The sequence below is a fragment of the Saccopteryx leptura genome, chromosome 3, assembly GCF_036850995.1.
Source record: "Saccopteryx leptura isolate mSacLep1 chromosome 3, mSacLep1_pri_phased_curated, whole genome shotgun sequence".
Classification (NCBI taxonomy): Eukaryota; Metazoa; Chordata; class Mammalia; order Chiroptera; family Emballonuridae; genus Saccopteryx; species Saccopteryx leptura.
The window spans coordinates 241,847,461-241,991,639 of NC_089505.1; the positions used below are offsets into that span (position 1 = coordinate 241,847,461).

At 44.7% G+C, this 144,179-nt stretch overlaps 1 protein-coding gene, 1 non-coding gene and 1 pseudogene across 2 annotated transcripts; 1 reads left to right on the plus strand and 2 right to left on the minus strand.

Annotated features, from left to right (window-relative positions):
* Positions 1–12,528: 12,528 nt before the first annotated feature.
* Positions 12,529–78,625, minus strand: HK2 (hexokinase 2). Its single transcript, XM_066377894.1, has 18 exons — positions 78,092–78,625; positions 57,638–57,800; positions 38,147–38,295; positions 32,310–32,429; positions 31,530–31,625; positions 30,604–30,703; positions 30,108–30,291; positions 27,224–27,379; positions 25,697–25,930; positions 24,020–24,324; positions 22,065–22,213; positions 21,706–21,825; positions 19,626–19,721; positions 19,073–19,172; positions 18,795–18,978; positions 17,342–17,497; positions 15,764–15,997; positions 12,529–13,922 (listed from the first exon to the last, which is right to left on the minus strand). The coding sequence occupies exons 1-18, from the start codon at positions 78,152–78,154 to the stop codon at positions 13,778–13,780; spliced, it is 2,754 nt and encodes a 917-aa protein (XP_066233991.1). The 5' UTR covers positions 78,155–78,625; the 3' UTR covers positions 12,529–13,777.
* LOC136401555 (small nucleolar RNA SNORA5) lies at positions 45,430–45,568 on the plus strand. The gene has a single exon (XR_010750582.1). It is a non-coding gene; the product is annotated as a small nucleolar RNA SNORA5 (small nucleolar RNA).
* Positions 78,626–141,134: 62,509 nt separating the features above from the next.
* LOC136397872 (max-like protein X) lies at positions 141,135–141,885 on the minus strand (annotated as a pseudogene).
* Positions 141,886–144,179: the final 2,294 nt, after the last annotated feature.

Here is a 144,179-nt window from a genome sequence, read left to right on the forward strand (position 1 = left end):
TCTTTGACAGCATTCTTGCTATCTGGTGTTTCATGATGCTCTGGAGTCATCTGATGCATTTCCTACCCCAAACCTGGGATCAGCAAGCCTGGGACATGGCATTTCAAGACTACAGCCTGGGTGCTGGTGTGTTCTGAGGTGGTTCAAAATAGAGCTCTTGATTTTCTCCTGAAAACCTGCCCCTCTCCCAGTGCTCTCCATCTGAGCAGGTGACAATTCCATTTTTCCGGTTACTCGGGCCAAAAACCTTGGCATCAGCTTTGGTCTTCTTCCTTCACACTTTCTATCCATTCCATTAGCAAGTCTGTGAATTTCATCTTGAAAACATGTCCGGACTGATAGCTTTTCACCCTTGGCATCACTACCTGCCCAGTCTGTCTTCTCTTGCCTGGTTTATTGCAATAGCTTCATGACTGGTTTTTCTGTGCCTGCCCATCTTCTACATGGCAGCTAAAGTGCTCTTTTTAAAAACATAACTCAGCCCTGTCTGGATGGCTTGTCTGGTGAGAGCAGGGGTCGGAAACCTTTTTGGCTGAGAGAACCATGAACACCACATATTTTAAAATGTAATTCCATGAGAGCCATACAACAACCCGTGTATGTTATGCATTATCCAATAAAAATTTGGTGTTGTCCCAAAGGACAGCTGTGATTGGCTCCAGCCACCTGCAACCATGAACATGAGCGGTAGGAAATGAATGAATTGTAATACATGAGAATGTTTTATATTTTTAACGTTATTATTTTTTTTTATTAAAGATTTGTCTGCAAGCCAGATGCAGCCATCAAAAGAGCCACATCTGACTCGTGAGCCATAGGTTCCCAACCCCTGGGTTAGAGCATCAGCCCAAAGCACTGAGGTTGCTGGTTCAATTCCCAGTCAGGACACATACAGGAATGGATCAATAGTCCTGTCTCTCTTTCCTTTCTTCTCTGGCTAAAATCAATAAATTAAAAGCATAACTCAGTGGGGCCTGCCCAGTGGCACAATGGATAGAGTGTCCAGTTCAACCTCATTGCCAGTTTGAGTCCAGGTCAGGGCATATATGAGGAGCAATCCATGGGAGCACAACTAAGTAGAACAACGAATTGATGTTTCTCTCTCTCCCTCCCCCTCCTTTCTCTCTCGCTCAAAATCAGTGGTGAAAGAAAGGCATTGGCATTACTTTTCTCAAAACCATTTCCACTGACTTCTCATTTTATTTGGAGCAAATTTCAAAGGCTCATTAAGATTTGTAAGGCCTTATACATGATCTGGCTTCCAACTACCCTCTTACCTGTGTCCGCCAGGGCAGATGCTGGACATAAGGGAAAGATTTGTCTCTGCCTTTTAGGGTGGTGTCTTCCCAGTGACAGTGGACTCTGGGCATCCGGCTTGTGCAGTGAGGGGCCTGGAGACCGGTCCTTTAGCCTTTGGTGGGGGTGGTGTAGATCCCTGACCTCACTCTACCTGGTAAGGTGTTGCCAATGGGAAATATCATAGAGCTCTCCCCTGTCCCACACTCTGTCTAAAATGCCCCTTACTGCTCTTGTACAAAACTATCCCTCAGTAAATAGACAAGTCAGGATTCAGCCTCGAACCATAGCTAGAAAATGTGTTGCAGAGAGCTGAAAGGGACAATGATATAAAGAAGAAAAAAATAATATGAGCAGGAGAAAATTAAACACTCCTGCATTTCCATAGACACAAGAAAGCCAGAGCACCCAGAAGTCTCTGTGTTCTGTTCGATACCAAACAAAGCTCAGAAAGGCCCTGGCACGTGTCCCAGCCAGAGGCCTGGGGCTGTCCAGGTGCGTGTGTCACAAGAGAGCACGTCTGCACAACCAGCCTGCGCTCGGTTCCCACCACATAATTCAAGTGGGAAATTTAAAGTATTGATTTATAATAAACGTAACTGATTACAGGTTTATTACATTATTGATTTGCAGTAACTAACTGTGACTTTTCTTTCAGACTGTCCAGGGTAGACCACTTGCCTTGGCAAGTCTGGCCATCTCTTTAATACAATTGGCTTGCTCTAGTGGCGCAGTCGTACATTTGAAGACACCTATGCAGGATGGGGACCTGCAGGATGGGGGCTGAGAGATACCAGGAGTGCCAGACAGAGGAGTAAGGTCACGATGAACAGTGCCCTGAACACACACGCCAGCCGAAGGCCCCTGCCAGTTCTCCCTGCACCTCGCCACTCTCACCCCTGCTTCTCAGCTTCTCCTCTGGAGTGTTCAAGCTTTCTTAGCAACTTCTCCCTCCTCTCCTTTCCCTTCTCCTCCTCCTATGAAATATTGCCGATAAAATAGGAAACAGCTCAGTGGTGGATCGTCGGCCTGGTGTGCAGGAGTCCCGGGTTCGATTCCCGGCCAGGGCACACAGGAGAAGTGCCCACCTGCTTCTCCACCCCTCCCCCTCTCCTTCCTCTCTGTCTCTCTCTTCCCCTCCCGCAGCCAAGGCTCCATTGGAGCAAAGATGGCCCTGAGTGCTGAGGATGGCTCCATGACCTCTGCCTCAGGCACTAGAATGGCTCTGGTTGCAACAGAGCGACGCCCCAGATGGGCAGAGCGTCGCCCCCTGGTGGGCAGGCCGGGTGGACCCCGGTCAGGCGCATGCGGGAGTCTGTCTGACTGCCTCTCTGTTTCCAACTTCAGAAAAATACAAAAAAAAAAAAAAAGGAAACAAAGGAAATACACTTGATTTTAAACTGATCTTCTTTGGGAGACTCTAAATAAAAAATAACCGTTCAGTATCTAAGGCTGGAGCAGCCTCCAGTGTTTAGGGTGAATCAGGACACAAAAGCTGGGAAGGTTCCTGCATGAAGAACAGTTCCCATAAATAGCCACACGAGGGCGCGCTGAGGCAGAGCTGCCGACAGCACAAGAATGGTTATTGAACAATCAGGATGTCAGTGCAGCCTCCAGGGGCGCCATCTCCTGGGCCAGCGGCTGGTGCCAGGTGAGGTGGATACCTGCTGCCGGGCAGTGGAAGGCTGGCAGGCACCTGGGGCTATCCAACAGAAAAGCAGGGGGACCACAATGCCCTGAAGGACAGGAGGCCTTTTCTCAGGTGCCTCTGGATTTGTGTCGCCTCCAGGGACTCCCGCTCTGTCCTAGGAAGGGGATAAGCACTCCAATAATACCAGCTATTAGACATCTCATCGTCTTGGTGAGGAAAAGCTCGGAGCTAGATTCAGGACTGTGACATTTCTTGCAACAAGTGTTGTAAGGCAAATTCATACTCACTTCCTACATTAGGTATATAAACTGAATGATACACGTGCACAAAGTGCTGTTTTCCCGATATTTTAACCCTATGGGGCATGGAGAAATGGCCATACGGATACATCTGGGGCTTAGAAATGTGTAGAAAATTGTCAAGGAATGGGTCGTTTGGTCTTGCCCGCATAGAACGGAAAGCTGATCCCTTGGGGCGATGCCGGAGCCTTTAGGTGAGGACATTCCTGGCATGACTGAGCAACTGGAAAACAGAAGTTGCGAGTCCCACTGGCACACCCTCCCCAGTCCCCAGGGTCAGCAGGTGGCTGCAGATGGTTCTAGCGTTATCCACTGCGCTATTAAGAAGAACATTTAATAAAGCAGAGAGCACTCATTTGTCTCTCAGTGGGTCTGAAGTCTTGGCACTGCCAAGGGTACTGTTTCCTGTTTGTTTTGACGTTCCAGTTGGAGCCATTTGTGTCCGTTTTCCCTGGAAATGGGCTTGCCGCCTGGAGAACAGACAGCATGATGGGAGAAGGAAATGTGTCTATCACTGAATGGGAGAAGGGGAAAGGCCACATCGTCTCCCGATAATGCAGTGAGGAAGACTTCATCTTCCTCCCCCTACCCCGATGGCTGGGATCATGTACTCCCTGGAGGGCCAGATTTATGAGGTTTTCTGCGCCTGAGACGATGCCATAGAGCCATTGTCAGTGCCCAGGACCAACTTGCTTCAACCGTGCCATGGCTGCAGGAGAGGAAGAGGGAGAGAGAGAGAGAGAAGGGAGAGTGGTGGAGAAGCAGAAGGTCACTTCTCCTTTATGCCCTGACTGGGAATCGAACCCAAGACATCCACATGCCAGCCTGATGCTCTACCACCGAGCCAACTGGCCAGGGCCAAGCTTTTTTTTTTTTAATGGAGAAAATTTAGGCACATTCCTTTCAAGATTGGGAACAAGACAAAAATATGCTATTACTGCTACTGTATAACAGTGCTGAAGATCCTAACCAGTGTAGTAAGAAAAGAAAGAAAAAGGTTTAGCAATTTGACGGGAAAGATAAAATTGCAATTGCAATTATTTATTTAAAATGTGATCATCTACATAGAAAACTAACTGAATAAGAACCCTATTACAATTAATAAAATAAGATCAACTTACACAAATTTCTAACATTTCTCTACACCAGTGGTTCTCAACCAAGAATGATTTTGCCTCTCAGGAAGGATTGATAATCTTAACAAATAAAATTTAAAAAGATGCCCAGTTAAATTTGAGTCTCAGATAAACAATAAATAATTATTTAGTAAAACATATCCCATGCAATATTTGGGACAAAATACCAGATGTCTATATTTATGTGGCAACCCCACCCCCAGGGGAAATTTGGCAGTGTCTCAGACTTTTTTGTCACAACTGGGAAGCGGTGTTGCTGAGAGCTGAGGAGTGTGAGCCAGGGACAGCCCCCTCAACAAAGGACTACTGCATCCCAAATGGTAATAGTGCAAAAGCTGAAATACTCTTCAATAACCAACCAGATAATATAATAAAAATAAAGGACCATGGACAGCAAGTATACACTGTCAGGGGACTGACTTAACAAAAAATTCACAGCCCCTCTATGTACAGAGAAAACTTTGAAACTCTGAGAAAGGGCAGAACAGATGATATGACTATACAGAAAGACATTCTTATAAACACACAAAAGATCAGTCCAACTCCCAAAATTGGTAGATTTATCAGCTTTAATCAAAATTTAAGCTGATTTCTTTCAGAGATTTAATAAACATATTCTACAATTTACATAAAGGAATAAAGGTTGATGAATGGGACATCAAATTTGAGGGAAAAAAATGGGAAGACTGGCCCTGTTAAATATTAAGGCATTTTAGAAAGTCATTGTAATAGAAACAGTCTTTTACCAGTTCCAAATCAAACAAAAGAGGTGAACGGCATAGAAAGGAGAACTCAGACCAGACCCTTGCAAACTTAACATTGTGTTTCAGAAAAGCTGTCATGAATCAGTGGGCAAGGGAAGACTAACTCTAATGGCATGGAAACAAAAACAAAAACACCTGGACCCTACCTGATGTTACATAAAAATAAAATGGATTCATTAAAGGTTTTACATTAACCCTTTAAAGTACAAAGTAAAACTATAGATAAAATTAGTAGAAGACAATATTAGTGACCTAAGAGTAAAAAAGGTCAAAAGTACAAACCATAAAGCAAAAGGGATTGGTGAGTTTGATTACACTAAATGAAAGGATTCCTAGTCCACAAAGGACACTGTGGACAAAATTAACAGATTGGGAGAAGCGACATGCAATATGGAAAGCCAGCAAGGGGCTGATATCTAGATTAAACAAGGGAGTTCGGCAAGTCAACAAAGAAAAAGAAAGAACTCGTTGAAAAACCAGCAAATATTACCAGGCAATTAACTGAAGAAAACTTAAAAGGCTAAGAAATATAAAAAAGAGATGCTCAAACTCATAGAGAAATGCAGATTAAAACAATCATACAACCATGCTTTACACTCAGGACATCAATCAAAATTGGAACCCTGGACGATGCCAAGCAGGCTGGAGGGATGGGCAGCCTATCAGGAGAGTGGATCTGGCAGGAGGGGGAGGGATCAGATTAAGCAATGCCCAGTCTGTGATCCAGCTCCTCTGCTCCTGAGTACTGTACTTGCTCAGCGAGATTATCTCAAAAAGGATTAAGGAGACATGTGCAAAGATGCTCTTGAGACTACGTATGTGTAGCCGGAGCCAAGTCAATCCACCTGTCCATCACTGGGAGCAGGAAACCAGTGCATGCACACATTCGGCAGCAACTACAAATGATGTGTTGTATGTGTGCACAGCACCATCTCTGAGTCTCAAAGCATAATGCTTAACAGGGGGAGGGGCGGAGACATCTAGCCAATAGCATTTTGTCAAGTTTATAAAACGTGTACACAAAACAATATATGCCTCACAAAGATACAAATAAATTGCACATCAACACAGAAACCTGGTTGTGAATTGTGAGTGGAGCAGGGGAAAGAAGAATGAGAACAAAAAGCAAGGAGAAAATTAAAAGGCAAGAAAAGTCTTGCAAAAACGAGAAAATGGCCTGACCAGGCGGTGGCACAGTGGCTAGAGTGTCAGACTGGGATGCGGAGGACCCAGGTTTGATACCCCGGAGGTTGCCAGCTTGAGCGCGGGCTCATCTGGTTTGAACAAGGCTCACCAGCTTGACCCAAGGTCACTGGCTCGAGCAAGGGGTTACTTGGTCTGCTGTAGCCCCACGGTCAAGGCACATATGAGAAAGCAATCAGGCCCTGGCCGGTTGGCTCAGTGGTAGAGCGTCGGCCTGGTGTGCGGGGGACCCGGGTTCAATTCCCGGCCAGGGCACATAGGAGAAGCGCCCATTTGCTTCTCCACCCCCCCTCCTTCCTCTCTGTCTCTCTCTTCCCCTCCCGCAGCCAAGGCTCCATTGGAGCAAAGATGGCCCCGGGCACTGGGGATGGCTCCTTGGCCTCTGCCCCAGGCGCTAGAGTGGCTCTGGTCGTGGCAGAGCTACACCCCGAAGGGGCCCCCTGGTGGGCAGAGTGTTGCCCCTGGTGGGTGTGCCGGGTGGATCCCGGTCAGGCGCATGCGGGAGTCTGTCTGACTGTCTCTCCCCATTTCCAGCTTCAGAAAAATACAAAAAAAAAAAAAAAAAAAAAGAAAGCAATCAATGAACAACTAAGGTGTCGCAACGAAAACCTAATGATGGATGAGTCTCATCTCTCTCCCATTCCTGTCTGTCTGTCCTTATCATTCCCTCTCTCTGAGATAGATTCTCTCTCTGTCTCTGTAAAAAAACAAACAAACAAACAAACAAAAAAAAACCCCGAGAAAATGCCCAAAACTGGGGAGGAGTATGACTAATTTAGCCTTCTGTATCCGGCCCAAACCAAAGAAAACAAAGACCAAAAAGAGCTGTATGGGCTTGGCAGACACCAGAAAAGCTGTTTCCAGGCTGCAGGCAACTTGGATGCAGGCTGTCCACTGGTTTGAAGGAAAGGTATCTACGTAGTGGTGAGGGACCCACGGAGGAGGTGAAGACTGGGCAGGGAGACAGCCCCAGGGAACCCATAAGCACAGGTGCCCCAAGGGCTTTGAGGGTCTTTAGTGCAGAAACTCAGTTTAAGTCATACGTTGCAATACCCTCCCCCTCCCCCACCCCTGGGGATATCTTGTCCAATATTATAGCCTGTGGGGCATTAAGTGAAACCAGGGTCCTTATGATTTTGATTACATTTAGTTTTAAATCCTAGCCCTAGGAAGCACCTCTCTCTCTGTGTCAGACCTAGTCTTTCTCCCCAGATAAACAGAAGACAGTAGCCCAAACTAAATTAATGGAATTAATGGGCCCAGGGTCTGGACCTCTGGCAGGCTAGATAACATCTTGACTTAAGTTATGTTTCAGTTTCTGAGCCCTAAGGTAGAACCACTCCCTGGCTACTTTTCCATGAAGTGAGACAGGAATGCTAGAAAATATGTCAGTGCTGTCCTCAAGACCTAAAGAAATGATGCATTACCTATCCACTTCCAACAACTCCCAGCAGGACCCAGAACTCCTAACCACCTCGTGTCTTGTAATGTTGACCTATATAATCTGTAACCTACAGTCACCAGGTTCGGACTTTTAAGCATTAACTTCCTGTTTTCCTGGATGGTGCCATTCATCAGTAAAATAGCCAGTATTTCTCCACTGCAGGTTGTCAGTGTTTGGTTCTGCTAGCACTGGAAAAATGAATTCTTTTTGTTCTGTAAACATAAGGGGCTATGTCCACCAGGAAGCCCCAGTGAGCGTGGGAGAGCAGCTCTTCCCCAAGACCCTGAGGTGGTGGCACCAGTGACCTGAGCAGGTGCTACCAAAGCTGCCCTGAGCAGCCTTTGACTGAGGCTGGCAGGCCAAGAGGAGCTGGGTGCTCCAGAGCCCCACGGGGGGAAGCCCAATGCCCAGAGAAGGGAAATCCAAAAGGCAGCTGCCGAGAAATGGGACTGAGGCCATTATCACCAAGGTAATGTGGCCTTATTCATGCCACAGTCCAGCGAAGCAGAGGAGACATTCAAGAAAATGTCATACCTCATGTACCATATATTTTCATTAAAATAAAAAAAACAGGATTATAAGATATTGTTCTGTAACATACTTTAGGCATGAAGCATGTTTGGTTGACAACATTCTCTCTTTTTTTTTTTTTTTTTGCATTTTTCTGAAGTTGGAAACGGGGAGGCAGTCAGACAGACTCCCGCATGCGCCCAACCGGGATCCACCGGCATGCCCACCAGGGGGCGATGCTCTGCCCATATGGGGCACTGCTCTGTTGCAACCAGAGCCATTCTAGCACCTGAGGCAGAGGCCATGGAGCCATCCTCAGCGCCCAGGGCCAACTTTGCTCCAATGGAGCCTTGGCTGCGGGAGGGAAAAGAGAGACAGAGCGGAAGGAGAGGGGGAGGGGTGGAGAAGCAGATGGGTGCTTCTCCTGTGTGCCCTGGCCGGGAATCAAACCCAGGACTCTTGCACGCCAGGCTGACGCTCTACCACTGAGCCAACTGGCCAGGGCCTGGTTGACATTTTCTATGATACCAAATACTCTTCTGTAACAATAGCACACATTCCTGTTACTCATTGCTCAGTCCCAGGCCCCTCCCTCCCCTCTCAGTCTCCCTTTGCCAGTCAGCTTCCCGCCAGGTTCAGCCCATAGAAGAACCTGCAGAAAACCAGAGGGTGAGCTGGAGAAGCCAGAGCAATCCTAACCACCCTGCTTCCTGCTCTTTGGCTCCAGCTCCTGCGCCCTGTCCCCACCCTTTGGACTCTGTTTCAGCGAGTGAGATAGAAGTGGCTTTTCGGATATTGCTAACCTCTGGGCTGTTTCTCTAGTGTTTGGCTCCCCCAACACTTTCATCACCTGTTTAACCAAGTTCCCATTTTAAAATGTTTGAGATAACTGAGTGGATTGTCTCCTTGACTGGACCCTGATACAGGGTTGGCAGACCCATTGCATAGAGTGCCGTTTTTGCTCTTATAAGCCATACGGTAGGCAATACTCTTAAAGCTCAATCTGAGTCCCCAATTATGTGCATTTCCTCTGCATAAATTTCTAGAAAACTAGCCAAAACATATTGTATATTTTCTTTTTGCCTCTTCAATGGTTGTACTAATTTCCACTCCCCTCAATGATGAGAATGCTCTCATAATCTCTCCAAGTTGAAGTTGGAAAAATAGGGTCTAATTTTAATTTCTTTCACCATTAGCGAGGTAGAGTTTGTTTCAGTTATCTCTACCATCCTGTTACCCTTGGTCAGCTTCCCCCTTATTGTCACGACCAAGCGGGGCCATGAGTGTCAGTGGGAATCAGAAGGGACTTGAAAAGAATTCATTTCCCAGGTTTGTGTTTTGCACATTAGGGAAAGCTTGGTAGGGAGTGTGCAAAGGCAAGTGCTTTTTAGATATTCATGTGAGGGCTTTGCATCCTGAGTGTGAATCACATATGCCTGCAGAAGCCAGCCAGCACCCCTGAGGGTTCTGCTACCTCTCAACAAAACTGCTGAGACAGTAGACTGCAGGGGCAGAGCTGGTTCCTCAGTGGCGTTTGGAACCCAAGGGTTTAATAGATGTCCCGAGGAAGAGTCGTCTTCCAGTTGCAGTACTGAGTTTCTGGAAAGAGAAATATCTGGAGTCAAGGCCAAGTCTTGGCCACACGCCTATAAGGAAAGAGGGAAGAAATAAAATGGAGTCACTATAGTCAAGCTAACAAAACCACTTAAATCAGAGTGGGCTGAAACATGAGAAATTAATTTTATCCTAATTAAGCCTGCAAACTTAAACTTTGGAACATTTTATTTGTGCATCAATATCTGAATGTACATAAATCTTCATAACCTTCTGAAGAAGTTAATACAGTGTGTCCGTAAAGTCATGGTGCACTTTTGACCGGTCACAGGAAAGCAACAAAAGACGAATGTGAAATCTGCACCAAATAAAAGGAAAACCCTCCCAGTTTCTGTAGGATGATGTGGCAGCATGTGTGCATGCGCAGATGATGATGTAACACCGTGTATACAGCGGAGCAGCCCACGGCTATGCCAGTAGAGATGTGGACGGTACAGAGGAAAGTTCAGTGTGTTCTGTGGCTCGCTCAATTTGAATCTCACCAAAGTGCAACGTGAATATCAGCGTGTTTATAACAAAGCGCCACCACATAGGAATAACATTACTGGGTGGGATAAGCAGTTGAAGGAAACCGGCAGTTTGGTGGAGGAACCCCATTCTGGTAGGCCATCAGTCAGTGATGAGTCTGTAGAGGCTATACGGGATAGCTACCTAAGGAGCCCTAAAAAATCTGTGCGTGAGCCCACATTGAACTGCACTGAATAGGTATGAAACTGGGAGTGTTTTCCTTTTATTTGGTGCAGATTTCACATTTCTATCGTCTTTTGTTGCTTTCCTGTGACTGGTCAAAAGTGCACCATGACTTGATGGACACACTGTATTTTATTGTCCAGTAGGGCTGGATGAAAAGGTAAAGGGATTAAGCAAAAAAAAAATTGTGATTACTAGGTATGGTGTCAGATGGGTACTGGACTTATCAGGCTGATCATTTCATAAGTTATATAAATGTCTAATCACTATGTTGTACACCTGAAAGCAATATATATAATTTTATATGTAAATTGTAATGAAAAAAAATTTAATTAAAGAAATAAAAATAATTTCTCTTGCCCTCAAAAAAAGATATTTCAGCCCTGGTTGGTTGGCTCAGTGGTAGAGCATTGCCCAGCGTGTGGATGTCCTAGGTTCGGTTCTCAGTCAGGGAACAGGAGAAACGACCATCTGCTTCTCCACCCTTTCACCTCTCCTTTCTCTCTCTCTTCTCCTCCCACAGCCAAGGCTCCACTGGAGCAAGTTGGCCCAAGGTGCTAAAATGGCTCCTATTGCAATAGAGGAATGCCCTATGGGCAGAGCATCGCCCCTTGGTGGGCAGGCCAGGTGGATCCCAGTCAGGTGCATGCGAGAGTCTGTCTCTGCCTCCCTGCTTCTCACTTAAGAAAAAAAAAAGGAAAGAATATTTCATTATTCATTATCCAGAACACTGGATATCTGGAAGATAACCACCCTGGATAATCCAGAGCGGAGAATACATAACTGATTCTTCTCAAGAATGTGCTTTTTTTACTATAAAAACTCTCAACTTTTCCTTTTCTTCAGAACATTTTGGGTTTTTGCTGGTCAGTTTTCTGAATTGCAATTTACGTAAGGCCTCTGAATAAAACTTTGTCATTTAATTCTAGTGAAGCCTCTTGATTCATTTTTACACCTGTCAAAGCACATACAGTCAAAATCATGACACCAATAAATTATTCACACTAGCCAGCAGTACTAATTATGCCCAAAACATGACTGCATTCTTGAAAATACTTATGAATCACAGGCAGAATATTTTGGAAAAGGTTAAAATTTATTAACAATAGCTAACATCACAGTTACAGCAACTAGCTCTTTATTGTACATGACATCTTCACTAGACCGAGTGCTCCAGGATTTGAGACAATCTGCCATTCAGCACGTCCCTGCCCAAGACGGAGAGTCACTGCATTTACACCAGGCAAAGCAGCCTCGTCAAGGAACTGTGTCACCTAACTGTGGGAACATGAACATTCAAAATGCATTTGTGAGTGTTCCTTTATGGAAACCAATAACACATCTTTCATAGCTACACACAGAACTTAAAAAAAAAAAGGAGCGATTTTATAGAAGAAGCCTAATTGTCAAGTTTGAAAGTTAAAGTTCACCTCTATTTCTTAGGCATCCTTTAGTTATACACTAATCAAGACACTGTTCTCAGTACACTTGATAAATGTGCAAGTTGGGTGCTATTGAATCATGCCTTTCCATCTTTCTGTTTTGACCCTTGTATCCTACTCAGTGGTGTGACAAGGCTACTTTCTTCTAATTTAGTATTCAGGTGTAATGTGTGTGAGCGTCATATTTTAGAGATAAAGTGGGCTTAAGGATTCATAATTAACTTCACTCCTTAAAAGCAGAGTATGAAAGGATTTCTGCCACTCTCCCCCTCCCCACAGCAGTTTGAAATAAATACTATGCATAAAAATAGCTCAGGCTAGAGAAGCCCTCCACAAGCAACAACAGTTACAAAACCAATTTTGCTAGAAGGACACAAATCCTCCAAAGTGTTGTCCCTGAGGCTTCATTCTTTTGTTTGTTTCATTGTTTTGGTTTGTTATTAACAGTCAGACACAATTTTTAAAATGTTTTTGGCAGCTTTTTAAAAAGTCTTGTTCGAGAATTTTAAAATTCTACTGACTGTCTTGAGAAGGAAGATGCCTAAGCAACAAGCCTGAGTGCTTTGGTTAACATCCGGGTAAAGTGCCCCAGGAAAGCCTCTACACAGAGCGCCAGTGGCTGCGGTTTCTCCCATCGTGGGCCAAGCCTCCTTCTCTCTCCCCCTTGCTTTCCACATTTCAGTCTGCAGGGAGAGGAGGAGAAAGGGGCTGCTTGGCCATTCACTCACCATGGAGAGGCTTCTCCCTCTCTTCCCGCAGGTGAATGAGGTATTTCTAGTAACCAGTCAGTCCCCTCACCTTCTATCCTTAACTACCCAATCTCCTAATGAGGCCAGGTCTAAGGAGACCCTGTGTAACTACATACATGATGGACTAACATATAAATACATTACATACAACTGATCACTATGTACAGTATCCAGATGAAAGAGCACATGTACTTCGGGAACTAAATAAATTTCATACATAAGTTAAAATGAAAATACAGTGTTTACACTTCAGGAAAAATTTTTTAAAAAGCAAACCAAAGAGTTCCCCACCCTCCTCTAAATGTCCATTGCTCACGGATGACTCGTGAACCCACAGGGAGATGTGACAAGTCCGCCCGCGCGATGTGTCAGCTTGTGGCTTTGGTATTACATGTTTGGATGCTGGAGGCTTTAATTCCAGGAACAGCAGCCCACCAGGCAATTCTTGTAGATGGGGTTGAAGGGGGCTACCTCCATGGCACCCCGACTCCTCCTCCTCATTCTGCCCATGGGAGTGTCAGCCGGGGCCTCTGAGAAAACAATATCAACCTCCGGGGGGGGGGGTGCTCTCCACCTAGAAACGTCATGTTTGGGGTCCAAGGTGAAGCAGCCAGGGTTCAAGTGAAGCAACTGTATCTTTTCATTAGTATCTCCATCCTGTAGGATTATACAGGGACATGGAATTTGGCCAGGGGGATTACTACAGGTTAAAATTCATTTTTAAGTATTAAGAGAACCAAGGTGAATAGTTGTGATGAGTGTGAATAAGTCCTTGCTTCCAGTTGTATTTATCTCGGGAGGGCCAAGTCTTGGGCACTGAACTCTACAGTGAGGAGACACAGAGACAAAACGCAGTCTGGCAGGGTCCTCTCTGCCAAGGGAGAGCCGAGGAGTCTGTCTCCGACACAGGGGGTGACATCTCAGCATTTAGAGCAGGGAAGGGGGGAACAAGAGGGAGTCCCTTCCGACTTCAGGGACTCTATCGCTGTCCGGCTTCACGGATGCGACAGGCCACAGCAGTGATGAGAGCCGCCCCCTTCCCACTGCCGTCCTCTGACTCCAGGAAGGACACGTCACATTTTGGTGCCAGGTCCTTCACTGTTGCATGCATGACTTTGGCAAAGCTGGAAAAATTGGGAGGAAGACACAGGAAAAAAAACTTAGTCATGGTTGTTTTTTTTGTTCTCAGAGATGAGACTCTATGAAGTGATGCTGGAAACCCAGGATCAATTAAGATGAAGAAAAGAATGACTTACTCCATGATACATAGCAGAAAACAGAGGGTTGGAGCCACTAGCAAAATGCCCACATTCTACATCAGCGGGAGAGTGGAGAGCTAAGATGCAAATGTCTGAGATCCTTGCAAGCTGTGTTCTTAAAACTAATCAGTAAAGAAGTTCAACAGTCATGGATGCCACTACTGTGCCTCGCAGAAGTGCATAAGCTGGTCATAAACTCTGGAGGGAAATACCAAGCCTGCACATTCTATTTTTCAGAGGTACCCACTCACATCAGACCCAACTGTGTCCAAAATGTCATTAGGGGCATTTAATGGCCAGCTTTCAAATGCTAAGTGTACTGTGGGTCTTCTCACTTGGCAATCTGAAAGTAGGGGGTATTGCCCATCGCTCAGAAGAATTGGAGGTGAGACTACATTCTGCCTTAGAGCAATACCCTTAAAGGTAAAAGGATCAGGCTTAGGGTGTTGCTATGGGACATCACAGAGAGCTGCCATCCCCTCAGCTGTAAAGGCAGAGACAGAGGCTCCTAACGCCACCCCCCCACCCCCGTGCTGGTGGCTGGGTTTCCATCCTCTTCCCAACCCTCATCTGGAACTACGGCTCCTATTTTCACAGTGACAATGAACATCAATAAAAGGGATTCAGAACTTCTTAAGGGTCATTCTTTTCACAAGCTGTGTAAAACCTGGACAAATCTCTCAACTCTTTACAGCAACCCTGGTGACAGCAAGTAACAATTCAATTAACACTTCTCTCCATCGTCACTCCATCCCACCTACTGCCCAGGCCAAGGGCACAGCACAGCTCTATTATTTTAACTTTTAGCTGAAAAACTGCTAGGAGAGAAGGACTAGGGCATTCCCTGACTTTGAAATAATTTATTCAAGAGATATGCAAATGAGTGAAGAAGGGAGAAGAGAAACGGTGAGCAGAGTTGATAAAGGAAGAGATGGAGAAAGACAGGGGAAAGAATAAAAATAAGAACGAATTCAGTACTTCTATACTGGGAGGGGGTGTATTAGGAAACCTTTCTATAAAGGCCAGATAGTGGACATGGTAGCTAAAAGTAGCCACAGGTGACACAAATGAATGGGTGTGACCGTGTTTCAAAACTTTATTTACAAAAAGTCGTGGCCGTAGTCTGCTAGGCCCTGCTTTAGTCTGTAGAAAGATCGTGCTCCAGAAATGTACGTTTCAGCATACATTTACTAAAATGTTCACAGGAGCACTGTTTGCAATAGACAATACCTAGAAATAACCCAATACCTATTACAGCAACAGAATAACAAAGGTGCGCTACACAGCCCTGAAAATTAAAGAGCTACAAATGTATACTTCAATGTGGACACATGTCCAAACCCTAAATGCTGTGTGGGAGAAGTCAGTCAGAAAAGAAGAGATGCCATATGGTTCCCCTAAGAAAGGTCCAAAATTCAGTAAGACCATGTAGATGCATACATAAGTATGTACATGGGCAACAGGAAGCCAGGGACTAAGTCATCACAGCACGGACCCCAGTCAGGGGGCGGTGACCAGTGCAGCTGGGGAGGGGCTCACAGGGCACTTAGGTGGGGAAACATGGCCCGCTTCTGTTTATTAGTTTTTAATCTATAATGTATACATTATATATACTGTTCGGAGTAATTATTTGCTCTAAGGAAAAGCAAGGAAAGAACAGAGAGAGAGAGTGAGAAAGATGAACAGGGAGTGTGGAGGACACTCACTGAGGATGTAGCTTGTAGAGGGTTCCATCTACACCCACTGTCACTTTCAGAGTGTCCAGCCCACGGTTTTCTCGTATTTTTTCCACCACAGCGGCCATGCCTGCGCCACAGAGCTGTGCTGCCCGCCGCGACACCACAGCGCACACCTCCTTGACAATGATGCTGTCATCACAGGTGCTCTCAAGCCCCAAGTGGTTCAGGATGGCTCGGACCTGCAGCAGCGCCAGGCAGTCACTGGGTGAGAGGGAGACAGCAAGTGGTCAGTCATGTGCCAAGAGGGGCCAGTGGCCTGTCACTCTGGGACCTTGGCCATTCGGGAGCTGTGAAGACCATCACAACAGCCCCTGTCCCACTTTGGCCAGATGTGGACCAGCAACAGAACTGATACTAAAAACATAAGGACAGTCACTGTCTAGGTGTTCCACTCATTTGGAAATAATAAAACAAGATAACGCCCATATGTGGCAGCTGTTAGTCAAAGCTCTCACACCCATTCCCTTATGGGTCTGCAGGATAAGCATCGCCAGATACACATAAACAAAACTGTAGAAAGAAAACAAACCCTATTATATAGAGGAGACTACTTGAGACTCCTGGAACCCCCTTCTTCACATAAACAGACATGCAGATGCCCTTTCTATTCACTGGTGCAGACAGCGTCGGGACCCACTCATGTCATTCCTGTTTCTCTCTACATCTGACAGTAATGACACAGCATTAATTTTTAAAGGGCTCTGAAATTCACCGTTCTAATTTGGACTGGAGAGGGGAGGCTTTGCTTTAATGAGCTGCCACATAGCATGCTCCTGCTTTGCCTGAAAGGCCACCATCACTCAGTCTCAGTGCCTTATTATAGCAGCCAGTGGTTAGGAAGAGCCCTCAGGCCAAGCATAAGTGCTTTTAATAGGTTATCTTCCTCTATGCATTCCAATTTGCATCTTACGAGTAGGTATTTAAAACCCAGTATTACTTTGCATGGTTTTTCATGAGAATGTTTGTTAGATGCTTTCCTTAAAATGCCAACTGTCAGTAGATACTTGAAATAGGCCCTGGCCAGTTGGCTCAATGGTAGAGCGTTGGCCTGGCATATGGACATTCCAGGTTCAATTCCCAGTCAGGGCTCACAGGAGAAGTGACCATCTGCTTCCCGACCCCACTCCCCTTCTATCTTTCTCTTCCCTTCCCGCAGCCATGTCTCAGTTGGAGCAAGTTGGCCCTGGGCACTGAGGATGACTCCATGACCTTGCCTCAGGCACTAAAATAGCTAGGTTACTGAGCAACGGAACACAGCCCCAGATGGGCAGAGCATCACTTGGTAGGGGGTTTGCCAGGTGGATCAGGTCGGGGCACATGAGGGAGTCTGTCTCCATGCCTCCCCACTTCTCACTTAAGAAAAATTTTTAAAAATAAAAATAAAAAAAGATACTCGAGATGTACACTATAGGTTTGAACGTGTCAGCAACTAAACTGACCTTAGGTAAGCCATGCCCTGACGTGACTTAAGCTGTAGAAATCTTTCAGCTTGTCTGTCCTTGAGAAGGACATGGTCCTACTCTACTCCAGGACTTAAATTCTCACCTCTCAATCTGAGACAGGAACTTGGTTTCAAAGATTCCCCTTGTCTTGAGCCGCTCTGAGATGCGGCCACGGAAGAGCAGCCCACGCTTGGTGAAATCGATGAGGATGTTTCGGACAATCTCACCCAAGTACATTCCACTGATCATTTTCTCAAACCTGCAATGTGGGTGACACGCATAAAGACTAAGTAGGAAGGTGGTGGGGGCTGTATCGACACACAACACCAAGTCAGTCACCCCCAGCACATGTGAAAGCGAAGGGCATGCAGAGTCCCCTTGGAGGGAAAGGAAACACTCCTTGATTCACTTGGGCAGGATTCCTGGTGTTGGGTGAAGCTGGCTACAGTGCCCAAGATCTGTAGAGCTCACTGGAATTGATCCCACCTTTGGGCTCATTTCTCTTCCAAGGCTTATTCCTGACTTCTCAAGAAGGAATACACACCCAAAGCTACCATACTTCCAAGAGAAGAGTCAGAGTCTTATTCCTTAACCTCATTAGGCATTTAGCATGTTTTCTTTTATACCTAATCATTATCACTTATGTAACTAGGGCCAGTTGGAGATGCCCTGTCCTGGATAACAAAAGTGAATCTGACCACTCAGTGGCTGAGGGTCTTCTGGATAAATAGTGTCTTTAAAAAGCTGAGGTTCCAGTTTCAACCAAGACCCTAATGCTAATCCGTCTTGCTTTACCCTGGCCTGTGTCCCTCATTAATGTGGTCTGTGACCTCTATTCTACACAAATGTTTTGCAAAGCATATTATGCAGTCTCTTGGTCACTGATTAATCTAGTTAGGAAACACCACATCATCCTCCTAGTGGGAAGCATGCTGGGTCTCACATCGTTGTCTCTCAGCTTGGATTCCCCCTACCACACTGGGGATCTTGTGCTGCTGGGGCTGGCCCCTTGTCCAGTCCTGGCCGTAGAGGGCACTGCATGCTGGCTGGAGGGAGGAGGGTGACGAGGTCTGCTCCCGTTTGCCTCTTGACCCTGTCTGCCTCACCGCAGCAGGGCTTCTGCTTCTCACCCTAGTAGCATCAGGTGGTTCAACCATCATTTGTTTTTCCCACCGTCCTGGGTCTAGGTCTCAACACTTCTCCCCCAGCTGTTCTCACAGTTCTGGGGTGGCAACTGCTTCCCACATGTACTAACTCTGTCCCCCTCGGTCCCGCTTTGTCTTCTCATCCCTCTAAAAGCTGTGTGACTGATCCCTATGTGAAATTCTCCTTGCAATATATTGTTGTGATTGTTTTTCCAGCTGGGCTTTGGGGAAAAGGACCTCACCCAGAACTTTCTAGATGGATTGGACAAGAAACCCTTTCCAAGCAAATCCTTTCCATTAACATCTCTAGAGGAAGAACATCGTGGGATTTGCTGTTGGCGAGGATCTGATCTCTTGTCACGATCCAGTACTGGGATGCTCGTGCCAGAACCTCACGCCATGGGTCCCTACCTCTGTTTACCAGGGTTGAGGGAAAGCTCATCCACAGCCACATCAAACTCTGTGTGGAGGTCACTGAGGCATCCATTGTCCCCGAAGGCTCCCCACTCCATGTTGACACACATCCGCCCCTCTTCCCCGTCCACCAGCTCCACGTTCCGCATCTCCTCCATGTAGCAGGCGTTACTGCCCGTGCCTGCCAAGCACGGAGACAACAGGGCCGCACTCAGGATCGTCTCCCACCAGCAAGGCTGTGTGTCCCCAGGGGGAAGGACAGCCTAGGTCCTTACCCACAATGAGGCCAACTTCACAGTGAGGGTCTTCATAGCCACAGGTCATCATAGTCCCGACTGTGTCATTCACCACGGCGACCACGTCCAGGTCAAACTCCTGAGAGGGCAAAAGCAGATCCCCAGTCCACAAATGAAGCACAATACTGTATTCTCCCTTCAGACACTTGGAAGGAGATTTGCGTGTATATAAAACATATATGGCACGACTCATTCTCTCTTCATTCAGGTCTCTGCTCAAATGTCACCTGCTCATAGACCTTCCCTGGTTTTACTATTTATGAGTGCCCCTTCCCTGGCCCACTCACCTAACTTCAGTTTTCTTCTTAGCTCCATAGCACTGACATTTAGCTCATGGGTTTGCTCATAGTACCAAGGCTTTGCTGCCATACTCCTAAGTCTGCAGCGCCAAGAGCAGGGCTTGACACAAAGCAGACACTCACAGATCGCTGAGAGACCAACTTAGTTCTCCCCCTGACCAATTCCACCGCACTCAACATTCCCCCCACTTCCTGAACACACAGGTCATTTCAGGCCCTGAGCCATCTCTCACCTCTCGCCGGTGGATGGCTTCCTTCAGCAAGGTGACCACATCCTCACCCTCACAGCCGGACGCCTTGAAGCCTTTAGTCCACTTGAGGAGGATGCTCTAAAAATTACCCGGAAGCAGTAATTGGGGTATCAGAGAAGGACTTCCGGGTCATTCCTTTATACAGGTTACACAGATTCCCTTTAGTCACCAATTGCCTCACCCACCAATGACTCTAAACTGGCTTCACTGATTTGGATGCACTCGGTGCCTGCAAGGTACCAGGTAGTGGGCTAAGTACATCTCGTGTGTTACACAGCATTTAATCCTCACAAAAACCCTGTGAAATATTGATCATTACCATGCCCATTGTATAGGTAACCATGGTACCACAGGAACTCGCCCAAGGACTGCAGCTTGGAGATGAGCAGGATTCACCCCCTTCAGGAGCAGCTGAGCTTAATTGAGAGCATGGGCTTAGGTGACAGGAAGCTGGAATTCAATCATGATCTGGACATTCCCAAGCTATCTGACCTGGTCAAGGTCTTGCAATCTAAGAAACAGCAGGTTTTGATATCTGGTATCTCTATACACCTTATTTTCCTTTCTGCAAAATGGGTATACAAACAGTTATCTTGTATGTTGCCATGATGGTTAATTGAGATAACATGTGTAGAAAGCCTGGCAGAGTAACTAGCATCAAGTGCTTTAAAAAATGTTAGTTGGCCCTGGCCGGTTGGCTCAGCGGTAGAGCATCGGCCTAGCGTGCGGAGGACCCGGGTTCGATTCCCGGCCAGGGCACATAGGAGAAGCGCCCATTTGCTTCTCCACCCCTCCGCCGCGCTTTCCTCTCTGTCTCTCTCTTCCCCTCCCGCAGCCGAGGCTCCATTGGAGCAAAGATAGCCCGGGCGCTGGGGATGGCTCTGTGGCCTCTGCCTCAGGCGCTAGAGTGGCTCTGGTCGCAATATGGCGACGCCCAGGATGGGCAGAGCATCGCCCCCTGGTGGGCAGAGCTTCGCCCCTGGTGGGCGTGCCGGGTGGATCCCGGTCGGGCGCATGCGGGAGTCTGTCTGACTGTCTCTCCCTGTTTCCAGCTTCAGAAAAATGGAAAAAAAAAAAAAAAATGTTAGTTGTTGGCCCTGGCCAGTTGGCTCAGTGGTAGAGCATCGGCCTGGCATGCGGGGGACCCGGGTTCGATTCCTGGCCAGGGCACATAGGAGGAGCACCCATTTGCTTCTCTGCCCCACCCCCTCCTTCCTCTCTGTCTCTCTCTTCCCCTCCTGCAGCCAAGGCTCCATTGGAGCAAGGATGGCCCGGGCGCTGGGGATGGCTCCTTGGCCTCTGCCCCAGGCTCTAGAGTGGCTCTGGTCCCAGCAGAGCATCGTCCCCTGGTGGGCAGAGCATCGCCCCTGGTGGGCGTGCCGGGTGGATCCCGGTCGGGCGCATGCGGGAGTCTGTCTGACTGTCTCTCCCCGTTTCCAGCTTCAGGGGGAAAAAAAAAATGTTAGTTGTTGCGTGACCAGGCAGTGACACATCAGCCTGGGACACAGAGAACCCAGGTTCAAAACCCCAACGTTGCTGGCTTGAGCACGGGCTCATCAGCTTGAGTATAAGGTCACTGGCTCAAGCGTGGGATCATAGACATGACCCCAGGGTCACTGGCTTGAGCCCAAGGTCAATGGCTTGAGTAAGGGATCACTTGGTCTGCTGTAGCCCCCAGGTCAAGGCACATATGAGAAAGCAATCGATGAACAACTAAGGTGCCACAATGAAGAACAGATGCTTCTCATCTCTCTCCCTTCCTGTCTGTCTGTCCCTCTCTATCCCTTTCTCTCTCTCACCAAAAAAAAAGGAAAAGAAAAAAACCTGTTAGTTATTAATATTTTGATTAGCATCATCGTCATCCCAAAGATTGTTACAGTTGAGCTAACCTATTTAACCACCACTGGCTCTGACTTACTCATTTCTACCAACAGGCTCCTGTTCACAAGTGGTCACTCGTGCCCTTCTTTTTCTCCTCTAAGCCCAACTTTCTGGCCTGCTCCTAACTCTGGCTGGTGTAGAGTCAGTGAGCCCACAGGAGAGCCCTCAGGAAGGCTGTTACCTCATCCAGGCTGTTCTGCTGGCACGGGAAGGAGAAGGTGAAGCCCAGGGGCAGGGACACGCCCTTCATGCCCATGTACTCGAGGAAGTCGGCGATGCACTGGACGATATGGTCGAAGAGCTGCAGGGAGAAGCTGGGCTCTAAGGGAGGGGCCCTGGCCAGGGCAGGCTTCCCCTAGTAAGGCTGGAGCACGAGTGAGGCCTCCATCCAAGAGGAATGCAAGGTCAGGTGTAATCCTGAGTAAGGCCAGCCCTGGCCCACATAGCCCTCCCTGGGACCATAATGAGCAGAGAAAGCACTGCCCTCCCAGGCAAGCGGGTGCCTCCCAGGGCCCCCTCTCGGAGGTGCCCCCGCCTCACCTCGTCCCCTGTGCCATGCATGACCTCCTGCGGGATGGAGTAGATCTTGTTGTGCATCTCCACTCCGCGCCGCTTCCCGTTCCTCACGCGCACCAGCAAGACCCGGAAATTGGTACCCCCGAGGTCCAAGGCCAGGAAATCACCTTTCTCTGGAAAATAAACCCGGGAAGATAATGAGTGGGGCATCACCACTTGACCACAGCAGAGACAGGGTCCAAAGGACCCTCCTCTAAAGGGCAGCTCTCCCAGGGGGGCCTTGAATAACCTAAGGGGTAATAAGCCCTCAGTCAGGAAAATATGATCCCAGGACCAGAGACCTGCTGGCTTCTTAGTGGTTTTCAATGACTTCAAGTAGCAAGGCCCCAAGTCTCAACAAGTTATGCAGAACAAGGGAAAGGGTGACACAGCCCACTGTGTCACCTCTCAAAAATATCTCTGTGTTTTTTTGGTTACCACAAAAATCTGTCCAGAGGGACGGACTCTCGGCCGCACGGCCTGCACAGTGGAGTCTGTATCACGCATAAACTCCCCGAGATATTGTTTTTCTTTTTTTTAAATAAAAAAAAAAATCTCAACATGCCATCCGTGCAAAATCAAAAGCCACCTTATGTTAGGTTCTGGAACAGAGAAGGAATGGCAGAGCCAAACACCCCCCTTTGTTGGGCAGTCACCCTGTGTTTCACGCCTCACATGGTGCTTATGCGACCCTCGGGCAGCCCAGAGAGCCAAGGACTGCGCTCCCCTCTGAGGGAGTGAGACCTGGCTGAGATAGGTTGAGTCACGTGCCCAGGGCCACACAGCCAGAAGAGGGTAGAGCAAGAGCCACGTCCCAGTCCCTACCTCTGGAATATGTACCAGTTGTGCTACAAAGGCCTGCTCAATGATCATTTTCTAAGAATTGAAAAAAAACTGCCATTTCTTTGGTTGTGAGAGATAAATCAAGGGTCTGCGATATTTTTCTGTAAAGTGCTGGGCAGTAAACATTTTAGGCCTTGTAATCTAGTCTCCGTTGCAAGCACACAGCTTTGCCACAGCAATGCAAAGCAGCCATAAACAGTATGTAGACAAATGGGCATGGCTGTGTACTAATAAAACTTTATTTATAAAAATAGATGGTGGGCCAGGTTTAGTCTGTGGGCCTTACTGTGCCAGCCCCTCACTGAGGGCTTACAACAGCTGGCCCTGGAACCAAAAATCCCTGGGTTTGAATCCCAGCTCTGCCGTTTCCCAGCTGTCTGAACCTGGGCAAGTTTCTTCATTTCTCTGTGCCTTAGTTCTGTGCTAAACATAAGTCTGTTAATAAACAAAATTAACAACCAATCTCTGTTAACAGGTAAAGATTAAATGACTTGAGGTATTAAGTGCTTAGAGAAGTGCTTGGCACATAGTAACTACTCATCACTGTTCAAATTTTAGCAGAGGAAGCCTTGATCGAGCTTACTGAACACTAAAATTTTCTAGTACAGACAGTCCCCAGCATAAGACAGTTGGACTTAATGATGTTTTTATTTTACAATGGTGTGAAAGCAATTGGCATTCAGTAGAATCCATACTTCAAATTTTGATCTTTTTCTGGGCTCGTGATATGAGGTACAACACTCTTGTGAGGTTGGGCAGCGGCAGCAAGCCACCGCTCCTAGTGAGCCGCATGATCACCGGGGCAAACAAGCAGCACTCCTTGGTGTAGTCACTGTGTCACACGATTTTGCCCAACTGTCGGCTAATGTATATGTATGTGTTCTGAGCACATTTAATGTAGGCTAGGCTAAGCTGTGATGTTTGGTGGGTTAGTGTATTAAATGCATTTCTTCTTATGATGGATTTATTGTTGACATTTGGAGAAACATGTTCTGGTCTAAACATCCAATGCTAAGGCTAAGGAGTCCTCCCAGAGTGTCAACTCCAGGACAAAGATGCACCGTGGTGAGCTGGGGGGTGGCAGCCCTGCCAGGTACCTGTGCCATCAGGGGTGGCGCACACGTAGGTGGGCAGCATCTTGACAGGGGCAATGGCATGAGTCTCCTTGCTCAGACCTCGCTCCATTTCTACTTTCATCCTCCTCTTGATTTCCAGAAGCTGCTCGCGGCTCAGCTTCAGGGGCTCCAAGATCTTCTGGCGAGCTCGGTGTTGGTCGGCCAGCCGGTAGGCCACTGCTGTCACCATGGCTGCCCCCTTGCCACTGCCATCCTCAGAGCGCAGGAAGCGGACATCGCAGTCGGGCACCAGGCGCCGCACGGTCTTGTGAAGACGCTTGGCAAAACTGCAGTCACCGAGACAGGGGAAGAGATGGGTGTCCACAGCTAGGGTCAGTGGTGCTAATGGCTGGGGGATTAGCTCACCACCTAGGCGCAAATGCCAAAAGGCACCTGCAGAAGCAGATGCTGCCCTGAACATCCCCTCCCCACTCTTTTCCCAACTGAATAAAAGCTCAGATATTCAACTGTGCCCACCCTGGTTGGGTTGAACGCCTGCTGAAAGGAAAAGACCGTTCAAGGAAGCCACTATCCCCTGCAGGCCATTCAGTGGTTTCCAACCACCAGTCCGCGGACCAGTGATTGGAAAACACTGACACAGACCTCCTTGACCCACAGGCCACAGCTCCTCTGCCCATGTATCAGCCTCTTTGCCGGAGCAGCCCAATGGAATCAGGTGATTCTGACACCAACTACTATTCATATTTCATCACTCATTTCATTAGATGTTGTCTGGGAAAGACCCAAACCAAAAAATGTTAAAACGCTCTTCTGGATTTTGGCCTCTCTTCGGCCAATTTCTGCCAGAGATCCCAAAGATGTCTGAACAGGTACGTTCAGCAAGAAATCTTGGGTGGTGGCTGCTTTGAGCCATGGTCTCCAGGACCTCAGCACTCTAGGTGTGCTCTGTGGGCCTGCAGCATCGCGGGGCTGAACCCAGAACTTCTGAACCTGAATCATCAGCCTCTTAGCAAGATCCCTAAGGGATTTGTATGCACTTTAGTTTTTGAAGCACTGGACTCGGAGGCCAGGAAATGGTGGGGCTAAGATTTCAGCATCAACCAGTTCAGTCAAGGAAGGTCCATTGACCTGGCACTCATAATAGGTGAACATGATGGGGTAAGTGGGTACAATCTTCTATGTCCCAACTGAAATTTTCATATTTTGGCACTTATGACGTACGGGACCAAACATGAAGGGCAGGGCAGGATCAATTTAATACCCAGGTTGGCCAGAGAGGCTGATAACCCACTGGGCTGGGGTGGCCCCTGGCAGAGGACACAGCACCTAAAGGGACCAGCAAGAATCAAGAGAGAGTCAAAGAAACAAGTAAGAAAAACATTAACGACTAAACAAAAGGATAGCAACAAGAGCCCCAAGTGGCAGGAGAGCTCTGAGTAGATCCCCTCCCCCATTCCAATTGTCAGCAGCCTTCAGAAATTGCCTCCACCCACACCACAAATGCCACTTTCTCAGCTCCCACTTACCCAGCTGGGAACTTTTCATCTACAAAGACCCTCAACTCCACAGTCCATCTCCACCACCCAGAATGCAGAAAGAGTTGGCCCCGGAATCAGTCGCTGGGGTCTCTCTCCAGCCTGTCAGGGATCTCCAAGTGCTCTTAGAGCTCCATCACTAGAGGTAGCAACATTGACTCACTGAGGATGTTTCTTGTAGACAGAGCCGTCAACCCCAATGGTAGAGCGCAGCCGCTCCACGCCCTTGTTCTCCTTGATCCGCCAGAGCACAGCCGCCAGGGTGGCCGCGCACAGGTTGGCTGAGCGTGTGGACACAACCTGGCAGACCCGGTGAGTGGCCACGCAGTCCTCCTGTGTCGGGTCTATACCCAGCCGCACCAGGATCTCGTGGGCCTTCCGGATCCCATCCTTCTCCCTGGGACAACAGAAAGAAGGTGTGTGGGCACATGTTCAACCCACTGTGGCCAGTGGGAGCAGGGTGTGCGGGCTGAGGAGAAACCCCTCAGCTCAGCAAACACTGTCTCCCAGAGAGGGCAGACACCACTGCTCTGCCCACCGATGGGGTGTTGACAAGGAGGAGAAACACAACTAAGGTGCTTCTCCCAGAGAGACAGACAGAGATACACACACACACACACATACTGGTACTATAGGCATCTCTCTTTCCCCATCTGATGAGAAAACTAATATTTCTTACGCACACACTATGTAAGGAAAAGGCCCTGTTCTCAGGGCTTCATACACCGAGTTGTGTGTGTGAGTTGGTGCATTTCCTTGTGTCGTGAGGTAGAGGGAAGGATGTTCCTACCAGTCACCACCTTTGTGTGATCTCAGTTGTGGAGCCCTAATTTCTATAAAGCAGTCAGAATCTATTGCACTTCACAATGGAGTGAGCACTGCTTTAACTTGTGCTAAGATAGGGTGAGGGCTGGTACTACGAGAGCAGCACTCTTCTTAGGGGAACTGAGTGCCTCACAAATCTGAGCACTTTCCTCCCCAGTGTTTAACAAGTAGGCACAGCTCCTACAGGAGTTTCTATTTCAAGTCATTTGAACTGTTTTACCATTCCCTTTACACGAAAATCACCTCCTTTCCACCATCTGGTCCCCGAAGCTACAGGGCCTCCTCAAGCCTCAAGTGGAAGCCTCAAGAACAGAAAAGAAGGCCCAACTCTGGATATTGCCAATGAAAAGCAAAAATCAGGCCATCCTCACTCCAGCTCTGCTGCCCCATGAAAATGCAGCCTCAGCTCTACCTACTGGAACTGAATGAGTGTCTCTCGGGGCCATCAAGGACCGGTTTCTGTAATGAAGCAGGGGTCAGAATGGAGGCCTCTTTGATAATCCCCAACAGAGAATGAAATGTCAGAGCTTCAGCAGAAGTGAAAGGAAACAGATGCAAAGGAACTGCTAAGGGGTCCATGGGCCCCACCCTCAACCCATGCCAAGCGGGAAAGCAAGTGTGACATTCCTGCATTTGGAGGCCAGCCAGTCCCAGCACCGCAAGTCACTCTGGTTGTCAGCGCGCTCAAAATGGGCGAGAGTGGAGACTTTCTGGTCAGTGATATCCAGCCACAGACACACCACGGCCCGTGTTGGGGGAGACCCTCTGCTGTCCACCTTTGAGGGGTCAAGAACCAGTGCCTCTTCCTCGCTTTCCAACTTCCTTGTCCACTTTTCAGTGAAAAGAGAGGGACCTGAAAGCTTACCCTTCAATATCAGAAACATCTTTGGTCTCAAAGCGGCCCTTGGCGAGGAGTTCAGGGCTGAGCTTCCCCCGGAAGAGCAGCTCCTCCTTGGCCATCTTCACCAGGATCAGCCTCACCAGTTCCCCCATGTACATCCCACTGATCATCTTCTCAAATCTGCAGAAAGATATAAATCAGAAAACAAATAAAGTACCCGCTGTTCCTGGGCATGAACTCAAAAGCATGCCTGTGAAGGCAACGTGCACACGCATGAAACTTCAACAAGTGATAGAGGCTGATGCACAATGAAGCGTTGACTCGTGTGGCACTGACGGGGAATGGGTTGTACGGGTGGCAGCTCCGGGCAAGCCTGGAGGAGCTAGGAGCTTCGCTGTCCCTGCAGGCAGGTGGACCTTGAACTATGGAGAAGGACGGGCCCTTAACAGGCACAGAAAACATCCATGGAATATGGGACATTCTGGAATAGCCTGAATTTTAAGTAAGGTAAGTTACATGTAAGGTAGTGAGTTTAAATTTTTTTTTTCTAGCAAGGAAGTGATTTTTGAAAATGAAGCCTAATGTAGAAGAAATCTCAATCTTTATTTATAAGAGAAAACGGTCAATCTGATTCGATTGGGGGGTGGGGGAACAAACCCAGCAACTCATCATCTCACATTGGCCCTGCCCCCTTGGAGGTTTGGGAATTCCTAAGAAAAGTGTGAAAACCACCAGGAGTGGTGGGGGAGGAGTGGGGGTGGGGCAAGATTAGAAAAGCAGGTTGGGACAGTGGAGAAAAGACCAAAATGCCACAATGTCTCTCTGGAATAGGGAATTAGATATGCTGGATGTTTCTGGACAGGCAGGTGATAAGACAAACAAGGGCATGTTTAAGAACCACTAAGGCCCGCCCCACGCTGAGGGCACTCGGGTAATTTATTTCTTCAACACTAGATGGCACTGTTTTCTTTAGATGACTGTTTCTGTCTCAGACTTGGTGAGGGAAGAAACCAAGCCCTTACAATTCTTTTTGTCAAAGAAGGCCCTTTCTTGATATCTCAGAAAGGATCTGGGTCCTAGGGAGAAGAGGCCCCCAGGGCCTGTGGGCATTAACTAGGTCAGGCTTCACCAAGGGGGCCCACAGCAGGGATGGGGAAGGACTCAGATGTCTCCTGGTACATTCTACTAGAGAGGAAGTGGGCCCTCAGGAAGTGACTTGCTCAAGACCCAGAGTCAGGTATGACAGAATTGGAGCTAAGTGAAGCTGGCTAAACTACTTAAGCGAAGAGTGCATTTGAAATGGGTTTTTTCCCCCATTGAATTTACTGGGGCGGCACTGGTTAATAGAATGATACAAGTTTCAGGTGTACAATTCTATTATACATCCTCTGTACACTGCACTGTGCTCACCACCCACGTCAGAGCCAGCACGGCCAGTGGCCTGGGAGGCGGACTGGCTTCAACAAAGAACCCGTTTGCCTGCCTCAGCAGCATGGTGGTCCTGTCGAGGTCGGAGGGGGCCAGGGGAGCTCTGAGGTGTGGGCGGCTCTGAAAGTCTTCATTCCAGTTTTTAACAACACTTTGTTTCTGTCAACTCTTGGAAAATATTTATTTAGAAATATACAAAAAGTCAAAAAAAGTTCCTGCTGGGGCCCAAGAATGACTATAGGGCCACTTGGATTTGATTTGTTTAAGGCTAAGGCAGTGGTGGGTTGCCAAGGCCGGCTGGCAATGCTGTCTTCTGACACTTCAGGGGCATGTGGCTCCTTGGGAGGCTCCTTGGAATGGTGTGGGTGTGCCTCGCTGACAGGCAGGCATCGGAGTGAGTGCCTTTTCAGTCCATAAATTCCTCACCAGCCTTGGACATAGCCAGTGTGCTCCTATGAAAGTTATATGTAAACGGACTTTCGCTTCAACATGTGAGAAAGCTTGTGACTTAAATAAACCACGTGTCCTTGAGGAATAAGGAGTCTCCCTGTAAAGAAGGCTCCCAGTGCTGAGTTGGTTTAAAGGGTTGGATTCTCCTCTCCATCCAGAGGTCAGCACTACAAACCTTCCTGCCACAGTCCCGGCAATGAGACCACAGAGGGTCTGGATTGCTCAAAAACATTTTGTAATTGCCTTCAAAGCTTGCTGCAATCCCTATTTCAAGATCTTTAAGGGACATGTGGCAAACGTTTGTGAGAGTGAAATAATATTTTGTAAGAGTCAAAAGTCACTGGATACCAAGTCTGACCAGGCTGGAAAGTATAATAATCAGGGTCCAAATGTTGGAGCCCTTCCTCCAGTTCACCCCAGGGCCCCAGCTGGGCCACAGGTCCAGGGAAAGCGGCCGAGGAGGCACCTCAGCCAACTTGTGCACAGGCCATGGGTCTGGGTACTGCTGGGGTGGGAGGCCTGGCACTCTGTGGGGTCCAGCCTAGCTCACAAGCAATGCTACCGGACTCTGAGTCACAGCCTCGGCCAGTAATTAGGAGTCATCTATCATAGCCTCGTCGTCATCTGGGCAGTGACAGGGGTGGGAGCTAGAAAAGCAGCTTTCAGAGACCCAAATCTTGGCCGCCTCAACACTTTGCTATGTGGCTCAAAAACTGTTTCTAAAGGCAACCTACAACTTGTAGATGGGAAGAAAGAGCAGGGCCACACAGACTCAGAATGTGACTTTCTAAAACTACTGTTCTGAAGAACAAACCATTATTACTTGGTATGTCCACTTGCTCTCTTCTTTTAGAGCCCTCTCAGGAATTTATAGTCATAATGTGTGTAATGAGCACAAAGTCCCATAACCCATGCGTGCCTTGGCAACCTTTGGGGCATATAGACTGTAAAGCAAAAATGAGAACCACCCCCCTGCACTGGCTAGCCCCCTACTCAACCCCTGAGTCCACTCCCCAAGCCCTCTGCTCACAGTTGCTTCCCGGGGTTCAGGGAGCCCATGTCGATCTCCCGGTCAAACTCAGTGCGGATGTCATCGAGCACGCCGTCATCCCCAAAGGCACCCCACTCCATGTTGATGCACATCCGCCCCTCGTCGCCCTCCACCATGTCAATGTGGCGCATCTCTTCCATGTAGCAGGCATTGCTGCCCGTGCCTGGCCAAAACAAGGGACTGCTCAGCATGAAGCCACACTGTCTTCTCCCCAATACCCATCACGCCCCTACCCCACCATCCTGACACTGCTCAGGGTGGCTGGGATTTCTCAGAGCAGACTTTTGGGGCATCCCAAATATGGTTCACTCTGCTAACACCTCCAACTACCGGCTTGGCCCTGCCAAGTGACCATACAGTTATCTTTCAATATGAAGTACAAAGGAACATCCAGGCCATTGACCCCCTCCTCCCTTTCCAGCCCTCACCCCCAACCATTGGCCAACACCAGGCCTCACACCCAGTGCTCACACACCCACAATGAGACCAATCTCGCAGTTCTGGTCATCATAGCCACAGGTCATCATGGTCCCAACTGTGTCATTCACCATGGCCACAATATCAATATCAAAGTCCTGCAGGCATAAAAAGAGAGATCTGACCTTCACCATCACAGAAAGGTCACAGATGTGAAACTAGAGAGCAAGAGTAAGACACACAGCTCAGAGGCAGTAGGATGAGGCAGAAACAGAGCTGCCTCCTGCCTCATCCTACTCAAAACCAAAAAAGGATATAGCTGGAGCTTGGGTCCAGGTCCACTCTAACAGCTGCACCTCACTCCCCACCCTGCCTGCCCTCATCATGGGGGACTTTTGGACACCAGCCCCGCAATCTAGTTGATAGCCATCACTGCACTAAGAACAGCCTGTCTTGTCATCATTGTCATCTTCTCTTTCTTCTTCTTTTCTTTATTTGTCTTTCCCTCTCAGAAAGTCTTACCCTTCTGTGACCTTTATCTTGTCTTCTCTCTGCCCCATTCCACCCTAATACCAACATCATCTCAACTTTCATACTTGAAAATGATATTCAAGTCTTTTTCAGGTTAAGAATGAAAGGGTTGTTTTTGCATCCAGGCTGATTATTTATCTATCACGATCATCTGAGACCCTGAAGGTATCTGGTCATTTATAAGATTCTTGGCAAGGTAATCATTTTACAATAAATGTTAAATCATTATATGGTATATCTTAAACTGATACAGAGCTCTGTGTCAATTATATTTCAATAAAACTGGTTTAAAAAAATGTTATTCGATAAACATCGCAGGGAAGAAGAAGAAAAAAATAACCTCACCTTAAGAATCCCAAAAGGTTGAGGACAGGCTGGGGAAGACTTCAGAGTAGACCCAAAAGAGCCTCAGACCCCAATGCCTGCTGCCCTGTCCCTGCCACCCCTACTCACCCCTCTCCTCTGGATGGCCTTCCGAATCAGAGTAACTACGTCTTTGCCTTCCACACCACTGGACTTGAATCCTTTAGTCCATGAGACCAGGAAACTCTAGAAAATGACCAACGATTGAACATTAATTTTCACGAAACCAAGACCACATTCCTCAAACAACCATCAGTGTGGAGCCGTCCGCAGTGGGGCCAACTAAACTAAAGCCACGCTTGAATCTGTACACTGCTTCCTAACTAGCAAAGATAAGCCCAAGCTTATCTTATGTGCACATTGCTTCCTAACTAGCTAAGATAAGTCCAGCCCCATCAAAGACCCAGAAAGGAAATGGAATGATTTCTTCATGATCAACTGACCCCAAAAGTGAAAAGGGCAGGCTACAGAACCGCCAAAATAAGATACTTGTAACCTCTCATCATAACTCCTCAGGTATCTTTCTGCCAAAGACCTTTATCACAACACTTTGGATGAAAGGATTTCCTGACTAATTTCTCGTGCCTGTTTTCCTAAGAGGGATAAGGATAATGTACAATATATGTAGAGTTGGGCATTGTCCTTTGAGGAGCAGGTGATAAGACTACCCCTCCTCCATTATGTCCTCACCATCCCCCATACTCACACACACTCACCCAGAAACACAGAACTCTCAATATTCAAACATCACCCACACAAGCATCAGAGCCACGTACATCACCACTGCAGCAGGTGGCTCAGAGTTCTTCCTCATCCTCTCAGCCCAAACAATAAAACAACAGAAGTTTCTGAAGAACTTATCTTACTTACCTCATCTAGTTTCGTTTGGATGCAGGGGAAAGAGAATGTAAAGCCCAAGGGGAGCTTCTTGTCTTTGATTTGCAGCTTATCCATGAAGTTAGCCAGGCATTCGGCAATGTGGTCAAACAGCTAAGGGCACAAAACATAGGAAGATGAGCATAGTGATTAAGAGCATGAACTTTGGGCTCTGAATGGAACTAGCTGAATTCATGCCAGGTATGTAGCCCCTGTAAAGTCTTTATTGCCCACTCTAGAACATAGGGATGATAATTGTACTGAACTTCAGAGTTACCAAAAGGATTAAATGAGTCAGTACATATAACAGCTTAATATTAGTTTGTGCTAATTAAATACTGTGTTCCACTTAAACCATTTATCCATATCACTATCAAAATAATCCTATGAGGCAGGGAAAACTATAGCCACAGCTAATGAGAAAGTCACTGCATGCCCTAGGAACAGAACATCCTTTGGTGTCCTTGCCAGAACCACTCCCCCTGACATTAATGCACAGCTGAATGTCTTACCAGAAAGGGGAGCCCATCTCAGTGTCAGGAAGTACTTTAACATCTCTTTCTCCTGTGATTGGTGAGAGTGGCTGGGACATTTTCTGTTGGCATTCTATGATGGGACTTAACATGGCCTGACCTGTGGTGGCACAGTGGATAAAGCGTCGACCTGGAAATGCTGAGGTCGCCAGTTCGAAACCCTGGGCTTGCCTGGTCAAGGCACACATGGGAGTTGATGCTTCCAGCTCCTCCCCCCCTTCTCTCTCTCTGTCTCTCCCTCTCCTCTCTAAAATAAAAAAAAACAACAACAAAAAAAAACTAACATATTTTTCCTCCATTCTAGAAAACTAATTTCTTGGGGGCAATGTAAAAGAATTATCTTTGCTTTCTAAATTTAAAATGGAACACTCAGAGAGTCCATGAAAAGCACTGGAGAATACACAGGATTTTGTGGATGGGCAGCCTCATGATCATGACCATTTAGCAGGCCTGCAGCGCACAGGAAAAATTCTAAACCTAAGAAAAAACTGTATTCGTAATTGCCCAGGTTTTCAATCAGCCCCAAAGCCCACACAGTTCCGTGGCTTCCTTCTTGCCCACTAGGCATCCTCAAAAACAGTTGGTGACCTCTCCAGATGCTTAGAGGCTGAGAGTGGGGCATTCTGGTACAAAAAGTAAGCAGAGGACAATAGATTGAGCTGATTCCAAGGGCCTGGTTGACCAGATGGCAAAATCTAAAAGCCAAGGGGGTAAAGGAGAAAAACATTTATTTTCCTCTCCAGGTAGAAGTGTGGAAGATTCTGAAGTGTGGTTCTGAACCAACAGTATCACCACCAATGCAAATTATCGGGCCCAAATCCAAACCTGCTGCATCAGAAAAGGCCCCCCGCTGATCCCAAAGCAGTGGTTAGAGAACCACTGCTCTTAACCACCAAAAGTATTTGCATTGATAAAGGAACTGAGAGATTGTGAGTGGCAGGCTCGGCTGAGAGGCCCACTGGCTCCCTAGATGACTCGGATATTTCAGTGTGTGTGTGTGGGGGGGGTCCAGGAAGACAAGGCCACCCCATCTAGCAGGTAGTCAGCTTTAACCAAACTTCTTGTATCAATCCTGTACCTCTGATCACCAGCAATAGTCACTTCAGCTGATTCTAAAACTCAATCTCTAAACCAAAGCAACCTCAAGAGCAAAGACAGGGCCTTCTCACTAAGAGGTTCACCTATGCCAGGAGTCCCAAAACTACGGCCCGCGGGCCACATGCGGCCCACTGAGGCCATTTATCCGGCCCCCGCTGCACTTCCAGAAGGGGCACCTCTTTCATTGGTGGTCAATGAAAGGAGCACATTGACCATCTCATTAGCCAAAAGCAGGCCCATAGTTCCCATTGAAATACTGGTCAGTTTCTTGATTTAAATTTACTTGTTTTTTATTTTAAATATTGTATTTGTTCCCGTTTTGTTTTTTTACTTTAAAATAAGATATGTGCAGTGTGCATAGGGATTTGTTCATAGTTTTTTTATAGTCCGGCCCTCCAACGGTCTGAGGGACAGTGAACTGGCCCCCTGTGTAAAAAGTTTGGGGACCCCTGACCTATGCACAAGTGCTAACTCCCTCAAGCAGAGGTCAAGGATTTAATATGTAAATAGGGTTTCTAGATAGCTAGTCAGAAAGTTCTGGTCTTCTGTTGGAAAGTGGATCGGAGACAGAATTTATGATATGGTTAAACAAAATCCCAGCACCTTCTTCCTGGTACTCTAGTCAAAATGATCTTTAATACAAATAGTCTTTATCCAAAAAAGGAGGTGACTGAAGCTGTGCAGACAAGGCCAATCATTAGAGGTGGGGGAGGGAGGGCTTTAGAAGAGGGGAAAGGAGAATGGTTTCCCCTCACCCAGCCCTGATCACTGCTCCTTTCCAACTGCCCTGACCAGGGGAGGCAGTAAGAAGGCATTAGATAACGTGTTGCGCCATATAGGAGTCACTAACCATCTGTGGCTATTTCAATTAATCAGAATTTCAAAAATTAAAACCTCACTTCCTCAGTCATGCTAGCCATATTTCAAGTGCTCAATGTCACAGGTGGCTCGTGGCTACCATATTGCAGCACAGGCCGATAAGGAACAGTTCCACTGTTCTGTTAAACAGGGCTGGGTTAGAAGAAACCAGGCTCTTTAAAACCGTGGAAGAGAAGACCATCTGCTTCTTTAATTAGAAGACTATCTCCAGTTCGTTAGCTGATGATCTGAAGGTAAGATGCTAGGAGAAAGAGCTAACACCTTCCTGCTATAAAAAAAGGCTCAAAGGGCATCATTTTATGAAGTCAGAAAGGTTTCCTTTTCCTTATTGGTCTGAGAATCTGCTTACTTCCCTTCCCATAACACACACTTTAAAAAATCGAAAGTGGCTGATATTACGATGTGTGATTCACTGCTCTCAAGGGGAAGTTCATGCACCAGGGACCCCAGAAAACAGGTTTTATCCAGGAACCCACATTGCCCAGATTCACAGATCTTCAAAAACCTTTGCAAGTTTTGGGGTTGGTGATTTATTCCATGTTGGTTTTGACTAATAAAATTTAAATTTTTATTTTTAAAATCCATTTGTTTTCCTCCAGTTAAAAAAATTAATGCCTGATCTAGAGAAAAGGGCACCAGTAATTCCACCACTGTGAATGTCCTTCCATCTTTTTACCATGTTGTTTTCTGCTGCTTTTAGACATTTATTACTTCCTTTCCTTAGAGTTAAATAAACACCTTCTTGTCTTTGTTTCATTTTTATTTAGCATTTCCTCCTTTATTAAAAACATTTTAATGCCATAATAGCTTCACAGTGTTTTCTAGGTGGGTCTCATAGACTTTTTTTTTAATTTAGTCTAAAACATTTAGACCAGTGGTCCCCAACCCCCGGGCCACGGACTGGTACCAGTCCGTGGGCCATTTGGTACCAGTCTGCAGAGAAAGACTTACATTATTTCTGCTTTATTTATATTTAAGTCTGAACAATGTCTTATTTTTAAAAAATGACCAGATTCTCTCTGTTACATCCGTCTAAGACTCACTCTTTTTTTAAGATTTTATTTATTCATTATAGAGAGGAGAGAGAGAGAGAGAGAGAGAGAGAGAGAGAGAGAGAGAAGGGGAGGGAGGAGCAGGAAGCATCAACTCCCATATGTGCCTTGACCAGGTAAGCCCAGGGTTTTGAACCGGCAACCTCAGCGTTTCCAGGTTGACGCTTTATCCACTGCGCCACCACAGGTCAGGCCTAAGACTCACTCTTGACGCTTGTCTCAGTCACATGATTCATTTATCCGTCCCACCCTAGTGGCCGGTCTGTGAAAATATTTTCTGACATTAAATCGGTCCGTGGCCCAAAAAAGGTTGAGGACCACTGATGTAGACCATGTATACTGGAGATAGCGACAACTGCAAAGGAGCGAAAATTTTCACAGCTCCAGGAACTCAGCCCCCTTCTCTTACCCCAGCATTAACACTAGAACAAGTGTGCCCTCAGGTCATGGCCCCCAAGGACACATTAAAGGTCTAAAATATCTTTCCAACATGTTCTACTCATGGCCCACAATTCCTTTCCCAGGAGGCGGCCTGTGTGGGGGAAACAGAACAAAGGTAGGAGGGGCTCCGCCTCTCCCGAGCCCTGTGTTTCATCCCCTCCATTCACTCTTTACTGAGAACAGGCTGGACATAAAATACGGCAACAACAGCCAGTGCTAGAGCCGAGAGTGATCCCGATAGCTGTGCCAGCATCCAGAGGTGTCTTCGGTGGAATCTATCCATGGACTGAGAGCAGCTGGAGGAGCAGAAAGAACACCCCAAGGCAAGATTCAGTACAGCAGAAGAGAGGGGATAGGTTCTGGTTTCCTGGACACTCAAGGGCAGAGAATAACGGCTGGACCTGTGGCTGTCACCCACCAACTGCCCAGATACATCTGATGTGGGGGCAGTGAGTGTCCACTTTGTAGGAGGGCTCTCCTGGGGGGAACTCTTGAGAGGCAGAACCCCAAAAAGCCTGCCTCACAGGATCTCATGTCTGCAGGAGCACCAGCTCTTTTGGGGTATATCTCCTACCTTGGAAGCAAGGGCAGGTAGCCAGGATCCAGGACCACCACATTGCCTAATTCCAGGGAGAGCAACTCGTGTGACCACATCACGTGGCCTATAACGTAGACAGACCCCTCTCTACCCCTCCAAAGTTGAGCACACTCAGGCTCTTGTCACATAGATCTAGCTTTGTGGCTTGCCTCTGGCCCCTCCCACTTCTGTGATCTAAAGCCAAGTCACTTAATCTTTCAAAGCCCAATCCCACACCTATAAAGTGGAGATAACAGGACCACCCAGCCTCATAGGGCTCATGTCAGAATAGAATGAGAAGATTCATAAATGTGATTTTGCTTAGCCTGACACACAATAGGTCATCATGTATCAGCTCCTCCTCCTAATGTAACGATGGTTACTCATCCCCTTCAACACATTACTGCTTTCTGCCTGATCAGTGGTGGTGCAGTAGATGGAGCATTGACGACGGATGCTGTCCCAGGTCCGAAACCCCAAGGCTGCCAGCTTGAGTTTAGGATCATAGACATGATCCCATGGTCTCAGGCTTGAGCCCAAAGGTTGCTGGCTTGGCTGGAACCCCCTTCCTTGCCACTGTCAAAGCATGTATGAGAAAGCAATCAATGAACAACTAAGGTGCCACACTTATGAACGGATGTTTCTCATCTATCTCCCTCTTGTCTGCCTCTCTCTCTCTTTAAAAAAAAAAAAAAAATTACTGGGTTTTTTTTTTTGGCGGGCGGGGGGGGGGGGGTTATTCTAAGCAAATAACCACAAAGGCAAAGGGGCAGGTTCCATTTTCATGCAGTGCTATGATAACAACTGTGAGCTAAAAGGGCTGCAGAGTGACCACAGTGGCAGGTGGCAGTGTGAAACCACAATCGTGTATTCTGCTGACTCGCCATTCAGCAACACCACTAACAACCAGGTGGCAGGAGTATAGGCCCAGCCTCCAGACAACGGGCTTTCCTCTATAATCAACACGTGCAAGCAGACCTCAAAAGAGAGGGCAAAGAGGAACACCTCCTGCCACAACACATCCAGATCCCAGAGCCTCATGCACATGCTCGCTGCTCTCCGGCCCGTGTGCATCTCTCCTGATGGAGGCCCGCCACTCAGCTTCCAGGCATGGAGGGGGAGTACCATGCAGAGAAGTCAGGCTATCCAAGCTTCTGGTAGGATCTCCTCCCTCCAAATGACAGAGGAGGAGCAGCATCAGCTCCTGTGGGGCCCAGAGCCCCCATGGCCACTCTGAGAGAAGGTTCAAACCTGAGTGCCACTGCCTCGCATGATGTCCTCAGGGATGGCATAGATCTGGTTCTCCATCTCAACCTTCTGTAGCCCATTGTCTGTTACTTTCACCTGAAGCACTCGAAAGTTGGTCCCTCCAAGGTCCAGAGCCAGAAACTCTCCGTGTTCTGCAGACAGGAAGGGGCACTGTTAATTAGGGAAAGACAAGATCAACCAGCTTCACAGAAGCCTAGACTTAAAATCCATGAGTCTTGCCATAAACAAGAGTCCTTAAAACCCATGAGGCCATAAATACTGGTCATCTCTGGTAATAGGATGTCCAGTGGGTCTTAACTTTTTCTACACACATATATGTATTATCTGGTTCTTTTTCTTAATGCTCAGCACTTTTATATTACTTTTAGAATTCATATAAACAATGAGACAGTTTCACATCCAATAATGGGCACCTACCCCCTCACAGAGCTCTGTCCCAGGGGCTTCCAGCAAAGTCCCCCTCAGGCTGAAGGGGCCCCTCCAGCCCTGCGCCAGGAGTCCCCACCTGCTTTGTTCTTCATACCCCCAAGACACCCAGCACTGCTGTGACAGGCCTGAGGGCCCCTGGGCCTCTGCCAAACTGATCCCTGTACAAAATTTACTCTCCATGTTCTCCTACAGCTGTGGTAGTCAACCTGGTCCCTACTGCCCACTAGTGGGCGTTCCAGCTTCCATGGTGGGCGGTAGCAGACCAACCAAAGTATAAATAAAAAGAAAGATTTAACTATAGTAAGTTGTTTTATAAAGATTTATTCTGCCAAACTTAGTGAAAATCCGATATAAAATACTTGGTAAGTAATTATTATTATATGCTTTAACTTGCTGTAACTCTGCTTTATAAATTTTATAAAGTAAAGTTACTTCCCTACTTTATAAATCACCATTGCTGTGGAACCAGTGAGCGGTTAGAAAATTTTACTACTGACAGAGATACAAAAGTAGGCGGTAGGTATAAAAAGGTTGACTACCCCTGTAGTGATAACAATGTATAATAGGGCCGTGCGATGGGTGGACTAGGGTCCAAATGGTTATAAATTAAGGGGCCTAGCAAATAAGCTAAGCAGGTACTCAAAAAAAAAATATGAGAGCATATAAGACAAGAGTCAGGCCAGCTGGCTATTCCATTCAGTCAAGCCACAGAGCTGGGGCGGAAAGGGGAGAGGGACTCCTCACAGACACAGTGAATCAAGATCTTCAGGCCCCTGCCCCCCAGGAAACAGGTCATGCAGACAGCACGCCTCCAGATGGTAATACACCAGCTGCAGGGACATGCTCCACTGTACACACAGAAAAGGGCTACGAGGGGCTGAGGCCAGAGCCAGGCCTGGGGAAGCAGGTGGGCTCGCCCCTCCGCAGCCTCCTCAACCAGTAATGGCTACTCCAGTCTTCTCCTGCCCAGCTACATACACACTTTCTCAAAGGACACAGGGTTATTTCATTGGGGATTCAGTTATTGGCACGTTTGTTAACACAGCCCTCTTCCCCGGTGGGAAACTGCCCTGAGGGGAGGTGGAAAGGGCCAAGCGCTCAGGGAAAGGCTCTAATCAGCCAGGGTTTACTCTGTGCCAGATTGCCTCAGCAGCACACCCTCAGGCCATGAGAAAGCCATGTCTGTCCCGCTCCCGAGGGCACCCCCTACATCCCCGACAGTCCAGAGTGGCAACTTAGGGCAGACCTCATCCACCCAAGATTCCACTGGGACTTGGCACCGCACAATCAGGGTCTGGTGGCTCAATACACAGAGAATGTCTGAACTGGAGCCCTGTTACCTAGCTCAGAATGCTGGCCACTCTTTGGCCATGGCAAGTTCCTGAGCCTCCACTGCCCCATCTCTAAAATGGGAGTGTCATACATCGTGAGGGGGAAAACTAGAAAATGTGCCTTGGGTACCCAGCACAGTGCCAAGAACTTAGGACACGCTCATTAAGTAATTTTCCATCCAGGCTCCTGGCAAACACTGCCGGTCAGTCACTCTCATCTGAGCCCTCCGGCCCAGTGTTAGGGCTTCCTCCCAGACTGAAAAGCAACATCAGCACTGCAGGAAGAGACTGAAGAGTCCTGTCTATGAAAAGCCACCAGAATCTGCTCCAGTGATTTCATCATTCCTCCACAGGGGCACCAACAATCTGGACCTTCTCAGGAATCTGGAGGCTTGAATTCCAGCTCAGCTGCTTCCCTACCTGCTTTAATAGCTACAGTTGTTAGGGAGCTGAAACAACCTCAGCCCCACCTGGGGAGACTCTGCTCCCCTGTGGCCATGGGCCATTCTTTCAGGCACTCTAGTTCTGAGCCTTCCCAGGCAGTGGGACCTTAGCCAGATGGTAGGTAAAGCTATTTGGCAGTTGTCATGAGGGATAAAGATAAAAAAGAAAATCACAGATGAACTGCCTGCATCAGCATTCTGCAGCCCAGGACACCAGCAATCCGCTGAATCAGCAACCGCGGAGGACTCAGGCAGTGAGGCTGCCACTGGTTGATCAGGATGCAGGCCAGCCCAGCTTAATTCACTACCAGCTCCATCAAGAATGGCGGTTTTAGCCTGACCAGGCAGTGGCGCAGCAGATAAGAGCGTCGGACTGGGATGCGGAGGACCCAGGTTCGAGGCCCCAAGGTTGCCAGCTTGAGTGTGGGCTCATCTGGCTTGAGCAAAAGGCTCACCAGCAAAGTCGCTGGCTCGAGCAAGGGGTTACTCGGTCTGCTGAAGGCCCACGGTCAAGGCACATATGAGAGGGCAATCGGTGAACAACTAAGGTGTCGCAACGAGGAACTAATGATTGATGCTTCTCATCTCTCTCTGTTCCTGTCTGTCTGTCCCTATCTCTCTCTCTGACTCTCTCTCTCTGTCCCTGTAAAAAAAAAAAAAAAAAAAGAATGGCGGTTTCACAGTCGTGTTTTCTGATGGACTGAAGGAAAATCACAAGTAATAAAGTACTGCTGGTAATTCCATTCCCAGGATGGAATGTCAGCTTTGCTTGCTTTCCAGACTTGGCTGGAACAGCATCTTCTGCATCCGTCCTCCCCAGCTCCACCTCTACAAACGCAGAGCATGACTACTAGTCAAGGGCTATATTCTTTCCAAAGTCCAGAATCTCTGAGGCAGGCCCAGCACCATGATTGATGGAGATAAGTCTTAAGGCAACTCTTTGGGACAGTGAAGAGAACCCTCTCCCACTGCTCACCTCCATGCCATGCATGGAACAGCAGCTAAAAGCTGAACCTTAAAGACTGGTAGGCAGGCTCTGTTTTGAATTCCTGCTCAGCTGCTTCCCTACCTGTGTGGCCTCTCTGAGCATTGTCACCTCACCTGTAGAACGGGACTCATAATACTAACTTCTCCTGGAGATTGTGAAGCTTCCATGTAATACAGAACATATTATATGTGAATATATAGTACAGAGTAAGTTGTCACCAACCATCATCATTATTATTCCTTTGTGTGACTATGTAGCTCCCTTCCTAGTTCTTCTCAACCCCTTCAATCCCTACCTACATCTTTTTCTACTCCACTGTGACCCTCCCGGGATATTCAGAAGCCCAGAGCAGACAGTGCATGTATGACGGGGTGTGAAGGAGGATCACATCTCCAGGCGTGGGACAGTCATGCCTGGATGGAAGGAGCAAGGCTCTGGAGCAGGAAAACATGTCAATCGCAGGTTTCTTAAGAAGGTACATGGTCACGTGTGGAGGACCCAATGAGGTCCAGAGAGGTCATGCTGCTGACTGATTACAATTAGTATTCTCTAAAAAGAAAGCATCTCTTTTGGTCATTGTTAAACAAAATGTTTAAGTACCTACTATAGGATTTACTATTTACTATATGAAGCCCAAAGGTCAGAGGTAAGATTTCTGTTATTGTTAAGCATGCTGTTGTGTCTGAGAAACAATTTTAACTTCTTTTTTTACTGTATTAGGGCAACACTAGTTAACATAATTATACAGGTTGCAGGTGCCTAATTTTACAACACATCTCTGGACACCACATGTGTGTTCACCTCAATTTTAACTTTTTAAAAATTATAAAATACAAACATCTGTTAAGTTCAAATGGGACAAAAGTGGAAAACTGAAAAGCAAACATCTCTTTTCTTCTCAACCCCTAGACAGTAACCACAATTAATGTTTGTAGGGTGTCCTTAAATACATTTATTTTATCAAGACAGGGAAGGCTATAAACGGATATATTCCAAAAAAAAAGGGTTTGAATCTCTGGTCCTGAGAATGTGTTTTTAATTTGGAAGACATTGCCAAATTATCTTCCTAAAAGTTCTCACCAGTTTGCACACAAACCACAGGTAAGACTCACTCTTACCTGTGTCCCAGGTATGCCGCAAGTAACTTTTGCCAACCCCCTTGGTCAATGTGGCATCTTTTTAAAACTTGGTTTCTTTCTTTTTTGTGAAGTTAGACATTTTGAATTATTGACTGGAGTTTTGAATTTCTTTCCCTGTGAATTTTCTATTCTCATGTTTTGCCTTTTTAAAAAATATTTATTATTTTCTTAATAACCTTAAGTAGCTCTTTGAATATTAGGGAAAATAGTTTGATTGACTATATATTTGCAATTATTTTTTCCCAGTGATAGTTGTCTTTTTATTTTGTTTGTGGTATTTCAGTCATGCAGAAATGTTTAATTTTTATGTTGTCAAAATATTTCTGGTTTCTGGATTTTATGTTGTGTCCCAAGAAATTTTGAAGATTACATTAGTTCACCACTTTTTCTAAATCGGAGTCCTCCTCATGGGGTCACCACCATCGCTAAAATAAAGGCAGAAAGAAAGGTTTCACCATAGGTGTGTTTTAAGGATCAAATTTATCTTTAATTTTATATGACTGTTTTGAAAAATGAAGCTCAGAACTCTGTCTTTGTCTCTCTCATCACTAGGACAGAATTCAGACTTTTTCACTGACATCTGCATTATTGTGATAAAACAATGGAAGACAGGGGCAGGTGTGAGGGCAATTTAATTCATCAGGCAGATGTTCTTTTTTTTTTTTGAAGAGAAAGTAGCATTTGTTAAGTGATGGTTACCTTGTTTATAAATATTATCTCACGGACCAGGCCGTGGCACAGTGGATAGAGTGTCGTACTGGGATGCGGAAGGACCCAGGTTCAAGATCCTGAGGTCGCCAGCTTGAGCGTGGGCTCATCTGGTTTGAGAAAAGCTCACCAGCTTGGACCCAAGGTCGCTGGCTCGAGCAAGGGGTCACTCGGTCTGCTGAAGGCCCGCGGTCAAGGCACATATGAGAAAGCAATCAATGAACAACTAAGGTGTCACAATGCGCAACGAAAAACTAATGATTGATATTTCTCATCTCTCCATTCCTGTCCGTCCCTATCTATCCCTCTCTCTGACTCTCTCTCTGCCTCTGTAAAAAAAAAAAAAAAAAAAGTTTAAAATAAATATCTCATTAAACCTCAACAACCCTGTTGGCATTATACTCCTAATTTTATGGATAAGAAAACCAGTTTTCAAATGCAAGTCTGGCTCTCCATCAAAGCTATCTATTGAGATGCATAAGGAGGCTGCTCAAGGGAAAGCTGTGGTCCTGGAATATGGGATTCCTCACTGGCAATGCCAAGAGCGTAAAACTGAAAGGTTACGAGCACTCTCCAAGCTGCCTAGGTGGCAGAGGAAGTGACACTGTGGTTCACAAGTTGAGTCATTAAGTTAAGATCATGCAGGGGTCAATGACTACTGGCTGACCCCAAAGCCTGACCCCATGCCTACACCACACCCACATCTCCATGGCCCTGGTTCCTGGAAGCTGAGGATGACTTAATACAGAATCCGGGATGGAAGCAACTAAGCCATAAAGTGGTGAAAAAGAAAGCAAAGATGCCCTACCATTTATCAGCAACTGCGGCCCATTGCCCTGGGCCTACTGGACAGCCAAACTTTCCTAGACTCGAGGGGGAGGTGACATTCCCTTTTCCCCAGAGAAACCCATGACTTACTAAAGCTCCACTGGTGCAGGCTTTTTTTGCAGCCACAAATAAGTGTCATCTCATACAATTATACCAAACTACTGTTCCTGCCTCATTGGATACTCACTCTCCAAGCCCTCTCAGGTGAAGGTCCTTCTAATGAAAAGAATACACCTCCAAAAACAGATGAGAAAAAAGGTACCAATCCACTATGAAAAGAAAACTGCAATCAGAGAAGTGATGCTGGCCCACCATTAAGAGGAACAGGCAAGCCTGACCAAGCAGTGGAGCGGTGGATAGAGCATCATCAGACTGGGACGTGGAGGACCCAGGTTTGAAACCCCAAGGTCGCCAGCTTGAGCACGGGCTCATCTGGTTCGAGTAAGGCTCACCAGCTTGAGCCCAAGGTCGCTGGCTTGAGCAAGGGATCACTGGCTCTGCGGGAGCCCCCTGGTCAAAGCACATATGAGAAGCAATCAATGAACAACTAAGGTGCCACAACAAAGAATTGATGCTTCTCATCTCTCTTTCTTCCTATCTGTCCCTCTCTCTGTCTCTCTCTGTCACACACACAGAAAAAAGAGAGGAACGAGCAATAGGAGTATTAGGTCATGCCGCCCTCCATCAAAGTGCCCAACAGTTAAGATTCAGGTTGTCAGTCACTTTGCTGACTCATTTCCCATCCTGAATTACCATTCTGCCCACTTTCAGTGCGGCTCTTATCAAATACATAAGGTCAGCAAGATAAAGGGGTTTCAATTTCTCCTGGGAACACTCCTGTCTCTGAGGAGGACTCAAATGGCACTTGATTAACTGCCTGAGCATGACAGTCACTGTCATCATAGTTGATACAACCTCAGTAATGAATTTGAGCAGGCCATAACTCCAGTACTCTTAATATCACACACTAACGGGTAGCTTGGTACCTGACAATGTCCATGCAATTTTGGAGGAGTGAGGGACAAGGCCAGTTGAATTTTTCCAATAGGGTCTATTTTCAATCATTAGGTACTTGTCACTAATTAAAATAGACTTCCACCTGTTCCTCTCATCAGGCACTTGGAGCAGTGTGCCAGCCAGAGCTCTAAGAGTGACTTGCAACCAGGTTCCGTTTGGTTTTGCATCTGTAAGTGGCAGTGAGTGCCCTTTTGTCAGAGGCAACTGTGCTCACAAGTGTCAGGCTCTGCCTGGCTACAGCTGGAGCCAGAGCCCCGTCTCTCACCCCAGGGCTGCTTTAGGGGATTAAATAGACTTCTTCAGAACCACAGGCTCCGGAAGCCTCCTTTTAAACAAGTAACTTTTGCGTCGAGTTCCCGGAGTTCTGGGGATTCTTAAAGGTGGCAGGCAAGTCAAGTTCAAACTCAGCCCCTGCTCCCCCATAGCAGGGCTGGCCCAGTGGCTGCCACAGCAAGCTCCACCGCTCATGGGCTCTGGGTTCCTGCCCTGGAACCTGGGGATAAGTCTAGCTGTGGACATGGAAAAAAAAAAAAAAAAAAAAAGGTGGCAGGGTCTGCCTTGGGGAGGGTTAAGTTTGGCCAATTAAGGCACAGCCTCATCTCCCACCTCTTTACTCCCAATTTTATTTCTTTTCCCTATTCTTAACTATCTTACAGATGGCATTTAACATAAAAAAATTTGTTAAAAGTGGGGCCCACTATTTTAAAAATGTTTTTTAAATCACTGTTTTGAGAGTCAAACACAGAATCTGTTCTAGGACCTACCAACCAAATATTTCCCATTCTGATTAGTTATTGACACTGAGCACTGTAGACAGTTACTAAAAGCTTCCTAAGCTGCCTGTATGCAACCCAGTTCCTGATTGGACAGGGAGACAGGGGAGCAGTTAGAAGCACTGTGGCGAGTACAAGGACAGGAGTGTTACAGAAGAAATGACTGCTTCTGCTTGGATAAGGAAGGCTTCTATGGAAGCAATGTTAGGACTTCATGGCATGCTCAAGGAATGCCACATCCAGGATGGCTACAACCTAGGGCTCCTATGACATGGCTACAAGAACACAGTAAAGGGCCCCGGCCAGTTAGCTCGGTTGGCTTAGAGTGTCATCCCAAAACAACAAGGTTGTGGGTTTGATCCCTGGTCAGGACACACACAGGAAGCAACTAATGAATGCACGACTGAGTGGAACAACAAATTAACACTTCTCTTTCCCCTCCCCCCCCTTCCTCTCTCTGTCTCTCTAAAAATCAAGCAATAAAAAAAGAAAAAGAATTAAGCCCCGGCCAGATAGCCTGGTGTCTGAGTATCATCCTGGAGCGTGGAGGTTGCTGGTTTGATTCCCAGGTCAGGGCACAGACAGGAGAAGGCTCAGTGTTCCTATGTCTCTCTCTCCCTGCCTCTCTCAAAAAAAGAATGCAATAAATGACAAGGACTTTGGTTTTTAAGCAGAAGGTCAGATTGTGTTTTTAAGCAGACTCCAGTGGCACTGCAGATGCTAGGTCTAGTGGGCTGGTGGGTGGACTGCTGCGAACTAGTCGAGCCAACCAGGATGAAGGCCTGGGTTCCAGAGCCACCGAGAGGGGTCAACCACTCTGGCGGGCAATGGATTGACATAGTCTTTCAGTGCTAAAACTAGAAAAGTCCTGGGTAAATCAGGATGGCTGGACACCTGAGAGACGTGTTAGATCCAACCACTGGGACATCAGCCCTTCCTGTCACGCACTGCCCCAGGCAGGCAGCCTGAACTTTGAGGTAGGTCAAAGACACACAGCCATCCTTTTACATCGAGTTCCTGAAGCGACTCTGTAATAATTCAGTGTTCCCAAAGGGACCTGCTCCTACCACCCTGCAAAAGGGGCTCCAAGTGACTGCACTGAATGTTCTGATCTTCCTGAGTTGAGGGAGACCTTGTTTATCCTTTAGTTACTGGACAATTAATGGACTGCTCTAAGAATGTACAGTATGGATTCCAAATAAGAGGAGAACAAAAAGATAAATCTCCAGGTCCTGGGTAGGTAATCGAGCAAAACTAACTTTGCCAGACACAGGTTTTAAGTCATATGTTTCCCACGTACCTGGAGCCGCATGGCCAGTACTGCATCTGGCAGCTTCATTTAAACTCAGAGGTCCCAGCTACTTCATTATAATACAATGCCGGTCTCCACTCGACAGTTAAGAAATAAAGCAATTCCATGTCATTAAAGGTATCAAATCACACAATCAGTTAATGCTGATGTCTGCCAGGGGAAATCTGATCTTCTACGTCACTGGTTTGCAAACTATTTTAAGCAACAGCATGCCAAATGCCAAAATTTAAAGATAGAGAAAAATTGCACAGCTTTGATTGAAGGAAGGGGCCTGGAGCACATAAACATTTTCTAAGTGCCCCCACAAAGCGTCCAGAACCTCGTCGGAATGCACCATCCTGGTGCTTTTATATCAGGAAATATTTCCTAAGCTCAAAATATGCGCCAGTCACTGGGAGGCACTACATTAGCTCCCCAGGCGTGAAGCCATGCTTTAAAGGATTAAAACATGATTACATTTTAATATTGTGTAGGTGCTGAGTGTGCTAAGATTTTCAGGCAGGCAGACCTGGGTTCAAATGTCATCTGAACATGTATTAACCATATGATTAGGTAAATTATTAGAAATTTGATACTCAGATTTCATCACCTGCTAAAATGAGAAAGTAATAACTGCCTGTCTAGTCAGTACCTCCCCCAAACTCCCAGGACACAGGGAAACACATAAACACACAATCTTTGGTCAAGATTCAATACAACCCTGGCTGGTTGGTTCAGTGGTAGAGCATTGTCTCAGCGTGTGGATGTTCCAGGTTTGATTACCAGTCTGGGCACACAGGAGAGGCGACCATCTGCATCTCCACCACCCCTCCCGTTCCCCCTGCCTCTCTCTCTTCCCCTCCCACAGCCATGGCTCAATTGATTGGAGAGACTTGGCCTGGGAGCTGTGTTACGATTTTCAGGCAGGCAGTCCTGGGTTCAAATGTCATCTGAACATGTACCTCAGGCACTAAAAATAGCTCAGTTGCCAAGCAAGAGCCCAAGATGGGCAGAGCATTGCCTGGTAGGGAGCTTGCCAGGTGGATCCCCATGGGACGATTGTGGGAGTCTGTCTCTCTCTCCCCCCTCCTCTCACTTAAAATTAAAAAATTGTTTTAAATTTAAGAAAGAAAAATCAATGCAAAGAAGGATAAGGTGTTTGGCACAATGCCTGGTGCATGTAAATGTTTGATAAACTCTACCTACTACTGTATGAAGGTCATTTATCAATACAATCTTCAGTTTATATTGTAGGCACCATGTAAATCCACTTATTAACTTCCGTGTGTACTACTGATCTGTCTCCACTATCTGGCTATTGATATCATGCTGAGCAACCAAGATAAGGGCTCCTTTCAGAGTTTCACCAGCCTACGTGCAGTCAGTCGCCAGCCTAGTCTCTTTATCATAGCATGTGCTTGCATTATATGACCCATATTGTTCTGTAATTATTTCATCTATGTAAGCCTTATCTCTCAGGAGCTTTCCACCTTCAAAGGCAGTCAGGACACAGGGCAGCTCAGCACACTGCTGCCAACCAGAGGACCAGTCTCACAGGGGTCTCTATTGAACAAACTGAACAGCTAGGTCTGAGTCCCTAATAGAAAAATCAATGCAATGTGTTAGCAGTGGGAGGTGGGGAAGTAGATAAGCATAAAATGCACCACTAGTGGTGTGGCTAAGGGCCCAGGCACTGGCACACAGCTAGCTAGGTTCAAATCCCAATACTTCTTCCACTTGCTCACTATGTAACTTTGGGCAAGTTGCCTAATCTCTCTAAATCTAGTCTTTTCTGTAAAATGGGGTTCAAAGTGCCTAGCATTGGGTCACTGTGAGAATTAAATAACTCATATACATCACTTTCCACAGTACCTTGCATTTTAAAGGCCTACAATTTTTCATTGTCATCATTATCATTAACACCATTATCATTCCCTGCTCCCTAAGGGGTTAAGTCTGGCTAAAGGGTGGTGATACACTTATAAGTGAAAATAATTCAAAATTCAGAGAAGAGGGGAAGCATCAAATGATGGATACAGCAAAGCTTTCATCCCACTCTGCCTGTAAGATATTGTTATATTTAAATGTCAAGACAAGGGGGATATAGTTTTATTCATTCTAGAGAGGATGGAGAGAGAAAGAGAGAGGAGGGAGGAAAAGGAAGCATCAACTCCCATATGTGCCTTGACCAGGCAAGTCCAGGGTTTCGAACCAGCAACCTCAGTGTTCCAGGTCAATGCTTTATCCACTGTGGTACAACAGGTCAGGCCAAGACGGGGGATAAAGACACTACAAAAATAATTTATTTCTAATTTGGAACACACAGTGAACTATTTAAAGATTTTCAGTTGGGTTTTACTTGAGCTTCTTATTATAATGGAACAAAGCCAACCCATATTTATGATGTATTTAAAAAGATAATGATCTAATTTGCTCTAGAAACTTTTGTTCAGCAACATGAGCTCATGTAAACTGACTTTTATGGCCATGGAGTCAGGGTTACCTATACTTAAATACCAACTCTGCCATTAACTGGCCACAAGCGACACCAACCCTCAATATTGCCTCATTTTTAAGTGGGGAATATCTCTCTTGTAGAGATTGCATAGAGAGCAAAACAGATTATTTATGTAAATAGCCTAGTACAGATATTGTGGGTGCTCATTAGTGGTGTCAATTATTCCCACATTTCCTCTTAAGATGAAACTGTCCTCGGAAAGCCAGGTCACTGCCGATGTGTGTGGTGCCCACCTCCCACCCTCAACAGGACTGTGGCTGGGGCTGGCACCACAATCACCTGCATAGCCACAGCTTAGGTTAGAGCTGCCTAAAGAGAGGTCAAGATGATGTGGTTCCAGGCAAACACAAAGGAACAATTTCTTTTTCTTTTTTTTTAATTATTAAGTGAGAGGTGGGAAGGCAGAGAGACAGAGTCCCACATGCACCCCGACTGAGAACTACCCAGCAAGTTCCCTACCAGGCAATGCTCTGCCCATCTGGGGCCATTGCTCCACTGCTCAGCAGCCGAGCTATTTTAATGCCTAACGTGAGGCCATGGAGCCATCCTCAGCACCCAGGGCCAACTTTGCTTGAACCAATAGGGCCATGGCTGCAGGGAACAGAGAGAGAAACAGAGAGAGAGAGAGACAAAGACAGAGATAGAAGACAAGAGGGAGAGGTGAAGAAGCAGATGGGTACTCTTCCTGTGTGCCCTGACACAATCAAATGTGGAATTTCCACATGCCAGCCGACACTCTACCACTGAGTCAACCAGCCAGGGCTACAAAGGAACAATTTCTTTACTCAACTCTGTACTGCCAAAAAACAAAAGGGCAGTGGGTGGGGTGGGAGAAGTTATAGACAACAAATACTGGTGATATGGGGCAGGTGGAACTGTCCTACATCTTGGTGGGATTGGAAAATGGTTCGATCCCTTTGGGAAAACATCTGGAAGTCTCTTATAAATTAAGTGCACCCCAAACTCTATGACATAGAAATGTCACTCCTACTTATTCACCCAAGAAAATGAAAACATGCGTCCACAAAGAGGACATGCTCGTGCAAGAATGTTTATAGCAGATCTAGGCAGAAATTGGACATCAATATCCATGTCATAGAGGATTCCAATTATATCATGGACTCAGCACCCAAAAGGGAATAAACTACTGATGCACACAACATGAATAAAGCCTACATTGTAATGGGTAAGTGAAGCCTAGCATAAAGAGAAGATACTGTATGGTTGTAGTTGTGGGACATCCCAGGACAAGCAAAACGAACATATGGATAAGTTTAAATGGTGCTTGCTTCTGGGGACAGAGATTGCCTGGGAAGGGGCATGAGGGGGCTTCCTGGGCCCATGGTAATGTTCTCTATTTAATGGGGGCTTCATTACACAGGTGTATATTTGTCAATTCTTCAGATGGTACTTGAGATTTGCCATCGCACTGTATGGAATTTTGCACCAAAAGAAAAAACACTGAACTCTAGTTAGTAATGTGCATGCTGAAGTTTTAGGGTGGAACTAATTTCTACAATTTACTTTGCGATGCCTCAAATAAAACAAAACGGACTGCCTGACCTGTGGTGGCGCAGTGGATAAAGCGTCGACCTGGAAATGCTGAGGTCGCCGGTTCAAAACCCTGGGCTTGCCTGGTCAAGGCACATATGGGAGTTGATGCTTCCTGTTTCTCCCCTTTCTCTCTCTCTGTTTCTCTCTCTCTCTCCTCTCTAAAAATGAATAAATAAAATTAAAAAAAACAAAAACGGACTGGTGAATGGAAGGACGGAGGAGTGTAACAAAGCAAACCTAGTAAATGCCAAGGTAAAATCTCAGTAGTCCAGGCCATGGCCGGTTGGCTCAGCGGTAGAGCGTCGGCCTGGCGTGCGGGGAACCCGAGTTCGATTTCCGGCCAGGGCACATAGGAGAAGCGCCCATTTGCTTCTCCACCACCCCCCCCTCCTTCCTCTCTGTCTCTCTCTTCCCCTCCCGCAGACAAGGCTTCATTGGAGCAAAGATAGTCCGGGCGCTGGGGATGGCTCCTTGGCCTCTGCCCCAGGCGCTAGAGTGGCTCTGGTCGCGGCAGAGCGATGCCCCGGAGGGGCAGAGCATCGCCCCCTGGTGGGCAGAGCGTTGCCCCCTGGTGGGCGTGCCGGGTGGATCCCGGTCGGGCGCATGCGGGAGTCTGTCTGACTGTCTCTCCCCGTTTCCAGCTTCAGAAATTTAAAATTTAAAAAAAAAAAAAAAAAAAAAATCTCAGTAGTCCAAATAGAAATGTTCATCACACAGTTCTTCAACCTTTCTTTAACTTTTTGGTGGAAAAAAAATAGGGAGCATTTTTTATATACATACCCCGGCTGACCCGGAATTCAGTCATCTAAGTAAGATATTCTTGGACCATTTATATATGTTTCATTTTTACCTGCACCAACTATGTTTTTTGCATTGAGTAGTCCACACATCTATAAAGCGCAGGTATTTAAGAATAAGCCCCACAGGACTCAGTGGCTGCTGACATTCCCTTCCTTCCCACCAAGAACTCACACCATAAATGGGGGTTCACTTTTCTTCAGTGTCATGGAGGCCTTTATGATATAAATGAATGGCCTGAAACTTCCTGGCGTCTTTCCCACATTTTCTACCAGGATGTTGATAACCACTAGATAGCTAAGACCTGTATAGAAGAAAGCCTGGTCCTCACTTCAAATTGCAGAGCCTCTGGGGATAGAGCTGAACCCTCAGACCTGCTCCTTCCAAGAGGACCTTGGGAGGCTCAGTGACCTCTCTCCATGAAACTGGTGCTGGGCACACCTCTTGCTGTGGTGAGTTGTTGGCTACATAGGACTGTTTACAGAAGGTCACATATCTGATTCTCAATTAATTCTCAATGTAGCCAACCCTCTGATGTTTCCGTTTACAACTAAGAAAGCGGAGGATCGAGGCATCAATGAAACGTTCTGGGGCACGCTGCTTGAATTCAGCCCCATCTGAACCTGGAATTCCGACATTCACCTCTCACCACACACTGCCCTGAAAGCACCTCTCATTCCTGGCAAGAAGTAGCCAGTTTTACAGATGCCCATCTAGTACAAGACTCGGTGAGGGGCACTGAAGGCAGTGAGTGACATTCCACTGCAAGCTGAAAAAATGTAGGAGGCTGTAATTAGTAACTTTTTGAAAGAATAGAAGGTAATAGATCTGATTGTATCACATTTAAGAATAAGTGTTGATCTCTGAAATTTGTATCAGTTGTATATCAATATGTATAATATGTGTTTCTTGCTGTGAATATACAATCCAGAAAAGTTAGAAAGCCACCGATTTAAAGACCAGGTTCCTAGATCACAGGTTTAGATCTGAGGTTTAATATATCAGATTTAAAAAGCAATGCTAGCCTGACCAGCTGGTGGCGCAGTGGATAGAGTGTCGGACTGGGATGCAGAGGACCCAGGTTCGAGACCCCGAGGTTGCCAGCTTGGGAGCGGGCTCATCTGGTTTGAGCAAAATCCTACCAGCTTGAACCCAAGGTCGCTGGCTCCAGCAAGGGGTTACTCGGTCTGCTGAAGGCCCACAGTCAGGGCACATGTGAGAAGGCAATCAACGAACAACTAAGGTGTCACAACGCGCAATGAAAAACTAATGATTGATGCTTCTCATCTCTCTCCGTCCCTGTCTGTCTGTCCCTGTCTATCCCTCTCTCTGACTCACTCTCTGTCTCTGTAAAAAATAAATAAATAATTTTTTTTTAAAAAAGCAATGCTAAAAAGCAATGGGCTGAGAAAGGTTCTGAGGGCAGCGTGAAGACACCACCTGAGCAAAGGCCTCTAGCCTTCTGCAGGAGAGAACTGGCAATAACAGCAACAGTCCAGACTGCAGCCCTGGCCAGGGAGCAGATGCACCAGTAAGGCCCTCTGGGCTGTGTCACCACATCCAGGGGAAAGGCAACAGCTCCTGCACACTCTGCCCCTCTCAGCACTTTACTGGGGAATCAATAACAAATGAGAATTTGAATTTATTTTAAATATCATGTCCAATATATAAAACAGATATGAGTGAAGGTGTTTCATTAATGGGAGGTACAGGGAAAATCCCTCTCTAGCCCCAGAGGCACTTCTACTTTATTTGATCTCTCTTTAAGACCTCTTCAGAATTTTCGTTTTTGATAGGCGCCATCCACTGAAGCATCCCTGGCCCTTGCTGTCATTTCATAACTCAAAGAATCCCACTAAGAAACGTAAGACTGAAAGACTTGATGTTGACACTTTCGATTACACACTCTCATGTTCCCCTCCGCAGCTCCATTTCTCTCTCCAAAAGCAACCCCTGACATTTATCCAGTATACCTTTCCCAGTTCAAATACTCTTATGATGTGTGCATGGTCATGAGCAATGGATAGCATTACTCTGAAGGGTTTTTCTTTTCATTGACATTCAACTTCTATGAGGTTCACATTCTTCTATAATGTATCACTTATTGTTTTTTTAGATGTAGCCATATTTACATATGTTTATTTATGTACCAGTGCCATCACATGGCTCTCTCATAAACTGTTCCCAAACTGCTGTCATTATAAGCAACACCAGGCCCTGGCCGGTTGGCTTAGCGGTAGAGCGTCGGCCTGGCGTGCAGGGGACCCAGGTTCGATTCCTGGCCAGGGCACATAGGAGAAGCGCCCATTTGCTTCTCCACCCTTCCCTCCTTCCTCTCTGTCTCTCTCTTCCCCTCCCGCAGCCAAGGCTCCATTGGAGCCAGGGATGGCCCGGGCACTGGGGATGGCTCCTTGGCCTCTGCCCCAGGCTCTAGAGTGGCTCTGGTCGCGGCAGGGCGACGCCCCAGAGGGGCAGAGCATCGCCCCCTGGTGGGCGTGCCGGGTGGATCCCGGTCGGGCGCATGCGGGAGTCTGTCTGACTGTATCTCCCTGTTTCCAGCTTCAGAAAAATACAAATATATATATATATATATATATATATATATATATATATATATATAAGCAACACCACTGTGAGCATTCTTGGACACGTCACCTCGAGTTCATATGGGAGTTTGCTCAAGGTATAGTTGGAAGTGGAAGTGCTGGGTTGTCATACACACACATTTTCAACTTAACTAGTTATTGCCAACATCACATCCCAGGACAACCAGTATTGGTAGCTCAATATATGTGCCTGGAACTTTTTACACCTGTGCCCACGCACATATATACATACTTTACAGAATATAAATACACATAAATCTATTTCATGCTTTAGGGTAGGTTGCAGGACTGATTCCAAATTAATTGACCAGAGCCCAGCTGATGAATATTCAGTTTTCCCCTCTTTATAGTATTTCAAGGAACTTTGTGTGTAAATTCACAAACACACTCGTTCTAGTATATGTGCAGAACAGATTGGGTCTGCTGGATCCTCCTCCCATTTTCAAAAAGAGAAAAGGCTGAGTCCCAGAGAGCTGGGGTGAGGAGCTCAGCCCTCCAGCAAGTGAAAAACCAAGGGGCCAGGTTTCCTACTGTCTGGTCTCCACATCTTTAAATGGGCACTTGCTCTGCTTAAGTGAATAAAACATTCAATACACAGTATTCCTTTTAGACAGTCTCCGCTTACACTGTAGAATGTGCGATTATAAAGAGGCACTCTGGGTTTCACAAAGGTCATGTAAAGTCTTACTGTCTCCGCATGGAAAGGAGGTCAGGCAGATAAGTCCTGTCCCAGACCCTTCAGCCCGAGAAGGCTGCAGGAGTCGGCCTCTGGCTCCTGTCCTCAGTCCCAGCAACTCATCACAGAGGTCAAAAGCATACCTGCTGTTCCATGCTGGAGAAGTGGGACGCAAATGGGCTCCCAGGCCTCTGCCCTGAGATCAGGGAAGGAGGCTCAGTGACCACGCAGTGAGGCAACCAGTACAAACTTCAAGAGACAGAGGGAGGTCCCTGTGCCCCCAATGTCAGGAAAGTGATGAGAAGGAAAAAAGCCCATCACACACCTATTCTCTCCAGCAAACTTAGTCACCTGCCTGGATAAGCCAGACATTCAAACCCAACCTGATTTCAAAAACATCTCAGCTGAGCCTGTGCTGCGTGCTCTGGCAGTGCTCACACACCCATAAGGCAGCGTTGCAGTCCTGATGCCCGACCTTCGGCGTAGATGAGTTTGAATCCTGACTCAGCCTCTCCTTAGCTATGTGGCCTTAGGCAAGTTATTTGACCATCCAAGCTTTGAACTCCTCCTCTAAAAATATGTAGAGATAAAATTGGTACCTACTTCCTTGTAGGGTTTGGTGAAAAGTAAATGATTTAGTGTACACAAGAGCTCAGAAAAGCCCTTACCCATAATATACATTTAGTAAATAGACAGGGTACTGGCTCAGTACTAGTGCCTAAAATAAAGACAAGGTTTCTGGCCTTAAAAAGTTGGTAAATTATCAGAATGTCAAGTAGGAACAATAGAAACAGGTATGGCCACGAGTCAGAGGGAGTCGCAGGTACAATAAATGTGATAAACTAGAGGGCATACGAGGGAGACTCGAGAAGTAGGGGAGGCCCCTCACCTCCAGGAGCTCTTTGAAGGGCTGAGACACACACACAGAGAGAGAACAACCCTGAACAAGGTCACACCCTTGAGTCCAGACTGGGTCCCAAGGTTTCAGCACCCTTATTTTAGGAATCGTAGAAAGGTACAAAGTCTTGTTAGACAAATCAGGTCCCCAGAGGCTATCTGGCAGGGAAGCCTCGAGGATACAGGTATGATGGAAATACTGAAGGCATGTGGCATGTGAACAAGCCCTGTCCCGTGCCCTTTCCCAACCCCCCTCCCAGGACTTCTCTGTGGACGCCTTGCTAGTGGCCAGCTCCTTGGCACTCTCTCCTCCCTCAGGTTCTTGGCCCTGGTGGCTCCTCCACTGCCCCAGCAGCTGCCCCTCGGGCTTTTCTCTCCCCCTCTAGAAGTGGGTATCTGTCCCACACCCTTCACCCCTCATGGCCCCACAGATACCTCACCTCTAAAACGGAGGGTTATTGTGAGGCTTAAATGAAACAAGCTGTGTGACACAACTTGGCCCCGTTCCCTTCTCTCAGGCTGTTGCTACTCCCAGGCAGCCAGAAACAACATCCTGGCATCACCATAGAATCTTGTCAGCCTGCTCACCACAGCCCACCCGGGCCACTGGCCGACTGCCATCACCCCTCCTTCACTCTGCATATAACACTGAGGACACCTGTTACACCAGACAGTTGTCGCCCCCCTTCAAAACCTGCCAGTGACTCCCTAATGGCTACTGAAGAAACTGTTTTAAGCAGGCATGCAAAGCCTTCCGTGATCTAGCCCCAACCCACCCTCCACTTCAGTCTCCACCATGGCCCTTTTCTCTGGTCTGATTCAATGACTGGCTGGATAGGACACCATGAGATAGGAATTCTGTATCCAAATAAGGGGATTAAACAGTTTGACAGGTTCTGATTGCACAACTTCAGAGTCTTTAATTCCTTAATATGCTCTTCACATTCTCCAAGTTTATTTGGACTTTTAATACTCTTTTTTTCATGGAGTTCAAGAACCTAGGAAAATCTGTACCAGTTACTCTAGCAAGACTATGGAATGTGCCAGTCAGGTGGGCAAGACACTGCCATGGTCCCTGGCTGTGACCATCATAGGCACATTTGTCGCTCATCACCATCACTGAGTGCAATCCCAGCAGGACCATAAAATCCCAAACTGAGCCAAGCAGCCTTTCTCAGCACATGAGAGGGAAGCAAATGCCTGGCAGTGAGGCCCCGGTTGGGCTGACAAGGATGTACTTCTACCTTGACTGCCAAGGCCACCAGCTTCCCCAGTCTTCCGGTCTAATCTCTCCCACAGACTTCGTCAAATTCTCTGTACGCCTAAATGAGCCAGGGTTGACTTCTGAGGCTTCACACGGAAGAACACTCACTGTCATACAGTTCTTTAGGTCCCTCAGCAAAGCCACCCAAATCTCCCACCAGCTGTGGAGCAGCTGGAGCCATCCCGTCCACCACCATGCCCCACTGAGCAGTACCTGTCCCGTCTGGAGTAGACCTCACAAAGGTGGGCAGCATTTTCACTGAAGCAGTGGGGTGGGTGGTAGCTCCAAGCCCTTTCTCCATCTCCTTGCGAAACCGCTTGGAGATCTCCAGAAGGGTTTCGTCAGAAAGACGCATGTGATAGAGATACTGGTCAACCTGCGCAAGGGGGAAAACAAGAGTAGAGATGTAAGTTAAACACATCATGGTATGCATCTCGGTCATGGAACATCACTCAGCACTTCAAACAAATAAACGCTGTTATATACAGAAGGTTATGTAAGACCTTTTAACAAGAATCTATTTGACAGGACTTTGTCTTTAAAAAAAAAAAACTAAGCTAAAAATTAAAATTAGAAAAGTAGGATTACTTTTATTTCTGGAAATGGTAAAACTAGAAGAAAGGCCTATTAGGGAAGAGGAGCGTTCTTTTCAGGAAGGTTGAGTCTTAATGGCTAAGACATCCTTGAATGAGAGTTCATTACTGACCCTCATCTCTCGTTCTCCCCCTCACACATCTCACGAGGCCAGTCATGTCAACCCCCGACCTAGGCCAAGCAGTGACCATCTCTTGCCTAGAATCACACAATCCCCAACTGCTTCAACTATCTTTACCTCTTCCATCCATTTTCTACCCTCAACCTTTCCATGGCTTTCCATTAGAACCAAACCCCTTGGAAATCCTCCCAAGGCCCTGTATGACCTGGCCTCTCCCATCTACTAATCTCATTGCATGCCTCTACACTCCTGTGCAGACCTTATCCTTGCTTCCCAACTCACCCAATTTTCCCTTCCTGCTTCGGAGCCTATTCACAAGGGCCCTACAGCTCCTTATCCAATTCTGTATCTGCCACTGACAATCTGCCATCTGACCTCTTACCAATCCTTCAAGCCTCTCTCCATGGAGGCCTTCTCTGATCCTCCCAATAAAATTGGCCTCCCATTATTCTAAGAACTCAGACTATTCCCTTCACAAAACCATCTGCAATTTGGATATATATATATATATATATATTTTTTTTTTTTTTTTTTGTATTTCTCTGAAGTTGGAAACAGGGAGACAGTCAGACAGACTCCCACATGCGCCTGACTGGAATCCACCTGGCATGCCCACCAGGGGACGATGCTCTGCCCATCTTGGGGCATCGCTCTGCCGCAATCAGAGCCATTCTAGCGCCTGAGGCAGAGGCCACAGAGCCATCCTCAGCGCCTGGGCAAATGCTGCTCCAATGGAGCCTTGGCTGTGGGAGGGGAAGAGAGAGACAGAGAGGAAGGAGAGGGGGAGGGGTGCAGAAGCAGATGGGCGCTTCTCCTGTGTGCCCTGGCTGGGAATCGAACCTGGGACTCCAACACACCAGGCCAACGCTCTACCACTGAGCCAACTGGCCAGGGCCTGGAAATATATTTTTATTAGTGTCCAAGTATAAGCATCAAGGGCAAAAGGAGCCATGGCTATTTGCTCCCTGAACCCCGGGAGCCTCACACAGAGCCTGATTGATCTTGTTTGCAACATAAATTTACATGAGCTTTTCCCAGATATAATACCAGAAGCATTAGGAGTCCTTCTCAGCCAGTTTCCTTCTTGGAAGCACCCATTTGCCTTGCCCGTAAATATTCCCAGTTTTCTCCTGCTAGGGAAAGATCAGACCAAAAGCCGTCCAGAAGGCACACAAGTTCCCACAATATCCTTGTCCTCAGCAGTAGTGTCTATGACAGGGGAGGCTGCTGGCCATGAAGGAAGGGCTAGAGAGAATCAGGAACCTTGGGCTGGGCTCCCCCTGTGCCCTCAAGGTGTGAAGACTGTGGTCCTCCCAGCCCTATCAGCAAACTTTGGAACCAGAAGGGCCCCTGCTCCTCCAGCTCCAAAACTCCAAGATCCCCACAGGCAAAGCTTGGCTGATGACCACCACCCCTGTTGTTTCTGTGGGTAAAACCAGTCGCCCACCTATCTTTGCCCTTACCCAATGCTGACAAAGGAGCATAAATTTTACCTTTCCCAGACATATATTCTCATTAATATTATAGTCTATGATATTTTCCAACACTCTGAGTCAGGTCTTCTTGGATTTTATTTTAACCAAATTTGCAGTCTAGGATTTCCAGAGAAACAGTAAGAGGTGTCTGATCCTTTCTTTTTGAGTTGTAAAGTTCGTGTATGTCCTCATGCCTCCTGACCGTCCAGAGTACGATCGTACATGTATGTCTTTAAACTTCGAGCTGGAGGTACACGAAAATTGCATAAGTAACAAAAATTTTTATTTTAAAAATGTGTAAGGCAACATTTAAAAAAGGCAAATAGTAAAAAAAAATTTTTAAAAGGCAAATATATGTTCTTCTTGTTTCCATAAATTGGTTATTTAAAAAGATGATTTTAAGTTAATAAAACTATAACTGGAATTAATTTTATTTTTTGGAAAAAAAACTCACTCCGCCTGACCAGGCGGTGGCGCAGTGGATAGAGCGTCAGACTGGGATGCAGAGAACCCAGGTTCGAGACCCCGAGGTCGCCAACTTGCTTGAGCACTGGCTCACCTGGTTTGAGCAAAAGCTCACCAGCTTGGACCCAAGGTCGCTGGCTCGAGCAAGGGGTTACTCAGTCTGCTGAAGGCCCACAGTCAAGGCACATATGAGAAAGCAATCAATGAACAACTAAGGTGTCGCAACAAAAAACTAATGATTGATGCTTCTCATCTCTCCGTTCCTGTCTGTCTGTCCCTGTCTATCCCTCTCTCTGTCTCTTTAAAAAAAAAAAAAAAAACTCATTCCCGGGGGTCAGCAAGCATGAGAAAAACTCACTACTCAAAGGGTTAAGAAAAGGGCAATCCCAGTGTCTTTCTTTGTGTCTCCTTACATGTCTCATGTCTCTCTTCAGGTCTATATCCTAACTCCTTGTCGGTCTGGGGCACGTCCTTCTCTTTGGGACTGTTTCTGCCACTGTAGAATAATGAGACTGGCCCTCCTGAGACCATTTCAAATATCCTGAGCAGAACTCATTTTTTAGCATTCTTGTAAAATCCCAAGAGGTGAAAGACCAGAGTCTACAGTGAAATGCTGAAAGCAGCTGTAAGCAAGAGGAAGGAGTCTGATGAATGGGCCCACCCTTCTCTACGACTGCCCCCTGCCCCGTGATTACAACACAACAAAACCGGCAGACAGCTCCTCCCACAGGGTGGGAAGGGGTGCGCAGCAGGAATCAGGCTTGTCATGCTGGGTTTCCAATTTGCAGAAATGAGGATTCCCCAGCACTCCCCGTTGCCAGCCTTTACTAAAGAGCTACCCCAGACTAAGTCTACCTGTCTGAATCAGGAAGAGTCCAACCATCCATTCTGTTGTCTGATTTCAGGTTCCTGGCACCTTACCTGCCTTGAGCCCCCTGTCTGCCTCAGCCTCCCAGGCTGTTGGGCACCAGCCCCAGCCTGAGCCCAAGCTGGGTCACTGATGTAAGTTTCCTTTAACACTGAGGAGCCAGGATGCTCCTAAGGAGGCCTGGCCTCCTGACTCCCCACAGTGTTGCCTGAGTCTCCCCAGGAGATCAAAGGGTATAGCTTCAGACAAGTCCCCTCTCTCTGTTGGTACAGTGAGTGGGAGACAAATCCCTGGTGACCCTGGGCTCAGGACAATTTTAATCACTGCAGAGGCTGCCTGTTCTGGATCCAAGGACAGCTGGGCTGGTCCCAGAACGCTGCCTCATGGCTTACACATCTTGGTGTGAATGTACAACGTCTGGGACCACCAGATCAGAGGCCAACACCAGGCCACATCCAGGAACAGTCAGGATGCCCTTGTGGGCCACATAATAACTGCAAACCCTTACATGGCTCTGACCTTGTTCTCAAGGTTTTATACCCATTAACCTATTTAATTCTCACAGCAGCCCTGTGAGCTGAGTAGTGTTATAACCACTTTCTACCAAAAGAGGAAGGAAATGTGCCCAAAGTCACACAAATACAAAGGGCCAAGCCAGGATTAGACTGGGCAGCCTGGCTCACCTGTGCTCTTGTCCATTCTGTTAGATAAATGCCCGTTCTCTTGGAGAACAGCAGTATCTACAGAGGCCAAATGGCATTGCAGAACATCCAACTAGCCATCTTCTCTTCCTTTCATTCCCCAAAGCAGACACGAAGGGCAAACAGTGGCAGGGCAGGGCCCATGGGGCTGGCCTGGCAAGTCAGAGGGAAGAGGGGCAGCAGACATGTCTCTGGACGTTATCATGAGTTTGACATATGACAAAGTTGAAGCTCCCACATTGCTACTCTCCCAAAGAGAGGAGAAGAGGGCTAGAGGGTAGCCTTGCTCCTACCCACTCCCCACTCCATAGAGGGCCTTGGGTGTTGCACGAGAAGCAGGAGAGTTCTTGCATGGGAGAGCAGAGCCTGTACTGCCTTCTAAGAGGTTGTACCATCACTCCTTGGGGTGTGAGGTCACATTCACAAAAGAGCAATGGTGGAGTGGTCACAATTCTACAGTGGTCATTCTTAGTTTAACTTTGGTGTTTAAGCTGTGACAAGGCTCATTGGAAATCCAGTTGATGCTTCTCATCTTTAACCCTCAAAGACTAACAAGTTAAAGAGTCAACCTTGACTCAGTCATAGTGCTCTTTACCCAACTGATTATAATCATCTGTCAGTGTTCAATGACAGATGAAAATGATGCCGATAGTTACAGCAGCTTAAACATTTAGCAAGCGTTTCTAACCTGCAAGACACCAACCTATGGCTTTACTGCCTTGACCTCTATTGTCCTTTTGTAACAGGTCACTTGGTGGTGAGGGGGCAGAGCTAGAGGAGAGGTGTGTCTGGCTCTAAAGCCAGATCCTTGGAACCAACAACCTCACCTTTCTTGTGAGCCCTGTTAGCATGGACAGACGCTCTTTGCCTTGTGGTTTCTTGGATGACCATAGGGCCTCAATTTCCTCTTTATCACATGAGATTAAGAGAAAGGATACATACAGAACAGCTGTGAAAATGCAACTTTGGCAATTTGGCCCAAACTTCCCCTCTTGTACAGAATGATGGTGTATCCACCACCCTGAGTTTATTAGGTTCAATTGGGCAGGGATGTTTAATCACCTAATGCCACAGCTTCCTAAGCACATCTCTGGGGCGCACCCAGCCTTGGCTGACACTGTTCTGCTGGATAAGAGGTAAGGGAGGCAGGAGTCAGAAACGAAAAGCAGCCTCCATACAAAGAAAGATTTCCCAGAATGGGAAGGAAGTGAATGTACTGTGCAGAATCCTGCCAACTTTCCGCCACAGTGCAGCCAGAGGGAGGCAGCAGCAGGCACAAAGTCATGGGAGAAAGTCATTTAGGAGATACCAAATGTACTTGGGACAGTAGGACTAAGGCTAAAAAATACTCACTCTTAGAAAGGAAAGGCCCTTGGGAAACCAGTTTAATTCCACTGAACACAAGCAGCATTCAAGTTTGTCTAGTTTGTCTCTCTCACTCCAGGAAGTCATCGAACCTAAGTTTGAATACTTCCAAGCATGACAGGCTCACTACTTTGCTAAATTCGTTAGCTTCTACTGGCGGTCAGCTCTAGTTGTTAGAAAGCTTTTCTTCAGTGTAAGATCTATTTTCTGATAACCTCTGTCTAGTCCCCATTCTGCCACTTGGGATAAGTATTGCCAACTTGGCTGCACATCAAAATGACATGAGGAGTTTTTTAAAAATCATTAAGAATTCCAAAGATCCACTCCAGATTAATCGAATTGACACCTTTAGGTCTGGGTGCTAACACATCTTTCCCTCTCCTTGGGCTGATATCTACCATGCCAATAATGTAATAATGGTAGGTTATGATCTGATCAACATTCTTTAAAGGTCATTTTTACCACTTTTCTGCCTGGGGTGTTTCAAAGTCAGTAGTTAATATATTAGGCTAAGTGTGAAATTGACCTGGGTTGATCATGGATACTGAGAATTGAAAAGACAAGCCTTATACTTGTTGGAAATTATCAAAGCAGAAACATTCAGGCCAACCCTCATTTTGTAGCTGCTGGTGGTGACGTACAGGTTGTGGCACCAGACAAAGTGTTCAAATCCTGCGTTAGCATTTGTACAGCTGTGTGACATTGGCCGAGTTGCTCTCCACCTGAGCCTGTTGCCTCCCTGTAAATAGGATGAATAGCCCCACACAACAGAGTCACTGGCACAGATTGGTGACAAATGTAAAGCTCTACAACCCCTCTTTTCTTTGCGCCTTTCTCCTCTTGTTCTTAGTGTCCCCTTGCCAAGTGGCACCCTTGGAGGATCAAGGATATTTCTTAACTCTACTTAGTCACATTCAGTGATAACAAAACAGAGGCTGTTTCCCTAAATTGTCCCATCCCTTTTTGTGGTGGTCGTGTGACCTATAACATTGGGCCAGTTCTCTTTAAATCTCTACTGGGGCCTGACCAGGCAGTGGCACAGTGGATAGAGCGTCGGACTGGGATGCAGAGGATCCAGGTTCGAGACCCCGAGGTCGCCAGCTTGAGCGCGGGCTCATCTGGTTTGAGCAAAAGCCTACCAGCTTGAACCCAAGGTCGCTGGGTCCAACAAGGGGTTACTCGGTCTGCTGGAGGCCCGCGGTCAAGGCACGTGTGAGAGAGCAATGAATGAACAACTAAGGTGTTACAACGCACAATGAAAAACTAATGATTGATGCTTCTCATCTCTCTTCATTTCTCTCTGTCTGTCCCTGTCTATCCCTCTCTCTGACTCACTCTCTCTGTAAAAAATAAATAAATAAAAATTTTTAAAAAAATTTATAAATCTCTATTGGGGACAAAAAGAGAAAGAAGGGGTCACTTAGGGTTGGGAAACAGGTAGGCCAGAAGCAAAGCCTGACTGAGGTATGGGAAGCCACCTGCCCGCTTGGCAAGGGTGTGTATTAAAGAGAAAGAGAAAACTGTTTCAGAGAGCATCTACTTAGCAATCTTGAGGAGATTAGACCTTCCTCATGGAACAACTTTGGTTAGTTCTTTTTCTTACCATAACATACCACTCTGACATGCCCACTTCTACAAAATTACGGGTAGAGGAGGGAGGGACTCTAAAGGGACATTAACCCCATACTCTCTGAAACAGGATAATACCCCACATGGGAAGCCCATATCTTTAAGGGCCCACATTTTCCTCCAGACTTGCAAACCCTAAAATGAGAGGAAATCATGCCATAGTAACGATGCAAAGAACAGAGGGAGCAGGTCACCCAGGTAGAGGCTCCACTTCAAAGTGGACAGCGGCCTGGGAGGGTCAGATTCAGCCCCAGCCAGGTCTGGGCAGAAGCCCTGGAGGGAATGGCCTAGAGCAAGGGTCCCCAAACTTTTTACACAAGGGGCCAGTTCACTGTCCCTTAGACTGTTGGAGGGCCGCCACATACAGGGCTCCTCTCACTGACCACCAATGAAAGAGGTGCCGCGGGACCAATAAATGGCCTCAGGGGGCCGCATGCGGCCTGCGGGCAGTAGTTTGGGGACGCCTGGCCTAGAGGCAAGAATGAAAAGAGACCTCAGAGAAACTGATGCCAGGAAGAAGTCTTACCCGAGGCCACACAGTTGAGACTAGAATCTGAATCCCCAGACACTTGACTCCATTGCCAAAAATGAAAACAAATGACAATCCTACTACAAGTCCAGAAGGGCCTCTGTCATTCTGCAGGCCAATTCCGATTGAATAGCTGGTGGCTACTGCCTGGTTCCTGAGTCCCAGTGGGAAAACTGTTCTTATCAAACTATTTATTTGTAGAAGAGAACACTATTCCAACTTGACAGTTTCTTATATAAATTACTGCAAATCCTACCTGGAATACCTTAGGGAGTTTCAAAGGGAAGTGGAAAAGAAACTTTAACATCTAAACCTTTAAGATTCATACTGTTTAACCCCCAAGTCTCTGAACAGTGCTAGAATCCCAGCTTTTCCCACTTCATAGCCTTTATTGAAAACTAGTTTGTGCAAAGCACAATGGTGTACAGGAACATAATTTTTAAAAAAATCAGTTCTGGAGATGGATAGTTGTAATGGTTATACAAAGACAAAACACACACATGTACGCACACGTATACACACTCACATACACAATGTCAAAATTTTTTTTTAAGAAAATCAAGATTTGTGCTAAGACTTCACAAATAACACAGAACTCAGCTCATATTATAGACCCAATAAAGGTCTCTGAAATGAATGAAGTGATCAGTCTCAGTGGATAAGAAAGGCGAACACAATACCAGGCAGTCCATGGGAAGTATAACAGCTGTGGGCTATGAGATCAGCATTCAGGGGAACTTGCTTCTGGGCTAAGGACATTCATATACAAAGTAAGTGTATATATTGGCCTACAGACAGTAGGGAGGTCAAATGAAAAGGTTCAGAAGGTATGGGCAAGCCCAAGATCTTAGAAGATTATGAATTCTAGAACCAGAAAGCTACTCACCATCATTACATAACATTACCTACTAAATGCAATGCCTTCATAATTAGTATGATTTAATCCTACTGCTTTTAATCAAGGGATCATGGGAAAGAAGGATCATAAAGATCAGTCCACCGTGTAAGGTGGCTGAGTTGTTCACTCACCAGCCAACTCTCCATAGGGTTAGTGTCAAGAGAAAGCCTGGCTGCCTAGACTTGCTGTGCTTCCTGCTACAGGCCAATGAAATTGAAATGACTGATTCAAGGACAGCTGTCCTTTTTGTTGATTGTCAGAAAGCTCACAGCTCTGTATAATGAACTACCCTTAGTCTTAAGTTTTTGTTTATTTGTTTGTTTTACAGAGACAGAGAGTCAGAGAGAGGGATAGACAGGGACAGACAGACAGGAACGGAGAGATAGAAGCATCAATCATTAGTTTTTCATTGTGCATTGCGATACCTTAGTTGTTCATTGATTGCTTTCTCATATGTGCCTTGAACGCGGGCCTTCAGCAGACCGAGTAACTCCTTGCTCGAGCCAGCGACCTTGGGTCCAAGCTGGTGAGCTTTTGCTCTAACCAGATGAGCCCGCGCTCAAGCTGGCAACCTCGGGGTCTTGAACCTGGGTCGTCCGCATCCCAGTCCGACACTCTATCCACTGTGCCACCACCTGGTCAGGCAGTCTTAAGTTTTTTGGTAATCATCCCTGCCTGTTTGATGACATGACTCTTCTAGAAATCTTTCTTTCTTTCTTTTTTCTTTTTTTTTTTTTTTTTTTTGCAAGAAAGAGGGAGAGAGGAAGAAGAGAAATGAGAAGCATCAACTTGTAGTTGTAGCACTTCAGTTGTTCATTGATTGCTTCTCATACGTGCCTTGACCTGGGGCTCCAGACGAGCCAATGACCCTGGCTCAAGCCAGAGACCCCAGGATCATGTCAATGATCCATCCCATGCTCAAGCCGCAACCGCACAAACTGGTGAGCCCACGCTCAAGCCAGATAAGCCCGCAACCTTGGGGTTTCAAACCTAGACCTCAGCATCCCAGGTCAATGCTCTATCCACTGTGCCACTGCCGATCAAGCTTAATTTTTTTTATCTTTATTTTATTAATTTTAGAGAGAGAGGAAAGAAGGGAGAGGGAGAGACAGGAATATTGATCTGTTCCTGTATGTGCCCTCACAGGGGATCGAACCAGCAACCACTGAGCCTCAGGACAATGCTCTAATCAACTGAGCTATCCAGCCAGAGCTAGAAATCTTTTACCGGAAGCTGAACCATATCACCTAATCCTTTTAGTAAGCAGACAGAAAATACATGATGGAGCAAATGTTTGTTTCCATAGGACACACCCTCCTGGTAGAAAGATAAACTCAAGTAACCTAGTCCAATAAAAAGCAACTCCCCCTCCACCCACCTCCTGTTTCTGCTTCCTTGTTTCTACTTCCTTCTCATCTCCTTCCTATCCCAAGATCTCCTGGCATTTGTCGACATTGTCTTGGTAGCTCTTTATTCCTCACCCTCTCCAAGAGCCCCCAGTACTGACCAGGGCAGAAGAATTGGGGCAAAGAGGTCAGGGTTCGCATGAGTTCTGACTATAAGAAATAAAGGTCAAAGCCCAACTTTAAAAAAAAAAAAAAAAAGCGCCTGACCAGGTGGTGGTGCAGTGGATAGAGCATCAGACTGGGATGCGGAGGACCCAGGTTCGAGACCCCTAGGTTGCCAGCTTGAGCACGACCTCATCTGGGTTGAGAAAAAAAAAAAAAAAAAAAGCTCACCAGCTCGGACCTAAGGTCCCTGAGCAAGGGGTCACTCAGTCTGCTGAAGGCCCACGGTCAAGGCACATATGAGAGAGCAGTCAATGAACAACTAAGGTGTCGCAACGAGAAACTGATACTTGATGCTTCTCATCTCTGTCCGTTCCTGTCTGTCTATCCCTATCTATCCCTCTCTCTGACTCTCTCGCTGTCCCTGTAATAAAAAAAAAAAAAAGCAACTCCCCAAATATATAAGCATCAGGGCCTAGGACATAGAAGCACGGCTATAACACAAGGGGCAGGGCCACATCACCTACCACCACTTGTAACAACATGCAGAGGTGAATCCCACGACATAAAGTTGGGGGGAAGAAGGCAGACCTAATAGGAGATACACTGCATTTAAGTCCATTTAAACTAAGTACAGATATAGACCTATGCTGGTACGTGTCAGCATAATGCTTACACTAAGTGGTGGTTAGTGCTGGTGCTGATCTGTGACTAGATCAGGGTGGTGGTTACCTGGTGTATGAAGTTTTCTGTGCATATCATACTTTAATTTAAAAATATTGGAAGAAAAAAAATGGCAAGGCACTGATTGGACCTAGTCTCCCCACCAAACATGGTCAGAGGGCCAAAGGAGATCAGACTTTAAAAGAGGTCAAACTAGAGGAAAGAGCCATAATCTAAATGCAACCACACACAGCCGTCCAGTGACTATGTGCTCACACCTGCTTGCAGCTTAGTTTTGAAAGAATTCCATTTTTGCATTCTTCCTTTGCCAGTGTCTTACCACAAATCTTTGATGAGGAAACCAAAGTTTGGAGAAGCTTCTTCAAACTGCAGGCCAAGTCCCTGGCAGGACCCACACAACCTGTGGACAGTTGAGTGTCCTCACCTGGTGTGCCCAGGCCAAGAAAGCCAAGTAACTGCTGTCAGCGACCTCATTAATAATAACGCCTTCACAGACACCTGAGAAGACCACGGCTGGGCAAAGCGCAGCGAAAAGGTGAGCTGCAGAGGAAAGGAAACAGCAGCTCCTGGATTCTTCAAGGCTCCAGTCCTCTGCAATGCAGTTAAACCAAAAGTCACAGATCTGCCACAGGACTTGCTTCAGATGGGACAAGGCGGACCCTGACTGGGGACTAGGGCCCACCATGCCACCTCAGGGAGATCCCAGCTCTGCAGCACTGCGCCCTGACCAGCCTGGCATGGCAGCATGAGTGTAGGCCGACAGGCCTTCTTCCAGGATCCTGTTGCACTGTTGTGAGTTACAGGGCTTCCTGTTCTTCCAGTTCTTGCTCTCAGCTGCATCAAATTACAGCCAGACTTCAGGCAGCAGCATCTGTCAGAAGTCCAGTAGATGGGCATTTGGGACACCTGTCTTGGGACCCTCCTGTCTGCAAATATTTTGTTCCAAGTGTGGGGCAGCAGTGCAAAGAAGGAATGTGTCCCAGATGTACATGGCCCTGAGGACACTGGCATCAAGGAGACCCCAGTCTTTGCCTGCAAGGGGCTCAGTCTATTGGTGGGAGGCAAATATGTCCGCAAAAATTACAAACTGAAGGTAAAGGAAGAGAGTAGGCAGTTTCTTTCCCTGTATAAAATACAGATTTATAATAATTTAAGTCACACACATCAATACAATCCTGAGGAGTGTTTGCCTTGCAAAGGCTAGAAATGTGTTGTGCCAACCCCATACCTAAAATGTTCTTCTCCTCTGGCCTAACAAACTCCCACTTGCCCTTCAGGGCCCAGCATAAATGGCCCCCATTCCTAAATGCCTTTCCAAATTCCCCAGCCATGATGCCAATGCACTTTTGATGCCTTGTGACTGTCACCCTCACTGGTCCCAGAAGACTAAAGACACTAACTACATGTTCCCAATTTCATATTTGTGAGGCCAGCAGCTAACTATCTCAGTACTGAAATACAGTAGGTGCTCAAGACATATTTGTTAGTTACATACAGGGGGCCATAGGAGTGTCAAGGATGGTAGTAACTTGGGTGAAAGGGAAGAACTGGCTACTCCAGACTGCCCAGGGGATCTGAGCTTGACCTTGGTCTTCAGGCCTGGGTCCTAGCTGTCCGTGAAACTGGCAGCAGCACAATTTCCTCTCCACACACCCGTCAGCCCTGCTAGTACCCCAGGTCTCCTAAGAACCAGATTCTGCCTCCCTTAGCCCCACACCTGTCTGGTACCCACAGTCCACCTGCTGGACCAAATCCCTTCAGGGCTGTCCTCCTGCACCATGTTCAGCCCTAGACCTTCCCAGTCTGCCCGCCCACCCCACAACTGTGCCCACTGTAGGCAGCGCAGCCATAGGTCCATTAGCCCAGGACAATCTCAGTTTACACTGTGATAGCAGTGTAACTATACTGCTCACAAATATTAGGGGATATTTCAAAACGAATATGAAGCAGCCTGACCACGTGGTGGCGCAGTGGATAGAGTGCCAAACTGGGATGCGGAGGACCCAGGTTCGAATCCCCAAGGTTGCCAGCTTGAGTGTGGGCTCATCTGGTTTGATGGCTTGAGCAAGGGGTCACTCGCTCTGCTGTAGCCTCCTGGTCAAGGCACATATGAGAAAGCAATCAGTGAACAACTAAGGTGCCACAACAAAGAACTGATGCTTCTCATCTCTTTCCCTTCCTGTCTGTCTATCCCTATCTGTCCTTCTCTCTGTCACACACACACACAAAAAAAGAATATAAAGCAATAAAATATCCCCTAATTTATTTATTTTTTTTTGTATTTTTCTGAAGTTAGAAGTGGAGAGGCAGACAGACTCTCGCATGCGTCGGACCAGGATCCACCTGGCATGCTCACCAGGGGCGATGCTCTGCCCATCTGGGGCATTGCTCCATTGTGGCCAGGCCACCGTTGTGATCAGGCCATTCTAGCGCCTGAGATGGAAGCCATGGAGCCGTCCTGAGCGCCTGGGCGAATTTTTGCTCCAGTGGAGCCTTGGCAGAGGGAGGGGAAGAGAGAGGCAGAGAGAAAGGAGAAGGGGAAGGGTGGAGAAACAGATGGGTGCTTCTCCTGTGTGCCTTGACCGGGAATCGAACCCAGGACTTCCACACACTGGGCCAATGCTCTACCACTGAGCCAACCGGCCAGGGCCTATATCCCCTAATTTTTACGAGCCCCCTTTCACTCTCAAAAGTGACTGAGTTTGAACAATAAATCCAAGGGTCACCCTGGGTACAGGCCACAAAGCAAACCATGACTCTGTTCTTAAGAGAGCCCACACCTAAATGATGAGAAGAACTCGCGTTGGCAAATGGGGCTGAAAGGAAAGAGGATGGGGATCAAGCTACTGGGTTCTTGCTCTGGAGCTTGTCCTGTGCAAGCTTGGGTTGCTCCCCAAATACACAGCAGTAAGGGACCCTTTCCCTCATCTGTAAAATGATGGGTTTGGACTAGATATCCCCAAAGGTCATCCTTCTCAACTGCCACCTGACTCATAACCCCATGAAACTGAAATACAAATGGCCATCTCCGATTGTCCCGGGGAGCCCCATGCTGGGGTTTAGGACCTGGGCTCTGGAATCAAACTGCCTACGTTTGAATTCTGACTTGCCCTTGAGCAAGGTGCCATTCTTTTCTATGCCTGGGTTCTTCATAAGGCCTGAGTTACAGTAAAGTACATAGACAGGGCCTGGAACTTAGTGCAATGTTTATCTTTAGACCTTCGGAATTGAGGTGAGAAAGGAACTGATGGGACATGGCTGGGAGGCATTGAGACAGGAAAATTGGGGAGGAAGCAGGAAGCAGGAGGGGAAAGTCCCTCAAATGGGAGAAAGGATAAGTGGCAGCTTCAAATGCCCTCATTTAACCCTAAGTAAAGCTGCCCAATGGCTTATCTGGCTTCAGTCCTCTATCAGACAATATGGAGATGCCAGAAGGAAGAGGTTGGGAACAGGCCCAAGAACAGGGACTGGGGAGGGGTTGCTGAGCTGAGGGTGAGAGTGAGGAGGGGCAGGAAGGCTGGGTGAGTGCATGGGTGCCATAGGATCCCAGGCCAGGCTCTCAGTCCTGATTACTCTTCGTTAACTCCAAGATAATCAAAGTCCTCCAAGGAAGGAACGTCAAGGGTATGCTTAGAGATACACAGATACAAGTGCAGAAAGCATGGCCACCACTAATACAGGGCAGCACTCCAGGGGAAACAGGATTCTCTGGCTCCTGTTCCCACAGGAACAAAGGCAAGAGACCTCACTGGGTTTAGACAAGACAAAGGCTGTACAAGGATGAGGAGAATAGTTTGGGTTCCACAAAGAGGGTGCCGTTGGCTTTGTCAAGAACCTCAGGCTTGCCTGACCAGGTGGTGGCGCAATGGAGAGGAAGTCGAACTGGGATGTGGAGGACCAGGTTCGAGACCCTAGGTTGCCAGCTTGAGCGCGGGCTCATCTGGTTTGAGCAAGGCTCACCAGCTTGGACCCAAGGTCGCTGGCTTGAGCAAGGGGTTACTTGGTCTGCTGAAGGCCCCCAGTCAAGGCACATATGAGAAAGCAATCAATGAACAACTAAGGAGCCGCAATGAAGAATTGATGTTTCTCATCTCTCTCCCTTCCTGTCTGTCTGTCCCTATCTGTCCCTCTCTCTGACTCCCTTTGTCTCTGTCACAAAAAAAAGAACCCCAGGCTTGCTTAAGCGTGGGCTCACTAGCTTCACTAGCTTGAGCACAGGTCGCTGGCTTGAGCGTGGGATCATAAACATGTCCCCATGGTCGCTGGCTTGAAGCCCAAGGTCACTGGCTTGAGCCCAAGGTTGCTGGCTTGAGCAAGGAGTCACTCGCTCTGCTGTAGCCCCCCTGCCCCCATCAAGGCACATATGAGAAAGCAATCAATGAATAACTAAGGTACCACAACTATAAATTGATGCTTCTCATCTCTCTTCCTTCCTGTCTGTCCCTATCTATCCCTCTGTATCTGTAATAATAAAAAAAAAGAACCCCAAGCTTCTTAGTGTCAGGAGGGGGTCACACTGGACAGAACAGAGTCTATATATGAGGAGCAAAAAGCTCTCTGCTGAGGCCCAAAATGGCCAGGGACCCTCCACTTAATTTGCCAAAGGAATGTGGAAATGACCAGTCCCTTCAGTGAAACCCCAGAGGTCAGTGAGACTAAAACCTACTGTGACTGGACCTATGATAGCACAGGGCAGCTCAAACGGTTTCTCCCATGGGAAGCCCAGAGTCTGAGGCAGATGTGACGAAGGATGAGCAAGTGTCTCTTTGGCCAACTCTGGCAAAAATGGCCTCAGCAACTGCCCCGGGAGCCTCTGTCCTGCCCTCTGGGAGAAAGAGACTAGGTTTCTACAGTGAAAAGGGGTTGAACTAAAGGTGTGATTCTTCAGCAGCTGTGACCCTCCTGGCTTCCCAAAGAGGACGCTGCAATCTGAGGTGCACCAATGACAAAGGCATCCCAGAGACTCCCCCGTTGGGGTACTACCTCCCCAGAGGACCAGAAGGAAAGCAAGTTGGAGGAAGAGCTCAAAGATGGCTCTCCTCTGGCCAGGAAAGAGGTTTTAGAGGTTGAAGGGACAAGGAGGATGCTTCCTTCTATCTTTCCTTTAGGAACTTCCCACTCTTCTGCCCTCCCTGTCTTCTACTCTAATCTGACATCAGAGAACATAAACGGGCCAGAACCTCTAAGCCCTAAAAGCCCTTAGGAAAAAAGTAGGATATCTTTTACTCCTGACCAGATGGACAGCAAGAGTATCTAAGTGTGTCTTTCTCTATGTACTAATATTGAACACATAAAGTATTGATCATGTGTCAGGCACAGCTCTGAGAGCTTCACATACTTAACTCTTTTTTAATCCTTACAACAACCCTACTAAGGTGTTATCCAAACATTCTCCAGTTTTTAAATTTTATTTATTGAGAGAGAGAGGAAGGGAAACAAAAAGAGAAAGACAGGAACACTGATCTGTTCCTGTATGTGCCCTGACCGGGGATTGAACTGGCAACCTCTGCACTTCAGGACAATGTTCTAACCAACTGAGCTATCCAGCCAGGACTAACACTTCATCTTGTATAAGAGGAAGAAATAGGCCTAGAAAGGTTAAATTAACCAGCCTAAGTGCAACAGATGGTTTTCTAGTGAACCAGGATTCAACCCCAGGAAGCCTGGTTATATACCCCACCATGCAGCCTCCCCAGTAACTTCTGGACTATAGCCCTCAGTGGGTGTCAATGGCCCCTATCCTCTGCTCCCAGCTGTGGAAGTGACTGAGCTCATGCTCATCCAGCACATATGCCTGCCTTATTCAGAAGGCTGGTGGATGCCTGGCCTCCATGCAAACCCCAGCAATAGCAGGGTGAGACTCTCCTCGGGACAACTGAGCAGACTTCCCTCCATTGACTTCCCAGAGTGCGTATATAGCTCACATTCTTCTGGTTGAGGACAGAAAAATAGTAATCCAAGTAAGCCCCCTTCTGCCAGAGGTAATGGGCACCCACTGACTGCTGTGCATCTACAGGCCTCACCTTAAATTCACCTTTTGTAAAAGGCCATTCCACCATGACAGATCCATGACATGGCACACTGAGAGCTGAGAGTTATGGTCCTACTTGAAGCTACCAACTAGCTTTATGGACACCATAAACTGAAGGGGATGGACCATGTTCTTCTAATGCTGTTTCTCAACCTATACATATTTTGGGCCAGAAGTTGTGAAGGAGCTGTTCTGTGCACTATAAGATGTTTAGCTGTACCCCTTGACTCTACTAATTAGATACAGCAACACATCGCCACCCACCTACCTTGTGACAATTAAAAATATCTCCAAACATTGAGAAAGTTCACTGGGGGGGGGGGGGGGGGGGGGGGGGCAAAATCACTAGTAGTTGAAAAGTACTATTCTAAAAGAAGACTAAAATGAAACACATTTTGCAGTAAAGTGGAATTCTTGCTATTTAAGATAGGCTGGTAAAGCCCCTCATGTAAGATCAGCCACCCCAAAATGTCAATAGCACTGTAGTGGAGAGACCTGCTCTAGAAGTTAGCAGAAACAGCCACTGAGTGCAAGGAAATATGCCTGTGGTCCATGGCATGTGATGTTAAGACGTAGTCCGTCTCAACTCTGGGACTTGATCTGCCAACTCCCATCCCAACCCCATCGCTTTGAAAAGGCAAAGACAGACAGCATACAGTGTTGGAAAACAAACCAAACTTGCTGACTTCAAAACTCAACAATGCTAATGAGAAACCCATTGTCAAGAGTTGTCTTTTAAACCAGAAGTATCTGAACAAAGGAAGCCAGTTTTCTGGGATTCTCAAGTTCTTTTAGTACATTAGATTTCATTACTCTGACTGCCAGATTTTTCAAGAAAACTGATGCAGTTTGTGTTGTTTTGATCCCTCCTGGAAAAGGCCCCCTAACTGCCCTCAAACTCTTCAGGGTGCTAAAAAAAAGTTTAACTTTAGAAAAATAAAAATGTTTTTTAAAAAAAATGTTGGCTTTGTCTGAGGAGCCTCTAAGGAAATTTTAATTCATTCAAGGGTAAAGAAAAAAGTGCTTCCTAGAGCTTGCTAAAATAGAAGTTTGACAACAAAACAAAGGAATGGTTAGCAGGAGCTACAAAATATTCCTACCACCATCAGCTATCATCTGAGCAGTGAAGGGACAGTATTAGTGTTAGTATTAGCATTAATACTAAGTATTAAGTTACAAGTTGAACAAATGTGACAAATTATTCCTCATTTAACTACATAATACATCATTTAACTTAAAGTCATATTAAGTGAGGATTTACTATAATAGTTATCTACTTCATGGCATTGTTGTAAATATTAATGAACTAACATATGTAAAGAACTTAAAACAGTTCCTGGTACACAGTAGATGTAGTATGTGTTGCTCTTGAGTTTCAGTGACACTCAACAAAAAATGAACAATTAACCCTTTCTCCCCTTCTAATGGCACAAAAACACTGGGCTTGTCCATCAAGAAACTTTAAAGTCAATAGTTCTGAGCAGGTGAATCTCAGCTTTCTATGCCTCAGACAAAACCCAGAAGATGTTAGATGATGAGGATTTCCGAAGAGTCAAAATCAAGGCCTTTTCAAAAACCTCTAAAATTGAACTCGTGTCTTCCTTCTCTCCTAATTCCTCCTTCCAGCAGCAACGTGAAAAGATGCTTTCAAAATATTCTCTCTGATTCTCTTCCTATTTTCTATGTATAGCTGGAATCAAACAGCTATGCTCACCTAAGTCAGGAGGCTAAATCCCAGGTTCTGACACCTGGTGAGTTAAAGGCTTAACTCAATTCTGCCCCCATTGGAAAATTTAGAGGAAATACATTCAAATGTCCACCAGACACTTCACAGGCAGAAAGGAAGCTGCAAGCTTGGAGAAGCCCACAAGAGAGACGTTTTTTCATGGCTGTGCTTAATCATCACAAGTCCATAGAGTGGACAAAGCCATTGTTGTCATTCTCACCGTACAAAAAGAAATTAACAGTCCAAACAGGCAAAGTGGCCTACTCAGGGTCCTCTGTTTTAAAAATAACACAAAACAGAGATTAGAACTCATTTGTAGATAACCTGGTTGATTTCTTTCCACTTTGGGACCAAAGAGATGGCCCCCTTCCAGGCCAGGAGGGTGGAACAACTCCACAGTGCCCTTCCTAACCTCTTTCCTCTAGATAGGGGAAGAGTTAATTTGTAAAAGAAGAACCTCAGTTGGATTAAATATACTACAGCTTTGCATTTTAGAACTTGCCAAGGGATGACAGTCTTTCCCAAGTGTTAACTCACTTCTTAAGCAGAGAAGCCCAAAGTTGCCAAGATCCTGCCAGTTCACAGACATGTTCTTAAAGAAACTGAATTAAAGTGCAGAGCAGGACCACATCCCAGGAATCCGTTAGTAACAGCCATCGGTAAGCAGAGTAAAACTCAACTCAAACAGCCACCTGCTACTCCCTACTCCAGCTTGAGACTTGAGTAACGTCATGCTTTATTTCAGGGCTCATCTGACACGGCTCTAAAAACACCAAGATGGTAAACCCCCCCCCCCCCCATTCTGTCCTTTGCTCAGGATACCCATAATGGGAGTAGAGTAGGTTGCCGAAGCAAAAGATAATGTCGAGATATTTCTCCAAAACTGCGTTTCCACCAAAACACAAAAACTTCAAGTATGTAACTGGGCAAGACTCGGTCATTTCCTCACAGCACTGAACACCCCCCACCCCCGCCCATTCCCTTTTCTCAAATCCTAGCTGAAGTCCAAGGCCAGGAGCCAATCCTGAAATCCCGAACATTTCAGAAGCAATTCTCCCCAGAGTGAGAGCGCCTTGGGCCCAGCCAGGCCCCACCCCCAACCCATACCCGGAGGCACAGAAAGCTAGGCACGCGGCCCAGCCAGAGACTCTTTCTTATGTAAATGACCGTCCACAGATCGAACTCGGGCTGGGTAGTGGCGGGGGTGGGAGGAACGAGATGGGCACAAAGAGGTCAGGGCCAAGGGCAAGAAAAAGCTCGTTTTCGGAAACACAAAAATCTCAAGAAAGACGGAGGGGAGGGCACGGGGAGGAATGACAGGGGAAGTTGGTTCTCTGCGAGTAACTTACAGGAGTACCAGAAGTAACATCCCAAACCCGCCCCCCATACTTGGAGGCGGGCCGAGGGGGCCAAGGAAGGCGGGGCGGTTCCGAGGCAGGGGTAATCGGGTAGGTGGGTCTGTACGCCCCTAGCGGAGGCTCAGTTCCGGACACCTCAGTTCCGGGGAGGGGGCGCGGCGGGCGGAGTTCCTCTGTCTCTTTGCCCTCTCCGTCTCGGGTCGATCTCTCCGCAAGACCTTGTGAAACTCTAAAGGGAACCGCAAGTCCCCAGAACGCTGTCCTTTAGCGCGGGAGCCTCCCGGTAATCCCACGCGGCGGCGGGGCCTCCTCCCCCAACCACGATTCTCCCCACGTGCTCTCGCCGGAACACGGCTGCGAAAGAGGGTCTCATCTCACAAGGGCCATCAGTCTACGACTACTAACGAGGTGACCCGCCCTTCAATGAAAAAAAAAAAAGGCACAAGCGCGCGCCGGATGGCAGGGAAGAAGAGCGGTGCGGAGAGCCCCGGTGCCTCGCACGCGCGCACAAGCCTGCCCGAGTCTAACGGACGTGGCTCCTCGTGTCCAGGAGTTTCCCGGCCGCCCAAACTTTATCTACGTCCTCCGCCTCAAATGGGGAAGAACAGTGTCCTCAGAGTGAAGGGTAGTTTCGGCCTGGACCTGGGAGAGAGGGCCGGGAACCTCGCAACTTTGTCAGAGGCGAGCCAGCCACCCCCGCCCGCGCTTACTTTACCTTCTGCACTTGGTCATGGTTGAGCTCCGTGAAGAAGTAGGCGAGCAGATGCGAGGCGATCATTTTGCCACTGCCCGACCGCGCGGAGTTGAGAAACCAAGTCTGCAGCGCGTGTGGGGAAGTAGGGTGGCGCGGTCAGACAGCTTTGGCAGCGCAGCCGGGACCGGTGAGTCTGAGCGGCCCACAAAGAAAGTTAACAGCGATGGTGCGCCCGGCAGAAAGGTCTCGGGTCTCTAGAAACGGGTCACAACTGCTAGAAGCCTCCCAAAAATCACTCCCGGCGACGTGTCCGGTTGTCCCGCTGTCAAGGCTCTAGCTTAAGCCACAGGATCACTAAGACTCAACTGAGGAAGAATCTTAGCCCGACTCCACTAGGGTGATCGGACCTGTCCAGTTCACACGCGTACTGCTCTCCCAGCGGATCTTCTGGGCTTGGTGACTTGACGTTGCTAGTGGCGCCCCGGGACTCCTGAACTAGAGTTTCGTGCAACAATGTGGCTTATTGAGAAGCTGCCGGCTTGCGAGCCGCCCAGTCAGTGACGCGCCGACGTCCATTGGCTGCGCGTGGAGGGTGTGTGCGCCCCGGGCCGCCCGCCGCCGCAGTTCAGCCAGTCAGCGCGCACGGTCCGTGGGCGCGGCCGCTCAGACACCCGAGCCCGCAAGCCAGAGGGGCGCGGCAGGGGGGGAGGCGGGACCAGGCGGCAGGGATGCGACGTGTAGTCCGTGGCAAAAGGCTGAGGAGGAAAGGCGCATGAGCCGCCAATGCGTCAGGCTCAGCTGTGGGTGGGGGGCGCGTGATCACAGACCCGGTGTGTGGGGGAACTGGAAAGACTGGTCACCCGACCAGCACACGCCCTGTTCATGGAGAGAGAGGTACCGTCTGGCTTCTCGTGGTGATGTGAGTGACCCCACTGGCGAGTCCCAACTGAAGCACCTTGGTTCTCACCTGTTGTGGTTCAACTATCCTCCAATGCTGATGCAAAGTGAGCCACACTGCAGCTGCTGCTTACTTAATTCCAGGCATTACAAAACTCATAGGATGTGGCTTTTACTAATCTCATTTACAGATGAGAAAATTGAGGCACAGGGCCGTTAACAGATAGACTTACACAAGTCACACTGCCCATAAAGGGTAAATGGAAAAAGAAACCCATATATATACTGCTCACAAAAATTAGGGGATATTTCAAAATGAATGTGAAGTGATAAAAAAAAAAAAAGCATTTAATTTTTTTATTAATATCAGAAAAGCAAAGGACAAGTCAAAGACAGTTGTTTGATTATGCAAATGAGATGCAAAACCAACTTTTATTTCATTGGTAAAAATGCACTATACAAAAGGCTGAAAGTACTGGAGTATCTGCACGTTCCCTGATCCCCTAATTTTTGTGAGCAGTGTACATCTGACTTTAAGACACTATTCTTTTCCTTATTACCCCATTCTACCAGCCAGGAAAGTAGAAGGCAGGAGGAAATTAACTGTGTCTGCAGCTGTGGGACTGATGTGTGGGTGAAATTTGGTGTGTAGTTAATGGGTAACCAAAGGATGCTGAGAGGATGGGAGCCACAGCCACAGCTGATGCCTAGCACCATACTCCCAAATTTATATATTTGGTGGAAGCTGGTAAGAATGAAATAATAACTGCAGCAGACAAGAGATTGGTGCTTGTGGAGAATAACAAGCCTGGAGCTGGAGAGGTCGCAGTGGAGTAAAGATGAAGGTCTGCCATGTTCTACGAGGAATTTCTCCTTCTAAGGTGACCAATCGTCCTCCTTTAGGGAGGACAGTCCTTCTTTTGTAAGTTCCGTCCTCCTCGAAAAGTGTCCTCCTACATGTCCTCCTTTTTGATATTGGAAGACTAATCTGTAAATGTCCATATTCGATCCGTGCAAAGTTGATCCATTGCATGTGATGTGACGTGTTTGTATTTGACATGATGACTCATCAAGGATCAATACAGTGCGACCAGAGGCATTTATGAGATGTGTGCGCTCCACACGGGAGACCTTGAGAGAGTGCACGATATACCGCATGCTCAAATGGCTTTGTATACTTCTTACTGAAACACGACATGGCACATACGACATTGTAGACTCACGATTATTTCTTTCTCAGTGAATATTCAATCATAGACAGGTAAGCACAATTCACATAAAATTCAATATGAAGGATATTTCTTGTTCAGATATTTCCAATATATTGTTACAAGATGATACATTGACAAAAAATATTCATTCAATGGATATTTTCTTACAGTTATTAAAAATTAATAGGCATGTAAGCATAATTATATCATATTATAGTGTGTTATTGTTGCAATGAATAAAATGTTTCTTTTATTTACGGTATTGTTTTCTTCCATTTATTTTTGTCCTTTTTATTGTAAAAAAGTTGGTCACCTTAATTATACAAGTAATAAATGGTCATCATTGGAAAATAAGGCTATCCAAACAGGAAAGGCTAAAGCATCCATGCTCCAGCCTCTCGGCAAAACATCTTTAAAGTTATACATTTCACACCTACCTTTCAGTACTCATCATTCTTGGGTTCCAAACTGCTTTTGTCATAGTCACCATAATGACCTACAGATTGCCAAATCCTGTTTTCTCATCACTTTTCTGCCCTTGTCTTACTCCACCTCTCAGTGATGTTGAGCACAGTTGACTGCATTCCCCATCTGGACACACCTTCCTCTGTTGGAGCCCAGGAAGCTCCACCCTCCTGCTTTCTTTCTAACCTCACTCTTCAGGTAAATCAGCCCTTGTTTTTTTCTACTGGCAAGGATGGCTGTCCTCCACCCTCTGATCTAGTTATACTCTCTCCCTGGTAAATCCCTCCCAGCCCCATGACTGTTATATCATCTACATGCTGATGACTCACACATGTAGATCCACAGTGAGGACCTCTCCCAGAGCTCAACATATTTCTTTAGCTATCATTTGTCATCTCCACTAAAGTGGCTAGCAACTCTCACTTAACATGTCTGAAGACGAACTCAACTTTTCTTCTCAAATCTATTCTTTTCCCAGTTGTCTCAGCAAATGGCATCACCCTCTACCCTAAGTCATACTGATTCCTTCCTGCTACTCACCCTCATATCTAGTCATTCCATCAGCAAGCCGTCATTATGACCCATAAAATAGATCCTGTAATTGACCACTTTTCTCCATGTCCTTGGACAACTCCTAGTCAAGTCACCAGCCACTCAGGCAGAGCCAATACTATACTGTCCTACCTTGCCCCTTACACTCATTCATGCCTACCTCTACTCTGACCCCTATAGTGTCTCCTCCACCCAGGAGCCAAAGTGACCTGTTTAATATATAAACCATTCTATAGTTCTCCCTGGCTCAAAGCCACTAATGGCTTCCCATCTTAAAAGAAAATTCAAACCCCTCACAATATTTATATAGAAAATTTTCTTTATATAGAAATTACTCCCTCCTCACTCTCCACCCCATACTACTTTCTCCATACTCTTTGGCACTCACACGGGCATGTTTTCCTCAAAAATGCTTGTAAAGCCAGTAGCCACGGTCACCATCACAACCACCTGGCTCATGCAGGTTCACATTTGATTCGGACAGATGGTAATGAAACAACGGAGCCAAGAACTGGCGGGCCATTACCTTTAATCCTCGCTTGCACCCGGTGGGCGAGAAATACACACAGTGGAAAAACACTTCCCTTTCCATTCAGGGCTCCCAAAGCCACTCTTTAATGAATACTCATTTGAGTATTTCTAGAATCAAAGGTTTCTACCTCACCAGCCTTATTCACCTCTGTTCCCCATTCCCCTCTCTGCACAAACTGGCTTCTCCTTCAGCACTCCACCATCTTGGCTGCCTCTCCTCTGCAATGCTGATGGCAGGATCTAAGCAAGAGAGAGAGCACGCCCCCCCCCCCCCAGTCTGCTTCATTTTATAGTGTAGAAATTAAAGCCTTTGAGTCAACATACAAATAAGGAAGTCTCTGAAGAGTGCACCACCCCCTGTCATGCAATAGTCAAGGGTGTGGGGGAAAGCTTAGTTTTGAGAAGATCTTAGTATTAGAAGAATGTTGAAAAGATCTTAGTATTAAAAGGGTGGGAAAGACTTAGTCTTAAAACTAAGCCTTAGGCTTATAAGGACCTTGCCAGTTTACAGCCTGTCTCCCACACCCAATGAAAACTATAAGCGAGCAAACATATATATCATATTTTCAAACTTATTTGACTAACGATGCCAAGCTTTCTCAAGGGCCTTAACTCTTCCTTTTCCTTCTGTCTGGAATATTTTTCTCCAGCTCTGTGTCCAACTCACTCTTCCTCCTCATGGAGGTTCAGCTTAAGTATAACCTCCTCAAAAGACTTTCCCCTGACCAGTTTGTCTCAAGTAGTTCCCCAAGTCACTATCACACGGACCTGATAGATTTCCTATTAATTTTCTGTATATTCTTTCTCTTTCACTAGACTGTGAGCTATAAGAGGGCAGGATCTGTTTCTGTGTGACAGGCACTGTTCTGCAGTACTTAGAACAGTGCCTATCACATGGTAGGCTTGCAATAAATATTTGTGGGATAATTGAACAGAAAAATATTTAGAGATAACCATGGTTCACAGTTTATTTAACAAGAGAGAGTTTATAGTTTTATATATCATTTCTCAAATCTTTTCCCACCTCTCCATCTACCCTGGTTCCCACACCAAATATCTCTCACTTGATTGCAACAGCCTCATAACTGTGCTCCCCCCTTAAGATATAACCTGACCAGGTGGTGGCACAGTGGATAGAGCGATGGACTGGGATGCCAAGGACCCAGGTTCGAGACCCCAAGGTTGCCAGCTTGAGCGCAGGCTCATCTGGTTTGAGCACAAGCTCACCAGCTTAGACCTAAGGTCGCTGGCTCCAGCAAGGGATTTCTTGGTCTGCTGAAGGCCCGTGGTCAAGGCACATATGAGAAAGCAATCAATGAACAACTAAGGTGTCGCAATGCGCAACGAAAAACTAATGATTGATGCTTCTCATCTCTCCGTTTCTGTCTGTCTGTTCTTGTCTATCCCTCTTTCTGACTCTCTCTCTGTCTCTGTAAATAAATAAATAAATAGATAGAGAGATAAATAAATAAATAAATAAATAAATAAATAAATAAAAAGAAGAAAATAGATATAGAAACACCATAGATATATAGATCTAAATATGCAACAACAAAGCTTAAAGGAGTAAGGTGATCAGCTTTGCTTTCTTAATAACTGCCTGCGTGTGAGTGGGGGTGAAGGTCAGAGACTAGAGGTAGAAAGCAGCTTAGCTGGAGGGGAGGACCAGGGTGTGGACCCAGGGAAGGGTGGCAGGGCATCAGGCAATGGGTTTAAGTAATTTAAAGTCTGAGGTAGAATTGATGGTTTGGGCTGGGAGTGGTTGATGAAGAGGGGGATTCTCCTCCCTACTGTACTTGGAAACCCAATAATCCAGTCCTCCAAAACCCACTGATCCCAGTCAGTTAAGACCCAACCCAATGGGTCATGTCAGCTATAACCCCTTCTCTACACACTAATTTTTAGTGTCCCTTCTCCATTTTTATCTCTGGTCCCATTTCATATGGACCAGATTATAATCACAGAATACTTTAAGTGCTTATTTCTTACAAAATTCCCAATCCTAGGAGGTGGTTGGAGTAGCTATTGTTTTAGCTCCAATTTATGCATGATGAACTAATGCGGATTACTCACAAAAGGCTGAGACTTGTATCTTCAGCTTTTCTGACTCCAAACTTCATGCCTGGAGTTTATTTCATTGATTCTCTCCCTCTCTCTCTTTCTCTCATTAAAGGGTGATAAGACATCAGTGTAATTTAGACCCCATAGCCCCAAGAGGGAAATCAATCAGCAAATGTTTATTAAACAAACACTTACAGTGTATAGACAGTCTGCTCAGTGCTGTAAGAAATGCAAAAGAAACACAAGATGTGGTTCTTGCCCCTCAGGGATTAACTTTTTAATCAGAGATATAAAATCCATACATAAAGCAATGATTACAGAATGGAAAAGCCTATCACTGAGAGCCAAACGTGTGTGTTTCTTTAGATGTGCCGGAGTTTTCAAGGAGGAAAAGACAGAGCCACAGGCCAGAATCAGCTGAGGGTGGTCTGATCAATACAAATGGCAGCCTTTGTGCCAGTCTGGGTCTGGCCTCACATAGGACCAACCTGAGACTGGCAACTAGGCCTCGAGGAGCTGTCCTGGGAAGAGGCTTTTTTTTTTTTAAACTCTTTTTTTTAATTTTAATTTTATTTTATTTTTTACAGAGACAGAGAGAGAGTCAGAGTGAGGGATAGATAGGAACAGACAGACAGGAACAGAGAGAGATGAGAAGCATCAATCATTAGTTGCGCATTGCGACACCTTAGTTGTTCATTGATTGCTTTCTCATATGTGCCTTGACCATGGGCCTTCAGCAGACCAAGTAACCCCTTTCTTGAGCCAGTGACCTTGGGTCCAAGCTGGTGAGCTTTGTTCAAACCAGATGAGCCCACGCTCAAGCTGGCGACCTCGGGGTCTCGAACCTGGGTCTTCCACATCCCAGTCTGACACTCTATCCACTGCACCACCGCCTGGTCAGGTGAAAGAGGCTTTTTTACTAAGGATCTCCATCTGCCAAATATTTCTTTTTCTAATTAGAATTTATTAATTATGCAGCATCTTATAAATGTGGGATTATATAGAGATTTGAAGACTGAGGGTGGGCCTGCCCTAAAGATAAATACTGAGGACTCCTCACATGATGTTATCTTTAATATTGGGTACTAATGAGCTACATAATCTATTGAGTTTCATAGTTCAATTATAATGTATGAATTAAATAAAGTCATTGGAAAGCAGTTAAAATAGAAAAATGGAAGCCATGGGATACACAGCAACCTCATTTTATCAGCCAGATTTGCAAATGGAACCCATTCTAGCTAGTTGAAGCAGAAAGAAAGTTTATTAAAGAATATTTAGTCCCTTTCAGAATATTCAGGAAAGCCAGAGAATCAGGCTCAGAGGATAGTCATCTAAGAATATGTCCAAAATATACCATTAAACTCCACTAGTGAAATACTATTACTGTGGCCACTGGGCTTAGGCATCTCTGCCCACACTCCTGATGCTGGACATAGTTTTATAGCCAGGACATGCCACAGCCACCTGACAGTTGGATCCTATCTCTCAGCAGCTTTGCTAGAAGGAATTCTGTACAGCATCTCAGTCATTAAGGTATTTGCTTTCAAACTGGTATTTTGCAGCTTGTTGCCAAAGCCTGGGCCACATGCTCATGCCCTAGCTGCAAGGGAAGCAGGAAAGCAGGCCCAGAAAGTCAGGAATCATAATTTGGAGAAGTCCACAAATATAAGAAAGGTGTTCAAAGGGACTAAGCAGGCCCATAGCTTGACAAACATCCACCCACCCAATAGTCACTGAATATGCTGCATCATAAAGTTTAAAGTGCCCTTAGACAAATTGGCTTCCTAAAATCCCAAAATCTATCAAAAATATTAAAAAACAGGACATCTGCTCTTGATGGGACATATACTTAGGGAGAAAGTAGTTGGTAGGCTAAATGACACCAGGAAAATTTATTATCAATGAATTGACATGGGCTGGATGATTCACCCTCTCCATACACACTCCACCCCAGTGCCTGTCCACAGATGTAGTAAGTATCACAGTAAATGAGGAAAATACCACATGAAATATTGCCAGGAGGCCCTCCTCCAATGCGCTTCCAGTCATTGAGGACTAGTGTGCTTGCTTCTGTCATTCTGAGGGCCACAGGTCCATAGTTTGCTTGAGAAGAGCATGGTGGCATGCTGACACTGGCACGAGAACACTGTTTAGTCTTGGGCTTTTGTGATCCTCAGTATCTTCTTCTGATAAGTGGAGACTGTGAGACAGAATATGCAAAGCCTTTAGGTCAGAACCTAGTATGTAGTAGACCCTGAATACCAGTTTCCTGAACATATCACTCATTATATCAAGTCTTCTATGCAATAAGAACTCAATGGTTAAAGAAAATTCCAGATGTCAGGAACACCAAATGCAGAGTCTCGGGGACATGGAATACCTTGGTTTGTTCCCAGTGGTCTGCAGTGCTCTGGTCTGGAGAGATAGTTTCAGGGGAATGACAAGAGGGAAGCTGGGCAGGTAGACAGGGAAGGCTCGGCCTAAAGGAAAGTAATAGAATCCCATCAGCACTCAAAGGCTCAGCTCCTGGGCTGGATACAATGTGGAGCATAGGTTGGTGGGAACTGAGACCAAGTGCTGGGGAAAGATGCTACTAAAAGTTTCTACTAGGCCTGACCAGGCAATGGCGCAGTGCATAGAGCATCGGACTGGGATGCGAAGGACCCAGGTTCAAGACCCCAAGGTCGCCAGCTTGAGCACCGGTTCATCTGGTTTAAGCAAAGCTCATCAGCTTGGACCCAAGGTTGCTGGCTCGAGCAAGGGGTTACTCAGTCTGCTGAAGGCCCACGGTCAAGGCACATATGAGAAAGCAATCAATGAACAACTAAGGTGTCACAACAAAAAACTAATGATTGATGATTCTCATCTCTCTCTGTTCCTGTCTGTCTGTTCCTATCTATCCCTCACTCTGACTCTCTCTCTGTCTCTGAAATAAATAAATAAATAAATAAATAAATAAATCAAACAAAAGTTTCTACTAGGCTTATTGCAGAAGGACAGAGAAGTGAAAAAAGTGAGAAAAATAAGAGGTAGCCCAAACAGGATGTGATAATGATTGGATGTGAGGGGTGGGACAGAAAAGACTCCAAGACAATGGTTTTCACCCTTGGCTGTTCTTCCAGAAAGCAGTGTACCAGGCGGTGGAGACGGTGGGCCTGGGGTACAGGCTATGAAGCCTGCCTTGCTGTAGAGAATTTAGAAAAAATAATAAAACCTATCAGTCTGGTTTTTTAAAATTATCACCATGGGTTGGCAATTCTAAACAATACCAGTGACAAAATATACCATCCTAGACCAGAGCTGACGACCCTCCCTGCATCCCACCTTCCTGCCCTTACATATCCACTATATTAGAATCAGCTGGAGAGCTTTCACAAATCCTGATACCATATCAACCATCAAGAAATGGTATATTTTCCTCTATTATAATGGTGAACAAAATAACAATAACATGTCTAAGAACTTAAATGTATAAGGAACTCGAATGACTAGAGCAATAAAGAAGCTGGACAGTGCTCTGACTTTCATTTCCTCTTAGGTAAACCTGTAAGTTTTAAATGTAATCCACCTAAAAATAATGGATTAAAAGAGGCTGATTTTACTGTTCATATGAAAAAGTAAAGGCCTGACCAGGCGGTGGCGCAGTGGATAGAGCATCGGACTGGAATGTGGAGGACCCAGGTTCAAGACCCCAAGGTTGCCAGCTTGAGCGCGGGCTCATCTAGTTTGAACAAAGCTCACCAGCTTGGACTCAAGGTTGCTGGCTTGAGCAAGGGGTTATGCAGTCTGCTGAAGGCCCACGGTCAAGGCACATATAAGAAAGCAATCAATGAACAACTAAGGTGTCGCAATGAAAAACTAATGACTGATGCTTTTCATCTCTCTCTGTTCCTGTCTGTCTGCCTGTCCCTATCTATCCCTCTCTCTGTCTCTGTAAAAACAAACAAACAAAAAATAAATAAATAAAAAGCAAAAAAATAGCCTGACCTGTGGTGGTGCAGTGGATAAAGCGTTGACCTGGAAATGCTGAGGTCACTGGTTCGAAACCCTGGGTTTGCCTGGTCAAGGCACATATGGGAGTTGATGCTTCCTGCTCCTCCCTCCCTTCTCTCTCTGTCTTTCTCTCTCCCTCTCTCTCTCCTCTCTGAAAATGAATAAATAAATTTTTTAAAAAAGAAGAATAAGACTATCCTCCCCCCCCCCCAAATTCTGCAAATCATGGAAATAATCTTGTTCATTTAATTAGAAAAACTAGAATTATAAATGTCATTTAAAAAGTCTCTATTAAGCAAAGTCAAAAGACAACGTAGACAAAAATATATATCAGATACAAAAGGCTCATTTTCTTACTAAAGAGCTTTTTTGAATTACCAGTAATTAAAAAAAAAAAATCAAGAACCCTTCGGTAAAGGATACAGAGAGTGCACAGGAAAAGAATAAACGATGGATGTATGAAATGATGATTAACATCACTCAGAATAGTAAAAATGAAAATTTAAAATATACCAATCTTCTATTGTTCACTTATCAGCTTCGCAAAAATCAAATAATGATAATACCCCTTACCTTACCAGGGGGAAAGAGGCACTCTCTCCCAGCATGTTGTTGATGGGGGAGCACAGCTTCCATGAGGCAAATTTAACACTCTCCATCAATTACAAGTGCACCTGCCTGTTGACCCTGCAGTCCCATTTTTCTTACAGGTATACCTTCACGTGTTGTGTAGGGTTGTTCACTAGGACATAGTTTGTCATAGCAAAGCCGGACCCAACCTAAATCCTATCTTCTGGAGACTGGTCAAGTAGGGTAAAGCACATTTATACAGTAGAATAACTTGTCTGCATATTTTTTAAAAACTCTCTAAGTAGTAATATGGAATAATCTGCAAGATACAGTTAGGTCAAAAACACAAAGTATTGAACAGTGTGCATACAAAGTCATCATTAGCATACAAAAAGAACGTGAAAATAAAACAAACTTATACCTGTTTATAGTCATAAACTTTTCTCTAGGTACAAGAACTGGGTGACTGGGGACAGGTGTGGGAGAGACTTTGTTATGTAGTTTTTTGGGTTTTTTTTTTTTTTATCAGGTACAAGTATTATCTATTCACCAAAAAGAGGAATAAAATTAAGAAAAGGACTGCTGCCCTGGCAGGGTATCTCAGTGGATAGAGCGTTGTCCTGGCACGTTGTGGTCATGGGTTCAATCCCAAATCAGGGCACATACAGGAAGCAACCAATGAGTGCACAAGGAAATGGAACAACTAAGAGGAGCAACAAGTTAATGCTTCTCTCTCTCTCTCTTTTTCTCTCTCTCTCCCTCTTCTTTCCCTCCCCCAAATAAATCAATGAGGAGAAAAAAAGAATTACTGGCATAAACACAACACAATAGAATAGAAAGGATGTAGGGTTAGACACCTGAATCCATAAGAAATAAAAAAGAAAAAAAGCAATACCCAGGCCACACCCAGTTGAATTACATCTATATGTCTCAGGGTGGGACCAAGGGATCAGTATTTTTTTAAAGTTCCAGTGTGCTTTCAATGGTAAAAATCACAGCTGTAGTACGACTCCGACTCCGGGTGTTTTGGCTTCAGTCTTGGGAATTGCCCTGTGTTGGTCTTAGCTTCTAAATCCGACTCTTCCTCCTGCTAAGCACCAGCTTAATTCCCTTGCACCTCTCTGATCTTTGTATCTGTTCCTGGCTCAGCAGCATCTGGTCCTTATCTTTTGTAGTGGCCTCCTCCCTCCCCTCTCGACAGCAGGAGCTCAGTTCTCTTATTATGAACTTGCCAAAAACCCAGCTAAACTTCCTAACCTCCTGTCACTTCAATACTTTGATGATGGGAAATGTATTGCAGTATGTATAATGAAGAGGGTGCTTGTCCTAGCAGGAAGGAGTGAGAGCCCTGCCTCTCGGTGCCACTCTCGACTGATGACTTCAGTTCAGGTGGTTTCAGGTGCAAGAAGCAGAATACTCTGGCTCTAACGATGATAAATATATTTGTTGTTTCAAATAAAAAGCTGCCTAGTGGTGAGCCAGGCTCCACACTAGGTGCGTCAGGGCGCTGGCCCTACTTTCCTAAGGCTCTCCTGGCCCTCCCTTGCTCCTGAGGTGGCTTCATCTTCATGCTGATAGCAAGATGGCTGCAATGTGTCTAGATTTCATCCACAAGCTACAAGATCCAGAGAAAGGAAAAGAAACTGTCTTCTTCTGGGTCTCTTCCTTATAAAGAAGAAACATTTCCTAAACTTCCCCACAGCCTTCTTTCCCCTCTTTAGCCAAATTGTCACACACCCATTCTAATACAGTCATCTAGAAAGAGAAATAGGATTATCACGGTTGGCTTACACTGTGATTCTCAACTGGGGGTGCTTTTGCTTCCCAGGAGACATTTGACAATATCTAGAGACATTTTTGGTTGTTTCAACTGGAGTCAGAGGTGCTACTGGCAGAGATGTGATGCAGCATCCTGTAATACACATGACACCCCACAGCAAAGAATTATCCAGCCCAAAATGTCAAGAGTGCAAGATAGAGACACCCTAGCTTAGACTAATCAGGGCCCACCTCTAGATCTGAGGACAGGGCCACCTTCCCTTAGTCATTTGGTGGATTTCAAACAGTATCAGGTTTTTTCAAGGAGAAGAATGGATGTGGTAGGCAGCCAGTGATGCTCTCTATATTACTTCATAGGTGCTGGGATCTAGCATCTGTCCTGCAGAGTAATCCAGGTGGGGAAGTTACAAATCAGTGACCTAATCAAAATAGATTATATGGGTCTATAGTCCCAGCACCCAATGTAGCTAACTTTTTCTGTTTTTAAGATTTTTATTGATTGATTCTAGAGAGATAGGAAGGGAGAGGGAGACAGACAAACAGAAATATTGATCTGTTGCTGTATGTGCCCCGACCAGGGATCAAACCTGCAACCTTTTCGTATCAGGATGATGCTCTAACCAACCAAGTTATCTGGCCAGGGCAAGGCTAACATTTTTGATATAATATTTATATTTCTCAGAATCAAAAGGCTGACACTTAGAATGACCATAGTGAGACAGGATAGTGAGAAGCTAAGGAAATTCCTTGACAACTGGAATAAGGGAAACGGAGACAAAATAATTAAACAAGGCCAAACAATTGAAGCAATTTACAGCCAGCTAATGAATCACCAGGTTTTATCTTCTCTAACCAAGGACACTTAGGAGCAAATGGTTTGCACATTCCAGACTGTCCTGAAACAGACTGGCCTTGGTCCTTGTCCCTCTTTAATCATGTTCTTTAAAAATGAAACTAACCAAAAAATAACCCTGATCCCTCTATATGCACATTTTGATAAATTGATATATTGAAGGACACATCAGGAAAGTTAATGAATTTTCTGTTAAGACCCTCCCATGGCTCAAGCAATGGTCACTGGCTTGAGCACTAGGATTCCAAGCGGCTAAGATAAAAAGCTTCAAGACAAAGGACCCAGGGGCCTGTTCTCTAGGACACACCCATGCCTTTCTCCCTTAGAAGTGTTGTATCTCTGCTCTCTTTCTCCTAACCTCTTAAGAGTCCCCACAAGATTTGCAATCAGGGGAGCAGTGGGCAGCAATAGCTCATCCTGGGTTAACCCCCTGAACCTGTCTCCAAGCCCCCCCTTCTATCTGACTTCTGAGTGAACTAAGAGCAGTCCTGCCATGACTCACTCCTGTCACTGTGACTTTTACTTCTCAGTGAGTTCATGCAGCTCAGCATGGCCCACTTCTCTCCTATAACGTTTCTAGAACGCCAAAGCAGCTGTTGGGCAGATAAAATGTATTATGCTCACTTTGTTAAAGATGGAGGCCGTCGCCCAGGTCTAATATATTAATGTGTGTTGAGAATCCTTGTAGCCTGGGGCTTGGTTTTGGGATTAAGCCTCTCCCACCCGTTTTGATGTGGGGTGGTACAATCCAATCATGCCTCAGAGAGGTGACTTTGTATTAGAGACTTCCCTATTTTGTATATTGGATTAAGGGTTTGGATTTCTACACTATAAAATGGGTATGTAGCAGGAGTTTGCGCTCTTGGTTCCTGAGATTATCATTAGAGGAGAGAGCAGAGCAGAGAGCAGAGGGAGGCCACGTGGAGTAGGCCAGGAGAAGCAGCCAAGATGGCGGAGTGCTGAGTGAGATGCCAGTTTGTGTAGAGTTTGTATCTGGGATAAGGGAGGAGATGGGAAACTGAGGAGAATAAGGCTGGTGAGCTAGAAACCTTTGATTCTAGGAAACTCAGATAAATCAGTAGCTTTGTGAGCACTGAATGTGATTGGGTTTTGGAGCCCAGTGTGTGTTTTTACTTGCCCGCCGGGTGCAAGCTAGAATTAAAGACTATGGCCCACCAGTTTGTGGCTCCGTTGTTTCTTTACCGACTGTCCGAATCCAATGCAAACCTGCATAGGCCAAAAGGCTGCTGTGATAGTGGCCCTGGCTCTGGCTTCTGGCTTTACAGCAGCCCTGCCTAGTTTCTCTCCTTCTATCTATCCTATCCACCTAGTTTCTGTTTCTTCTACCCTAAGCCCTTCTTTCATTACACTATCTCCAGCTGTAATAAACGTACTCTCAAAATTACCTGGACTCGGGTTGTGAAATCTTTCCTGCATGAAATCAAGAACCCCATACGCTACTGACAGCCCCAAAGCTGACCTGCTCCAGGCCCAGTCCCTACCTAGTAACATCAGGACACTTGTTCATTGGTGAATCCAAGAACATTACAAATCTGCTTCTTTAAATCTTAACAGAAAGAGAAGTGTGACATCTTTGTTGGTAGGTGTAAAGCCAGGAGCCACAGCCAGAGCCACCATCAGAGCAGCCTGGCCCATGCAGGTTCGCATTGGATTCGGACAGTCGGTAAAGAAACAACGGAGCCACAAACTGGTGGGCCATAGTCTTTAATCCTAGCTTGCACCCGGCGGGCAAGTAAAAACATACACTGGGCTCCAAAACCCAATCACATTCAGTGCTCACAAAGCTACTGACTTATCCGAGTTTCCTAGAATCAAAGGTTTCTAGCTCACCAGCCTTATTCTCCTCAGTTCCCCATCTCCTTCCTTATCCCAGATACAAACTCTACACAAACTGGCATCTCACTCAGCACTCCGCCATCTTGGCTGCTTCTCCTGGCCTACTCCACGTGGCCTCCTTCTGCTCTCTACTCTGCTCTCTCCTCTAATGATAACCTCAGGAACCAAGAGCCAAGCTCTCGTTCAGTCCCCATTTTATAGTGTAGAAATCCAAACCCTTAATCCAATATACAAAACAGGGAAGTCTCTAATACAAAGTCACTTCTCTGAGGCATGATTGGATTGTACCGCCCTACATCAAAAAGGGTAGGAAAGGCTTAATCCCAAAACCAAGCCCCAGGTTACAAGGATTCTAACTGCCCACAACACACATTAATATCACCTGGGCGATGGCATCTTCAACAAAGTGAGCATAATACATTCTATCTGCCCAACAGTAGGATTTTAGCCATTGGAGAAAATATGAAGTTGGCTGCTCCCACTTGCAGCATTGGTGGGTATCTCAAGGAGACTTGGGAGGTCAGGGAGTCAAGATTAAAGTATCAGCTAAAACATCCAGAAGAACAATATATCCCTGTTCTTTAGTTTTTGCTGAAGTTGTTATTTATTCAGTATCTCTTTGGCTTAAAAAGAAAACCATTAATTACAAAGACTGACTTTTTATGGCAAAGAGCACGGTTGACATGCCATTCTAGAAATTGTTTATCTGTGTAAATTTCTGGTTACTATGTTATAAAGTAGTATAATCTAATCTATGGGTTACATAGAGACACCAATGCAGGTTACAGAAGAAATTTTAGGAGGAGCTTTATTAATTAGCCGGCTAGCTACATGGGGCACAATCCCAAATCATGTAGGGCGTAATACAGTTCTGAGCCTGCCTTTATACAAAACCAAGTACTGGTTGGAGTGGTAAGGAGGGGCTTGTGACTCCTTTATCTAGAGGTATATATTACTCTCATGACTTTAGGGTGAGTCTGAGTATAGGAATTCTTAATTAAAGTACATAAACATTGTTTTCTAAGGTTTTCAGATAAGTTGTATTTTCTTTTCTCTGTGTGGCAAGTGGCCCTAAGGCACCCTTTCAGAGAATTCTAGGAATTAGCTAAACTATGACTAGATGACCTTGTAAGCCAGGAAGCTCCTGCCTTCTTCTCTTTCCTTTCTCCACAGAAAGGAGGAAGTAAGAGGCCTGAATTTTCCTCTTTAAAATGGCATTGCTAATGCTAAGTTTTACAATTCTTTGGCACCTTATCACAATGAGGCCTCTGGAAATAGCTTGAAAACATACCCACAAGAACAGGCACAGGCCTGACCAGTGGATAGAGCATTGAACTGGGATGCCAAGGACCCAGGTTCGTGACCCCAAGGTCGCCAGCTTGAGTGTGGGTTCATCTAGTTTGAGCAAAGCTCACCAGCTTGGACCCAAGGTCGCTGGCTCAAGCAAGGGGTTACTTGGTCTGCTGAAGGCCCACAGTCAAGGCACATATGAGAAAGCAATCAATGAACAACTAAGGTATCGTAACAAAAAAGTGATGATTGAGGCCCTGGCTGGTTGGCTCAGCGGTAGAGCGTGGGCCTGGCGTGTGGGGGACCCGGGTTCGATTCCTGGCCAGGGCACATAGGAGAAGTGCCCGTTTGCTTCTCCACCCCCCACCCTCCTTCCTCTCTGTCTCTCTCTTCCCCTCCCGCAGCCAAGGCTCCATTGGAGCAAAGATGGCCCGGCGCTGGGGATGGCTCCTTGGCCTCTGCCCCAGGCGCTAGAGTGGCTCTGGTCTCGGCAGAGCGACGCCCCGGAGGGGCAGAGCATCGCCCCCTGGTGGGCAGAGCATCGCCCCCTGGTGGGCGTGCCGGGTGGATCCCGGTCCGACGCATGTGGGAGTCTGTCTGACTGTCTCGCCCCGTTTCCAGCTTCAGAAAAATAAAAAAAAATTTTTAAAAAGTGATGATTGATGCTTCTCATCTCTCTCCGTTCCTGTCTGTCTGTCCCTATCTATCCCTCTCTCTCTGACTCTCTCTCTCTGTCTCTGTAAAAAAAAAAAAGAAAGAACAGGCACAGACTTTAGCATCCTTAGGACTCAGTTCCCCACCATCCCATGGATGGCAGCTGGTTTCCATGCTAGCATCACCCTGATCCAGAGTTCTGTTCTAGCCTGACCCGTGGTGGCGCAGTGGATAAAGCATCAACCTGAATCACTAAGGTCACTCACTGGTTTGAAACCCTGGGCTTACCTGGTCAAGGCACATATGGAAGTTGATGTTTCCTTTTTGGGGGGCAAATAAAATATATTATGCTCACTTTGTTAAAGATGGCGCTGCCTGCCCTGGCCGGTTGGCTCAGTGGTAGAGCGTTGGCCTGGCATGCAGGAGTCCCAGGTTCGATTCCCGGCCAGGGCACACAGGAGAAGCGCCCATCTGCTTCTCCATCCCTCCCCCTCTCCTTCCTCTCTGTCTCTCTCTTCCCCTCCCGCAGCTAAGGCTCCATTGGAGCAAAAGTTGGCCCGGGCGCTGAGGATGGCTCCATGGCCTCTGCCTCAGGTGCTAGAATGGCCCTGGTTGCAACAGAGCAACGCCCCAGATGGGCAGAGCATCGCCCCCTGGTGGGCATGCCGGGTGGATCCCAGTCAGGCGCATGCGGGAGTCTGTCTGACTGCCTCCCCGTTTCCAACTTCAGAAAAAATACAAAAAAAATAAAAATAAATAAAAAGAAAGATGGAGCTGCCCACGTGGAAGCCTGTCTCCCAGGTGATGATATTAGTTGCCCTTATGCTTGAAATGGGCGTAATTATATTAATGTGTGTTGGGGACAGGCTGTGGGCAGGCAGGATCCTTGTAGCCTGGGGCTTGGTTTTCATTATTTTTATTTATTTATTAATTTTTTAGAGGGGAGAGAGAGAGAGAGAGAGAGAGAGAGAGAAGGGGGGAGGAGCAGGAAGCATCAACTCCCATATGTGCCTTGACCAGGCAAGCCCAGGGTTTTTTGTTTTTTTTTTGTTGTTGTTGTTGTTGTTGTTGTTGTTTTTTCGGGGTTTTTTTTTTTTTTTTTTTTGTATTTTTCTGAAGCTGTAAACGGGGAGAGACAGTCAGACAGACTCCCGCATGCGCCTGACTGGGATCCACCCGGCACGCCCACCAGGGGGCGACGCTCTGCCCACCAGGGGGCGATGCTCTGCCCCTCCGGGGCATCGCTCTGTAGCAACCAGAGCCACTCCAGTGCCTGGGGCAGAGGCCAAGGAGCCATCCCCAGCGCCCGGGCCATCTTTGCTCCAATGGAGCCTCGGCTGCAGGAGGGGAAGAGAGAGACAGAGAGGAAGGAGAGGGGGAGGGGTGGAGAAGCAGATGGGCGCTTCTCCTGTGTGCCCTGGCCGGAAATCGAACCCGGGACTTCTACACGCCAGGCCGACGCTCTACCATTGAGCCAACCGGCCAGGGCAAGCCCAGGGTTTTGAACTGGCAACCTCAGCATTTCAGGTCGATGCTTTATCCACTGCACCACCACAGGTCAGGCCTGGGGCTTAGTTTTAGGACTAAGCCTTTCCCACCCTTTTTGATGTGGGGTGGTACAATCCCATCATGCCTCAGATAAATGACTGTGTATTAGAGAGTTCCCTATTTTGTATATTGGATTAAAGGTTTTTATTTTTATACTATAAAGTGGGGCAGACCAGGAGCTTGCGCTCTTGGTTCCTGAGATTAGCATTAGAGGAGAGAGCAGAGAGGTGAGCAGAGAGGCCAGGTGGAGGAGGCCAGGAGGAGCAGCCAAGATGGTGGAGTGCTGAGTGAGGAGCCAGTATGTGCAGAGTGTGTGCAGGGAGAAGGAAGGAGATGGGGAACAGAGGTGAATAAGTCTGGTGAGCTAGAAACCTTTGATTCTAGGAAACTTGGATAAGTCAGTATCGTTGTGAGCACTGAATGAGTGGGTTTTGGAGCCCAGTGTGTGTTTTTACTTGCCCGCCAGGTGCAAGCTAGGATTAAAGATAATGGCCCATCTGTTTTTGGCTCCGTTGTTTCATTACCATCTGTCCAAATCCAATGCGAACTTGCATGGGCCAGGCAGCTGTGATGGTGGCCATGTATACTGGCTTCACACTGTTCCTCCCCCTTCTCTCTCTCTCTCTCTCTTTTTCTTCTCTCTCTCCCCCCTCTCTAAAACTGAATAAATAAATTTTAAAAAATCTAAAAAAAAAGACAATAGAGTTCTGTACTAAAACTTAAAGTAGGGTTAATTCACCCTATGACTCATATCCTTATAAGTTATAGTTACTACCTGTGGTAATTATTAGTCCTAGTCACCAAATATTTCTAGTTCTCCTTCTAAGTTCATGGTATGATTGTATAACCCTGTCCCTTTAAAATTAAATGTGGTCATGTAACTTGCTTCACTCAATGAAAACTCTAGCAAGTACACACAAAATATTGAGCTTTGGCTTCATGGAAGCACAGACATGGAGCCTCTGTCAAAATAATCTTTGTAGTTTTAAGCCACTAAGATTTGGGCTCATTTATTGCAGCAGTATAACCTATTTTATCCTAACTGATACAATTCCCAAGATGTTGGCCTCCCTCCAGTCTTTGGTTTCTTCCTACATCTCTTCCCTGTATTCCAAGTTTGCTCTCCTCTATCTAATTTCCAACTTCTCTTTTCACATCCCAAACCTACAGTGTGCCTTCTGAAGCCCCAATTTTAAGCCCAAGAAATTTCCCTGCATCCTCAGCTTCTCCACAGAACTTCATTCTTGAGCCTTACCTATATCCTGGTTCTCCTCTAGAGGTTTCTCCTCCCAAAACCTCCACCCTGAGGGTTGGGAGGTGAGATTGGTATTCCCAGGTCACTACTTCTATCTGTTAATAAGAATCTTTTAAGACTCATGACCTCAAGCTGGATCATGTCAGGTCTTCTCTCATCTGTGGGTCAAATATAATGTATATGTGTGTTCGCTTATAGTTTGCGTTGGGTGTGAGGGGACAGACTGTAAGCAGGCAGAGTCCTTACAGCCTAAGGCTTAGTTTTTAAGACTAAGCCTTTCCCACACTTTTAATACTAAGATCTTCTCAACACTAAGCTTTTCCCCACACCCTTGACTGTTGCATGATGTGGGGTGGTGCAGTCTTATGAGGAATCTCATTTATGCCTCAGATAGGTGACTTTGTATCAGAGACTTCCTTATTTGTATACTGGCTTAAAGGCTTTAATTTCTACACTATAAAATAAGGGAGATGGGGGGTGCTTGCTCTCTGTTCCTGAAATTAGCATTGCAGAAGAGAAGCCAGTTGTGCAGAGAGAAGGAGATGGGGAACAGAGGTGAATAAGGCTGGTGAGGTACAAACCTTTGATTCTAGGAAACTCAGATGAGTCAGTGGCTTTGGGAACCCTGAATGGAAAGGGAAGTGTTTTCCCACTGTGTGTATTTCTCGCCCACCGGGTGCAAGCTAGGATTAAAGGTAATGGCCCACCAGTTCTTGGCTCCATTGTTTCATTACCATCTGTCCAAATCAAACCTGAACCTGCGTTGGCCAGGCAGCTGTGATGGTGGCCGCGGCTATGGCCTTTACATCATCTTACTGACATCTGGTCACTCTTTCTCTTTCATTGTCCCATTGGGCACCTGGATTAGAGTTCCTTCTCTTCTCCAAGTCCTGCAGGATCCTCAATGACTTCAGTGATGTTATGGATAACTACCAAACACCCTGGCCTCACAGCTTCTTGACCTTTCCAAATCCAGTGAACTTTACCTCTGTACTCTGGCCTCTTTCTGAGGCAACACCTTGTCACCACTCACCACTGCTTCTCTTCTACAGTCAAAACTGTGATGACCACTGTGGACGGTCAATGAGATGGTTCAGTAGGTTGAGCTATACTGGATCCCAGGCAACCTTCCACTTCCCAGATTACATGTGTGCTGAGCAGAAGGTCTCAATTTTTAATAATTTATTCTAACCACCTGGGGGTCTTTTTTTTTTTTTTAAGATTTTATTTATTTATTTATTTATTTATTTATTTATTTATTTATTTATTTATTTAGAGACAGAGAGAAGGATAGATAGGGACAGATAGACAGGAACACAGAGAGATGAGAAGCATCAATCATCAGCTTTTCGTTGTGGCACCTTAGTTGTTCATTGACTGCTTTCTTATATGTGCCTTGACTGTGGGCCTTCAGCAGACCGAGTAACCTGTTGCTCGAGCCACTGACCTTGGGCTTAAGCTGGTGTGCTTTTGCTCAAACCAGATGAGCTGGGCTCAAGCTGGCGACCTCGGGGTCTCGAACCTGGGTCTTCTGCATCCCAGTTCGACTCTCTATCCACTGCGCCACCGCCTGGTCAGGCCACCTGGGGGCCTTGTTAAAAGGCAGACTCTGGTTGAACAGGTCTGCAGTGAGATCTGAAACACTGCATTTCTTTTTTTGTTGTTGTTGTTCTTTTTTTAAAATATTTTTTAATTTATTTATTTTTATTATTATTATTTTTTATAGAGACAGAGTCAGAGACAGACAGAGAGAGATGAAAAGCATCAATCACTAGTTTTTCGTTGCTCATTGCAACACCTTAGTTGTTCATTGATTGCTTTCTCATATGTGTCTTGACCGCGGGCCTTCAGCAGACCGAGTAACCCCTTGCTTGAGCCAGTGACCTTGGGTCCAAGCTGGTGAGCTTTTGCTCAAACCAGATGAGCCCGCACTCAAGCTGGCGACCTTGGGGTCTCGAACCTGGGTCTTCCGCATCCCAGTTTGACGCTCTATCCACTGCGCCACCACCTGGTCAGGCTCTGCATTTCTAATAAGCTCTCAGGTGATAGCCAAGCCTCTAATCCATGGACCTTACTTTGTCATCTTTTTTTTTTTAATTTTTATTTTATTTATTCATTTTAGAGAGGAGAGAGAGAGACACACACAGAGAGAGAGAGAGAGAGGAGAGAGAGACAGGGGAGGAGCTGGAAGCATCAACTCCCATATGTGCCTTGACCAGGCAGGCCCAGGGTTTCGAACCGGTGACCTCAGCATTTCCAGGTTGATGCTTCATCCACTGCGCCACCACAGGTCAGGCCATGGACCCTACTTTGAATCACAAGGAGTAGTGTCCATGAGGCCTGGCTATCCTGTGCTTTTTTATTCTTCCTATGAGAAGAGCCCACTGCTTCCTCTTTGAGTGCTAATCAATCTCCATGGAACCTGCCAAACAACCAGAGACCTGTCTCAGGGAGTCAGAATTTGGCCTAGCCTCTTAAATTTTTCTTTTAATTTTTAAAAGGATCTCAGATATAAATTGTTTGCTATTCTTCAATGCACAGCAGACTCTCATCCACCCATGAAAGATCCCTCTACTTGTAGTTTCTTTGCATTTTACTTTTTTTAAATCATTCAACCCTAATATCTGTACCTTTTTCCTCCTCAGCCCTTGTCATAGGCCAGCACTCTAACACATTTGCTAAATGTCCTTAAGTATGCAGGTATACACCCTTGTAAAATGAGTTTTGCATGCTTATGTTTTTAAATTACATAAATAATGTGCAATTTAGCCTGACCAGGCATTGGCGCAGTGGATAGAGTGTCTGACTAGGATGCGGAAGACCCAGGTTCAAGACCCCGAGGTCACCAGCTTGAGCGCGGGCTCATCTGGTTTGAGCAAAGCTCACCAGCTTGGACCCAACCTCGCTGGCTTGAGCAAGGTTTTACTCGGTCTGCTGAAGGCCAACGGTCAAAGCACATATGAGAAAGCAATCAATGAACAACTAAGGTGTCACAACGAAAAATTGATGATTGATGCTTCTCATCTCTCTCCGTTCCTGTAGGTCTATCCCTATCTATCCCTCTCTCCGACTCTCACTCTGTCTCTGTAAAAAAAAAAAAACAAAAAATAAAAACACGAAAACTTCCTATGGGGTCTTGTGTGGCTTCTTCTAACAAGGTGGCTGGGATTTGTCTCCTTATGTATATAAGAGAACAATTCACCCTTTATTATTTGAACCAGTTCCAATCTGTTTTTCTTGCAACCAAAATAATCTGAGGAACTCACTACCTTGTGGGGTGGTTGTGAGGCTTAACTGAGAGCAGGATGTGGTGTCTAGACTTCCCTGACCCATTGCTCCTTAATTGTCAGAACCTCTTTTGTTGTGGTTGGCAAAGGGCTAAACAAAGATTGATTTGGGCCAGGATTAAGGATTCAGTCTTCATATGGCTCAGTCCATTTTGCCAGATATCAAGAGCACCCCCTAACACTAGCCTAAAATCTTGTGGTAACTTCTTTGACATAATGATAGAAGGTAAAGAGTTCAAAACATTCAGCCAGACTTATTAGACAGACCAGTGGGCAGAGTAAAAAGCCCAGAAACATGCCAAGTGACACACAGGGGTTTAGCATATGCCAAAAGTAGTTTTTCAAATCAGCAAGGAAAAGAAAAATTAATTCATTAATTAATGGTGTTAAAACATCAGGGTGGTCACCTGGAAGGAAAAATTAATTTGGCTTCTTACCTTACTGCTTATAACAAAATAAATTCCAAATATAGGTCAAAATAATTTATATGTAAAGGTGATAAATTATTTGAAAATGTCAGGAGAGAATTTTGGTAATAACCTCCAATTAAAGCTTTTCTAAGCACCACACAAAAACCCATGTGACTAAAGAAAGATGAATTTAGCTACATTAAAATTCTTTTAATTCTTCAAGATAAATCTACTATAAACAAACTTTCTTGAAATATAAATAACTTTAACAAATCACTAAGAAAAAGACCATTGTCCCATTTGGAAAATGAAATGGGCAAGAATATGAAGGGTTCATAGAAAAATTTTATATATATATATGTATATATATATATTCTAAAAATATAAAAATACACTCAGGATCCCTTATAATAAAAAAAATTAAAATTACAATGCAGTGCATTAGTTCACATCACAGATGGACAACACTGAAAGATTTTAGAAACTATACTGACAAAGGTGCATGGAAACAGGCACTTTCGTAAATCTCTCCAGTCAGCAATTGACAGTCTTTATCAAATTAAACATGAGCATACCCTTTGACTTTTAAGAATGTATTCACAAATATATTTAAATATGTGTGAAGTTACATATGTCATTTCATTCATGTGAATTGTGATTTGTCCAAAAAATGCAATACGATGCAGCTATAAAAAGCTGTAAAGCTTCTGGGAACATATTCAGAGAAAAGAGTAAGACACAGAACAACATAAGAATCCGACAGGTGGGGAGGCAAAAGAGAGTAAAAATAGATGCATGTTTGTATGTGCTTAGAAGATCTTGGGAAGATCATGCAAGAAACTCACAGAGGGGAAGTGGAGAGGGGCGGGGGGGCAATGACAGGAAGGAGAACTAACATTTTATGTTTATCTAGTTATACACATTGAATATTTTAGCACATGCATCATTAAAAAATGAAATAAAAATTTAAGTAACAATAATAAATATTATCAAATGCTACCAGTTTTTCCTGCAAAAACTTTGGTGTTCACTGATTTATGGTTCTAATTTCTGTTGACTGTACATACAAACAAACAAAAAAAGGAAGTTTAAAAAGGAAGTAGAAAGAGACTATAGAGAGAAGGTCTGTTTTTATTCTGAGGTTTGGTTTTTCTAGGCACTTAGTGCCTGCTTTCTCAAACACAGGAGCATGAGAAATGATTGTCCCTCCCTCTTGAAAGAGAGAGCTACATGTAGCCTCAGAAAGTGGGCATGAGGTCTCAAGGATGACATACTGCTCCATGAGAGCCAGTACAAGTCGGAAGGTGGGAGGCAGGCAGTTGGGGCTCTCTAGCCAAGACAGTCAGTATGACTCAGGAAAGACATGAGCACAGCGGTGTTGATTCCACAGTCACACACCCGAAGTCAAGGGCCAGAATGCCTGCGACCCCTCTGGAGCTCAGGGACTAAAAGAAACAGCAGTCTTCTGGCATGGAGAAGAGAGCACCTCAAAAATCAATAAGTAGCAGAGGCAGAACACAACAACTTGAAAGGGCAAAGAGTATTAGGGTATGGAGTAGGAAAACAAGAGAGAAAGAATTTCAGCATGGCTGAAGCAGAGACTACCAGTCTCTATTTTGTGTGTTTGGTGATCATATCAAGAGATAAGACCTTCAACTAGTACTGTGCAAGTTGACTTCACATTCAGGGTAATGATAGTATGTTAATATTTATCCCCACTTAGAGAACACTCAGCACAAAGTTCTAAGAGCTTTGTCAGATGGGACACAGAGAAACATTCAGCATGTCAAGCTCAAGTTTTCTCAATATTGATGCTATGCTACTGTTTAATTCTTCCTACTGAGCATTGTAGGACCCTGTGCATCTTGTGCTTGAGACATTTATTCATTCACTCACCCATTTATTCAATGAGAACTCATTAACCACCTATTACTTCAAGCATTGTATCAAGCCCAGAGTGACAGTGGTTAACGTGACAGATATGATCTTACCTCCATGGAGGAGACAAACAGCTAAAAAGTATAAACCCAGCCTGACCAGGTGGTGGTACAGTGGATAGAGCATTGAACTGGGACATTGAGGACCTAGATTTGAAACCCTGAGGTCGCTAGCTTGAATGCGGGTTCACCAGCTTGAGCATGAGGTCACCAGCTTGAGTGCATCATAGACATGACCCCATGGTCACTGGCTTCAACACAAATGTCATTGGCTTGAAGCCTAAACCCACTGGCTTGAGCAAGGGGTCACTGGCTTGGCTGAAGCCCCTCAGTCAAGGCACATATGAGAAGCAATCAATGAACAACTAAGGTACCGCAACTACGAGCTAATGTTTCTCATCTCTCTCCTTTCCTGTCTGTCAGTCCTATCTTTCTCTCTCTCTCTCTCTCTCTAGATATATATATAGACATATATATAGACATATATATACATATATATCAAAAAATGTATAAACCCAAATAAATATATAATACAAATTATGTGACGTGCAAGAGGAAAATGTGCCCTGAGAATGAGAAGCCAGCAGCCCACTTTAGATTATGCAGTCAGGGAGAGGGGTGCCTCCACTCCAGGCACAGAGATTGTACTCAGAAAACACAATGTGCATGACACCCCCATATGTCCAAGCAGATGGGGCCACAAAGGCTTCCAGAAGAGGAAAAAGCATGCTCAAAGTCATCAGAATAAGAAGTATTTTGACAAGGAGAAGTCACTCCTAGAAGTACAAACTAGAGGTAACATATTTTTAGAGGACTGGGGGTAGGGGTAGAGATGAGGCTCAGATTCATGGAGAATGTAGAAGGCCGTGAGAAGAAGGTGGGATTTTTATTCTAAAGTCAATGGGAAGATTTAAGGGAACTAAGCAAGTAAGTGACATGGTTTAATGTATACAGATATTTAAGACACTCTGGCTGCTGTCAGGAGTGTGGTTTGGAAGAAAGCAGAATAAGAACTGGTAGCCAGTTAGGAGGCTTCCAAGTCAACCAGGCAAAAGATGAAGGTGACTTAGCAGTGATGGTAACTACTGAAAGAGAGAAATAGATGAAGTCAAGACGTGTTTGCGAACTGAACTGACAACTGCTGGTAGATTGGATGTGAGAGGCAAAGAATGACTCCAAGTTTCTGGCTTACGTCAGTGGGCAGTACCATTTACTGAGACAGAGGAATATAGGGGAGAACAGAGGTAGTGGTTATAGCCAGATTTACATTTTCAACATGCTAATCTGAAATGCCTGTGATAATTTAAGTGGAAATGACAAGTAGACAGCTGGTTCTATGAGTTTTCTTTCATATGAGAGATCTGGGTGGAGATAAAATATGGGAGCTGTCAGCATAGGGTTGCAATTAAAACCCTGGGAAAGGACAGAGGTGAATTTAACAGAGGGCGCACCAGGTGCGCGCTGGGGGCCCCGACTTCTGAAGGGCCCTGCAAAACCCCAACTTTACATTATTTTCTAATGATACCAAGTTTGGTTTCATATGTGCAATTTTAACATTAATGGTACATAATATTTTTTATTTATTTAAAAATATGGTTAAGCCTGACCAGGCAGTGGCGCAGTGGATAGAGCAGGGGTCCCCAAACTACGGCCCGTGGGCCGCATGAGGCCCCCTGAGGCCATTTATCCGGCCCCCGCCGCACTTCTGGAAGGGGCACCTCTTTCATTCGTGCTCAGTGAGAGGAGCATAGTTCCCATTGAAATACTGGTCAGTTTGTTGATTTAAATTTACTTGTTCTTTATTTTAAATATTGTATTTGTTCCCGTTTTATTTTTTTACTTTAAAGTAAGAGATGTGCAGTGTGCATAAGGATTTGTTCATAGTATTTTTATAGTTGGGCCCTCCAACGGTCTGAGGGACAGTGAACTGGCCCCCTGTGTAAAAAGTTTGGGGACCCCTGGGATAGAGCATTGTACTGGAATGTGGAGGACCCAGGTTCAAAACCCCAAGGTTGCCAGCTTGACCGCGGGCTCATCTAGTTTGAACAAAGCTCACCAGCTTGGACCCAAGGTTGCTGGCTTGAGCAAGGGTTACTCAGTCTGCTGAAGACCCACGGTCAAGGCGCATATGAGAAAGCAATCAATGAACAACTAAGGTGTTGCAACAAAAAACTAATGATTGATGCTTCTCATCTTTCTCCATTCCTGTCTGTCTGTCCCTATCTATCCCTCTCTCTGACTCTCTCTCTGTCTCTTTAAAAAAAAGAGAGAGAGACTTTAAAAATATGGTTAAGCCCTGCCGGTTGGCTCAGCGGTAGAGCGTCGGCCTGGCGTGTAGAGGACCCGGGTTCGATTCCCGGCCAGGGCACATAGGAGAAGCGCCCATTTGCTTCTCCACCCACCCCTCCTTCCTCTCTGTCTCTCTCTTCCCCTCCCGCAGCCAAGGCTCCATTGGAGCAAAGATGACCCGGGCGCTGGGGATGGCTCCTTGGCCTCTGCCCCAGGCGCTAGAGTGGCTCTGGTCGCAGCAGAGCGACGCCCCGGAGGGGCAGAGCATCGCCCCCTGGTGGGCAGAGCATCGCCACTGGTGGGCGTGCCAGGTGGATCCCAGTCGGGCGCATGCGGGAGTCTGTCTGACTGTCTCTCCCCGCTTCCAGCTTCAGAAAAATACAAAAATATATATATATATATGGTTAACATGTATTTTTATTTTCCCTGTCTCTCTCTTTTTTTAAGGGCCCAATATTTTCTTCTGCGCCCGGGGCCTCAACCAACCTCAATCCACCTCTGGAAAAGGATGAGATTCCAACTTATTCTCAGGATGAACTGGGTAGGAGTGATATGGACAAATAAGCTTTATTTTCAAATATGCTTAACATTTTTCAATCTCCCACATATGTAGACCACACCACCTAAAGTTTTTCCGGAGTAGCTGGAAGCAAGTCCTTACCTTCATCTCTAACATAAAGGACAGTTAAGGTAACTTCTCTCCTTACTAGCAGATATTTGACCCACCTGGTGTTGTGCTGTCCTGGGCTAGAGCAGAATGCCTCATGTCCTGGGCTCTCAGATCTCTTGCATGGGTGAATCCTTGATTTATTCCCTACCTCTGATTCTGTGTCTAGCCACATGTTGATTCAAAGGCCCTTTAATTGTGTCAGGGCATACAATTACACTCTAAGATTTCAGGATGGGTTCAAAACCATAAATGTGAAGGAATGCAGGATTTGTTTATTCTTCTTTTTCTTTTATTTTTTTTTTTTTTTTCTTTTTTCCGAAGCTGGAAACGGGGAGGCAGTCAGACAGAATCCCGCATGCGCCCAACCGGGATCCACCCAGCATGCCCACCAGGGGGCAATGCTTTGCCCCTCTGGAGCGTCGCTCTGTTGCGTCCAGAGCCACTCTAGCGCCTGAGGCAGAGGCCACAGAGCCATCCCCAGCGCCCGGGCCATCTTTACTCCAATGGAGCCTAAGCTGCGGGAGGAGCCTCGCTGCGGGAGGGGAAGAGAGAGACAGAGAGGAAGGAGAGAGGGAGTTGTGGAAAAGCAAATGGGCACCTCTCCTGTGTGCCCTGGCCGGGAATCAAAGCCGGGACTCATGCACGCCAGGCCGACGCTCTACCACTGAGCCAACCGGTGAGGGCCTGTTTATTCTTCTTAACTCTCTAGTTTGTCTGGGTTCCGACATATCCTGGGCTCAAGGAGTACTGAAACACCAACAGCTTTGCTTCCTAAGGGTATGCCAACACCTCTCTGTGGATTTGACACTTGTACTCTTCAATAGAGAGGACTTGGTTGAACTTGTTTGTCCCATCCAACATGGCTCCCCTGTATTGAGTTAAATTTTTCTCCAAGACACATCTCAGTGGGCTGAGTTCCATGATGTCTAATCTCTACCTAGTTCCCTTTGGTATGGAGAATGATATCCCATTCAGTCAGTCATTATAATGGAAACAAGGTAAGTTTCACTCAACGTATAGGCCTGGGCCAGTGCAACAGGATACAGCCTCCGTCTGAGCCCCTTGCCTCAGAAAAGGCTAAGGTTATACCCACCTACCCACTCCTTTAGAGCATTGACTTTGCTTGGTTCCATTTGGGAGCTATCCTCATCTGAAGGTGCCAGAGTGTTAATCTCCAGTCTGGTGAGATTGTAAAGTAACAAGACTGGTGACTTAGAAAAACCTTTGAGATGTAGACACTTACTCTCTTTAATTGCCTCCTAAAATCTTTTATCGGGGAATGTCGGCAGCTCTATTTTACAACTCCTATCTGCAAAGCTCTATATGCATTTATTTCTCTCAAACTTGAGGGGAAAGTTTTAGGAGAGTTTCTAAACTTTCCTTATACATCTCTTAACTATGAACTTGGAATTTGGGTCCAGATAAATAAGATTGATCGAGTTTTATAAAATTTCAAGCTATTAAGAGACTTGAGAACTTTGAGATCAAACAAATCATAGTAGCTTGAATACCCAATCAATGAAGAATCATTAAACTGTGTATAGACAAGTTGAACTTTCCTTTGGAAATTCAGATAGCTAGCAGTCAGAACTTTCAGACTTTAAAAGAATGTCAGTGTAGTAGAAGGTTTGACCTTTACTGTCAAGTGGAAAAGTCACCTGTGCATTATTCATCCAATGGAGGAAAGAGGGAATGAGGAAATTGCTATCATTATCAAAGCTGTGTCATGTTAAGAGGCAATTCTCCACAGTTCTTTGGCATTTCTGCATATCTTGGGGACAGACACCACTATGTCTTTATTCCATACTATCTTCTGAAGAATGTCAGTATAGCCATGGCCAGATAGCTTAGTGGTTAGAGCATTGTCCCAAAGCACAGGGGTTGCCAGTTCAATCCCATCAAGGCACATACAGGAACGAATTAATGTTCCTATCTCTCTCTCTCCCCCCCCCTTTCTCTCTCTCTAAAATCAATAAGATAAACATTTTTTAAATGAAAAAAAAAAAGGAATGTTAGTATAGCAAACAGTCTTGGAAGATAATGTATCCCTCTGAAGCATGGGCAAGTTTGTTTACCTTTTGGTATAATAAAGATAGTGTATCCCTTCAGGCCAAAGTTCGGGTAGGCTTACTGTCCATTAGAAAAGACCCTAAACTTGGGCTTCTTTTCTTATAATGTAACCAACAATTATGCATTACCTGACTCTTTCATGTCACCCTGTTAAAAGTGGGGTTTGAGAAACCAATGCAAAAATGATGTCACACTAGCTACTGTTGTTGTTATAATAAGCTGTCCTTTCCCTCTGACACAGGAATCTTGTGTCTTCTGCCAGCATCAATGAGGCAGGGTTATGAGCTTGCAGGTAGGGTAAAAATCTCAAACCTTTCACAATTCTTGATAGTCAGAAACCTACATAGGTCATTATAGCACAGGACTCAAGAGCAGTGTTAGCAATATTAAGAACTGCACTGGATCTTTCAAACAAAATTCCCTAATAGCCAGATGGAGTTCTTTTACTTCAGATTGTCACACTGTATGAACAAGTGCATAATATTGCTTTTTTTTTTTTTTTTTTTTTTTTACAGAGACAGAGAGAGAGTCAGAGAGAGGGATAGATAGGGACAGACAGACAGGAACAGAAAGAGAGATGAGAAGCATCAATCATCAGTTTTTCATTGCAACACCTTAATTGTTCATTGATTGCTTTCTCATATGTGCCTTGACCACGGGCCATCAGCAGACCGAGTGACCCCTTGCTTGAGCCAGCGACCTTGGGTCCAAGCTGGTGAGCTTTTGCTCAAACCAGATGAGCCCGTGCTTGAGCTGGCGACCTCGGGGTCTCGAACCTGGGTCTTCCTCATCCCAGTCCGATGCTCTATCCACTGCGCCACCACCTGGTCAGGCAGTATTGTAATTTTTATAAGATTAAATTTAAAAGTTTCTTCTGAAAGTTCTTCCAAAAAGTCCCAGCACTGAATTAGGTTTAGGAGGTAGGTAGTGATGATTATCTCTGACAGTGGCCACTCAATTGGACCAGATACTTTCTAGTTCTCTTCCCTGATGGCAGCCAAGAACCTGACCCCACCACTATGACCCAGAGCTCTCCTTCTCCCCCCTCCTTCCTGACTGAGGTTGAGCTGTTCCCTTCCCTCCCTGTTGACTCTCTTCTTGAAATCCTTCAAATCCACCTGCTCCCAACCTTCATCTCTGTTGTCTCCTCCATAATCCACACACTCTCAATCTCTCTTTCTAACCCTGCTCCAGCTTCTACCCTCCCCCTTCCAGTCCTGATCCTTCATGGCAATCACATTGACAACTCTCATGTATCACCATCACTTTTTTTTTTTTTACAGAGACACAGAGAGTCAGACAGACAAGAACGGAGAGAATGAGAAGCATCAATCGTCAGTTTTTCATTGCAACACCTTTAGTTGTTCATGATTGCTTTTTCATATGTGCCTTGACCGTGGGCCTTCAGCAGACTGAGTAACCCCTTGCTCAAGCAATCGACCTTGGGTCCAAGCTGGTGAGCTTTGCTCAAACCAGATGAGCCCATGCTCAAACTGGCGAGCTCAGGGTCTCAAACCTGGGTCCTTGGCATCCCAGTCCGATGCTCTATCCACTGCGCCACCGCCTGGTCAGGCTCACCATCACTTTCAATAGGGGCTTTTAAGCCAGGCAAACCTAATGGCTGCTTGTATCTATTTGGAATATTGGACTTCTGCTAAGATTATTTTAAACAAAGAGTTCCACTGGTTTAAAATTTGGGGGGGGGGGGGAATATGCTAGCCTGAAAGATAAATGTCAAACCTTTAGTTTATTATTTAAAGCCTGTCATAGTATTGCCCATCCCTTAAACCTACTACCCTCAGCCTCAGAAGCCCTACATTTCAGACGTTGCTCCTACACCCACATCACCTCAAGTTTTCTGTTTGCTTGCTTGTTTGTTTTTTACCATACCACTTCTTTGATCAAACCTCACTGCTCACAGGATCACGTCCAAATTTCTTTTTCATTCATCGCTCTCTTTTCCGCCATGTCCTAGTCTTCTTCCTGACACAAACTCTCCCATCCAACAAGTCTGGTCTCTTCCCTGTGTAATGGAAACTGGGCTCCCATGAGCCTTCTTTGAAACTTTGTTTACCTTATGGCTGCACCTTTTCTCTCTGCTGTCCTTCTCCTTGACCCTGGTATCTTCTCCCCCAGCACTGCAAACAACACATAAAACTACAATGGACAATCCCAAGTGTGTGTGTGTGTATGTGTGTGTGTGTGTGTGTGTCCCCGACCTTTTAACTCTGTGAAGGCTGAAACACCTCATTCCACCTCACCCTGCATCTTCCCTTCCCTAACACACAGGCTTAGTACCTGGCAGTAGCAGACTCCTAATCAATATATGTTGCTTTATAGACTGAAAGAATCACCCCGTCTGTTTTCACTCAATAATACAAATTCTTGATATTCTACATGATCTCTGATTCTTAACTCATGCTATGTGCTGCTGCATTCCCACAATCTCCAACCTGAAATGCCCTGTCTTCTTTTGCCTTCTTTACCTGCCCAATTCCTACTGGTTCTTTACAATGCAGTTTGGTTGTCATCTTCTTGTTTAACCAAAGTTCTGTGTCATCTTGTACAACTTACACCATGTGGTTGACTCATTTTAAGTCTGGGCCCAAAATTCTTTTTTTTTTTTTTTTTTTACTTTTTTATTTATTCATTTTAGAGAGGAGGGGGAGGGAGAGAGAGAGAGAGAGAGAGAGAGAGAGAGAGATAAGGGGGAGGAGCAGGAAGCATCAACTCCCATATGTGCCTTGACCATGCAAGCCAGGGTTTTGAACCAGCAACCTCAGTGTTTCCAGGTTGATGCTTTATCCACTGCACCACCACAGGTCAGGCTGGGCCCAAAATTCTTTGATCTTATGGTTGATTTACAGAATCAGATCAAGATTTTTATCTTACAGGCAGATAATATGCTTACCATCATTGCACTCATCACTTTATGAAGGAATTTTAATTGTGCACTGACATAAAGTCAGAGCAGGAGTTAGTGGAGAGCATGAGAAGCTGAAGAAGTCTGAAAAATAACAAGACATCGGCCTGTGTTGTCCTGCACGCAGACACAGGAATCTTGGAGGCATGCCACAGATACAGATGTCTTGTTTATGATTAGGACTACCTAAAGCATTTGTCCTGTCCTTCACCTAGTGTTCTGGGAGAAATGGAGAAGTGCATGATTTAAAGCAGGGGTCCCCAAACTACGGCCCATGGGCCACATGCAGCCCCCCGAGGCCATTTATCCGGCCCCCGCTGCACTTCTGGAAGGGGCACCTCTTTCATTGGTGCTCAGTGAGAGGAGCATAATTCCCATTGAAATACTGGTCAGTTTGTTGATTAAATTTACTTGTTCTTTATTTTAAATATTGTATTTGTTCCCGTTTTGTTTTTTTACTTTAAAATAAGATATGTGCAGTGTACGTAGGGATTTGTTCATAGTATTTTTATAGTTGGGCCCTCCAACAGTCTGAGGGACAGTGAACTGGCCCCCTGTGTAAAAAGTTTGGGGACCCCTGATTTAAAGATTACAGTTGGTGTTTAGAAAAGAAAAATAACATAGTTAGACTGGTGCACCCCCACTGTACGTTAACCAGTAAATACACAGAGTGAACGATGTTCGAGGCTGACTCCACCTTACGGAGTTTCAGTCCTCTTCATTCTTTCATCTGTCTCGGATTTTTTCTTTGCATCTGCATTAATAAGAAACATTTGGTGCCCAATGTGGGGCTCAAAGAAGACAACAGGGAGTGTTCACTCTCCAAAGACAAAAGGGGGAAAAGTCTGCTCGGTGGTAAGCGAAACCTTCGGGATATTTTAGGCCGAGTCATGGGGAATTTCCCATCAGTAGAAACACAGTATGTGCTGATTTTGCAAGCTTTATTGAAAGGGTCAGGGGTGACAGTTAAGGATAAAGCATTTAAGGAATTATTTAAACATATTTGCAAACACTGCTATTGGTTTCATCCTTAAGGAAAAGCAGCAATAAACTTAAAAACTAGGAGGCATTGTTATTGGTTTACCTCCACAGGAAAAAGTTTACTTAATTTATGGCAGTGGAGATTAGTAATGAAGTCTCTCTGGAGAGCTCATCAGAGTGGAGAAATCATTCCTTTAAAAGGCTGGTCCGATGGTAGTGGGTTATCAGAACTTTTTAACTTAGTTTGCCGCTCAGCTGGAATTGGGGTGGAGGAGAGGTCTCAGCATAGTCAACCTGAACTGCCAGTTGCAGCAGCTGTAGAATTTAAGAATAAATAGGAGACTCAGGTATTAGGAAAGTTACAGCTTTTCCTGTTATGGTCTGATTCTCTTTAGTGGTTTAGCTGCAATCATCTGAACTATCATTTTGTTTCTTTCTTATTCTTTGCCTGGAAATTTAGACAGGGGACTCCTGATGGATCCGATTACAAAATCTCTCGGTGGCCATGAGTTTTTTTTCTCAGAGAGATCTTGATTAGTCTCATCCATCTTTAGTCTCTGTCAAAAATGCCCTGACTGGCCCTGGCCGGTTGGCTCAGTGGTAGAGCGTTGGCCTGGCGTGCGGGAGTCCCAGGTTTGATTCCTGGCCAGGGCACACAGGAGAAGCAACCATCTGCTTCTCCACCCCTCCCCCTCTCCTTCCTTTCTGTCTCTCTCTTCCCCTCCTGCAGCCAAGGCTCCATTGGAGCAAGGTTGGCCCGGGCACTGAGGATGGCTCTGTGGCCTCTGCCTCAGGCGCTAGAATGGCTCTGGATGCAACAGAACGATGCCCCAGAGGAGCATAGCATCGCCCCCTGGTGGACATGCCGGGTGGATCCCGATCAGGCACATGCGGGAGTCTGTCTGACTGCCTCCCCGTTTCCAGCTTTGGAAAAATGCAAAAAAAAAAAAAAAAAAAAAATGCCCTGACTGAGATCAGGCAGGCAGGCATCTTTCTAGTCTGATTGTGCTCTGAAATCCTGGATTTCTCTCTGAATTGTCTGATTGTAGTTTCTGTTTAGTTTATGTTTGATGTTGTCTAAAGTGTAATTTTAAGGCGTGAATTAAGTTATTGCATGCAAAAATTAAAAATACCAGCTCTTATATTAAAAAAAAATAATTTCATCCCTACATTTTTTGCTTTAAAATTAGAACTTGCAAAGGGCGCTCATTTAAATTTAAATTGAGTAGAATGTGGATCCTTAAGACTTACTAATTTGGTTAGTGCATTGTAAGATATATTTGGAGTCTCCAAAAAAAGAAAAGTCCTGGGCCTGATGGCTTCACAAGAGAATTCTACCAAATATTCAAAGAAGAACTAACTCCTATCCTTTTCAAGCTATTTCAAAAAATTCAAGAGGTAGGAAGACTTCCAAGCTCCTTTTATGAAGCAAGTATAATTCTGATTCCAAAACCAGGCAAAGACAACACAAAGAAAGAAAATTATAGGCCAATATCCCTGATGAATTTAGATGCTAAAATCCTCAAAAAAATATTAACAAACTGAATCCAGCAATATATGAAAAAAATCATGCACCATGATCAAGTGGGATTTATTCTGGGGAGGCAAGGCTGGTACAATATTCGCAAATCAAACAATGTGATTCATCACATAAACAAAAGGAAGGAGAAAAACCACATGATAATTTCAATAGATGCAGAAAAAGCATTAGATAAAATCCAGCACCCATTCATGATCAAAACTCTCAGCAAAGTGGGAATACAGGGAACATACTTCAACATGATAAAGGCCATCTATGACAAAACACAGCCAACATTATATTCAATGGGCAAAAAATAAAAGAAATCCCCTTAAGATCAAAAACAAGGCAGGGGTGCCCCCTTTCACCACTCTTATTCAACATAGTTCTGGAAGTCCTAGCCACAGCAATCAGATAAGAAAAAGAAATAAAAGGCATCCAAATTGGAAAAGAAGTAAAACTATCATTATTTGCAGATGATCTGATATTGTATATAGAAAACCCTAAAGTCTCAGTCAAAAAACTACTAGACCTGATAAATGAATTCAGCAAGGTGGCAGGATATAAAATTAATACTCAGAAATCAGAGGCATTTTTATACACTAACAATGAACTATCAGAAGGAGAAATTAAGGAAGGAATCCCCTTTACCATTGCAACCAAAAAAATAAAGTACCTAGGAATAAATTTAACCAGGGAGATTAAAGACTTGTACTCGGAAATTTATAAAACATTGATTAAAAAAAATCAGGGAAGATACAAACAAGTGGAAGCATATACCATACTCATGGTTAGGAAAAATAAACATCATTAAAATGTCTATATTACCCAAGCAATTTATAAATTCAATGCAATACCGATTAAAATACCAATGAATTACTTCAAAGATATAGAACACATATTCCAAAAATTTATATGGAACCAAAAGAGAACACGAATAGCCTCAGCAATCTTGAAAGGGAAGAATAAAGTGGAAGGTATCACACTTCTGGCTATCAAGTTATACTACAAGGCCATTATACTCAAAACAGCCTGATACTGGCATAAGAACAGGCATATAGGTCAATGGAACAGAACTGTGAACCCAGAAATAAACCCACACTTTTATGGATAACTGATATTTGACAAAGGAGGTAAGAGCATACAATGGAGTAAAGACAGCCTCTTCAACAAATGGTGTTGGGAAAATTGGACAGCTACCTGCAAAAAAGTGAAACTAGACCACCAACTTACACCACTCACAAAAATAAACTCAGAATGGATAAAAGACTGAAATGTAAGCCATAAAACTATAAGCATCTTAGAAGAAAACATAGGCAGTAAGTTCTCTGACATCTCTCGCAGCAATATATTTGCCTATTTATCTCCACAGGCAAGTGAAATAAAAGACAGGATAAACAAATGAGACTATATCAAACTAAAAAGCTTTTGCACAGCTAAAGACAATCAGAACAGAATAAAAAGACAAACTCACACAATGGAAGAACATATTTGACAATATGTCTGATAAGGGGTTAATAACCAAAATTTATAAAGAACTTGTAAAACTCAATACCAGGAAGACAAACAATCCAATCAAAAAATGGATGAAAGAAATGAATAGATACTTCTCTAAAGAGGACATATAGATGGCCAATAGTCATATTAAAAAATGCTCAGCATCACTAATCACTAGAGCAATGCAAATTAAAACCACAATGAGATATCACCTCATACCAGTCAGAATGGTGCTCATCAACAAAACAACACAGAATAAGTGCTGGTGAGGATGTGAAGAAAAGGGAACCCTCCTGCACTGCTGGTGGGAATGCAGACTGGTGCAGCCACTGTGGAAAACAGTATGGAGATTCCTCAAGAAATTAAAAATCGGACTGCCTTTTGACCCAGCTATACCACTTTTAGGAATATACCCCAAGAAAACCATAGCACTGTTTGAAAAGAAGAAATGCACCCCCACGTTTATGGCAGCATTGTTCACAATAGCAAAGATCTAGAAACAGCCCAAGTGTCCATCAGTGGACGAGTGGATTAAAAAGCTTTGGTACATATATACTATGGAATACTACTCAGCTGTAAGAAATGTTGACATCGGATCATTTACAACAGCATGAATGGACCTTGATAACATTATACTGAGTGAAATAAGTAAATCAGAAAAAACTAAGAACTATATGATTCCATACATAGGTGGGACATAAAAATGAGACTCAGAGACATGGACAAGAGTGTGGGGGTTACGGGGAGGGGGGGTAAGAGGGAGGGGGTTGGGAGAGGGGAGGGGCACAAAGAAAACCATTTCGAAGGTGACGGAAGACAATTGGACTTTGGGTGATGGGAATGCAGCATAATCAAATGTCAAAATAACCTAGAGATGTTTTCTCTGAACATATGCACCCTGATTTATCAATGTCACCTCATTAAAATTAATTTAAAAAAAAGAAAAAAAAGATATATTTGGAGTTAGAAGTCAAATAATAATTTAAGTATTAGGATTAATGAAAATTATGTGTTATACTTGTGTTTCTGTGCTGTAAATTGTCTTGTGTGTATATAAAGATGTGCTCAGACCTGTGAAACAAAAGAATTAAGCAAAATTAAGCAGGGCCCTAATAAGTCATTTCAAGTATTTGTCTCAAGCTGCTTCAGGCAGTTGGCTGCTTGTCAGGCCACATACTACAAAAGGAGTGACTTTTTGAATTACAGTCTAAACTTTCTGACGTAGAGGCTCAACATAGTACTAACCCTTTCAAAACTGACCAAGATAATTGGCCTTCACCTCCTCCTCCTCCTGTTGTTGGGAGATGCTAGCTCAGACTGTTCTTTCAAGAGCAGAATATTTACAATTTATGACTTGGTGGGAGGATCAGGCTTGTATTCAAGCTAATTGGAATGCTCATGCTAACCCTCCTGTTAATATTACACAAGATGAGCTTTTCAGACAGGGACAGTTTGCTGATTTACAACAGCAATGTGGGCAAAATAGGGGAGCCTCTTTACATATTTCTACTTTATCTCCTCAAACTAAAAATATTATGGCTAATATGCACCATTCTTTTCTTAAAGGGTTAGGAAAAAAAAACAGGGTTCTGTGGAACCTATAAGTATAACAGTAAAAAATAATTGAAGGTAGATGACGTCAGCATAATGGCATGGTAGGAAGCGATTCCAATAAATCTCCCCCAAAACTCAACAAGATCTTCAACCAGAAACAGAAAAACCTATCCTTGGAGCCTCCAGATGTTTCGCAATACACCCGAAGGTATGGTCGAGCGAAAAATTGGCTAAATATATAATCAAACCCCGAAGGAAATAGGGAGTAAGAAATGCTCCGCTTTCCTCACTAAACTAAACAGGGGGGCTTTCGCGGGGAACTGAGAATATAGAAACTGAGGCGGGCAAAGGGGATCAATAGATCCAGGCCGTGGCACAAACGGCCAAACCAGGCTGTGGCACGGAGATCCAAGCCGAGGAAAAACTTCCTGTGGCAACCCGGGCAATACAAGCTAACACTCGTGCCAAACCCAGACAAAGAAAGACAAGTGGGGCAGCCATTTTCCCCGATCCCCTGGTCGGCGCACGCAGATAGTGGGCGAGAGATTCCTCCGAGTGCCTCAGCAGTGGGCGCTCGTGTTACCCCACAGAGGGGCAGAGTCAGGGGCCTTTGTGTGGGCCGAAAGTGGAATCTCTGGACCGCCCCAGCGCCCCGAGGGAGCCGCGCACGGGGAGGGAGCGAGAGCCAATTCCAACGCTGGAACTTTTCCGTGTGGGCGGGGATTTCACTCAGAGGGTGAGACTTCTGGCCTGATATCCTGGTCTGCGCACGCAGATAGTGAGCGAGAGTTTCCTCCAAGTGCCCCAGGAGTGGGTGCCCACCCGTGTTACTGAACAGAGTGGCAGAGCCAGAGGTCTTTGAGTGGGCGGAAGCCTCGCCTGATTATGCTAGCAGCTCTGACTGACTGAGCCTTACCCAGAGCCCTGTGCTGAGTGGGAATAGAGTGGGGAGTGGCCAGCTCTTTGAGCCTCTTACTATCCAGGGCAGTAGCAACCCCATAGCTGGATTATCAGGCTACTAATTGAAAAAGGAAAGACTAGGAGAGAGGCTCCAGGAACACGGACTCTCTCACTGTCGGAGCCTATAATTGCTAATGAGCCTTGACTGCCAACGAGACTAAAGCACAATACATGACATCACCATAGAGACTTATCAACTGCAAACCTCTACCTGAGTGTTCCAAAGGGGCAGAACCCGGGGTACAGAGTCACCGACCAGGAAGAGGGAGAGAAAAGAAAAAGCAAGAAGATAACCTCTCAAAATCAAGAATAATCCACAGACTTTATAACCTATCCCACTTCATTATATTTGTTCGTTTCTTTCTCTTATCTTCATTCTTGATTTTTTTTTTCCTCTTCCAATTTGGTCGTTTAACTCTCTGCTGGTCTTACTCTCTCCTCTCCTTGAACTATACTACCCATAAGTGTTACATCTCCCGTTATCTTTTCTTTCCTCTTCCTTTCTCTCTATGAGGGTTACACTCCAAAACCCTTAACTCTCTCTCTCTCTCTCTCTCTCTCCTCTTTTTTCTTTTTTTAGTGGTTCCCTCTTTTCTCTCTCTCTCTCTCTCTCTTTCTTTTCTCCCTCTATATTAGTTTCTTCCTTTCTCCTTTATGTCTCCTCTCATTCAAACCTCAATAACGAACAAATTATCTTATCTGGGACTCAAACTTATGTTTGCAGCATTTTGGGGGTTTTTTACTTCACCTTTTTAACTCACTAACAGTGCTCCCATCCCTGGCTCTCCATTTTATCTAGTTCTTGTTCCACTAAATACAATAGTAATTTTTTAATTTGTCCCCCCATTTTCCTGTTTCCCTCTTATTCCTCTCATCATAACTCTTAGTCAACCAACACCTAAAAGCAAATCATTTTATTCTTGACCAAAATTTTTTCCTTATTTGCTTTTTGTGGGTCCATACCCCCTTTTTTTCTGTTTTTTTTTTTCTTTTTTTGCCCCTTTATTACTTCTCCCCAATTCAGGCCCTCCAGTATAGGCATTGTTTGTTCTATTTAGTACAATATAATTCACAGTTCACCACAAGATTTTCTCAAGAAAGAGGGGAGAGGAGAGGAGAGGAAAAAAGGAGGGGGGGAATAATTTCCTTTTTTATTTTTTTTATTTTTTATTTTATTTTATTTTTCATTATTTAATTATTTCTTTAAAAAACTCTTCGATTTTTTATTTTTATTTTTTTAACTTTTTATTCTTTATTAAATCTCATTAATACTATCAACAAAACCACCCTCAGATGCCATTAAGGAAGGGAAAATCGAATATCATGGATACAAAAGAAAGAGAGGTAACACAGCTAGATGAGGAAAAATCTATGGAGAAAAAATTTAATATATTGGAAACCTTGGAGTTAAACGACAGAGAATTTAAAATAGAAATCCTAAAAATACTCAGAGATATACAAGAAAACACAGAAAGGCAATTTAGGGAGCTCAGAAAACAACTCAATGAACACAAAGAATATATTTCCAAGGAAATTGAAACTATAAAAACAAATTAAACAGAGATGAAAACTCAATTCACGAGCTGAAAAACAAGGTAACAAGCTTAGCTAATAGAACAGGCCAGATAGAAGAGAGGATTAGTGAAATAGAAGACAAGCGACTTGAGGCACAACAGAGAGAAGAAGAAAGAGACTCAAAAATTAAAAAAAATGAGATAGCCCTACAGGAATTATCTGACTCCATCAAAAAGAATAACATAAGAATAATAGGTATATCAGAGGGAGAAGAGAGAGAAAATGTAATGGAGAACATACTCAAACAAATAATAGATGAGAACTTCCCAAGCCTGTGGAAAGAACTAAACCCTCAAATTCAAGAAGCAAACAGAACTCCGAGTTTTCTTAACCCCAACAAACCTACTCCAAGACACATCATAATGAAATTGGCACAAACCAACGCCAAAGAAAAAATTCTCAAGGCAGCCAGGGAAAAGAAGAATACAACATATAAAGGAAGGCCCATTAGATTATCATCCGATTTCTCAACAGAAACTCTACAAGCTAGAAGAGAGTGGACCCCAATATTTAAAGTCCTGAAAGAGAGGAACTTGCATCCACGAATACTATACCCATCAAAGCTATCCTTCAAATATGAAGGAGAAATAAAAACATTCACAAATACAGAAAAGATGAGGGAATTTATCATCAGAAAACCCCCACTCCAGGAACTACTAAAGGGGGTTCTCCAATCAGATACAAAGAAAAAAAAACAAAGCCACAAGTAAAAGCTCCAAGAAGAACTCAATAAAACCAAATTTAAACTGTGACAACAACAAAAAGAAAGGGGGAGGAGAGGATGGAGATTAAAAGTAGCAAAGGACAATGGAGTGCAAAAGTACTCACAAAATAGTGCACTACAATGAACAGGGTAGGAACCTTTTTCATTACTTAAAGGTAACCACCATTGAAAAAACCACCACAGAAGCACATGATTTAAAAAAGATAGCAACAGAGGAAAGATGTATGGAATACAATCAAATAAAAACAAAAGATAGAAAGATGAAAGAGAAGGATCAAACAAGACACAAAACTAACAGAAAGCAATCTACAAAATGGCAATAGGGAACTCACAAGTGTCAATAATTACACTAAATGTAAACAGATTAAACTCACCAATAAAAAGGCACAGAGTAGCAGAATGGATTAAAAAAGAAAATCCAACTGTATGCTGCCTACAAGAAACTCATCTAAGTAACAAGGATAAAAACAAATTCAAAGTGAAAGGCTGGAAAACAATACTCCAAGCAAATAACATCCAAAAAAAAGCAGGTGTAGCAATACTCATATCTGATAATGCTGACTACAAGACAACAAAAGTACTCAGAGACAAAAATGGCCATTTCATAATGGCTAAGGGGACACTGAATCAAGAAGACATAATAATTCTTAATATACATGCACCAAACCAAGGAGCACCAAAATATATAAGACAGCTACTTATTGACCTTAAAACAAAAACTGACAAAAATACAATCATACTTGGAGACCTCAATACACCGCTGATGGCTCTAGATCGGTCATCCAAACAGAGAATCAACAAAGATATAGTGGCCTTAAACAAAACACTAGAGCACCTGGATATGATAGACATCTACAGGACATTTCATCCCAAAGTGATTGAGTATACATTTTTCTCCAGTGTACATGGATCATTCTCAAGAATTGACCATATGTTGGGCCACAAAAACAACATCAGCAAATTCAGAAAAATCGAAGTTGTACCTAGCATATTTTCTGATCATAAAGCCTTGAAACTAGAATTCAACTGCAAAAAGGAGGAAAAAAATCCCACAAAAATATGGAAACTAAACAACATACTTTTAAAAAATGAATGGGTCAAAGAAGAAATAAGTGCAGAGATCAAAAGATGTATACAGACTAATGAAAATGACAATACGACATATCAGAATCTATGAAATGCAGCAAAAGCAGTGATAAGAGGGAAGTTCATATCACTTCAGGCATATATGAACAAACAAGAGAGAGCCCAAGTGAACCACTTAACTTCACACCTTAAGGAACTAGAAAAAGAAGAACAAAGACAACCCAAAACCAGCCGAAGAAAGGAGATAATAATAATCAGAGCAGAAATAAATGAAATAGAGAACAGTAAAACTATAGAAAAAATTAATAGAACAAAGAGCTGGTTCTTTGAAAAGATCAACAAAATTGACAAACCCTTGGCAGGACTTACCAAGGAAAAAAGAGAAAGAACTCATATAAACAAAATCCAAAATGAAAGAGGAGAAATCACCACGGACACCATAGATATACAAAGAATTATTGTAGAATACTATGAAAAACTTTATGCCACTAAATTCAACAATCTAGAAGAAATGGATAAATTCCTAGAATAATACAACCTTCCTAGACTGAGTCAAGAAGAAGCAGAAAGCCTAAACAGACCTATTAGTAGAGAAGAAATAGAAAAAACCATTAAAAACCTCCCCAAAAATAAAAGTCCAGGCCCTGACGGCTATACCAGCGAATTTTATCAAACATTCAAAGAAGACTTGGTTCCTATTCTACTGAAAGTCTTCCAAAAAATTGAAGAAGAAGCAATACTTCCAAACACATTTTATGAGGCCAACATAACCCTCGTACCAAAACCAGGCAAGGATGGCACAAAAAAAGAAAACTACAGACCAATATCTCTAATGAATACAGATGCTAAAATACTAAACAAAATACTTGCAAATCGAATACAACAACATTTAAAAAAAATAATACATCATGATCAAGTGGGATTCATCCCAGAATCTCAAGGATGGTTCAACATACGTAAAACGGTTAATGTAATACACCATATCAACAAAACAAAGAACAAAAACCACATGATCTTATCAATAGATGCAGAAAAGGCTTTTGATAAAATACAACACAATTTTATGTTTAAGACTCTCAACAAAATGGGTATAGAAGGAAAGTATCTCAACATGATAAAGGCCATATATGATAAACCATCAGCTAACATCATATTAAATGGCACTAAACTGAAGGCTTTCTCCCTTAAATCAGGAACAAGACAGGGTTGTCCACTCTCTCCACTCTTATTTAATGTGGTACTAGAGGTTCTAGCCAGAGCAATCAGACAAGACAAAGAAATAAATGGCATCCATATCGGAAAAGAAGAAGTAAAGGTATCACTTTTTGCAGATGATATGATCCTATACATCGAAAACCCCAAAGAATCCACAAAAAGACTACTAGAAACAATAAGCCAATACAGTAAGGTCGCAGGATACAAAATTAACATACAGAAGTCAATAACCTTTCTATATGCCAACAATGAAACATTTGAGAACGAACTCAAAAGAATAATCCCCTTCACGATTGCAACAAAAAAAATAAAATACTTAGGAATAAACATAACAAAGAATGTAAAGGACTTATATAATGAAAACTATAAACCATTGTTAAGGGAAATCGAAAAAGATATAATGAGATGGAAGAATATTCCTTGTTCTTGGTTAGGAAGAATAAATATAATCAAGATGGCCATATTACCCAAAGCAATATACAAATTTAATGCAATTCCCATCAAAATTCCAATAACATTTTTTAAAGAAATGGAGCAAACAATCATCAGATTTATATGGAACTATAAAAAACCCCGAATAACCAAAGCAATCCTAAAGAAAAAGAGTGAAGCTGGGGCATTACAATATCTGACTTCAAACTATATTATAAAGCCATGACAATCAAAACAGCATGGTATTGGCAGAAAAATAGACACTCAGACCAATGGAACAGAATAGAAAACCCAGAAATAAAACCACATATATATGGTCAAATAATTTTTGATAAAGGGGCCAACAACACACAATGGAGAAAAGAAAGCCTCTTCAATAAATGGTGCTGGGAAAAGTGGAAAGCCACATGCAAAAGAATGAAACTGGACTATAGTTTGTCCCCCTGTACTAAAATTAACTCAAAATGGATCAAAGATCTAAACATAAGACCTGAAACAATTAAGTACATAGAAGAAGACATAGGTACTCAACTCATGGACCTGGGTTTTAAAGAGCATTTTATGAATTTGACTCCAAAGGCAAGAGAAGTGAAGGCAAAAATTAATGAATGGGACTACATCAGAATTAAAAGTTTTTGCTCAGCAAGAGAAACTGATAACAAAATAAACAGACAGCCAACTAAATGGGAAATGATATTTTCAAACAACAACTCAGATAAGGGCCTAATATCCAAAATATACAAAGAACTCATAAAATTCAACAACAAACAAACAAACAATCCAATAAAAAAAATGAGAAGAGGACATGAACAGACACTTCTCCCAGGAGGAAGTACAAATGGCCAACAGATATATGAAAAGATGCTCATCTTCTTTAGTTATTAGAGAAATGCAAATCAAAACTGCAATGAGATACCACCTCACACCTCTTAGATTAGTTATTATTAACAAGACAGGTAATAGCAAATGTTGGAGAGGCTGTGGAGAAAAAGGAACCCTCATACACTGTTGGTGGGAATGTAAAGTAGTACAACCATTATGGAAGAAAGTATGGTGGTTCCTCAAAAAACTGAAAATAAAACTACCTTATGACCCAGCAATCCCTCTACTGGGTATATACCTCCAAAACTCAGAAACATTGATACGTAAAGACACATGCAGCCCCATGTTCATTGCAGCATTGTTCACAGTGTCCAGGACATGGAAACAACCAAAAAGCCCATCAATAGATGACTGGATAAAGAAGATGTGGCACATATACACTATGGAATACTACTCAGCCATAAGAAATGATGACAACAGATCATTTACAGCAAAATGGTGGGATCTTGATAACATTATACAAAGTGAAATAAGTAAAACAGAAAAATCCAGGAACTGCATTATTCCATACATATGTGGGACATAAAAGTGAGACTAAGAGACATTGATAAGAGTGTGGTGGTTACAGGGGGAGGGGGGAGAGGGAGAGGAGAAGGGGGAGGGGGAGGGGCACAAAGAAAACTAGATAGAAGGTGACAGAGGACAATCTGACTTTGGGTGATGGGTATGCAACATAATTGAATGACAAGATAACATGGACATGTTATCTTTGAATAGATGTATCCTGATTTATTGATGTCACCCCATTAAAAAAATAAAATTATTAAAAATAATAATAATAATTGAAGAGGATTAGGCTATTCAAATTTAGAATAGCAGCCACTCAGACAAGCTTCGTCCTGCCATTAAAATGGATGGATGAAAAGCCAATTTGTGTTGAGCAGTGGCCGCTTTCAAAAGAGAAACTTGATGCTTTACAATTGCTAGCAAAAGGACAACTAGAAGCAGGTCATATTGAAAAATCTCAAAGTCCCTGAAATTCTCCAGTTTTTTTATAAAAAAGAAATCAGGTAAATGGAGAATTCTAACAAATTTGAGGAAAATAAATTCTGTTATTCAACCTATAGGAGCTTTGCAACCTGGTCTGCCACAACCCAGTATGATTCCCCAACAATGGGAATTAATTATAATAGATTTGAAAAATTGTTTTTTCACAATTCCATTACAACCAAAAGGTAGATAAAAATTTGCCTTTACAGTAAGTACATACATTAAATAATGCAGCACCTACTAAAAGGTATCAATGTAAAGTGCTTCCACAAGGAATGTTAAATAGTCCTACTATATGTTAATATTTTGTAAATCAACCTCTAGAAAAAATCAAGCAACAATATCCTGACAGTATGATAATCCATTATATGAATGATATATTGATAGCTCATAAAAATAAGGAAATATTACAAAACATATTTAGAGATTTAAAAATTCAATTGCACAATTATAGACTTCAAATAACTGAAGAAAAAATACAACAACAAAGTCTATTTAAATATTTAGGACACATTTTAGAAAATCAGAGAGTACTTCCACAGAAGGTTCAGATACAGTGTGATCATTTAATGACTTTAAATGACTTTCAAAAATTTTTAGGTGATATTAACTAGTTACGTCCATTTTTACGTATCCCTACGTATACATTAAAATTTTCATTTATTTATTTAATATATTACAAGGAGATCCTGATTTAAATAGTCCTCATCATCTAATTGACTTAGCTAAAAAAGAATTACAGTATATTGAGGAAATAATGAGAACCACCTATTTAGATAGAATAAATCCCACAGAACCTACTTCTCTTATTGTTTTCCCTTCAGATCATTCCCTGTCAGGAATAATGTGGCAGGAGAATAAAATCTTAGAGTGCCAGTTTTTGCCTCATAAAACTCAAAAGAAATTATTTACTTATCTTGAAAAAATTTGCTCTCTTATATTTAAAGGTAGATTATGATTAAGATAACTTATTAGTAAAGACCCAGATATAATTATTGTGCCATTAACTACTAAACAGAAATAGGGATGTTGAAAAATAAATACTGATTGGCAAATAGCATTAGCTGATATTTTTGGAAACATAACTAATCAATTTCCAAATAATAAAAGAATACAATTTCTAAAAAGAATGCAATTTATTATACCTAAAATTGTTGTTAGTAACCCTTTGGTTAAAGCTGCAACCTTTTATACTGTTGCTAACAAAACTGGCATGGCTGGATATATTGGACCTCAACAAAAAGTTGTACAGACACCATGCCAGTCAATACAAAAGGCTGAAATTGCTGCTGTAATTATGTTATTACCTGATATAGCAGAGCCACTCGATATTGTAACTAATTCTCAATATGTTAAACAAACTGTTAAATTAATTGAAACAGTATATATCCCTAATGATGATACTGAGTTACACAAATTGTTTCAAGAGTTACAACAACTAATATGGCATTGTATTGAGCCAGTGTATATTGCCCATATTAGGGCTCATACTTAAATTGCCTAGACCAATAGCAGAAGCTAATAACCAAATAGATCAGCTATTAATAGCTTCTGTAGATCTAGCAAAAAAATTTCATGAAGAAACTCATGTAAATAAGAAGGTACTAATAAAACATTTTAACATACCTAATAAAGAAGCTTCTGATATTACACACTCTTGCACTCACTGCTCTTTTGTTAATGGGAGAACTCTAGACGCTGGAGTTAACCCTAGAGGAGACAAAACTAATCAGTTATGGCAAATACCTAGCTTTGGTAAACAATCTTATGGTCATTGTTCCATAGATACTTTCTCATCTTTCCAATAGGCTACTCCCTTGAATGGAGAAAAGGTTGATTGTGTTATACAACATCTTCTTGAAGCATTCAACATCATAAGTATCCCTAAAACTATAAAAAACAAACAATGGTTCTGCATATCTATCCATTAAATTTAAACAATTTTTGCGAATATAGAATATTACTAGAATTCTCTATAACCCTCAAGGCCAAGCTATTATAGAAAAGAATAACCGTACCTTAAAAGAAATGCTTATTAAACAAAAGGGGGGAGTTGATAAAGGTTTGAATAGAATACCAAGAGGATTAGTGCATAAAGCTCTTTTTACTCTGAATTTTTAAAATGTTGCTAGAGATGGATTGACTGCAGCTGAGAGACATTGGGGTATAAAGGGAAAATTTACAACCTATATATTATAAAAATGAAACAGATCAATGGAGTCCGGGTGTGGTTAAGTATTGGGGAAGAGGGTTTGCCTGTGTCATTACAGAACAAGGAGAACAAATACGGATTCCTACAAGAAAAATCAAGATCGTAGAATGAGATCCCGATTCACACCTTATGTCCCGATATCGGAGATGGAAGGTCTTCATCTGGGGCCTCGCAGTGTTCGAGTTCCGTTAATTAAAACCCAAAAAGCTCATATTTCCACTTTGGGACAAATTAAAAAGTTGATGATGGAAGGAGAAAAGTTGGTGCACCAACGAGGACAAGAAAAGAATGCTGCAATGCTGTTTGTGGTCATGTTGGCCCTATTAACATGTCCAGTAAGTACCACAGAAAATTATAGTTATTGGGTCTACATACCCAATCCCCCTCTTAATCACATCATTCACTAAGATGATAGTGTGGTTCCTATTTTTGTAAGTAATTCTAATTGGCTGCCTGGGCCATATGACAATAGAGGACCTTTAATTCCAGCTGAGGAAGGAAGTAAAATATCTAGTTATACTGTAGGAGCTGAAGGGATTCCTATATGTATTGGGAAAGGAGATCACTGTTTAAAAATAGAGGCACAAGCTTGGTTGTCCATAGTGAAAGACAGTAATAAAGGAGAAGGATTTAAACGTTTATTTATCCTTCAAGGATATGGATTTAAAGGAAACTCTACTTATAATAGTACTGAAAAGCCACCTGATTTACCCCCTTGTCAGACTACAATAGTAGATCATTTAAGTGAATGGGTTCACTAGGAAAGTTGTAGAGGAGAAACAGTTCGGGTTTTGCTTAATACTTCCTATGGAAGCATCATTGATTAGAGCCCTTGTGGTTCCACCCAAACTAAGGGACAAGGCTCTGATTTGAGGTGGCATAGAAAAAACAAACACTATCAGTACTCATGGAAATAATACTATTGTATGACATGGTGGAGGAATGTCTCCTCAAGCCCCTCATTTGACATATGGTCCTCCTCAAATACACCTGTGGAAATTAGTCACGGCTTTAAAACATATGGCTGCTTGGAAAGGAAATATATAGAGAAATGTGTCTGATAACAATACCCAGTTAAACCTTACAAAAAATGAGACTCATTGTCTCTGCATGTGTTCGGTTACTGTATTTACTCATAGTAAGACCTGCTATATGGAACCCATCAAATTATACTATTGCTTGTGATAATTGCTCTTTTTAAAAAACTTGTCTTAACTCTTCCATTAATTTTAATAGTAGTAGAGATTCTTAATACATTTTGAGAGCCCGCACAGGAGTCTGGCTTTCTGTACAGATGCATCCACCTTGGCAAGATTCTCCATCAATGATGTTGTTATAGCATTTAATAAAAACCCTGAAAAGAACCAGAAGATTATTGGACTTCTTGTCGCTATCATCATGGGACTTATTGCTAGTACTGCTACTGCTGCCATGGCAGGAACGGCCTTGCATCAGAGCATACAAACTGTAGATTTTGTTCAAAAATGGCATAAAAATTCTGAGCAATTGTGGAACTCTCAAAGACAAATTGACACTGTATTAAATAGTAAAATTAATGATTTAGAACAAACTGTTATAATGTTAGGTGATCAAATTGTTAGTCTGCAAAGGCAAATCAAATTGAGATGTGATTGGAATATTACTACTTTTTGTGTAACTCCTATTCCTTGAAATAATATTCATTTTCCATGGGAGAAAGTGCATAAACATTTGTTAAACCATGGGAACATTACTGCAGAAATAATAGAATTACAAAAGCATATTGATGTAACTTATAAAGATCAATTGAGCCTGACCAGGCAGTGGCGCACTGGATAGAGTGTTGAACTGGGATGCGGAGGACCCAGGTTCAAGACCCCGATGTCTCCAGCTTGAGCGCGGGCTCATCTGGTTTGAGCAAGGCTCACCAGCTTGAACCCAAGGTCGCTGGCTCGAACAGGGGGTTACTTGGTCTGCTATTGCCCCCTGGTCAAGGTACATGTGAGAATTCAATCACTGAACAGCTAAGGAGCCACAAGGAGGAATTGATGTTTCTCATCTCTGTCCCTATCTGACTCTCTCTCTCTGACTCTCTCTGTCTCTGACACACATACACACACACGCACACACACACACACACACACAAGATCAATTGAAATTGTTAAATGGAAAAAAATTAATTGATTCTATTACTGAGAGAATTGTTAATCTAAATCCATTAAAGAATTTTCAGATATTTAGTGGTATTTCTGGAAGCACTGTACTTATCTTATTTATTGTTGTATTCTTGTTTTTTTGTTTTTGTTGTTTTTTGGGGTGGCTTTTTTTTTTTTGGTTGTTTTTTTTTTAACAGAGAGAGGGATAGACAGGGACAGACAGACAGGAACAGAGAGATGAGAAGCATCAATCATTAGTTTTTTGTTGCGCATTGCGACACCTTAGTTGTTCATTGATTGCCCCCTCATATGTGCCTTGACTGCAGGCCTTCAGCAGACTGAGTAACCACTTGCTCGAGCCAGCAACCTTGGGTCCAAGCTGGCAAGCTTTTGCTCAAACCAGATGAGCCCACGCTTAAGCTGGCGACCTCGGGGTCTCGAACCTGGGTCCTCAGCATCCCAGTCCAACGCTCTATCCACTGCACCACCGCCTGGTCAGGCTGTTGTATTCTTGTTATATTTAGCCCAAAGAAAAGAAAATGACCATCAAGATAGAATAGAAAGAAGTTCTGCTATATTCTCAGTTATGATACAAAAAGCTCCTTATAAAGAAAAAAGGGGAAAATGAAAGAATTTTAATTGTGCACTAACATAAAGTCGGAGCAGGAGTTAGTGGAGAGCATGAGAAGCTGAAGGAGTCTGAAAAATAACAAGACATCGGCCTGTGTTGTCTGCACGCAGACACAGGAATCTTGGAGGCATGCCACAGATACAGATGTCTTGTTTATGATTAGGACTACCTAAAGCATTTGTCCTGTCCTTCACCTAGTGTTCTGGGAGAAATGGAGAAGTGCATGATTTAAAGATTACAGCTGGTGTTTAGAAAAGAAAAATAACATAGTTAGACTGGTGCACCCCCCACTGTATGTTAACCAGTAAATACACAGAGTGAACGATGTTCGAGGCTGACTCCACCTTACGGAGTTTCAGTCCTCTGCTTTCTTTCATCTGTCTCTGGTTTCTTCTTTGCGTCCACGCTAATAAGAAACAACAACCTTATACTATAAATGTCTGCTTTTGTTTCCACCTCACTGTGATGATGAGCTCCTTGGAGGAAAAGAAGCAGGTTGTAGCCACCCATGTGTTCTCATCATACAGCACATTCTATGTGCTATGTATTCAATAAGTATTTCCTAAATGAAAATTTGAGTTTTTCCAACTACTCAGCTATGATATTCAATTTTGTGTGTCAACTTAATTAGGATATGGTGCACAAGTATTTGGTCATTTTTAGATGTAATTACATTTAAATCAATAGACTTTGAAGAAAGTTGATTACCCTTCACAATCAATTAATTAAAGTCCCAAGAAAAAAATAATGATGTCCCCCAGAGGAAAAAGAATTCTGTCTCTCTGGAGAACCCTGACGAAAACATCAATCATGAGGAAATAGAAGTGAAGACAGCAGTTGGTTAGGCTGGTCCAGAGTTGGAGATTGTCAAGCCAGTTGAAACAAAAAAAAAAAAAAAAAGAGAGAGAGAGACCCAAATATTTGGGGCATGAGAGTGATTGAGATAATGGATTGTAGAAGCTTACTCTGGCTGAGAAAGATAAAAGAAGGCTGATAGATGATAAAAAGAAAATGGAAGGATGACAGGACTGGAACTCTCAATGAGACTGAAGAAACAGATTTAGATATAGTGTAAGAGTCAGAGAGTGGCATCTGAGTATAAGATTTCAGAGGCGGTATAGGTTCTGTTTGTGCCATGGTCCCGTTGTGATCATAGAAATGGACAAGTGAAGAGTAAACAGAAAGAATTTTGCATTAGTTAGGGTCCTCCAGAGAAACTGAATCAATAAGAGGTATATGTATAAGGTGAGAGATTTATTTTAAGAAATTGGCTTGGGCAATTGTAGGGACTGGTGGGTCAGAACTGGAGACTCAAGGAAGAGTTGATGTTGCATTGTATTATATTCTATATATATTATTTCAAATTTTTGCTATTTTAAGGAGTATTAAAATAAACATTTCTTGTCTAAAATAGAATCAAATCTGAAGACAATACATTGTCTTTTCTAAAACATATATCTTGGGACTATGACTCAATCAAATGAACATTGAAATTACAATGCATGATCCAGGTCTTAGGGAGAAATGGAAGTCTGTGGGTCATGAGACTAAGTCTATAAAGCTTATTTTCTTTCTTCCATGTTTTCCTTTACTTGCCATGATGTTTTTAATTTGCTGTTGAATGTCATTGTGAGTGCAGAAAAATTCTGACACTACCTACTGCACCACTGCCTGATCAAGCAACAAATTATATATATCTGAAGCTTATCATGACGTAAAATAAATACCCAAGCTAAATCTACGCATAAAAAAATGGGAAAGATATACCCTAAATTATTAACCAATATTTGCTCTAGATAGCAGAAGCATGGGGGATTTACTTTTCTTCCTTTTACTGTCCTACAGTGAGTTCAATAGAGCCTTCCCAAAATTCATGCCTACTCAGAACTACAGAATGTGACCTTGATTTAAAAAAGGATCTTTACAGATGTAATTAAAGATCCTAAGATGAAATCATCTTGGATTTAGGGTGTTGCTTTCTGGCTCCATTGTTCCTCTACTATCTGTCTGAATCCAATGTGAACCTGCCTGGTCAGAAAATCCAATGACTTGTATCTTTATAAAAAGAGGAGACAGAAACAGAGTGCAAGGTGATGTGGAGACAGATGCAGAGATTGGAGTGATGCACCTATAAGCCGAGGAGTGCCTAGGATTGCCAGCAACCAGGAAGCCAGGAGAAGCTAAGAGAGGGGCACCGGCTGGTTTTTCCCTCAGAGACCCCAGAAGAATCTAAGCCTACCAACACCTTGATTTTGAACTTCTGGCTTCCTGAACTATGAGAGGATAAATTTTTGTTGCTGTAGGCCAGTTTGTGATTATTTGTTAAAACAGCTCTGGGACTTAGTAATGGCATATTTCAAATATTTAAATATACATATGTATTACTATATTTTAACCTAAATAAAAGTTTTATAGCTTTTCTTTTGTCTATCTGTTAAATGTTATATCCTTACCTGCCATCTGAACCTCACACCCTGTTCCCCTCACCCCCGTACTTACTCTTACTTTTCTCTAGCAGCAGACTATCTTTCAGTTCCACTAGTATGCCAAGTCTACATACTCAGTCCCACAGAGCTGGCCTCATGAGTGCATGGCCAGTGCTGTCACACAGAACTTCACACTAAAAGCACTCTGTGATTGCTGTCTTGACATTTTTTTTTTTTTTTTGTCTTGACATTCTTAATAATTGTGTCTTTGAAACTGTGAGTGAAGAACAGTGGGATAATGGGACATGCAACTGGGGACTTGGAGCCTTGGCTCATGTGTGGACCCACTCCCACCACTTTCCTGGGATGAATTCACGGCTAGCTGCTCCCTGACTCGGGAGTCCAATATCCCTCTTCCTGCTCCATGACAGCTGTTGCCCTCTGCCTGGGCAAAAATTGGATTGTTCCTCCATTGCACTCCAGCCCCAGCCAGGGCCTGCATGAGTGGGAGGGTCATGGTTGGGCATGCTCCCTGTAGGATGCCATGGCAGTCATCTTTGCTCTGGGCTGGCAGTGCCTTGGTAATGGTGTAATGCTGGTGGCCAAGGCCAGGCAGGTTCACATTGGATTCGGGCAGATAGTAGAGAACAATGGAGCCAGAAAACATTGGGCCATTTATGTTTAATAGTCTCTCAGCAGTGGATGAGCAAACAGACAGGGAAAACCACTTCCCTGGCAAACAAACAGCAAAAGTAGGCCCACACAGTGGTGGGGCAGGGAAATCCGCCATCTGCAATCACCCCCACCACCATCTGTGCAGCACCCATAGCCTTACATAGAATATCCACACTGGCTGCTGCCACATGCTCATGCACTAATCAGCAATGTGTTTGCAGCTGGTAAAACAGCGAGCAACCTAACACAGCTATTTCCCCACAGATGGTCTTTGGCAAGTGACTCAGTGGGGGGCACTCTCACACACCCCAGTCTAGGTTCCAAGCATGTCCCTGCACAGAGGTTGCAATCTCTTGGGGTTACTCATCAGACATGAGTTGGGCAGCAGCCCATGAAAAGGAGAAATTGATTTCTTAGCTCCTTACCCAGGCCTCACATTTTCACTCTGCACCAGGCCCCACAAATCATCTAGCTGACCCTCCTGTTCCCTCTACCTAAGATGCCTTTACCTCTTCTCCCTGTTTTAGCATAAAATAATAGTAACAATATAGTAATTATCATTTTTGTGCTCTTTACTATGTGCTAAGCACTTTGGACTGTAAGGAAGACAAGGCACACAGGGATAGCTGTCTTCTCAGTCGCTTGGGTGCAGAGCAAGTGCAGGCGAAGCAGAGGTGGCTTCCAGGTGAGGGATCTCAGAGTCAGAGGTGACAGATCTGGCCCTGAGGAACTCAGGTGCCTCCTATCCAGATAGAGGGTAGATCACCCTCACGACTGAGGTTGTCCAGAATGACACAGAATGTAGGCTAGGCAAAGCACTATGATCTGGGTCTTTAGTGTGTCAGAAATTAGGAAGAAGACCTAATTGATTAAGATAAGCTGGTACTGGTCCCAAAGGAGAAAAGGGTTTTATAGAAGAGAGTAGTGGACAATTTGGGGGGAAGACGCAACAGCATGCTAGAAAAATTCTAACAGACTTCTCCCAACACACTCAATGGGAGCTAGTAAACAGGCTTAATGCTCTCCAAAGAAAACCAAATTTGTTTGTTTGTTTTTATAAAGATTCAGACTATAAGAAGGTTTGTTTACTATAAACAGGCTTCCAGAGACATGTTGAAATGGGATTTGAAGACAATACATTTGTCTTTTCTAAAACATATATCTTGGGACTATGACTCAATCAAATGAACATTGAAATTGCAATGCATAATCCAGGTCTTAGGGAGAAGTGGAAGTCTGTGGGTCATGAGCCTAAGTCTATAAAGCTTATTTTCTTTCTTCCATGTTCTTTTCCTTGACTTGCCATGATGTTTTTAATTTGCTATTGAATGTCATTGTGAGTGCAGAAAAATTAAAATTTCAAATTATTAACATGAACTTTACTGTTTATGTTATGCAATGCAAGTTATAAATGCACATAAGAACCTTTGACTCATATACAGAATTACCAAACTCACAAGAAATTTGTATTTAGTAACTGGCGCATGCTTATGTATTTCATTCCTTATTATAACAAACTAACACCTGGTTTTTATTTTATTTTATTTTATTTTATTTTATTTTATTTTATTTTATTTACAGCAATTCAATGCAACCCTTGGCCTCTTTGTTCTGTGTGAGGCCTAGGTGGGAGGCTCTGTCCCTGGATAATGGGAACAAGCAGGGACAGCCACAGAGTCTGGAGAACCAGCAGGGAACACATTGTAACACCCCGGAACTAGATGGCCCAATGCCTTCTGAGAACCTTTTTTGGGTATTTCCAGATGTTTTTGATCCAAAAAGAGAAGCAGTTAGATTTGCAAGCAGTGTGAAATCTGCGCCTCACAGCCACTACTCTGCCTGTAAATAAAATCCCAACTATATCATTCAGAGGCACGTCTTCACCTCACTGCCATTATGTCAGTAGAGGAGGAATTCTGTAAAGTTTGGAGAACCAAGCCGGGACCACACACAAGAGAGTGGGCTAATAGACCAGTTGAGGCCACTGGCTGTTTTTGCTAGCTCACTGGGGCAGAGAGCATTGTCCCCAACTTGGGAACACTTTAAATCAGTGATTTTCAGGCTTCAACGTGCAACAGAATTACCTGGTGGGCTTATTAAAATAGAGCTGGGCTCTACCCCAGATTTTCTAATGCAATACTGAGATGGGGCCCCGAAATTTTGCGTTTCTGACAAGTTCCCAGGTTGAGGTCAATGCTACTAGTCTGGGCAACACACTTTGAGAGAGAGCAGAGCAGAGTGGTTTAACAGGCTTTGATAAAAGGACTCCACAAACAGACACTTCATGTGGCTGTCATCCAGCTCCTGACCCCATCCTACCACTTCTCCGCATACCCCACCTTCCAGCCACACCTGACTTCTCTGGTTCCTCAAGCCCTCCCTGCTATGTCACATGTCCATGACTTTGCTATTTATAATGCAGAACTCTATAAGAAATAAAATAAGAAATCAATTCTAATGCTGCCCGGAGACTCTGCCACTGACATTTGGGTGTGCCCGGTAAGAAAGAATTGAGTTGAGTTGCCTGCAAGTTACCTTTGGAGTAGAGCTTGCAAGTAAACCTCTCAAGTGGCTGCTTTTAAATGTGCAAATGGAAGGCAGCAGCATCCTTACCTCAGGAAAACATACTCTCGTGTACAAGGATTGCCTCATACTGAAAGTTTCCCAGTTTTTGGAATAGTAACTTGCTTTTGTGTAGCATTTTACAAAACAGCTTTGGCATATGTTGTCATATTTGGGTAAAGTGTTTGCTGAACGAGGGCTGAGGACTTGCTCCAGTTGTAATAAACAGAACCGAGCTTGGAATCTTGGTCTCCGCCCTCCAGGCTCTGCTCTGCCCACGTGGTGAGGTTTGCCTTGTTGTTACTACAGTAATGGTTGACCACTTCCTGAGATGGACCTCTTGACAATTGCGTCATACTTGCCCACTGCCTTCTAGAAGCTTTTCCTCCTATAGAGGTGTACCTGCCTCCACTCTGTCCCCACTGTCCCCTGCCAAATACCCTGAGGCAGAAACTGCAGGGAGTTCAAAATCCTGACCCCCCAGTCACTTTCTCCTGCTCACCTCTGTCCCCAGTTGCCAGTTCCCGTCAACCCACTGCCCCAACTTCCTTCTCACTTTGAGAGTTAGTCACAAAAGGAATATTCAGAATGAGGCTCTTGATGGCAAAGGGTAGCGGGATATTGTGGGGGCCATCTGGCCCAGGAGAACCTGGAGCTGGAGGCCCGGAAGCCATCCACTTACTCACTGGGTGATCTAGGGAAAGAAACCTGTTTCTTTATCTATAGAATGTGGATGGTAATAAGGGCATAACATTGAGGAAGTGAGCAATAGATTTAAGCAACTCTCAAGATTACAACAGCCAATGAAAACAATGGCAAGGTCCCACAAGTCCAAAAAGAGATGAGCCTATGAGGTGGGAGAGGGTTTGGAGTCATAAGGAAAAAATGGCCAAGGAGGGAGTTGGAGCCAAAGATAATGATAATCAACACTTTTGACAAAAGTGTACAACCGTGTAAGGACGATTACAATTATATAGAACAGTTCAATCAACTCTCCACCCCCCAAAATTCACCCAGGCTTCTTTGTAATTCCATCACCTACTCGTAACTCCTGTCAAACATCTATCTATTTATATCCCTTCAGTTTTGCCTTTCCAAAAACATTATATAAATAAAGGGAATATGCAGTATGTAATCTTCAGTTTCTAGTTCTTTCCCTCCACATATACTCTTGAGACTCATCCATGTTGGATGTTGGTGTGGTATCGACAGTTCACTTCTCTTTATGGCTGGGGGGTATCCTGTGTATGTGGGGGCCACAGCTTGTGCATACCTTTACCAGCTGAGAGACATTGGGTTGATTCTAGTTTGAGATATTATGAATAAAGCTGTCATAAACATTCATATATAGGTCAGTAAAAAATTTTTATTTTTCTCGGTTTAATACTTAAGAGTGGAATTGCTAAGTCATATGATAAGAGTGTATTGAAACCTTATAAGAATCCACCAAACACTCTTCCAAATGGTTGTATCATTTTGGATTCTCACAAGAAGTGGACGAGACTTCCGTTGTTCTGCATTTCCGTCAACACATGGTACTGTCAGTTTTTTTTTTCGTTTTTTTTTTCTGTTTTTTTTGTGGTTTTTTTTTTGTATTTTTCTGAAGCTGAAAACGGGAGAAACAGTCAGACAGACTCCCGCATGCGCCCGACCGGGATCCACCCGGCACGCCCACCAGGGGCCTCGCTCTGCCCACCAGGGGGCGTCCGCTCTGCCGCGACCAGAGCCACTCTAGCGCCTGGGGCAGAGGCCAAGGAGCCATCCCCAGCGCCCGGGCCATCTTTGCTCGAATGGAGCCTTGGCTGCGGGAGGGAAAGAGAGAGACAGAGAAGAATGGGTGGGGGTGGAGAAGCAAATGGGAGCTTCTCCTATGTGCCCCGGCCGGGAATCGAACCCAGGTCCCCACACGCCAGGCCGACGCTCTACCGCTGAGCCAACCGGCCAGGGCCTGTCAGTTTTTTTATGTAAGCTCTACAAGGGCCAGAGTTCTTGGTCTATTTTGTTCAGTTTTTCCCATAGTGCAAAACAATGTCTGACCCAACAAACATTTGTTAAATACATGAATAAATTATGCAGTAATTGTAGTTCAGCTTTTGATTCATTCCCCAACTGTGTTTTTCTTTTATTCAGCTACAGCAACTGCTTAAGAATCACAGGGTTGGAGAGATGGCCCTCCTTCTCCATGTACCCCATCTCTCTTTAAGAAGCATTCGTACTTGAACAGGCATCAGAATCAGTGGAGGGTGAATGAAAACAGATTCCTGAGCCCCACTCCCAGAGTTTCTGATTCATTGGCTCCGAGCAGGGCCTGGGGTTCTGCGTTGCTAACAACCTCCCATGTGGTGCAGATGCTGCCAACACCAGACCTCGCTGTAAGTAGCAAGTGTCTAGATTGGGAAGCTGGATGATCTAAAAAGCCAGGTTTCTAAATCTCATGGCACAGGGACTACCTGCATTTAATCTATTTCCAGTCCGGGTCACCTTTCATCTGTCTCCTGGCAGAATCGATTTCACCCCGACCCACCTTAAGATTCCCTACTTGAACTTTCCCTGACATGCCCTGGGCAGACCTGGAGGGCATCAGATGGCAATGGTCAGGTCGTCAGGCCTGCTTTTGTTCGGGCTGAACTGGTTCCCAGACCCTTGAGCACTGACTCAGCCACTGTCACCAGCCTCTTTGACAGCCTCAGCTACACTTCTAATTCATTCTTTCTCCCGTCCTTCTTTTCTTCCATCCTTCCCTGCCCACTGCTTTTTAGTCACTGGAATTCAGCCTTCATTACTTACATGAATTTGCTCAACATGCTCTTTGGTTTTTGTATTTTTTTTTAATTTTTTTAATTAGTTATCACCATTACCATTTTTTTTTTTTTTCATTTTTCCAAAGCTGGAAACGGAGAGGCAGTCAGACAGACTCCGCATGCGCCCGACCAGGATCCACCCAGCATGCCCACCAGGGGGCGATGCTTTGCCCCTCTGGGGCGTCGCTCTGTTGCATCCAGAGCCATTCTAGCGCCTGAGGCAGAGGCCACAGAGCCATCCCCAGCACCCGGGCCATCTTTGCTCCAATGGAGCCTTGGCTGTGGGAGGGGAAGAGAGAGACAGAGAGGAAGAAGAGGGGGAGGGGTGGAGTAGCAGATGGGCACTTCTCCTGTGTGCCCTGGCCGGGAATCGAACCCGGGACTTCTGCACGCAAGCCGACGCTCTACCGCTGAGCCAACCGGCCAGGGCCGGTTTTTGTATTTTTTAATTGACTTACCGGTGTAATATTGGTTAATAAAATTATATAACTTTCAGGTGTGCAATTCTATAAAATATCACCTGTATATTGTATTGTGTGTTCACTACCCCACCAACAGGCTTTTTGGTCTCATGGTAAGTTCAAATCCAAAAAGCATGTACAAGATTCATCAGTCTCAAACAGCAGCAGTGGGCTCCACCCCAGCCCCACCAAAGAACCAGAAGGCTGGAGGGAGGCTAGTGGGAAGCATCTTCCCGTTGCCCAGCATGAGCAGAGTCCTGAAGGTTCTCCAGGAGAAGCAGGGAGCGGGTGGAAGCACACCTAAGGGGAGCACTGGAATAAAGAGTCTATGATGAGGACTGGTGGTATAAAAATGTTATAAAAGCAGGGAGGGTCAGATGGAGCAGAGGATTAGAATTCAAAAGACTAGGAATCTAGATCTCTAAAGCTTGCCAGTTACAAACGACCTCTGAGGGATACCAAATTTCATTACCAAGACTAGTAAAAGAGACACTATTATCTATTTCTGATCCATTCTGGCATTTTTCTTATCTTGACCTCTTCAACTGCTTAGCTCTCTCTGGGATTTCTGCACAGCTGACACACCCAGGATTCAGGTCTTATAACAGAATACACACTGGCTGCCCTTTGGCATTTGTGGTTTCGAGAGTGTAACTTTAATTCTGTGTAGTCTCATTTTCTATTAGAGGTCTGTATTTTTAGGTCAAGTATAAACTTGTTGAAGGCAGGACCACCTACAGCATGAGCTAACTTTTTAGCCTAATCTCCTTATTTTGTTTAATCTTTATAACATCAAATGAGTCACTGAATGAGATTTGAGCTCTGAAATCTTAATGTTAACATAGAATAGAATAATTAAAGTGTTTGTAGATGATCTGTTAATACTCCAAAAAATAAAGGCAAAGGAATATATAAATAAGAATAGTAAAAATTAATGTTTGTTGAAGCTGGGTCCTAGATTCAAAGAGGATTCATTGTTCAATTTTCTCTACTTAAAAGAAAAATTGACTGATTGATTGGTTTCAGAGAAAGAGAGGAAGTGGGAGGGAGAGAGAAACATCAATCTGTTTCTGTATGTACACTGACCAGGGATCAAACCAGCAAGATCAGATTCAGGCTGGGGCTGTGTCACTTTGGGACTATGCTCTAAGCAACCAACCTATCTGGCCATGGCCATTCTTTCTATTTTTAAATGTGTTTTTCAGTTTCTATAATAAAAAGTTCAAAATGAAAACAGCCAAAATAGAATAAATCCTGCAAGAACTCTTTGGAATTCTCCACCTATACTCTTTTTAGAGGTTAAAGGGGAATTATTTAAATGTCCCATGTCCACATATAGATTTACCTTTTATGACATCATTTAGTCCAGCCCAGTGTTCCTCACCACCACCAGGGGAGGAAAGCAAACTATCCATAACATAGAATTTCTCATTTTTAACCACTGTCAAGGGTACAATTCAGTACAATTCAGTACAATTCAGTACAATTCAGACATTCAACATTTGCAAGGTTGTGCTACCATCATCAGTAGTTCTTTTTTTAGTGGCTCTTAAATGTTAAGTGTTGCTGTGAAAAAGAATTCCTAAACAGAGTAACATATGCACATAATGGACTTGGGGTTTCATGGGCAAATGCAGGTCATTGAAGGAAAATTTGACAATAGGGATGTTTTACTTTTTTTTTTTTTTTAAAGAAAAGCATTAGCAATATTTTGTAATATAATTTGATATAAAAATACTTAATTTCCTCTGGTAATCAAACCTCCCAGATATGAAACCTGAAGAAGGCCAAAAGGGAGCTTAGTGGGACAAGGGTAGAGAGGCTATTATATACAGCATTCAGGGAGTCTCGAGGGCTGCACTCCAGACTCCCTTGGGTTCTATACACCCTAGAAGGCCTTTACCCACCCCCAAGTCCTGGGAGAAATGCAGGCAGCAGAGAGATGGTGGAAACAAAGATATACCTGACAAGAATGGCTGGGGGTGGTTTTGAGGCCCAGCTAATTTTCTAAAATTGTAACTTTAGCAAAATTGCATTGATAGGTATTAGGAAAAATAAAAACTTTAATAGGTGGTGCTATGTCACATTTTGACTTTGCTGTGCAGTGCTACTGGCCTGAGAGGGATGGAGAGGGCAAGAGAAGGCAGGAGCAGGAAACTGGCAGGACAGAAAGCCATGGCTTTACCTGGGGCTGGCCAGGCAACTATAACCTAGGCGTGAGTGGCCTTTCACCTTTTGTCGCTGTGGAAGTGTTTCCTCTTAATTCTTTTCTTCCATCTGACTATTGCCAAAACGGCTAAACTTGGGCCAGTTGTTACCCAAGAGACCAAGACAAATATTATAGGTCATGTGCCAAAACCTGTAATCTGAGGCTCAGGAAGGGGGGGGGGTACCCAGACAGACCCACTTTGATTATTTCTACAGGGGGAAACACTGGGTAGGTTCGAGCTCTATGGTCAATATAATAAATTAATGAGAAGCTTTCAAAAAGCAACCCAGTCCCACTGAGGATGAGGGAGACTTGGGGACCAAACATCAAGAGGAAATCAGCTGACTGATATACCGTGTTGCAGTCTAATCTCATAAGCCCAGTGACTCTGACCAAGTAGGAGGCTAAACCTCCTGTTGGCCATTCTTCGGGTCAATAAAGCTGGTTCTTTAGTTGATGCAGGACGCCAATCACGATCTCCTGTAGGGTCTGAGCTTACAATGCTCCTCAATCCAGCTGAAGATACAGGCTGACAGCTCCTGAAAGCTGGTCATGGAGATGGAGGCAATAAAGGACTGGAACAGGGAGTCCATGATGCCTTGAAACACATTGAACTTGACCTGGTCAGAGACCTGGCCCCCCTTCATGTGGGTTGTCCTGGTGTGCCTTCACGATCTGCTCATAGTTCACTTTTATGATCTTTAGGGCCATGACGTCCTTGCGTAGTGTGGACACCTCCTCCTCCTGCTTTTTCTTCTCCTTGTGCAAAAACTGGATGTAGTCAATAGTCTTCTGTAGAACAATGGCTTTGCTGAGCTTCTGGGTGCCAATGGAGAAGTCTTGCTGCTGGCAGGTGGGGACGATGGTCTGAAGGTCATCATAGCCTCTCTTGATGGCATCCCTCCTCTTCTGTTCAGCCCAAGTGTGTGCTTGCCGCCGCCGGTCTTTGTAGGACTCCTTGTAGGACTCCTGGTGGTAATCACTGTCCTCGTCATCTGTGTTGGGGACAGAAGAGGCACTGGTGGAACCAATGCTATTAGCTCTGGACACTACACTTCCCTTGCAGGTGCTTTCTATGAAAAGACCGGGGTCCAGACTGTTGTCGCTGTAAGCATACTTCACCTTGACCCAGGGGTCCTCTGGAGAGGCTCCGGGTTCCGTCATCTCCGACCCACCGTAACCAGAAAGCCGGGATGTTTTACTTTAAGAGATGACACCATTCCCGCCCTATTCACCACCACCACCGGAGACTCCACTCCTCCCCGAGTGTCTAGTTCTGAGCTGAGGCCTTGAACTCACCCCCAACTTTTCACAATTAGGAAAGGGAGATCCTGAAGTGGATACTGCATTATTCACTTTGCCTGCTAGGCTCTGCCTTCCCTGGGCTTGTCTCCTCTTCCCCACCACTCTCCACAAGCCTGGACTCAGCCCACACTGCTGCTAAAACACCAGCCTCCCTACAAGAAGTCCTGGCTTCACAGAACACATGCTTTTTACCTCACTTGGCAACTGTCTGGCTTCGGAGCTAGGTTAGGTTAAGCCAAGCATGACTTGCAGACTTGTTGGCCCATCAGAACCAGTAGGAAAAAGTACCCATTCCTGGGCTTACCTCAGACCCACTAAAGCCAAATTACCAGAGGCAGAGGAAATTTAAAAAGCCGAAGTGGTGGAGTTTGGTGAGCTAGGGACAAAATGGGGCAAGATCAGGTTAGATTCAGGCTGGGGCTGGATCACTCAGGGTCTTGAAGTCCATGTAATGAGTCTGGATTGTATTCTAGTCTAATTTCCTCTTTAATGAACTAGGAGGCAGGGAGATATTCTACCCTACCTGCTTGCATAGCTTTCAGCAAAGCTTCTCTGTGATTGCCAGTTGTAACAATAATAATAGTAATAGCGGCAATAATAACAACAAAGATACCTGACCAGGCAGTGGTACAGTGGAGAGAGCATCGGACTGGGACGCAGAGGACCCAGGTTCGAAACTTTGAGGTTGCCAGCTTGAGCACAGGCTCATCCGGCTTGAGCACGGGCTCATCAGCTTGAGCATGGGATCATAGACATGACCCCATGGTTACTGGCTTGAGCCCAAAGGGTCGCTGACTTGAAGCCCAAGGTCACTGGCTTGTGCAATGCATCACTTGCTCTGCTGTAGCCCCCAGTCAAGGCACATGAGAAAGCAATCAACGAACAATCAAGGTGCCACAACAAAGAACTGGTGCTTCTCATCTCTCTTCCTTCCTGTCTGTCTGTCCTTATTAGTCCTTCTCTCTGTCTCTGTCACAAAAAGTAAATAAATGACAACAAAGATAACTAACGTTTATTATTTATTTTGTTTCAGCCATTAAGCTAGTGCATTCTCCATCACATTGTAGAGCAGGGGTCCCCAAACTTTTTACACAGGGGGCCAGTTCACTGTCCCTCAGACTGTTGGAGGGCTGGACTATAAAAGAAACTATGAACAAATCCCTATGCACACTGCACATATCTTATTTTAAAGTAAAAAAACAAAATGGGAACAAATACAATATTTAAAATAAAAAACAAGTAAATTTAAGACAAGAAACTGACCAGTATTTCAATGGGAACTATGGGCCTGCTGTTGGCTAATGAGATGGTCAATGTGCTCCTTTCATTGACCACCAATGAAAGAGGTGCCCCTTCCGGAAGTGCAGCGGGGGGCCGGATAAATGGCCTCAGTGGGCCGCATGTAGCCCACGGGCCGTAGTTTGGGGACCGCTGTTGTAGAGCATACTCTTAGAAATGGATCAGTTTTCAGCCTTTATTCGATCACATCTTTGCCTCTAAGACCAAAATCAGAAAATAAGAAAGGTCAGGGCTCTGAGCAGTATTAATGTATTTAGAGCCTGTGACTTACAACCACCTCCAGGGTGGGGGTTGGTAGAGTCGATCTGGCAGATCAGATACTAGTTTCATGCAAGTTTACTCTGGCATATTTTAGTCCCAATACCATAGACTTTATATAATTTACTTTAAATGTATTGACATGGAACCACGTTGGATGTGTAGCTAAATACCCTCCTGCTTCTGAGAATTGAAGGGAACATACTGAAGGCAGCCATTCAGGTCTATGCCACTGACAAAGTGCTATCATCTTTTACCAAGAGAGGTCTTAACAGACCAACCCAATTCCTAATTGACAGGAAGCATGACCCCAGACCAACCACTCAAGAATCAACATAGTCATTAATGGCATTAGCCCTGCAACATTTAGTTGGCTCATTTTCAGCAATTTTATTTGGTAAGTTTTGTCATTTAGATAGTCAATATTTCTCAACCTGGAGCAATTTTGTCCCCAAGGGGACACTTGACAATGTCCAGAAACATTTTTTGATTGTCACAACTGGAGGAGTGGGGGGTGGCAGGGTGGGCAGAGGACACTACAGGCATCTAGTGTATAAAAGCTGGGTGGGGAAGCTACTTTTGTCATGTAATGCACTGGAAAGTCCACACAACAAA

What these genes read in the sequence shown, in the direction of transcription:
- HK2 (XM_066377894.1), bottom strand. Translation starts at nt 78,154, where the DNA reads ATGATCGCCTCGCATCTGCTCGCCTACTTCTTCACGGAGCTCAACCAT. An exon ending in GTCTACAAGAAACATCCTCA is followed by an intron (nt 24,325 to 25,696) that starts GTGAGTCAATGT and finishes CGGTGACTGCAG; the next exon opens with TTTTGCCAAGCGTCTTCACA. An exon ending in AAGCCATCCACCGGCGAGAG is followed by an intron (nt 19,173 to 19,625) that starts GTGAGAGATGGC and finishes TTGCCCTCTCAG; the next exon opens with GAGTTTGACCTGGACGTGGT.